General features: G+C 43.9%; 2 protein-coding genes across 2 annotated transcripts in view; one reads left to right on the top strand and one right to left on the bottom strand.

Annotated features, from left to right (window-relative positions):
• The first annotated feature begins 70,058 nt into the window (after positions 1-70,058).
• DAPP1 (dual adaptor of phosphotyrosine and 3-phosphoinositides 1) lies at positions 70,059-118,732 on the top strand. Its single transcript, XM_014846070.3, has 9 exons — positions 70,059-70,510; positions 88,900-89,022; positions 92,725-92,858; positions 102,830-102,960; positions 110,613-110,660; positions 112,123-112,185; positions 112,852-112,937; positions 115,359-115,446; positions 116,769-118,732. Exons 1-9 carry the CDS (start codon positions 70,410-70,412, stop codon positions 116,835-116,837), a joined length of 843 nt encoding a protein of 280 aa, XP_014701556.1. The 5' UTR covers positions 70,059-70,409; the 3' UTR covers positions 116,838-118,732.
• A 12,902-nt stretch (positions 118,733-131,634) lies between these two features.
• Positions 131,635-132,229, bottom strand: part of LAMTOR3 (late endosomal/lysosomal adaptor, MAPK and MTOR activator 3) — a 14,671-nt gene continuing 14,076 nt past the window's right edge. The window contains exon 7 of the mRNA XM_014846069.3: positions 131,635-132,229. This exon is cut by the window's right edge and continues 260 nt beyond it. The gene's annotated coding sequence lies outside the window, so the exon portion shown is untranslated.

The raw sequence follows: 132,229 nt of genomic DNA, 5'->3' as shown, positions 1-132,229 counted from the left end.
GTGGAGGCATGCCAGGGGACCAGAGCCACTGCAGGGTCAGCCTCAAGCCAGTTTATCCCGCAACTCAGGAGACCCTCAGGTGGACCTGCATTCCCTACATACCCAGGACGAGCCACAGGGACACAAGCAGAGAGGCGGTAACTCCTCACGGTGGCTGCAGAGTGTTCGGGGTCTTTTGAACCTGGCACTGAAATCAGCCAAGAATCCAATCGAATGCAGATCTCATAATGAGTTTGGGAATTTGGAACTGGGTGCTTGGCGACACCCTCTGTTTCCATAATCATTGTCATGATCATTAACTTCGCAATTACATTTATTTGAACACCTACACCCCAGGCACCTTGCCAAGTACTTAGTTTCTAATCACTACGACCTCTCTGGAAGCGATTATTATCTCTGTGTTAGAAGGGAGAAATTGAGCCCGGGAGAGGCTACATGACTTTCTCAAGGCTCACAGCTAGGAAAAGGCCTGTCTTCTCAGCTCCACAATCCGTTAAGGAGTTCCCATTGCCTGAAGCTGCCGTTTGGATCTATCTGTCAAAGAACCCCAGGGGACACCACAGAGGGGCCTCCAGAGCCACCTGGGGGAAGACCACGCAGCAAGTTCCAGGGTTCCTGCCAGCAGTGTGCATTTGGATGAAGCTTCTCTGATTTCATCTATTTTCAGTACTAGTCAGCTGTGTAAAATTTAATTTAATTTCTTCAGGGCTCTGCTCTGATATTTAAAAAAATTAGAGGAAGAAATTGAAGCAGAAAGGAAGGGAGGAAAAGATTAAAAACCATTGGCATAGGGGCTGCATCCTGACCCAGTGGTTGAGTTCCTGCGCTAGGCTTTGGTGGCCCAGGATTTCACCAGTTCGGATCCTGGGCACCGACATGGCATTGGCGATCAAGCGATGCTGAGGCAGTGTCCCACGTTGAACAACCAGAAGCACCTACACCTGGAATATACAACTATGTAATGGGGGGCTTTGGGGAGAAGATGCAGGGAAAAAAAACAATTGGCAACAGATGTTAGCTCAGGCACCAATCTTTAAAAAAATAAAATCCTCTTTGGAATCCTCAATAATTCTGAAAATATAAGTGGTCTTGAAAGCAAAATGTTTGAGAAATGCTTCTCTAGGACATCTTTATATCCTAGAACTGATCTAGGCTATCTAGCTATCTAGCTAGCTATCCTAGGATACCCGTCTCCTGGAACTGGAGCTGTGCTCTTCTCGTTGCCTCCTAATAGATGGCGCACGATTTTGATTTGTCCTGTTGCCAGTTACGCTAACTTGATGACATGATTAAGGTAAATCTGCCAACTTTCAGCTTTCTCTACTGTAAATTTACTCTTTCCCCTTTGTATTCAATAAGTATTTTGTGAAAACATATTTTGAGGCTATATAAATATCTTGTTTTTCATATTTTTACATCCATTAAAATTTTAACCTCCGTTAAAGTTTCTTGCCTGAATTATTACTATGATGTTTGCCAAAGAATGATATTTTAATTTCACCCTTTCTTCTACATTAATTAGTTGTTGTATTATTGTAAGAAACATTGTAAGAAGTTTTCTCTTAATTTATTCATCCATTTATTTGTTTGTATCAGTATGGACTCATGGGTTCCTATTTAAATCAGTAGATCGTTTGTTACTATTATTATTTATTTTGATGCTTGAATTGTCCCAGCTTTGGCCAATAGGAGACCTTTCAAGCTAGCTTCTCTGTCCTCTTCATGTCTTTATCATTCTTTGAGTTCTTTCTTACTTCCTGATACAAAATGACTAGCATTGTAATTTTCCTGACCTAGCCCTGGAATCAGTCATTTCTCCAAGGACCCTCATTTCTTTTTCATGGTGAGAGGTATTTATAAACCAAGCTCTGGATGCTAGGTGTGCCAGTTACAATTGCAGTGTTGCTGCTTCCAAGACTTCTCAGTGGGCAGAGCTAGGAATCATATGAGTGCGTACAGAGGGAGAGACACGAGCGCATCTACGTATACTTACATATACATATTTATTTTTATGACCTTGTCTCTATATTGAAAACTACAGGGTTTATTTTAGCTTTCTCCCTTTTTATAATTGTAACTTCCTTCTCTAGCTTTGAGAAACCTGGCTCCCGTTATCCTGAGCATACTTACTTACATGGTCGGTCCTCATATGAAGGCAAGCTACTGACCTTGCCAGGCTGCCCCACCACTAGGTGCACCTTCCTCACAGAGCCTCGAGACGCCCCTGGGATGCTACCAGCTGTGCAAGATAGGCCTTGATATCTCAGGCTTCCAGTCCTAACAGATTTCGGGATGCATTATTACAGGGGGGAGGGCGGGAGGAAAAGTTCTTCCATTTAATGTAGTTGAATTTATCAATATTTTCCTTCATGGTTTGGATTTCTTTTGTCTAAGAAATCCCTCCTTATTCCAATTTTGTAAAGATATGCTAACATATATTCTCCTAAAAGTTTCAGAGTTTTGTCTTCCTCATTTAAATTTCTACTCTACTTGGGATTGATTTTTGTCTGTGGTGTGTGGTAGTTGTCCAATTTCTTTCTTCTTTTTCTTTCCTTTTTCTTTTTATTATTATTATTTTATAACATGGAAAATATTTGTCCCAATACCATTTATTGAAGTGTATTCCTTCCTCAGGAAGTGAAGTATATTTAAAATTGTAAAGTGAAAGTAATTTAGTTGGAAGACTTGAGCAAGAGAAAAGAGAGAATTTGAAGTCTGTGTCATATCTGAGCTTTGACAGATCACGTGCCTTTACCTTCAATGGCAGTCAGTTTGGTTCATACCACAATGTTCCTTGAAAAGAAAATTCAAGTGCTAAAGCTAGGTAGGCAATCACATTTCTAGTAGAACTGAAGGACTATTCTGATCATGTTGCCAAGAGGCTACAATATATTGAAGTACAAATAAGAGAACTACTCATGTAATTTACCGTTAGAAAACATCGCCCAACCATTTGTATTCCCCCATTTCCTTTGATTAATACAATGCTGCACAAATGCTCATGGCTGTCCTTCAACATGAGTACTTGTTGCAGTTGACACTGACGGACTCAGAATCAGTTCTGACTGGTCAACTGGCCAACTCAGCAGACTATGGATCCTCTAATCTTTCTTAAGAAGATAACGTGGTACTATGGAATGTTCTCTGATTAAAACAATTGCAAAAACATAAGAAGCCATAGCAATAAACTTTCCAATAGAACATAAATCTTAGAAGTATAGAGTATGCTTGTGAGTGAATTAAAGCCCCCCACACTAGGTGTGCAGTGCCTACACGATGCCAACAGTGTGTGCCAAGGATCTACCCTACCCTAAAATAAATCCTTACTATTCCTGAATCATCATATGATCACTTGAATTGTTTAAATTCTCTAAGCTACAGTTTACGTGTAGTTAAAAATTTCTTAACCACCCTATGGAGGCCATGCTCGTGTTTTGTGGAACAAGAAAGCCACTTTCAAAATAGAGACTGTGAACTCTTTCCAATAGTAATCTCAGGGGTAATTGATACTTTAGATTTGTCAGTTACTAACTCTTCTTTTCCTTTGATGGAAACCATGTCTGGTGCATTTATAGCCAGGGTGAAATAGTTTCACTGTTGTAAAACAGTGGGGGGTATCGGATTCTAGAAATGACATCTCAGTTTCCTCGGGGGTGAGTCACCCAGCAGAACCTGGGGCAATGAGTAGAGCTGTTTACATGCATTTGGTTACTCATTAAGAGCCTCTCTGTTCTGAAGATGAGCTAAGATTTAAAGGCCTCTTTTAGAGAGGAAATAGGAACTTAGTGGGAGACCCAGAAGAGAGTGGGTACTTTCCAAAAGAAAAGACAGAAATTCTGTCTCTCACCATTGGAAGTAACTGACAAAGATTTAAAACAGGATCTGTCATCAAAGACAGATAAATAATAATAAGATTAGGACATGATGCTCGCTTGGAACAGTAGGTGAGAAAGCTAAGCTTATTTTGAGGTTGAAATGAACCTTAGTATCTCATTAGCTGGTGAACGTGTGTCAAGGAGACCATACAAGTTGGAGACACATGGATGAAGGCTTAAGGCCAAACATCCAGGGCCCCATTGTCATAGAGCCCTCCACGAATGAAGTTAATGAAGGGGTGATGGCTCAAGATAGAAAGCCTGAGGGCACACAGACACATTGAGAAATGCCTGCTTCTCTAGGGGCCAGTGAAAGAGGCAGAACTGGGGACACAGTGACTGAGCAGCCTGAGACTCAGACTAGGAGATGGCACTGGGGTAGACTTTGGGTGAGGCTGTTAGCATACTTTTAACAGTGCTCACCCAAATCTACTTAGTTTAATCTAGCAAACACAGACAGAGTGAGAGCAATGACAAGGACCCAAGGTGGGGTATCTAGCTGAGGGGAGTAGATTTAGTCAGATTAGGTGAAGAAATCTATGCTTTCTGTGTCAGCCAATTCTATGCTAGAGTCAAAGACTAAGCCTGTCTCAGATGAACTAAGACATGAAGTAATTTTCCTAACTCCGTGACAGTGAAGATGGGGTGAGGCATGCAGTATGAGGCTGAGGATGCTATGTGTGGATGCCTGGGGCCATCCCAGCTCAGGATGCTGGAAAGAGACAGTGGTGTAGCAAAGCAAAAGGTGAAATACAGGAGGGAAGGAATCAAGACAGCTTGAGGATTCTAACCTCATCCAATCTGGAATTTTCCCCGTGAACGTGTTGATATATTTGATATGGTCATTCAGCAGCAGTGGGAACATTTAAACTCCCAGAAGTTATCAGTGGTTACTTCTACCATCACTTTGCAATGATGAAAAGAGACTTTATATAAGCTACAGCTTTGGGAACACGGCAGTGGCCCTCAATAAAACTTTTGCTTCTTAATCCCACACCAAGACTCAGAAAAGATATGAGTGAATTTAAGTGATGATAACAATCTTGAAACAGGACAATGTCTTGTGCAGAGTGGGAAGGGCAAGCCCTTCTTAACTGCCCCAGGCCTGCGAGAGCTGCTTTCTCAGCACTTGATACTTGAAGAAATAGTTTCTCCTGGGCTAGTTTTCTGAACCCAATCTCTGGATTTTGACTGTTGAAAGCGAAACTCCCTTTCCCCAACTTCCAGTCATTCCTCGCTCCCTTTCTCACTTCCTACACTCTTGCACATCTCCACAGCTCCAACACGCATGGCCCCACCTGTCTCAGGCGTCTGAGTGTTTGGCCCATCTGGGTTCTCGTAGCAGAATGCCTTGGCCCAGTCTTTGTTCCTGGACCCGCTTTATCCTCGTCTGTCTCGAATAAACTCACAGTACCAATTGCTTTCAGAAATGAGCTGCTTTTGACTGTCATTCACATTTACTCCTTGCCCCAGCATGTCCACTCAGCACCACAGAAAGACATGAAAGGGCTGTCCACCCCACACTGGATGGTCTCGTCCCGTCTCTGGTCGCAGAGGAACTCTAGGCTGATTAGTGACTCTCCTTCAAGTTTGAGTAGATCTTGGGGCAAGCAAATTGTACTAAGAAATATGAATTTTATACCAGATTGCTAGTTATCATCTCACCGTGAGAAACACTACTGGCAAGAGGACTAAAGTCTTAAGTCAGCTGGTCTGCAAGTTGTATTTCCCATAAGAAAAGCTATCTGGAAAAATGACCACTCATTTGTTTAGTGGCTATAGAGTCAAAAATTAAGAGAACTGACTGTCTTTTACAGGATATTCTGTGAGATTAAAACAGAACCTGATGACTTGCCTTTGCCTCTAGAATTCATCTCTCTAGAATCTGCACTAGTTATTGCTGCAAACTAGTTCTTCTCATCTTCACAGACAACGAAGAGTAGCCCCTAAAACTGCTGCTTTTGAGCCTGGTGATGTGTCGATGTTAAGATAATGTTTCTCTGGGTACTCATCTACCAGTGTATCGGAAGGAAAAGAATGTGGGGATTTAGGCATGCCAACTTGGCTCTGAAAATCAGACTATCAATACAAAATAGATAATTGTACAGAGCCTGAAAGATGGCAGGCACTCAGTAAATATAAGAGAGAAATGATGAATGAATGAATAAAAGTAATAAAAATCCCTGAAGTACTTCATGAAAAACGAATTCGAAAGTAGCCATTCTTTGCTTCAAATTCTTTTGAGAACGAAGCAGTTAAAAGAATTACATATGAAGAACAATTTATCAATCATTTATTGCAATGCTTCATATGCAAGAAACCATTCAATAGGATGGGAGAATGTCACATCGTTCACTCGGAATCTAATGTGCAAAACTTTCTGTTCAGGAAAGCTCAGTAGTAAAACGACTGGAATAAAAATCTACCAAGTCAGATTGATGACTCACTCAAAGTTTCTCTTTCTTCCAGTCATAAAGGGAAAAGGAGCTCCTGGAAACAAGAACCACAGAGAATACATAGGGTGCTTTGCCACATGTGTTTCATATGTTCAAATATAAATATAGCTTTTCAGTAAGGATCAAATATCCTTTTCAGACATAAATCTTGTAAGGGTATTGCTATTGCCCAGTTTTATAAATATATACTCCAAGTGAAGTCATAACCACAGACTCGTTTTGAAGGAAATGATCCTTTATGTATATGTTACCATGCTTTGTACCACATGATGGCGTTACCAGGAGCACAGCTAATTGGCCAAGAGCAGGCCCTTTGGCCAAAGGCAGCCATCTATAGTGTGGCCAGCAGCTTATGAGTTGGCTGGAGCCATAACAATGCACAGTAAGGATGCTCCCTAGACACTCCAAGCATATTGCGGTCAGATCCTTTCTGCAGTCAGGTTGTTTAACTCAAAGAGAGATGCAGCCAGTGGAAAAGAGAGAAGGATGCAGAAATAAGGCAGTAAACAGAAGCCTGAGGCCGCAAAATGATAGAGGCTATTGTCAGGGGCCGCGGAGAGGTAAGAACAGTACAGGCAAAGTGCCATGTCACCAAAATGGTGGAACACTAGAGTAGAGAGCGAATGATGTGTCCTGTTGATGGAGTGCGGAAGTAATCAAAGACCAAATGAGAGCAAGCAAAGACTGTTTATTCTAGGCTTGCTATAGCAAGGGAGCCTGCCGCTGTCACCCGCATTTTGAGCAACTCAAAGGCAGACAGTGGAATGGGAAAGCTCTATAGTTGAAAATAGGGAAGGGTCCAGGTGAGCCCTGATTGGAGGCTGGTGGCATGGGAAGCTGTAGGTGGGCTCCCTAGAGTGGGAACATCCTATGTGATTGGTTAGGGGAGCATATTTGACTTTCTCTGGTTGGTCCTACATGGGAAGCAGGGACAGAAACTGGGGAAGCTGCCAGTTATTGATCAAGTCCTGGCCGTTCGGGGCTGACTGTTGCAGAAGTCACTGTGGGGCTTCCTGTGTTGCCACGAGAGGCAGCAATCTGGCTTCCTGCAAGGGTGGTTCACAGCCGGCTGGCTTCAGGGCTGTGTATTATAGACAAGAGAGCTGGTCTCCCGGGCAGGGTGCTGCGGGTTGTGGGACAAATGTCTGTGTTTACATATGGCCTGGCCACTGTCGGTTTGTACTTTCAGTCTCTCAAGAGTCTCCAGCCACTGGGCCTTACCTGATAATCCAGTTCTTCATAGCACCTGGCTCTGTGGTAGTTGAGACTGTTTCCCATATTTTTGCTTCTAAAACTCTTTCTGTTTCTAAAACTGGGATTGTCTTAGGTTTGATACAAAAGCTCCCATATCCTGGGAAAGCCCTCAGTTTCAGGCCAACCTTGATGGTTAGTTACCCTACCTGTGTATATCCTTTCAATAGCCCTAATGAACCAAGTTAATGAGCAGAGCATTGATGGTTTTTGAAATCTCATCCTGTTCAATATTCTCTACCCCTTGAAAAATCAAACAGCCTAACACAAGGCAAAATGAGATCCTTGTTTTTAATAAGCAGAGTAGTGAAAACTAGACTTGTCTGATACCACTTGCCCGTCAGGGCAGTAGAGTGCTGCCCTGAGGATCTGGAGACCCTCGTTTGCTGCCGTCCAGCCCTGTGACCTTGGACAAACTGCACAAGAGCATAATGGTAGCGTGTGCACTTCCTGGAGATGAGGTACAAACTTGGTTTCCACAATTTCTGCTTTAGAGTTTTGGGAAAGTTACTTAATTCTTGAGCCCAGATTTTCTCACTTGTAAAACAGAGAGTCTGATAATATAGCTTTCAGGATTGTTGTAAGAAGTGTATGAAATAATGTATGTAAAAGAATTATCCCATTGCCTGGTATGTACTATGCTTCAATAAATTTATGTACTTTGCAAATATATTTTTCTTGCTACTACCTCCCGTTAAGGGCTGAATTGTATCCCCCCCCAAATTCATATGTTGAACTCCTAACCCCAGTACCTCAGAACAAGACCGTATTTGGAGACAGGGCCTTTAAAGAGGCAAGTAAGGAAAATGAGGTCGTTAGGGTGGGGCCTTCTCCAACATGACTGGTGTCCCTGTAAGAAGAGAGAATTAGGATGCACACAGGTATAGAGGGACAGACAGGGAGAAGATGGCCATCTGCAAGCCAGGGAGAGAGGCCTCAGAGAAACCAACCCTGCCAATGTGTTGACCTACTTCTAACCTCTAGAGTCGTGGGAAAATTTATGTTATGCCATCTAGTCTGCGGAACTTTCTTATGACAGTCCTAGCAATCGAATACACCTCCGAAAGATGATAGCATCCAATTTAAATAAACAATTTGAGATACAGTGACAACATACTACAATCTGCTAATTAGTTGACTCTTGTTTGATTTGATCTATATCTGATTCTCATATGTAAACAAGAAAATATCACACAAACTGTTTCTATTCAAGAGATCTCCTCCATGGCAAGCAAATATTTGCATGTTTTAGAGAGTTTCTAGAGGTGTTGGCTGAAATTACATTATTTTTAAGGTATATAAATCCTAAAGTCACCTATTGGGAAGCAGATTTCTATTTTTTTTCATAAACACCTGATTCCTAATTTCAGCAAATAAGAAAATAGGTGTTTCAGAGAGCTGTCTACACGTTCCATGAAAAAATGCTCTCATAGCCGGTCAAGCAGAAAATGCCTTTTAGAAGAAATGAAGAAAAGAAGTTGTTAAGAGGGATTCCCTCTTCTCCATCTGTCACCCTTGGTTCCCGGGACTACAGCCTGGCCTCTGGGTGCAGCTGGGAATCTTCAGGTGCTGATGAGTTCCACTGTATTAATGTCTACACAGTGGGGTCCTTCATCAAGGATGCTGCTGGAGACAGCTGGGGGAGACATTGTCCTGAGTCTGTCATGCCCGTGATAGACTAGGTGTCAATAAAGCCTCCAGTTAAGGGAAGGCAGGAGATTTCAATGATTCCAGTTAAAAGGCCAAAGCCACAACTTCAACTCATTAGACTACGAGGTCCTTTTCTCTTAATTGTCTGCTAATAGGCACAAGTTATCTGCATGCGGCAGACTGGACTGGCTTTGCAGAGACTGAGGTTGTTCCATTTCCTATGCTCCCAGAGGAGAGTGTGAGCTAACCCTCACCGGAGAACCAACTGTCAGCCAGGCTGGGGTGTAAATTCCTTCGAAAAAGACAGGAGCAGTGCCAGAGAAAGAATAAACACTAAAATAAAATGAAATAGGTATTCTTGCTGTACTAAGTTGCAACCACAGCTAAAACAAAGCACTACCGCTGCAAATATGCTGTAAAACATCTCAAGAAAAATACAGTGTGCTTTCTGGTGCCTCTCATGGGGAACACACCAGAGCTTTGAAAAGCAGAAAACGTGAGCCACCCAAGCTAACAGAGGTTTAAAAAAGTTCAGCCACACGGAGTATCTAGGAAGGAAGAAAATCTCCACCTTGTGTGCACGGAGAGCCCGAGCTCCTCATCAATGTCGTCACTGTAAGCCCACGTTAGCCAGTCGTCCACACCACAGCACAGGCTTTGACCGACTACACTGTGGATATTAGGGTCTCCCGCACCATCAACCTCCACGTGGCTTCTGAGCTCAATTCTCTTCTTGCTCCCTTGATGTTACCTGGGGAAAAGGATGAGAGTGGAGGTTGGAGGGGGCATGAACTGCTTCTCAGACTGACAGAGAAGCAGCTGTTCCCTCCTAGCAGGGACTGAATTTCAATCTGAAGATTTTTGTCACAACTCCTTCTACCTCCTTTCCAACTTTCCAAATTTAAATTCTATAAACATCTGGGTATTTTGCATTACTAGAGAAAATAGCTACATCATTGATTTCATTTTTAAATATCCTTGCAAATATTTTGAAATCATTTAGATGCACTATAGTCTAAGAATCCTTAATTTGGGGGATGTTTTGTTCTCCAAGGAGCCAAATGGCAGTTCCCAACCCACAATTATGAAGTTATGGCAAGATTGCCTGTGACTCTGACCTCCCAACCTTCTATCAAATGAAAAGGAAGGTCAGGGGAAAAGAGAGTTTATATTTTTAGTCTTTGGCAAGTTTCATCAGTCTACAAAATCCCCACTAGTCTTTTGTCCATTCCCAAGGACTGTGGCAGTGAAGTGCTCAACGACTATAATTTAGAAGGTTTAGTAACCTTCTCCAAAGCTGTGATATTATTTCAAATTCCTACTTCTACTCTTTCAAATGCTGACTTCTTTCATGCTTGCTTAATTCCGTTCTTGCCTCATGTTACTGTAATTATTTTAATATGAATCAAATACAAAAGGATAGAATTTTCAACCACATCCCTCCACTTAATAAAGTCCTACTCTACACCAAAGCCCAACTCAGATCCTTCTAACAACCCTTAAGAATCTTGTCCAGGTGGATTTAGTCCCTTCCTTCCTAAGTATTCTACAGCCTCATGTTTGCCCATCGATAATAGCACTCGCCATAACAGAAGCGTCTCTAACACTGGGTTGTAAACACCTTGAGGAAAGAAACAGTACTCAACTCTTCTCTATATTCTCAGGGCTCAGTGCAACCCCTGGAATACAGTTGATGCTCCATTAATCCTGTTGAATTGAATTGTCAAGACTCTATTGAAGTCAAAGACACCATTGGACACCTCTGTTTTATGAAAATTCATCCATGATGAAGGTGCTAAAAGATAAAGACCATCCCAAGACAGTGGTTATACATGATATTCCATTTTGGGGATGATTTTTTGTAAAGTTACAGAAGCAGTCTCAGATCTGTAACATGGTGCTCATCAGGGCCATTGTCCTTGAAATTCATAAAATTACTGAGGGAAGCTGATGGTAAGATCCTTGTATCTCTGGGAGCTACAATTATTATATGGGTGGCTAGCGCACATTAAGGACCTTCTGAGTTCTCTCTCTGTTTCATCAAGTGGGCCAGAATAAGAAAGAATCAGATCAGCTCTTTGCCTTGTATGCTTATCTCCACAACCATGACATTTCCTCAGGGCTGCTTGCCCAGTCACATATATTAGTGACACCTGAAAAGAGCTCACCATTTTAGAATTTGACCACACCTTGTCTTAACGTCTCAGGGCTTCATTCAACAAATATGCATAATTTACTACTTGCTGGGTGCAGTGTTAGATGCTGGGATTGTAACAGTCACTACTGTTTTCCTACCCAAAATACAATCCCCCCCGACTTCCTTATCAATTTTGTTCAAGGTAATAATATGCCTAGCTGAAACTCTCAGCTTCCTAGACTCTCTCAGAATTGAGGGTGGCAAAGTGACACTATTGTGGACGATAAATATAAACTGAGGGTTTCTGGGAAACCATCCTTACAAATTTCAGGCATTCCTGGGACAGTTCCCTGTTATTTGTAGCTGAATGAATTTCCCACAATACAGCAAAGACAAACCCAAGTTTGAAGGATGGTGGTTATCTGCCAGAGGAATGACAGGGTTTCAGTGTTGAGGTCTGATATCCTGAGCCTTTATTTCTAGACCAATCAGAAATCTTCTCAGTAGGTGGATGAATGAGAAGAATTGAGGAAATACACCTTCCCCTGTTTTAGGAAAGGAAGAGGATTATGGGCCCAGATTATTATCATTAGGCCAAAAGACACAGCGTGGGTGTTTGTTGTAAGGCAGCATGCAGGCTAACAAATCCGGTTGGCGTTTGTCTTCTGTGGAGGAGTCAGAGTGAAGTTCTGAGTGAATGATCGATTCCCACAGGCTATGAAACTCCTCCTGGGCAACAATCTGGCCCTTCCGGGGGACACAACATGGTCCTTAGAGGAGGACACAGAAGGCATTTTCTCTTTCTCTAAATCCAGATTTCCTTGTAGACACTAGCACTTTATGCCCTTGAAGAGAAGGCAGCCCAGGACAAGAATTTCCTTATTCGCAAACAAATCATAGCCAAAAGCCAAAACAACTGGCAGAGGAGAATTTGGCGTGGGGAGAGGGGGCGATGTGAGATCATCTGTAATGGAGATATGTGACTGCATTTCCTGCCTCTCTTTTGGAGCCACCTCAGTCCTTAGATCATCTTTTGCAATATTCACCTTTGACTGGAAAAGCAAAGTCACTCCCACTGGTCATGAGTAAATATAGTAAGACACTTGAAATGCAATGCCTTTGGGAAGCCAAGATCCTCCATAGGGAGCAACCTCATCTCGATAACAAAGAGATCATAAAGGGACCTCCAGCTGGCCTGATGGGTGTCCTGGAACTCAAACAGCTGCTTCCGGACGTATCAGGCCCACCTTTCACGGCCTTTCAGCGGAAATATTTACTGGCTCACTCATGAGACAGAAAATCTTTCCAATTAAGCAAGTTGGTGTCCAGACACAAGGTGGAAGCTGGCTAGTTTCCTGGAGGAGCCCACCTCGAATGGCAGCCTGAGTCCATGCTGAGGGCAAGGGGGTCTGTGCACATCAGAAGCCTTTAGTCACAGACATGGGACTGCGCTGCCAAGGACAGGGTCCTGCTCGTTTTTTTCTGTTTTATATCAATTCTGGTGTTCAATTCTTTAATTTCTTTAAGCTATAACCAAAAACACTCCCCCAGGCAAGTGTGTGGGTGTGTGTGCCCACGTGTGTGTGCACACACGCACATATGGCTATATGTTTGGAGAGAGGGAAAGTAGGAGAGAAGAAAGAGCCTCCTGCTCCCTGGAGACTGATATATTTGCAATTACTCAAGATGTTTGTAAATAAGTGTACTTATGGTACTGTCTAAACGGCTCAAATACAAGAAATGTAGAAAAGAAGGAATTAGACTAAAATAAAGAGCGAATCTTAGGAGAGGGACTTGTTGCTTAGTTTAAAGAGCAGTCTTTTCCCCCTCTATCACCTGCCTGCCAGGTCCTGGCCAACTCCTCTTGCCAAGGCCAGTGACTCAGCAGAGCTGCGTCGGCGGCTCCTGAGTGACACCCGCAGAGCAGTGACTGTAGGTCTCTCCTCTCTCTAGCGGCAGAGTGACCCATGAGGCATTCTTTCTTCTCGCTTGCTGTTCCCATGGTGAAATGCATGCCCAGCGCTGCATGCATGTTCTGCATGCTGCTCCATCACCTCAGTGTTGTAAAGTAAGACAGTAGAGAGCTGCCAGGGAGGGCTCCTGCAGCCTTCAGTCTCAAGCCTGAATTTTCTCATCTAACCTGGCATTTAGAAGAGCTGGATGGCTCCACCCTTGCTGGACATGGCGTGGAGCTGTGCACCAGGGGGATATTGCCTTGTGATACTATTAGGTGAAAGCATGTGTTTCCTCCTTCCTTGACTTTCTCTGTGCCCAGAGCTGAAATCAATCCAATCGATAAAATCCTGATGCAGCAAATGATAAACCCCAAGGCTACTGTTCCCGAGAAGAGCCCAAACTCGCTCCTTGACACCCTGGGGGAGTCTACCCTTTACTGAGACTGTGGATTTCCCTCCTGTTGAAAAGCATAGAGCTGCCATTAGATGGAGCTCAATGAAAGAGAGAGCAGAGGACAGGCTTTCTCTGGGTCAGAAGGAAGTTTTTTCTGGAAAGTCTATTGGAACTGTTACAGAAGCAAGTTTCTATTATGTGGTTCTACAGAGTAAGCCTCCATCTAAATCCAGCAGACAGGTCTCTGACATTAACTATCAGTGCAAATCCACAAGCATGAACATCAGAGAGGAAAATCCTGAGGGCGAAATATGAGACCCTAGGCAATGATACCAAAATCAAATAGAACAATATAATTTATGTCATGTTAGAGTTCAGAGCATACAAGCCAACTCGGATTTCCTTTTAATTTGTAAAATGAGATCTACTGAGTCTGTTTCCATTTCCGTGCTCCTCAATCATCCCCACCACCAGGAGACTTTTCCGTGCTTACACATGGAGAAAGCTAGAGTCAAAGAGATGTATGGCCTGGAAGAGAAAGGCAACTTAGTGTTTATGGTTAGAAGGAAGTTTCCAGTCTGGCTCTGTGTGGTGGTGGACATGATGACTGAGCCAACTGCTACAGCCAGGCAAGATGGTCCTCTTATGCTTTATAGCTTGTATCAAATCAGAACATGCATGATCCTGTGTAACAGGGAAAAAGCTACAAGTCACGGGAAAAATATAACCCTTCTGAATATCACAGGGGAAGAAATTGAAGTTTTTATTAACACCCAGCCAGTAATATAATTTAATTTTATCATAACCATTTATATTCTATTGGGTGACACTGGGAATTTGTGAAGGATGTTTCATTTAAGAACTCCTGCATGCTGAGGTTTTATGCTACCACAGAGCTCAAAACATCAAGGGAAAGTAAATAAAAATAAATCATTTCACTGCATTTATTTATACCCATATTAAACCAGAGTAGGAGATTTGTATGCTATAAGCAATGAAGAGACTAGGGATTTAAAAATGAATTTGATTCTATGAACTGATCTGTACCAGTCAGTTTTGGGAAGAAGTCCTTCTCTTCTCTCACTGTGCCTATGCCATTGTCGCATCAATGTGGGGATTGTCCATTTGTCCCTTCCTTTCCACCTCATTCACATCACTTGACGTGTCACCAGAGATGTGCCTTTAAAACACTTGTTTGTAAATCAAATATGTGGCATTCACCTGTGATTTGACATTAGATTTATCAGTGAGTGTCTGGGTGGAATATTACTTTGGATTTCTTTTCCTGCATTTATCCCCTTTAGAAAAGAAAAACTGTAGGCTGCCCAAAACTCAGTGATGGATTAGGGAGTGAGAGAGAGAAAAGGATCAAGGAGGATGTGGTTTCCTGACTTGGATCATCAGTGGGTGATGGTGTCGTTCCCTGAGATGAGGGTGGACGCTGCCCCAGGTTCAGTTCTAGGCCGATAAATGCAGACCACGTCTGTGTGGATCTGTAAAAGACAGTGTTACAGAGAATAGTGGTACTGCTGCTTTACGTAACGCCTTACAGTTCCCAAAGTATTTTCAAAAACACTATCTCCCTTGATATTCACAGCAGCCCAACAAAATATGTAGGTTAGTTATCAGTAGCCTTGTTTTAGGGACAAGGGAACTGAGACCTCAAATGCTTAATGAGTTTCCAAAGGTCACAGGGGAAAAGATGGGGCTTGAACTTTGATCTTCCAACTCTAAATCTTTAGACCACTGAGTTTAGCATTTAGTTATTCTTCCTAACTTTATGAATGTTACTTGGGTCACCATTTTACAATGAGAATATATAGTCTCTGAAGAAGAGGATAATGGTATATATTTGGTTCCAGAGTTTCTTGATCTTAGCACTATTGGCCATTTGGGGCCAGAGATTGTCCTGTGCATTGTGGCATCTTTAGCATCATCCCTGGCCTCTACCCACTAAACACTATAGCATGCTCCAAGTGGTGACAAGCAAATGTGCTCTCAATCATTGCCAATTACTCCCTGAAGGGCAAAATCGCCCCTGGTTGAAAACCACTAGTATAGTCACTTCACAGTCCTGGGCACATAGGAGACGCCCAGTAAATTCCTGGTGATTGATTAAAAGCTAATAAGCATTCTGAAATATTTTTAATGGAAACTGATCACATGATAAAGTTAAATTGGAGCATAAGTTCAAAAATTTTGCCTTTTTAGTATTCCCCTAACAAACTGGGGAAGATTATGATGGTGATTGTCCTTATGTTCATTAGTAGAATAGTTTTATAGTGATCAATGTGGGAAGAGAAGAGGGACACTGTTTCTTTCAAAAGTAGATTCGTGCACAGTTTTGCATCTCCCTCCGCACTGCAAGGCGAGTCCCTGAGTAGAGGACTTGCTCAGGTGGGTGGCACGTGTTTAGAAAGCCCCGCCCCTGGGGAAGAGCTCACTAAAGGCTGTGAGTAGAAGGAGCTTGGGACTCGAGCACCTTGGGACTGGAGTCTATTTCTATGGCTGCTACAAACAGAGGAGTAAGACCTCTGGCAAGTCACTGCAGTGTGCTGGACTCAGCACTCATTCATGAAACGAGGAGGGTGGAATATGTTCTCTCTTAGGTACCTTCCAACTCGAACATTTATTTATGATTCTATGATACAGGTCCTCAGTCCTCCATCAAAAACCTTGAGATTGCACGTGTTACTGAATTCAAACGTTTCACATCTTTAAAAAGTAATAAAGTACATATCTTTTAGAATACTCTCAATGGGGGCTGAGGCAACACCCAAAATCAAACCCATTAATTTCTGCAGTAAAATGTATGGCTGTTCACATTCAGTGAAATAAACGAAGATCATTACAGCCTTGCAGCCGCTCAGGTTAGATTTTTGCCAAATGAGTTTGTCACAGAAGCAGACAAAAACCCTTTTAGTTTTCAGATGACTTTAAACTTTAGAACTGGGGATATGCAATTGTGGATGTATGCTCAATTCTGATTACTCATACTCCATTGATGACTCTTGTTAAAAGTAAGTAAAGTCTGGTAAGTAAGCCTGGGGTATAATGTTTTAACCCTTTGGGAGACGGTTTCATTAGAAAAATAAAAGCCCTTTATTTAATATTTATTCTTTTGGTTTCCAAATTTCAAAGCTAATACAGTAAGCATTTTCTCAGGCCATGATTTTATTCTAATATTTCATCATTATACAAAAGCTTATTATCCCAGGTATTACATGTGTGGGAAAAATATGAATAAAAATTAAATGAATTCTTTATCTTAATGTAAAAGTATATAATAAATTTCATGAAAATAGTAACAAAATGAAAACTTATCAAAATAAATATAACACAAAACAATTGAACAAATAAATTATTATGCTTGTTTTACTTTATATTAATTAGGATCATGTTAACAGTTTGGTAAAATGAAAAGGGAGAAACTTCAGTAAATATTCTTTACTGGGCAACGCTACCAGGAAGCTCTGGTGGTTCCTGGCTGGCAAGGACAAGTTCTCAGGTTGGACTAGAGTCTTGTCCTGGAGGTCTCAGTTTCCCAAGCTGCTATTAACAGCGCTGCCAGCCGTGGCGCTCTCCTCCACTCACTCAGCACCGTCTGTCACATGTTAGTAACTCTCAACAGAAAAACACCGCTGAGCTAAATATGTTAAAAGGTCTTCACCAAACAGAAAATGCATGCTCCCTGTACTGAAAGGGAGACTAAGGTAGACGGTGAGGCAGCAGGTAAAGTCACAGCATCATTCGGTCAGGAGCTAAGAGTGGGGTATAGTTGTCTCGCACTCTCTGTAAGCAGTAAAGCATAAAGCTGAAACTTGAGATATTTCAAGCCATAGAGAAATCAAGAGGGAGAAGGGGTTGGGCTAAGGACAAAGGGAGGAAGGAAAATCAGGAGAGAAGAGTTTGTGACATGGTGTTGGTTACAGAAATTTCCCATGAAATAGCCAGCAGTTCAGGGGTCTATTTGGTCTCATTCACTGCTCTGATGATGACGATAAATGTCAGTCACTGTGCTAGCTGTTGGGAGTATCATGACCAACAAGACCTTGGAAACTTACAGATTAGTGATATAAACCAACAATAAACAAGTAAGAGAAAAATATAATTTCAGATAATGATAAATGCTGCGAAGGAAAGCAGCCAAGTAATGAAATAGCATGTAACTTGCAAGCGATGCTTCTGATGGGAGTGCCGGTGAGGGCCTTTCTAGGAGGCAAGAGGCTGAAACCTGAAGGAGCAGAACGACTCAGCCACAGGGGGATCTCCCAACGCTAAAGCCAGAGACAGCAGCGGGCGTGGACGGGGCCAGGAGGCAGGCAGACCAAGTCAGAGAAGAGGCAGGAGCCAGGGCTGCAGGCCTGAGCAGTCACGGCCAGTCTGGCTGCATTTTACAGCAAGGACAATGAGAAGGCCCTGAAGGGCTTAAGCAAAGGAGAGATGTATTTTTAAATGAGCATGCCAGCTGCCTTGCAGAGAATGGACTGGGAAGGGGCGCCTGGGACAGTAAGGGCACTAAAGTAGCCCCCCTTCCCCTCGAGGGATTCATTCCAAGACCCCCAGCGGGTGCCTGAAACTGGGGATAGTACCAAACCCCATATATTCTGGTTTTTTTCTTATATGTACATATTTGAGGTGCAACAGCAAAACTAGCACAAATTTCTTTTTCCTCATTCACAATTTCACACAGAGAAGATTTCTTCTTACCGTAGAGCTTAGCAACCTCAGCATACAATTTCTCTCTTTCCTTATTTAGTGGAGAACTTTCGACATTTCACTTAGAGGATGCACTTTACGGCTTCTCTTTGGCATATCCGAAGTGCCGGCATCACAGCTCTTGCACTTTGGGGCCGTTATTAAGTAGGATACGAGTGACTTGAACACAAGCACCTCGATTCCACAGCAGTCGACCTGGTGACCCAGAGGGCTAGTAAGCGCCTAACGAGGAGCTCATCCAGGGGACACAGTGCACAGGGATGAGCCACGGCCTGGGCGCGACAGGGGAGACTCCGACACGCCACTCAGAACACTGTGCAATTTAAAACTTATGAATTGATTATTTCTGGACTTTTCCATTTCATATTTTCGGACTGCGGTTGACGGCAGGTAACTGAAATCACAGGAAGTGAAACCGCGGATAAAGGGGGATCTAGTAGTTAGAAAGCTGATTTGGATGAGGATGTTCTGAGAACGTAAGACTGCTCTCCACCGCTATCAGTCTGAGACGGTAGGACTAAGGACTAGTCAACGAGAGGATGGGGTGGTACTTTCCATGTCGTCTTCCTGGAAGCCTATGATTTTCAGGAGCTTTACATGAGTCTGTTTATATTTCTAACCTGCAAATTCTGTATTATTTTTTAAAATTCATGTTTATTTCCTCATGTGGATACTTTTTTAATAATCCACATATAGACAAGACATCCACAAACACTTTTCCTTTGGAGCCAAATTTTACCTTGTTTTGTCATCTGTATTATGCTTAAATGGGACAGTAGTTTGTTTCGGCTAGGACCATGGGAGGTAAAGAGGGACACCTGTTGTGTGTGTGTGTGTGTGCGTGTGTGCACACTGGCTTTAATTACCACATTGTTAAACTTTTAGTCAGGTTTTTGTGTATCTATGTCAACTTTGTCATCCTGTTAAGACTGTGCTTTCATGGTAGGCTGAGTGCTCTCAACGGTCTCATTGATGAAATGAGATCAAAAAAGAGATTTAAGTAGTTATATGTTGTTGTGTAACGTATTTCCAAACCTAGCAACTTACAACAACAATTAATATTTATTATCTCACTGTTTCTATGGTTCAGGAATTCAGGAGCATCTTAGCTCGTTGGTTCAGGCTCAGGACCACTCAGGAAGTTGCAGTCAAGATGCCCACCAGGGCTGCAGTCTTCTGCAAGCCTGAGTAGAGCTAAGAGCGGCTCCCAAGATGGCTTGTGCACATGTTCGCAAAGTGAACCCGGCTCTCGGCAGGAGGCCTCTTTTCCTTCGCCGGGCTGCCTGAGTGTCCTCATGACATGGGAGCCAGCTTCCCCAGAGCTGGGAATCCAAGACTGAATGAGGCAGAAGCCGCAACACGTTTCATGACCTAACCTCAGGAGTCATATTCCAATAGGCAACAGCCTATTGGTTACAGAGGTCAACTGTATACAGTGCGCACACAGGCTTGAATGCCAGGAGGTAAGGATCCTGGGGGCCATCTTGGAGGTGGCGCACCATAGGACATGAACCAGAATAGGGAGAGGGAGAGTGAGAAGGAGGAGGCCATGGGACAGACACACACCATGGCGAGGAGACCAAATGTAGCTTCTTTGGGCAAGTCCCGCCGGCCAGATGCAGTATCTGGAAGGGGTAGCAACAAATGCCACTTCTGGAATGCAGAGGGCCAAGCAAAGTGTTACAAGGGTGTGGAGCAGGCATCAGGACATGGCCTCGATTCGTATCAGAGCAGGAGGCATTTTGGTTCAGACAGGCACTTAGCCAGCATCTGGAAAATATTTATTATTCACTTATTTAGCAAATATTTACTGAACAACTCCTGTGCACTGGGCACTAAGGGTACAATGGGGAGATGGACTCCTTGTCATCATGAAGCTTAGAACCTAAGAGGGACGATGTATCAGTAAAAAGGTAATGTCACTCTAATGTGATGAGTTCTGTGACAGGAGAAGTGCAGAAAGATGGGGATTTCATAAGAGGAACATTTGACCAAGAATTAGGAAGTCAAGAGGGGCTAAAGGAGGAAGTCACACTGGAACTAAAGCTTAAAAAGGAGTTGGCAGGTGCAAGACAGGGAGAGAGAGTGTTCCGGATGGAGAGAAAAAAGCAAAGAGCAAGAATAACCCTAGAGCGAGAAAGAACAAGTCCTCCTGTAGCCACTAGAAGTGTGCCTGGAGCTAAGCATGCAACACTGAGGACAGCAAGACGTGAGAATGGAGTAGCACTCCAGGGGTAGGATTGTAGATGGGGTTAAGGGCAGGACCTCCTCCCAAAGGGAGGGGAAGTTAAAGGGGAGCAAAAGCAAGACCCAGACATGGAGGCACAGGGCTTCTCGGGAGTTCTCCAGACAGGAACTGTGAGGCTGGGACAGACATCTGGTGGGAGATTGTGCCCACCCAGGCAGTATCTAAAATGGGAGGTCTTTTGTGATTTTTCATATCAGGAGTGGTCACCGCCATGAAAGTGTTTGGACAGGAAGGAGTGAGAGGGGACCAGAGAGGGACCCTGAGATGCAGGGAGGCACGTGAACTGAGAGGATGAGCCAGGAAATGCACACAGGAGTCCTCAGACAAGAGTGTCAAGAGAATAATGTAGAAGGGGAGATGTGGCGCAGATAAGGGTTGGAAGCTAAACCCACAAACTCTGAACACATGGCCCTTCATGCAGATCCCTGAGTTTCCAGCCAGGGAAAGAGTAGCTCCTTAGAAAGTCACCCCCAGACCAGACAAGACCAGTAAGGTAGAACTAATCTGTTAGAAATTAATGTCTCAAGAGCAAAGCAGAAATGTAGATAGTCCTGGAGCCTAAAGTTAGAGCAGACCTGGGGCAGTCAGACGGGATGCTGCTACCTCAATTGAATCAGAGACCTTCAGGATTCGATTTGGAGACTTCATGAGCTGAGCCTTCAAGAAGGGTTCCTCCGTGGTCCTCATGATGGGAGAAAATAGGCAGGACCATCACCCCTGGTTCCCGACCCATGGAGAGCATGAGGCTGTGCACTACCTTGTCCCAAGCTTCCTAAGCTTGAGTCTGCATTAGAAATAGTGTGAAGCCCTCACTGAAATGCAGATTTCTGGGCCCTCCAGGCACGCTGAGTCAGTCGGTCATAAGCGCAGCACAGGCATCCGTGTTTTAAGAAGACTTACAGGTGATTCTGAGGCCAAGAAGTTGGCAGATCACACTTCGCAAACAGTAATTTGAACTCACAATGTAGCCTAGCAGTCAAGAGTGTGGGCCCTGCAACCAGGCTGCATGGACATCAATGCCCAGCTCTGTCATTCCCCACAGTCTCCAGGGTCAGTCTGTGCCTCAGTTTCCTCAACCGTGAAAGATGGTCATAGTACCCAACTGACTCAGGTTTTGTGACGGTTAAACAAGTTAATAAAAGTACAGTGCTTGGCACAGTTTGAATACTCAATTAATATTAGCAGTTATTATTAGCCGCAAACACATACCAATATCACTTGAAAAAATGTTTAGCAAAATCTACATGTGAAATTCCAAACCTGGTGGATTTTTGTAGTGCTACAGATTTACGGTACAATAAAAAAGAATAAAATTTACATCACCATCCATTTCTGTCTTGACTGATCTTTCAAATACCTCATTATTACTTTCTGCCTGTCCTGAAACTCAAACTCAGTATAACTATTTGAAAATGTTAGAATGGAGGAAGTTGGAAACATTGATGAAGTGGTGGTAAAGATGATGATTGTCATTTGTGTTACACACATCTCACCTGTCAGCATTTGGACGGCAGTGTAGGCAATGACCATTGATTGGGCCCAATCCACCACCCAACCTCCTGTCATGCCGGGGAGTGGGCACCTTGTACTCACCATCCACGCTCTGCTCTGGCGCTTAGGTAGGTAGACACAATGACAAGACCCTGACCTCTGAACTCTGAGTTGCTGCAGGGAAGACAAGGATGACAGCAACTTTCGTTTCTATAATTCTTGGCCATTCCCTCTGTAGGGACATAAGACAGATAACAGTACTGTCCCCATTTTTATGAATGAGGAAGCTGGAGCCCAAAATTTACATAGCTAACAAAAAAGAAAACCAGGATTCAAACCCAGATCTTCAAATGTAGTCTAGTCTTTTCTTTTAACCCTGCTACCCTGTCTTTGTATACAATAAAAGGAGAGGCTACTAAAATAACATTCTAGCTAGCGATTGGAGGAGGACTCAAAAAGAAAAAAGAGAGAGAGAGAAGGAAAGCAATACGCTATTTATGCACATGAGGAATACTAAGCTACTGGCACCCACGTCTAAATGGTTAGGTACCCTCATTTGGGAGACATTTGTATGACACAACTAAGACCTACACATATAAAGCCTATACATGTAAAATGATTTAGAGCTGTACAGACATGCAGGAGTAAACTTTAGGCAGTTGTTAAAGTTAGCAGAGTAACGTGATGCAAGTGGGGTTATTCGATGGTTGTGAGGAGATGCTGACAAAGGATATCTTCAGACCTGCTTTTGAGAATACGTAGGACAGCGATACTCAGTACTATTCACTGAGCACCTATTTTGTACGAGGAATTTTAAAGAGGTTACCTCACATAGCTCTGAAAACAACCAGGAGAGGTAGGACTTGCCTTCACATTAGCAGAAGGGTAACTGAGACTCAGAGAGGTTTATCTGGTGGGGCAGGACTTGTAAGTGATGGAGAGAGTTGCTGTTTGAACCCAGGTCTGTCTGACTCCAGTCCACATGGTCTTGCTCCTACACGAGCTGCTGCAAGTTAATGGGACCACAAGAGTTCGTGTTTCTTTCTCTGTTGATTCCTTAATGCTGAATCTGCCAAAAGCTACTCTTGTTAATTGACGTTTCTCCCAAATCTGCTTCTCCTTGTGTGTCTTCTCTCTCTGACACCCCTGGCCATCATCCCAACCAGTTGGACTTGACGCCTTTCTTCCATTCATCCCCCCATGCAATCTGTTTGCAAGTCCTGGCAATTCTAATCCTGTCTTCATTTTCACGCTGTTCCCCCATCTCTGCCCAACTGGAACCATCCACAGCAGTGCCTCACTCCTTCTAGCTTACTAAACCGAAATAACCTCTAAAACGGCCCCAGATATCCCTGCCTGCTGGTGCTTACACCTTTGAGTAATCCCCTCCCCTTGCATGCTAACTGGGCTTGGCAACTCACTTTGAAGGAACAGAGCAAGGCACAATGAATAGATTTCGGCACAGGCGATGGGATGTCACTTCCCGGATTAGGTCACAAAAAGACTGGTTTCTGTCTTGCTTGCCCTGTCTTGCTCTCTCACTTGCTGGCTCTGATGTCATGAGCTGCCCTATGGAAAGGCTCATGTGGCAAAGAAGTGAGGGAGGCCTCTGGCCAACGGCCACTGAGGAACTGAGGTTCCCAGTCCAATAGCCCGAGAAGAGCTGAATCCTGCCCATAACTATGCCGAGATTTCTGATCTACAGAAACTGTGAGATAAGGAGTGCTTGCTGTTTTAAGCTGGTAAATTTGGGATAATTTTTATGCAGCGATAACTAATATACTTCCTAATGGGTATTCCCAAGTCCGGGGTAGTATTGCTAATTTTTCTGCCGCCAAATTAAACTTCCGGAAACATAGTTCTGATTATGTCATTTGCATGTTCAAAAACCTTCAATGACTCCCATTTGCCTTTACAAACTAAGCTTCTCAGCTTGGCAAGGATGATGCTTCATCACCAAGTCCCAGCGTACCAGCGAAGAAGAAGTTCACAGTTGAAGGCGACAATGTCTAATTCAAATACCGCCAGAGGCCGCTCTGTCTCTCAAAGGCTGAATAAGATTGGCTCCTACCACGCTACACAGCCTGTGGAAAACCCAACACTGTTACCAGGATTTCTATCATTCCTGGTGGGTTTATATTCTCACAATCACCTCTGGCTTCATTTTGCTTCTGCTGAATTAATTCAGTGTCCGGCTTCTCTCTCTCCATCCCACACATGTTACTGCTTCGCATCCTGTGAACCCAGATGTGGAACCTGTCCTCGTTCTTGGCACCCACACAACCACACACGTATACTTCATACAAAACTGATGTGTGAAGCAGATTTTACTAAATTTTGAAGATTTGCCTCACACCTCAAATAACTTAAATTGTATATTAACACCACTCTTAAAATATTTTTGGAAGAAAATAAAAGTGTAAGTTAATTTTAGTTTATATTTGCATAAACACTGGAAAGATACTCTAGAAACTGGAAAAAAGTTACCTGAGGGGAGGGTAGGATGGGTTAGATAGGGACAAAAGTTGGGCTCAGACATGTCACTGTATTCCTCTATATTATTTTGATTTATGAACCATGTAAGTGTGGTTTGTTTTTCTTTTTCAGAAAATTAAAATTTAAAAAATCATTAGACCTCCCTCCGTGGGGAATTTCTCAGTGGCTATGCCATCCTGCTGGATTCTTTTTTGTGTTTTTTAGGAAGATTAGCCCTGAGCTAACATCTTCTGCCAATCCTCCTCTTTTTGCTGAGGAAAACTGGCTCTGAACTAACATCCATGCCCATCTTCCTCTACTTTTATGTGGGACGCCTGCCATAGCATGGCTTGACAAGTGGTGCGAAAGTCCACATCCAGGATGGGAGCTGGGGAACCCTGGGCCGCCGAGGCAGAACGTGCAAACTTAACCCCTGGGCCACGGGGCCGGCCCCCTGCTGGATTCTAAGTCCCCCTGTCCTCTCCAGGGCTGAGTCCTTTTCTGCTCCCATCTAGACTTTCCTCGCTCCCAATTCAGTTAAACTCTCTTTTTGTCTCTACTGTCAGAGTCAGCTCTAGGCCCACTTTTGCACATTAAAAATTCGGGAAAGGGCTCATATGCGCAAAGTACAAAGGGAGACGTAAGAGTGGTACTTTTAAATTCAACTCCTGCCGCACCCTCTCATCCAGGAGACAGAATGAGACGGGGGTGGTGGGGAGGAGGTGTGGAGGAGGCTGTGTCATCACAGAGATGTTGGAAGGGAGGAAACCCAACAGGTGAAATGAAAGAATATGAGAGGCAAATTGTACTTAGTAAACAACTTTGCTTGGGACCAAGCTACCCGCATTCCCCAGCCTTCTCAAGTCATCTTTATTGGGCACGTGTCCTGGATAAACCAATAAAACTTAAGTTGCTCTGATGACATAAGCGGTTTAAGAGACTTCCAATTCATAGTATAACATTAAAACATCATAATTTTTTTAATTGAGCAAAAATTTGAACTGACCCTTCTTGCAAGAGGATATACAAAGGGCTAATAAACATATGAAAAGGTGCTGAATTTCATTAGTCGTCAGGGAAATGCAAATGAAAACCACAGTGAGATATACTACACACTTATCAGAATGGCTAAAATATAAGAGACAATACAAAGTGTTGGGAAGGTTGTAGAAAACTACTGGTGGAAGTGTAAATTCGTGCAACCAACTTGGAAAACTGGTGATATTGACTAAAAGCTGAACTTTTGCATCACATGGCTATCCTTTGACCCAGCTATTTCTCTCTTAGGTATAGTCCAAACAGGTGTGTGTACATATGTCATAGTGATGATAGTTTAAAACTTTATCTTATGTTAAATTCAACTACATTGTTGTATATAATTTGAGACTTTTAAAACCCTCATCTCCACCAATTATTTTTATTCTGCTCTTTAGCAGCTGTGTGATCTCAGGCAGGTCACTTCACCTCTCTGGGACTCATTTTCCTTAGACATCAATGAGGAAGCTGATAAGAGCAACGCCAGACTAACGGGCCTCGCAATGTTGATATTCTGTATATCTGTGATTTGGCTTCTGTGCCTTCCCGACTGTGTCTCACCACATCCCCACCTCCTCACACAACCCACATGCTAATCAAAAAAACAGCTCACACTTCCAAGAAGAGATGAGCCCTCTCCCCTGCCTGCCTGCCTCTGCTTTTATCTCAGCAGGTCCTTATCTATTCGAAATGCCTCTGCCTTCAGCAAACTCACCTTGATTTCACCTGTAGCCCATCATCTGCGTCTCCTCTGAAATCCTGTAATACTTAATCTCTTATGTCCCTTGTGACAACGTCATTCTCTACCTTGTATTTCAGTCATTTGCTTACATTTTGACTCTTTTTTCAGACTCTGAGCTCTTTTGAGAGAAAGGTACTTGCATTGCTAAACCTACTTTGCCTGTTATAGATGTTTATCAAGAATTTGTTGAACTAATTACTTTAAGAATGTTAGTACTATTGAGCTACTCCTTACACTACAAAAGAGATCTAATATAGGAATTTCTTTAAAACATCTGAATCAAATGAGCAAGATACCATCGTTATTTTACAGCTCAATATGTGCCTGCAGCAAGGTTTGTCCTAGGACGACTAAAGCAACCGAGTCTGGTAATTCCTGGACCACAGGGCTCTAATCTGGAGAGAATGACCAAAAACATCTGTCTGAGAAAGGACGTGTTAAGTTTCTGAGACTGAGCTGAACTCGGTTCCTAAGTGGGTCAGCAGGGACATGCAGAAGAGCCGACTCTGTCTATCTCACGCTGGTCTTCTTTCCCTCTCGGCCTCCTGAGTGTGACAGATGCAGGAGAAAGCCTTCGCACAGTTGTAGCTGAGCCACGAGAACCATCCCCAGGGAGGGTTCAGTTAACCTTCATTAGTTGCTAACTCTCTTTTACAGGTTGTTTCTATATTAAGTTCTGTAGATTAGTGGCTTTCAGTCTTTCCACGCATGGAGCAGACTGTTCTTGCTCCTGTGAGTAATCCCCAAGGAAGTCAGAGCCACGAAGATCCACGCGGGGGTGAGAGCGAAAGTCCAGACCGGAGGGGTTTTCAGGGTAATAGGTTTGTTTGTTTGTTTGTTTAATGTCCTTTTCAGTTAGGAATGTAACATAATGATATAGAATGCTGGCCAATTAAAATGCAGGTATCTTTCAAACAAGAGCCTATACAAAACGATTTACAAAGAAAAGACATGTGTGTATGTTGCATCTGTAAGGGAGCTATGACGTTTGGCCGTCAGCCCCAGAGACCAGGGGTGGACAGAGAGCCCCTTCCCAGCTTCGCTCAGATTTCACTCTCTGGAAAGACAGAGGTCGGGCCTCTTGTTCCAGCTGGAGTTTCTTTGATTCACGGCAGCACTTTCTCTTGCCGTGAATCATTGTCACGCTGTCAGGGATGAAGAAAAATATGTAGTCAGATATGTTTTGCTGAATTTGTTAAAACGCACCTCAATTTTGAGTTCAGCCTTACTGGAGAGCAATAAAAGCATTATTTAGTCAAAACTAGATAATGAGTAAATGACGTATGTAAAGTCCTCACAGTAGCACATGGCCTATAATAGGTGTTCAGTAAACAGTGGCTAAACAACACATATCATCATCATCATCATCATCACCATCATTGGAAAAGACAGCAAGCATTTGAAAAACAGCTAGAAAAAAGTCCATGGTTCAGACCTAGAGAAAGCCATCAGAGATCATCACAAGAATAATAGGTGAGAGCCAAAAAGAAAAGGAGAAATAAACCAGCACATCAGGAACTCTGAGTGAAGGTAAAAGGAATGGGGGTGTATATGGGTTCCTTATGGATATGGACCCAGGAGGGGTAGTAAAATGAGACTCAGGGCAGTTAAGTTTAGAAGGGTTGTCTTACCTCCTCTGATGAGCCACACAACGCTGAAACAAGAGGGAAGGAGGGGGAGAAAAACACAGTATCCACCACATTTAAATTTTACCCTAATAACGATATGAGCCGTGAGATCCTATATGCATCCTCCACATGTAGCTTCAATATCCAGGGCATGAAGCCCTTTCTGAGTTCAGGATACGTTGCAACCTGGCTGTTCTCAAGTAGCTTCTGCACAGGCCTCGCCTCCCCCCATTTTGTCTTCCTCTTCACCTCTCTCTGTGCAAGAGAGATTTAACTATCGAAAAACCTTTACTAAATGCTATGCCTGGTGCTGTGCTGGGGACAAGGCTCCTAACGTATATGGGTGAGCAAGATGGCCTAATGCCTGGGGCTGGCATTTCAAGGAAATGGGAGGACGCCACGGTGAGGCTTTCACTGTGAGAGCCTCTACCTGGCACGGCATCTGGGAGGGGTGGTCAATATTTGCCCCTGTGTAAGCCTGCAATTTTTTGTTGTTTCGCTGCAGTTCTCGGATTTGTGGAGCTGTCACCTGTTTCTAGCTTACAGTGCTGAATGTGCTGATAAATTACTGCCTTCCTCTTTGGGCTCTCTTCGCTAAGAGCCCCACACAACTGTGTGAAGATTAGCAGCCGTCGTCTGCTGGCTGGTTTGTTGTCTACATCTCTACCAGGCAGGAGAGCTTTATCTGGGAACATTCTATCCTGGCATGAATAAAAGTTTGCTTACCTCCCCAACAGCCAAGTATATATGTCTGTTCCCACACCACATATAGTTTTACAGCTGGGTTGCTATAATTATGATTGAGAACTATTTTTGATCTGAACTAATATTAGTATTTGCCTACAATCTTCTCCGTATGTTTTCTTCAGGAGTGGGGGTGCTGAAATGTCTCATCTTCATTTATGCAGATCAGCATGTAAAGAGGAGATCCAGGAAAAAGCAACTTTGCACATTCAGAGAACTTGGAAGTGAAAGTTTGCATTATTCATACCACACAAATGATTTTCTCCCACAATCCAACTCCAGAAATCCTTTACTCAAATCATTTACTGTGATATAAATATTGTGCCTTAAAGTCCTAGCCTTTGGCCTATTCTAACCTTCAATTCTCAAGGCTAACTGTTCGTTTAACTCCTGCTTCATGCCTCAAATGGCATTTATTAGCATATAAAAACACTGGCCAGGCTTAAATCCCCCAAAGACTTCTGAACCTCAAACCCAACTATGAGTTTAATTTATTAGTGATCGTTATTTCCTAGGAATCTGCTGGGTTTGTTCCATTCCATTCAGTCCAGGTCAGCAAACAGAATGTGCCATGCCAGGCGGAGGGGCAACAGAGACGCCCTCAAACTCATGAAGGTCTCCTGGGACCAGTGGGACCCAAACAGCTCACTCGATAATTTCAACCCGATGCCAAAGAAGGGCTCGGCTGGACTTCACAGTGGGGCTGTGGGAACAGAGAGGAGACATTCTGCCAGTGGGCAGTCTGGAGACGATCTGGAGAAAATGTGCACCAGAACTAAGGCATGAAAGGTGTGTGCAAACTGATGGGACCAGTGAGGAAGACAGGCCTCTGCGTTCCAGCAAAGGAATCGACCCCCGTGCGTGAAGTGTGAGTGAGGGGATGTCGGTAGGCGAGGTCAGAGAAGTTTCAGGTTAACCATGAAACATTGCTGTGTTAAACCATTTTGACCTACAGAAATGGCAATTTCCTATGTTCCACCTCATCAGTGGGGATCAGGTACAGACAGCTTTGCATTCATTCCAGGATGAAGAATTTGCACTTTATCTTGCATGGGCTGGAAAACTAACGAAGAATTTTGCCTGGGTGAGTTTCTGGCTCAGATCTGTATTTTCGACAGGCCACCTGGCAGGTGAAGGAGGTGGCCAAAACCAGTGTATCTCTCATCTCCAGTTTCTCTCTCTCACCTTCTCTCATCTGGTGAGGGCCCAGATGACAGACTGTGGAGGCCTAGACAAAGACTGAGGTTCCCGTGCAGAGGGACAGCTGGAACATGTCATCACGAGATACAGTCTGTCGGGGCCGGTGACTGACTTTCAGTGGAGAGGAAGAGAGAGAAGAAATCTTAGGGTTCTGATTTGTGTGATGAGAGGGAATTTGGAGCCACTAACTCAAATGAAAAAAGAGAAAAGGAGCAAGTATGGGGCAAAAATAATGTTACATTTTGGACACATTGATTATGAGGTGCCTGTGGAACACTCCAACAGATATCCAGAAGGAGACCGAATTTCGGAGTCTAATCCAGGGAGGGTTCTGGATGGAGCTGGAGATCTGGGAGTGGTCAGATCATCGGGGGCAGGGGCGGTGCGGTGAGGGGGCAGTGGCATGGGGGCATTGGGCCAAGCCGTGAGTGTTCACACTCTTAGAAGCATACAAGTTGCAAGGGGACTTCACAGATCCGCTGTTTTCTTTAATGCTTTTTGGTGGGTTTTTTTTTTTTAGGAAGATTAGCCCTGAGCTAACATCTGCTGCCAATCCTCCTCTTTTTGCTGAGGAAGACTGGCCCTGAGCTAACATCCGTGTCCATCTTCCTCTACTTTATATGTGGGATGCCTACCATAGCATGGCTTGCCATGCGGTGCCATGTCCACACCTGGGATCCGAACCGGCAAACCCCGGGCGACCAAAGAGGAACATGCGAACTTAATCGCTGCGCCACCAGGCCGGCCCCTCTTTACATGCTTTTTAACTGAAGAAGCTTCAAAAATAAACTCATTTGATGGGCTGGCCCCGTGGCCAAGTGGTTAAGTTCACACACTCCGATTTGGCTGCCTAGGGGTTCGCTGGTTCAGATCCTGGGTGCGGACATGGCACTGCTCATCAGGCCGTGCTGAGGCAGCATCCCACGTGCCACAATTAGAAGGACCTGCAACTAGAATGTACCACTACGTACTGGGGGGTTTTGGGTGAAGAAGGAAAAACATAAAAGATTGCCAACAGATGTTAGCTCAGGGCCAATTGTTAAAAAAATAATAATAATCTCATTCAGGAGTCCAAAATATAAAAAGGGTTGCTCTGGTTGAAATGAGAGAAGAGCCACAGAACCCCACTTGCTCAGGCTCCTGACTCCCTTTTCTTCCCTGAAGGCAGCCCCAGAAATCTCTGAGGAACACTGGGAAGAAGTGATCTGGAGCAGAGGTCAGAAAACTATGACCCTCTGGCCAAATCCAGCCCACCGCCTGCTTTTTTAAATCAAGCCCTGTGGGAACAGGTGCAGGCATTCGCTGTCTTGTCGCCTGCCTGCGTTCATGCTACAGCAGCAGAGTTGAGTAGTGACAGGGGCTGTGTGGACAGCAGAGCCTAAAATATTTACCATCTGGCCCTTTACAGAAAAAAATGTGCCACCCTGATCTAGACTGAACCCTTTATTTCGCAGATGAGAAAGCCGTGGCCCAGAGAATGTAAGTAACATGTGAGCAGCTGCTCAGGCTAGAGAATGACCTGGATACATTGCCCGCCCACAAGAATTCCCATAAGAACAGCCAACTAATAGCTCTGAACTTCGTTTCACCGTTGAGCAAAGCATAGTTTTTAGTATTATGTTGCTGCTATTATTTCTGAAATAAGCTCCCTTTATCCTATATGACTAATTATTCTCCCCTAATTTAATGATCAATTTTATGTTAAAACACGAAGTGTTATGTGTTCTCTTTCCAGAGTAATGCTGGTTGTAATGGGGCCTGAAAAATAAGTTCTTCAAGGTAGAGTCGCTATGGTGGCTCACAGAGTGAAAGCTCTGCTCTCCCAGGTCACACTGTACGCACCCACGTTGGCCCCCTCTACGTGCCTCGTCTGACCCAGCCCGCAGCTCCCGCCCCTTCCCTTGCCTGGCTGCTGTCATCATTGCTCCCATTAGTACGCACCCTCTAAGAAGTGGGGCCTGAAACAAGCCAGGGAAGACGAGCGCAGAACCTTTGGCCTGGGAAGCTGATGAGATGGATGCGAGGGGTGAGGGGCCGCAAGGGGGCACAGGGACCTGCCATCCCAGCAGGGGCTGGCTCCGTGGTCCTGCCTCAGCGCCTGCCCTCCCTTCAGACCAGCTCTTCCACATTTGGGCAAAGAGAAGCCATGCAAGGCAGGAGGCATGCCGTGCAGAGCTCCAAACATGGTTCAGGCAGCGGCAGCTGGCAGGGAAGTCCCACGGTCCCCAGAAGGACTGTGATGCAGTCAGCCAGAGATCCGGAGTAGAAGAGACGTGAATTTGGTCCTGGTTCAGCTGCTGACAAAGCAGTAGCAAAAAATAGACTCCATTTTCTTCAATCCATGTCCTGTATTTCTAGAGCAATAAAGCGAATAAAGAAACATGAATAAAAACCACTTATTTGTCACATTTCTTTTAAGGATGACAAGGGGGAAATGATCAGTCACGAATGAAAAGGAAAAAGTTATTTTCATAGATAGATAAGAGCTAAGATGTTTAAAAGTGTGAGAGTGGAATTCCCATTGTATTAAGACTGTTTCTAGATCACATGAAGTGGGGAAGAGAAACATGAAGGGGGAGCATAGAATAAAAATCTTTACAAGAAAATGAGACATCGGGGCCAGGCTCATGGCACAGCAGTTAAGTTCGCACGTTCCACTTCGGCGGCCCGGGGATCACTGGTTCGGCACCACTTGTCAAGCCATGCTGCAGCAGGCATCCCACATTTAAAATAGAGGAAGATGGGCATGGATGTTAGCACAGGGCCAGTCTCCCTCAGCAAAAAGAGGAGGATTGGCGGTAGATGTTAGCTCAGGGCTAATCTTCCTCAAAAAAAGAAAATGAGACATCTAATTCTTTTTTATAAACATACCAACCCCCTAGCCAGCCCTGGTGATCCAGTGGTTAAGATCTGGTGTTCCTGCTGCCGAGTCCTGGGTTCAGTTCCTAGTCAGGGAGCCAGACCAGCCTTGTATTGGTTGCAGTGGAGCTTCCAGACTAAGACAGATTAGGAAGAAGGACCCAGCCACCCACTTCCAAAAAACCTAGCCATGAGAACCTTCTGCATAGCAGTGGAGCATTGTCTGATACAGCACTGGAAGGTGAGAAGATGGTGCAGAAAGACAGGGCAGAGCACGCTCTGCTGTCCATGGGGTCGCCAGGAGTTGGAATCTACTCAACGCACTAACAAAGGAGGGTCCGGCTTCAAGGAGAGAAAAAAAGGAGCGGCCCTAAATAGGGACCATCATATGTCTCAGTACGCCAGCCTGAGATCAGAGATGAAATCCTACAGGCTGGTGCTCATGCTGAGATCAAGTGAACTGAGAGACCCAAAAGGGTTTGCAAACCAAGAAAGGAAGAGCTCGGGTGTGTTTAGACATGCCTGCACACAGCCCCAGACGTGGACGTGCTGGCTGCGCTGGCAGGGAGTCCGGGAGGACCATGAACTGGAGGAAGAAAGTGTCACCCCAATAAGACGATTTTTGCTTCTTTTAGCCTCAGCCATATTCAGCTTAAAAGTGACTCACTTCTTGCCACCTGGCACATTGGCATGAGTCACCCCATTTATTAGTAATTAATTCTGGTAAGTTTGATTCTGAAGGGTCATCCCAGAGGGTCCGGTTGCCTGGCCTGTGGGTACCATTTACAACATTTTCTTATGAGGACCGCGGCTGACTCAGGCCATCTGCAGGTGTCAACTATTGCTTGTTTTTTGACTAGTAGCTGAACCCCAACCTGCTTTATTTCCCTTCTCTCTTTACTTTTCCTCTTTCCAAAGCAGTCCCTTAAGGAACTTTGCTTTCAAAAATATAGCTACACAAAAAACATATGTACACACAAAGCTATGAACTAAAATGTTACCATATACTAGTGGTTGTCCCTGGATAGTACATATAGCAGTTTTCCATGGCTGTTGTAACAAATTACTACGTGCATAGTAACTGAAGACAACACAAACTTATCATCTGACAGCTCTGTAGTTCAGAAGTCCAAAACGGGCCTCACTGGGCTGAAATGATGTCAGGAGTGCTATGTTGCTTTCTGGACCTCGCCCTTTCCCACGTCTAGAGGCCGCCTGTGTCCCCTGGCTTATGACCTCCTCCTCCTTCAAAGACAGTGCTGACGGGCCAGTCCTTCTCCAGCTACATCCTCTCTGGTTCTTCTGATTTCCTCTTCCACTTTTAAGGAATCTTGTGACTACATTGGGCCCAGCCGAATAAAAGAGAATTTCCCTAGCTTAAGGCCAGTTGACTAGCAAACTTACTTCCATCTGCAACTTTAATTCCCCTTTGCCACATAACCTAACATATTCACAGGTTACAGGATTGGGACACAGACATCTGTGGGGGCCATATTGTGCCAACAACAGTAGAATTATGGGTGGTTTTGTTGTTGTTGTTTCTTTTATCTTATATGTATTTTAAAATTTCTGTATAATAAACATGGATTACTCATACACGTTTTAAAAAATCAACTCTCAAAATAATATAACTCCTTCCACAACATCTCTTTCCACGTCCCTCTCTACACACCACCATCACTACACCCACCACCTATCTTAAGGGCAAAGAAAGTCACTGGAATTTTCCAAAGGTGGCCACTCGTTCTCGAATATTTGCTTCTCCCAACAGTTCTGTTCTATCTCCACAGTTATCCTTGTCTTGCTGTGTGAATTTTTACTATTTCCTTCACTTCTGTGGTTGGGAATGGGGGAAACAGTTGTTTTTAGAATCTCCTTTATCAAAGAATTGCCATCGACTCTTTTACGTGAGAGAATTTTGACATATTCATAATATATTCTCCCAGTCTCTGATATTTAGAAAAGAGAATCAGAATTCTCCCCCTTGATCTTGCCTCTTATAATCGGCAGAGCTTACACTTACATAGCACTTATGACGTTCCAGGCACTGTTCTAAACACCTTATATATATCAGGCTAACTCTTCTACTACACAACCATCTAGTGAGAGAGCTACTTTCCTTATCACCATCTTAAAGGTGGAAATGAGGCACAGAGGAAAGAGGAAACGGAGGCACAGACAGGTTAAGTAACTTGCCTAAGGCCACACAGCTAATAAGAAATGAAGCTGGAATTCAAACTCCAGAGTCCACCCTCTCGAGTATTTTTTTTTTATTTTAATTAAGATTATGATAGATTACAACCTTGTGAGATTTCAGTTGTACATTATTGTTAGTAATGTTGTGGGGACACCACTTCACCCTTTGTGCCCTCCACCCACCCCCCCTTTTCCCTGGTAACCACCAATCGGTTCTCCATGTCTATATGTTAACTTCCACCTATAAGTGGGGTCATATAGAGTCCGTCTTTCTCTGTCTGGCTTATTTCGCTTAACATAATACCCTCAAGGTCCATCCATGTTGATGCGAATAGAACAATTTGGTCCTTTTTTATGGCTGAGTAGTATTCCATTGTGTATATATACCATATCTTCTTTATCCAGTCGTCAGTTTCTGGGTGTTTAGGTTGGTTCCACGTCTTGGCTATTGTAAATAATGCTGCAATGAACATAGGGGTGCATGGGATTCTTGGGATTGCTGATTTCAGGTTCTTAGGATAGATACCCAGTAGTGGGATAGCTGGGTCATAGGGTATTTCTATTTTTAACTTTTTGAGAAATCTCCATACTGTTTTCCATAGTGGCTGCACTAGTTTGCATTCCCACCAACAGTGTATGAGGGTTCCTTTTTCTCCACAACCTCTCCAACATTTGTCACTTTTGGTTTTGGATATTTTTACCAATCTAACGGGTGTAAGATGATATCTTAGTGTAGTTTTGATTTGCATTTCCCTGATGATTAGCGATGATGAACATCTTTTCATGTGTCTCTTGGACATACTTATATCTTCTTTGGAGAAATGTCTGTTCATGTCCTCTGCCCATTTTTTGATCAGGTTGTTTGTTTTTTTGTTGTTAAGCTGTGTGAGTTCTTTGTATATTATGGAGATTAATCCTTTGTCAGATAAGTAGCTTGTAAATATTTTTTCCCAATTAGTGGGCTGTTTTTTTGTTTCAATCCTGTTTTCCCTTGCTTTGAAGAAATTCTTTAGTTTGATGAAGTCCCATTTGTTTATTCTTTCTATTGTTTCCCTCATCTGAGGAGTTATAGTGTCCAAAAAGATTCTTTTGAAACTGATGTCAAAGAGTGTACTGCCTATATTCTCTTTTAGAAGACTTATTGTTTCAGGCCTAATCTTTAAGTCTTTGATTCATTTTGAGTTTATTTTTGTGAATGGTGAAAAAGAATGATCGATTTTCATTCTTTTACATGTGGCTGTCCAATTTTCCCAACACCATTTGTTGAAGAGACTTTCTTTTCTCCATTGTAGGCCCTCAGCTCCTTTGTCAAAGATTAGCTGTCCATAGATGTGTGGTTTTACCTCTGGGCTTTCAATTCTGTTCCATTGATCTGTGGACCTGTTTTTGTACCAGTACCATGCTGTTTTGATCACTGTAGCTTTGTAGTATGTTTTGAAATCAGGGATTGTGATGCCTCCGGCTTTGTTTTTCTTACTCAGGATTGTTTTAGCAATTCGCGGTCTTTTGTTGCCCCATATGAATTTTAGGATTCTTTATTCAATTTCTGTAAAGAATGTCCTTGGGATTCTGATTAGGATAGCGTTGAATCTGTAGATTGCTTTAGGTAGTATGGACATTTTAACTATGTTTATTCTTCCAATCCATGTGCATGGAATGTCTTTCCATCTCTTTATGTCATCGTCAATTTCTTTCAAGAAAGTCTTGTAGTTTTCATTGTATAAATCTTTCACTTCCTTGGTTAAATTTATCCCAAGGTACATTATTCTTTTCGTTGTGATTGTGAATGAGATTGAGTTCTTGAGTTCTTTTTCTGTTGGTTCATTGTTTGTGTATAGAAATGCTACTGATTTATGTATGTTGATTTTACACCCTGCAACTTTGCTGTAGCTGTTGATTATTTCTAATAGTTTTCCTATGGCTTCTTTGGAGTTTTCTATATATAAGATCATGTCGTCTGCAAACAGCAAGAGTTTCACTTCTTCATTGCCTATTTGGATTCTTTTTATTTCTTTTTCCTGCCTAATTGCTCTGGCTAACACCACCAGTACTATGTTGAATAGGATTGGTGAAAGTGGGCACCCTTGTCTTGTTCCTGTCCTCAGAGGGATGGCTTTCAGTTTTTGTCCATTGAGTATGACGTTAGCTGTGGGTTTGTCATATATGGCCTTTATTATGTTGAGGTACTTTCCTTCTATACCCATTTTATTGAGGGTTTTTATCATAAATGGGTGTTGGATCTTGTCGAATGCTTTCTCTGCATCTATTGAGATGATCATGTGGTTTTTGTTTCTCATTTTGTTAATGTAGTGTATCACGTTGATTGACTTGCGGATGTTGAACCATCCCTGTGTCCCTGGTATAAATCCCACTTGATCATGGTGTATAATTTTTTTGATGTATTGCTGTATTCGGTTTGCCAGAATTTTGTTGAGGATTTTTGCATCTATGTTCATCAGTGATATCGGCCTGTAGTTCTCCTTCTTTGTGTTGTCCTTGTCAGGTTTGGGGATCAGAGTGATGTTGGCTTCATAGAATGTGTTGGGGAGTACTCCATCTTTCTCAATTTTCTGGAATAGTTTGAGAAGGATAGGTATTAAATCTTCTTTGAATGTTTGGTAGAATTCTCCAGAGAAGCCGTCTGGTCCTGGACTTTTATTTTTGGGGAGGTTTTTGATTACTGTTTCTATTTCTTTACTTGTGATTGGCCTATTCAGATTCTCCATTTCTTCCTGGTTCAGTTTGGGGAGGTTGTAAGAGTCCAGGAATTTGTCCATTTCTTCTAGGTTGTTCAATTTGTTGTCATATAGTTTTTCATAGTATTCTCTTATGATCCCTTGTATTTCTTTGGTATCTGTTGTGATTTCTCCTCTCTCCTTCCTAATTTTATTTATTTGAGATTTCTCTCTTCTTTTCTTGGTGAGTCTGGCCAAGGGTTTGTCGATTTTGTTAATTTTTTCGAAGAACCAACTCTTTGTTTCATTGATCCTTTCTACTGTCCTTTTAGTTTCAATATCGTTTATTTCTGCTCTTATTTTTATTATTTCCCTCCTTCTACTGACTCTGGGCTTTGTTTGTTCTTCTTTTTCTAATTCTGTTAGGTGTCGTTTGAGGTTGCTTATGTGAGCTTTTTCTTGTTTTGTGAGGTGAGCCTGTATTGCGATGAATTTCCCTCTTAGGACTGCTTTTGCTGCATCCCATCCCAAATGATTTGGTATGACGTGTTCTCATTTTCATTTGTCTCCAGATAATATTTGATTTCTTCTTTAATTTCTTCAATAATCCATTGTTTGTTCAGTAGCGTGTGGTTTAGTCTCCACATTTTTGCACCTTTCTCTGCTTTATTCTTGTAGTTGACTTCTAGTTTCATAGCATTGTGATCAGAAAAGATGCTTGATATTATTTCAACTCTCTTGTATTTATTGATGCTTGCTTTGTTTCCCAAAATATGGTCTATTCTTGAGAATGTTCCATGTGCACTTGAGAAGAATGTGTAGCCTGCTGGTTTTGGATGAAGTGTTCTATATATATCTATTAAGTCCATCTGGTCTAATTTTTCATTTAATTCTATAATTTCCTTGTTGATTTTCTGTCTGGATGTTCTATCCATTGGTGTTAATGGGGTGTTGAGGTCCCCTACTATTATAGTATTGTTGTTGATGTCTTCTTTTAGTTCTGTTAAGAGTTGCTTTACAAATTTTGGTGCTCCTGTGTTGGGTGCGTATATATTTACAAGTGCTATGTCTTCTTGGTGGAGAGTCCCTTTTATCATTATATACTGTCTCTCTTTGTCTTTCTTTACCTGTTTTACTTTGAAGTCTACCTTGTCTGATATTAGTATAGCGACACCTGCTTTCTTTTGTTCATTATTAGCTTGGAGTATTGTTCTCCATCCCTTCACTCTGAGTCTGTGTTTGTCTTTGGGGCTGAGGTGTGTTTCCTGGAGGCAGCATATTGTTGGGTCTTGTTCTTTGATCCATCCTGCCACTCTGTGTCTTTTGATTGGAAAGTTCAATCCATTTACATTTAGAGTGATTATTGAAATGTGGGGGCCTACCGCTGCCATTTTATGTCTTGTTTTCCAGTTCTCTTCAATTTCCTTTGTTTCTCGTCCCATGGTTTAGTCTGTTCTGATGGAGAGCTGCTACTCTCTGTTGTTGTCCTTCTACTTATCTCCTTTGCTCTTGGTTTTGTAGTCCCTTTCCTTTTTTTGATTTTTCAGGAATGAGGGTTTTCCTGAGCATTTCTTGAAGAGGAGGTTTGGTGGCAATGAACTCCCTTAATTTTTGTTTATCTGGGAAAGTTTTTATTTCTCCATAGTATTTGAAGGATATTTTCGCTGGGTAGAGAATTCTCAGCTGCAGGTTTTTGTCCTTCAGATTTTTGAATATATCATTCCACTCTCTTCTAGCCTGTAAAGTTTCTGCTAAGAAATCTGCTGAAAGCCTGATGGGGGTTCCTTTGTAGGTTAATTTCTTCTGCCTGGCTGCCCTTAGTATTCTCTCCTTGTCATTGACTTTTGCTAGCTTCACTACTATATGTCTTGGGGTTGGTCTACTTGCATTGATAAAGTTTGGAGATGTATTGGCTTCTGTCACACGAAGTTCCATCTCCCTCCCCAGGTTTGGGAAGTTCTCAGCCATTATTTCTCTGAAAAGGCTTTCTGCCCCCTTCTCCCTCTATTCTCCCTCTGGTATACCTATAATCCTTAGGTTGCATCTCCTAATTGCGTCAGATAATTCTCAGAGAGTTTCTTCATTTCGTTTTAGTCTTAGTTCTCTCTCCTCCTTTGCCTGCAGCATTTCTATATTCCCATCTTCCAAATTGCTAATTCTTTCCTCCATATTATCAGTCCTACTGTTCAGTGCATCTAGATTTTTCTTAATCTCCTCTATTGTGTTCTTCATTTCCAGTATTTCTGTTTGGTTCTTCTTTATAGTATCAAACTCTTTTGTGACATAGCTCCTGAACTCGTTGAGTTGTCGGTCAGAATTCTCTCTTAACTCATTGAGTTTTTTAATGATGGCTGTTTTGAAGTCATCATCATTTAGGTTGTATATTTCATTGTCTTTGGGATTGTTTTCTGTGTGTTTGACATTTTCCTTCTGTTCTGGAGATTTAATATATTTTTTCATATTGCTTGATGGTGTAGATTTGTGCCTCCGCATAGAGATAGAGTTTAGTTACTGCTTCCACTTGTTTCTACTGGTGTGGTGGGGGGACAGCTGTTTATACTGCTCCAACAAGGAACCCTATCAGCTGTTGCTAACTGGGCCTGGGCCCCTCCACACAGTCACAGTGATCCTGTGGGTTCCCTCTTCAGCTGTGGAGGCCGTCACAGGGGGGCTTCAGGCTGCTGGTGCCTACTGTTGCAAACCACCTAGACGTGCTCCCTCCTTAGGTTCTGCAGCGGTTTTATGGGCTTTCCCAGCAGCCAGGGGCAGGATCACTTATATTTGCAGCTCTGTCACTGTTGGCTCCCACAAAATCTCGCTTGTCCACCATAGGTCACAGCAGAGCTATGGGCATTTTCTACAGTCTGTGGTTAGCTGCCCTAGCTATGCTACTTTTGTCCCAGGGTCTTCCACCCTTGTGGTTGCCAGATGGGTGCTCTCTACTAGTGCTGTGCAGAGGCTATCGCTGAGGCTTCTGTGAGACTGTAGAGTTTCCCCCCTGGGCCACAGAGCCAGGTCGCTGGAACTCCACCCAGCCCCAGTCCTCTCCCCTAGGATCTCGGGGAGCCCATTGCCCTGACTGGGGGATAGCCGGATACCTTGAGTTCAGTGGCAGCTGGTCGGCTGCTGCCCTGCCTGGGATTCTCCTCTTTGGGACCCTCCCGGTGTTGTGGATGCTGGGAAGGGCCTTTCTGCTAATGGCAGGCAAAGACCCTGCCTGCCGCCGGGACAGGACTTCAGAGTTTCTCCCCCGGGCCGCGTAGCTGGCTGCTGGAGCTCCACCCAGCCCCGGACCTCTCCCAGGAGATCTTCGGTAGTCCCAATCCCGTCCCGGGCGAAAGCCGGGTCAGAGGAGCCGGCAGCGGCAGCTGGCAGGTTGGCACACCACTTGGGATTCTCTCCGGGGGCCCCCAGGCATTGTGGATGCTGGGCGGGACCTCTCCACTAATGGCGGGTAGGGGTTTTCTCCACGGCCTCCAGTGTGTAACTCTGGAGCTTCTCTCTGGGCTCAGGAGTAATTGCGGGGGGCTTAGGTAGGTCTCTGTTCACCTGTTTCCACCGTTGCTCCTCTGATGTGCGCTCCCTCCTGCCCTTGGTGTGTGGCGATGTTCTGGGGGTGTCAGCTGGAAGAAAGCTGCCTGCAGGCTCTAGGCTGTTTGGGGGTCGGGGTCGGAGAGTTTTCACCTATCTCCACCTCCTCCCGGAGGGAAGTCTGTCCGCCTTCCGATGTATAGCAGTGTGGGTCTCTCTGACGTCCTGAGATGCTATATAGATATCCTTTGTCAAGCAATGAATGTCCAATTAGTTGTAGATTTGAAGGGGGAGAGACCAAGAAGTCTGCTCACGCCGCCATCTTGGATCTTCTCCCCTCTCGAGTATTTTGTTACATTGCCGCTCTTACATTTTTATATCTTGTTGTTCCAACATTCTTCTTAATTTATGTTAATTTTTTTCGTCTCTCATTCCCTCTGCCCAAATTACCATTTTCTTGAGAAACTAATTTCTTCTATTAACATAGCAGGATCAGAAAAGAAAGTACAGCATCTCTCATAATCTCTATTCTTCCAGGCACATAAATGCCATAAATTCTATTGACAGTTACTGTTTTTTGGAAGAATATTCCTGACTCTTTACTGCTGTGTTCTTCAGACCTCTATTTATGCAAGTCGATTCTCAGTATTGGGTTTCCAGTCCCTTTTTTGTTATTTCTGGTCTCATTTGAATGTTTTCCACAACAAAATTAAATCCCATTCTATCATAATCGGGGCAAATATTAGACTCTATAATCAAATTCTCTCTTACATTTATCAGGGAAAAGATGAAAGGAAAGGAAACGAACATATTGATTGGCTCTTAAACCAGGAATTACGAAGTGCTTTTCCAAAATGTCTTATTTAACCTTCACAACGGAGCACCAGGTGGCGCTGTCACTAGTTACAACTGAGAAATGAGACCTGGGAGAAAATTACAGGGACCGCTTACTGACAGCTTGCTTTGATCCACCACTCTGTTTTCATGCATTATCTTATTTAATCCTTAGGACAACCATACTAGGTGATATTGTTTATCTCCATTTACAGATGAGGAAACTAAGGCTTAAGGAGGTTAAATAAAGTCCCTAAAATCATATAGCAAAGCTGGATTATCTGACTTGAAAGACTGTTTCCTTTTCTCTATACCACACGGGGATCTTGGCTCCAACTTCTCTTGGAAAATCTGTGATTCTTATGTTCTTAATCTTTCTCTTCATGAATTTCTCTAAATTGGGTAAATTCAAATGCCTACAGGACCCAAGCAGGTAACAAAATGAAGCAAACAAGCCATGTGTCAGAAGCACAATGGTGTGTGCTAAATGGAGCGAAGGCTGACGCTGGACCTCCCTACCCCCAGGGCACGTGGAGGGAACTGACTGTGAGCCTGCACCCACGCGCAAAATAGAGGGTAAGAAACCCAGCCTTTGAGAGTGACTGAGACACTGGCTGAGGGCTCAGGGGCTGTGGAGCTCCAGTGGATCATTTCCTTATGGGAACGCCAGCCTGTGTCCCAGACCTTCAGATTTTTCAAGATGAGACAGAAAGTTATGCTTTTGAACTAGAGTTCCTAATTGCTCACTGATGGCCATTAATTCAGCTCTTTACTCTTGGGCTTCCAATGCGGGACCTCTGCTCTACACGCTCTCACGCTCCACCTTGTTCACTTTATCTTTACTGTCCTCCCCTTTTTCCCACAATCTCATGGAATTTCTTTCCTTATTTCATACATCACTTTTTAAAGAAATATTTCATTTCTGACTTTCAATATTGCTTTTATCACACAGGGAGAGAAGATGGCCATCTACAAGCCAAAGAGAGAAGCTTCGAACCAAGACTTTTCTCATGACCCTCACAAGGAACCAGCCCTGCTGCCTCCTTGGTGGCAGCCTTCTGGCCTCCAGAGCTGTCAGAGAGTAAATTCCATTGTTCCAGCTGCCCCGTCTGTGGTCCTTCATCAGGGCAGCCTGGGCACACTCAAACACCCTGCTTCGCTCTCTGTTCCACATGCAGCCAGTGACCCTGTGAGTCAAACCACGTTTACCCCAGGCCAAGTCCTTTCACAAACAGCACCCCCCAGCCCCCCTGCTGCAGCCACGTCAGGCTGTGAGCTGTCCCCAACCCCAGGCACTGTCCTGCCTCCCACCTGAGTGGTCCTCCCAGAACACTCACTTGGCGCTGTCTCCTCACGTCCTTTAGGCCTCTGCTGAGGTCCAACCTTTTCAGTGAGGCCTCTCCTGGCCATTTTATCTAAAATTTCAATCCCTTCACCCCACTTTCCTTCTCCCTTGTCTGCACTCTTATTCTCCTTAGCCCACGTTACTAACATAGGGTATATTTTAATTATCTTTAATACTGTCTGTCACCATGCTAGAATTTAAGCTCCACTGAGGGCAAGGACTTTTGACTGTTTTATTCACTCCTTTATTCTCGGTGCCTGACACATAATTGGTGCTCAATAAATAGTTCTTGAATAAATAAATGAACCAATGAGTGAAGAAGTTCTTTACACCAATTCGAACACTTCCTTCTTCCTGAACGAAAAGCCTCAGTGATATTAACTTCATCCTCTGTTTCCATAAGTTCATGACACGCTGTAGTGTAGAACTTTGATAATTTTACTAGTGCTGTTAAATTACCACATCATGTTTAACCACTGTATAAAATCATTTTAAAACCCCTAATCAGCTTTGAAAGAGAATGAGGAGTCTTTTTTCTTCATAACTGCCAATGGCTCTATTTCTCATCCTTTGTTCCTGATAAAATAAACCTAATGAATCTAATTTCTTTGCTGTGCCGAAGTTCCCCTCGCAGTCATTCACAAGGTTTCTTCCAGTAATGAAATTCTATCACTCCGTGCATCTATGCTTACTTCATCAAATGTGATTTGCTATGACTAGGTCCGTGGTTTTATCCCTATGGACTGAATCATCTAAGTTCTCAGTGTCTTGCTGCAGCAAATGTACAATGTCTGCTTCCTAGCAAAGCTATAGAGTCACGCTTTCGACAGGAAAAACGAATTCCAAACAATACTAAAACCATAATGCCAGAGATGAATAGTAATAGATTTCTTAATCTCCAAAGATTCAGTCATATTCTAAACTTGACAAGAGAGAGTTAGAAACCCTGTGTTTTTAAAAGTGTGGCCTGGAGAAGTCTCAGCATGATGTCAAGCATCCCATGGAGCAAATTGTAGCTTCCCACCTCTTCTGCTTCAGTCTGTGGGGAAGGCCCTGAGCTGGGCCTGTCCTGTTGGAGGGCTCTCTGCCCGCTTCTTTCCTCCCCACCACGTGACTGACAGGAAGAAGCCCACGCCTTTCCTAATGTCCCTTCCGCTGAGATTTTATGAATGTCACTCACACTAGGCAAGAAGCTGCCCACAAATTATGAAAGCTGTCCTTGGTGTAAGGTCCCTTCTTGGGATATTTTTGATCTTTAAGGAAATACATTTTTAAGCAACAATTTGGTCTGCTTTTTAGTTTCTAAAGGATTTCTAGAAATCAGAGACATGAGAAGATGACTCTAGCCGTTGAAGCTTCAGTTGCATTATGTTCTTCTACTTGATTTCAATGGCTTCCAAGAAGTATTTGCCAGGTGAGGCCGTGGCGGGAGGTAAAAGAGATGCACGGGCAGCCCCAAAAACGCTTGCCTTCTGGCAGGGAAGAGCAGATTAACGTCTTTAAAATAGTGAGAGGCCAAAACCTGCAAGTCCAGGGGTAGTGATCAGAAGTTCAGGAGCAGCTCTGGGAAGGGGTGAGAACTGTGGTCCACTGAGTCGGAGGCCTCAGGGGCGGAGGCAGTATCTGAGCCTGACAGCCAGGGGTGCACAGGGTGCAGGCGGATCGGGCAGGGAGGAGGGCATGGCAGTCAAGAGAAACAGCGCAGGCAAAAGCAGGGGCATCTTTCCTGAGGAGCTCAAAATGGAGGATAAAAACCTCCAGCTTCCAGCCTTTTCCTTCCTCCTCCAAAACGCATGGTTACCTGAAAGACCCCGAGACCGAGCCCATGTGCCTCTGGTGAGAGAACACATGGAAGGCTGTCCCTGGGGTAGCTCGAGCAGTCTCCTAGCTTCTCTGCTATATTTTGAAAAGAATAAATGAGCAAATGTCAGATTCAAATAGATCCCTCCAGAAAGATACTTTCCTCTGGCTGTTTGGGGCTGGAAGCCTGTCTGGACAATGACACACAGATCAGTTCCCTTTGCTTACTGAGGACGGCAGGTGTCTAACAAAGCTGCTGCTGGCCAAACCCTCGCCAGCCAGGGGGTGAGCGGGCACGCAGCAGGCCCAGGGCGCCTTCTGTGCAGATGGCCTTTAAGGACACCCATACTTAATTAACTGTCACAGTCAGTGGCTACATCAGGGCCTGACATTTTGTCCTGAAAGGATTATGAAGTCATGATTGTATAACACTATTTAGCCAGAACCTGGAGAAAGTGACTCCAGGCGATCTGTCTCAGGTTTGGTGACTTCTGGAACATTCCTGGGTCTCTCTGAGCTCCAGTTTAACTCTTAGTAAATTAGGCAAAGTGCAACTTGTTATTCTTTCTTATTTCTGTGCTTTTACTTTTTCTATTTGTCAAAATCTATTTACAGAGCATTTGCCCTGCGGGAGGCTCTCTGCCAAATGTTTGAGGGAAGAAGGGAAACAAAGACGACTGAGGCAATGTGTGTCCTCAAACAGTGCAAAATCCTGTCTGGCAGCTCCATAGGGTGGCGCGAGGCTGCAACTGTAAGGGAGATACAGAGCACGCCAGGGACGCCGAGCAGGAGGGCTGACATTGCACAGGAGGTTTCTGGCGTGACTTCTCAGAGGTGTTTCTTGACTTGCGTTTTAAAGAACAGAATATTCTGATTGTCTGGGAAGAGAAACACTCCACAATACCGGAAGAGTGTAAACAAAGGCACCAGAATATGAAAACGCATGATGTATTTGGAAAATGATCAGGAGCCCAGCGTGGTTGGAGGGGATATAATGAAAAATGTGTCTTAAAAGGTAGGTTGAAGCTGGATGATGGGGAAGTTGAATGCCAGGTTAAGAGGTATAATTTTTTTTCCATATACAAATAATAGTTACTCAAAGTTTTGAGCAGGAGGATATAGCATGATCATATGTAAGTATTAGTGTGTGAAATGTAGCAGATTATGCCACCCCAAAATGTGCCACTTTGGCATAAAGATTATTTTGTGAAGGCGACTGAGACAAAACAGATACAAGGAAAGCTCCCTTCCCTTCCCCAATTTCTAAAAGTAGGACATAAATTTGTAAAGGTGGCCCCTCCCCTCTCTACCAGGAAGGACCGGAAGTTAATCACTGAGACAACTGGGACCATTAGCAGCCCTGAGAGAGCACCGGAGGAACCTACATCACATTCTCTGCCAAAAGCAGCCCTTATCTACCATAGTTCCCTATACACTTGCCGTCCCACAATTCGCTCCCCTAGAAGCTCAAAGTCCTTTTTCCCTTTGTCTTGTCACTTCTCCAACATTGTATTGTTCTTAGTTAAGATGCTGTTTAAGCCCAAGTTCTCACCACCCCTTTGAGTTACTCACCACTGGGTGCCCCCATGTGCACACACAATGCGCATTCAATAAGCTTCTGTTTGCTTTTCTCCTATTAATCCGCCTGTTGTCAGTCCAATTTACAGGGCCACAGAAAATAAACCTAAGATGGACAGAGGGAAAATAATTTTGTTCCTCCCATACATAGACTACTAGCAATATGAATTACAGACTGAAGATAAAAAAAAAAAAAAAAGAGCTAGTCAGGACCAGGAATCACTGTATTCCTAGAGTGAGGTGATGGAGGCCTGGCCTGGTCCAGAGATGGTGAAAACGGCCAAAAAGAAGTAGATTCAGTAAGTGGGCCAAAGAACAGAAAAGAATAGAGGCTGGCTCCAAAGTTTCTAGCTTGAATTGATGTTTGCTGCCATCTTGCATCACACTTTGCACGAACATCCCGTCTCATGGAATAGGACCTCTACCTACCCTAGTCACAAATAAAGAAACTTCAGCTTAGAGTCCTTCTGGAGCTTCCAGACCACAACCAGCTATGAGTAGACTGACACCGCCAAAGGATCAGACTTCAAATCCAGTAACTGGGAGGATAGAGATACTTTCAAATAAGGAAGAGGAAACAACAAAAAACAGGTCACGAAGGAAGACGCCAGGGGGGACTTTCGGTCTTCAGCTGCCTGATGGCATCAATGCAGAGATGGTCCGAAATTCTTGAGAAATGCTCACTTGATGTTCTCGCACAGCACTTGACAGGGATGTTGACTCCTGTGTCAGATACTGTGAACATTTAGGGTGATCTTTTGTTTGTTTTTGTGCATTTGTTTGTTTGGAAACTTAACTATTGGGGAAGGTTTCTGATCTGGTGAATCTTCCAAATGGAGGACAAGAAGATGGAAAATGTTCTCAGAGATCAAACCTCGTCTACAAAATTTCATCAGAGCGTTGTTGCAAACATTAGGGGAAATCTCATAGCAGAACTATGAGTCCCACAATCACCCATCTTCTCAGTAGGCACCCAGGCCTTTGGCCTGATGGCACACAGTGAGCTTCATTCATTTTAATTTCCTCTACTCAGGCCTTTATTTACACAAGCAATTGCCTTTGGCTATTATGATGGGTCATGCCTTCCTCGAATCCAATCCTGGAACATCTTTCCTAAAGATTCTGAGGAGGGGGACTTCACTTACGATCTTGGGGAGCTCCAAACAAGTCGTACCCTAAGAGCACACCTCTGCACTGCTCAGCCTGCACACCTGGCCTCAGGAACAGAAGGGGCAGCCACACTTTGACCAAACAGCTTACTCAACAGTAACTGAAAGAAAAGTGGTTAGATGGAAAATGAGCTGAAAGCTTCAAACTCTTCTGAAAGTAAAGCTAATGCCCTCATGTACTTTTAGAGCAATTACTACATATTTATTGGCTGAAAACTTTAAAAAGTTCAGATCATTGGAATTAACACCTTTAGGTGATCTTGCCTAGCATCTAGATAATCAATTTGAACAATTTAGGTAATAATGTTTGCTTTTACTGCATCTGAAACACTTTTGCAAAACATGATTTTGAAAATGACAATATCAAAAATATAAAACAAATTTGGTACCTCAGATGTAGGAATGATGATGAGTTCATTCACAGTCATATTTTAGCAGTGTATTGACCCAACTGACATTTTATGATGTCACTTGGTACCTGCAAAGGAGTATTCATAGCTTAGGATTCCTGAGCAATTGTGAGTGTGTGTGTGCACGCGTGTGTGTGCTTGATGCTTGCCTCTCCTTACAGCAGGAAACTTGCGTAAGTCTGCCAGGTAGGAAACAATCTGTATCCAAGAGGAGCTGTGTTACCCCATCGCCTTACAGTTTGAGGAAGATGAAAATGTCATCTGAAAGGAAAAATGCGTTTAGGAAATTCACTCTGCCTCCCTTTGATTTTTAGGTGGTTTCCACAAAGCTGACATGGTTTTTTGTGCGTGTGTGTGGCTGTTTCTCTTACAAAAGAAACGAACAAATATACAACAAAGGAGAAGTTTTAACAAATCTGCATTTGACCCCAGTGTTTGGTACTAAAACCAAACACTCTCAAGATGCAAACTGCCAAGCAAGGGAAAACGAACAATAGCATTTTCGTATAAAAACACCTTCTTGCCACTAATGAGAAAGATTTCAGGTGATTATAGCTTGCCATGATACGAATTCTCACAATGTACGGTCGCTGTGGCATCAGGAACAGAAAGTACAGACCCCTCCTCCAAGCCTTGGACACCGTCTCAGGTTAAGTCAGTCCTCTCCATCCCAGGCCTCCTGCCTCATTGCCAACCCATGGCCTCTCATGCTGAACCTTGTCTAAATCTGACAGCTCCACCAGGTCCCACACTCAGTAGAAAATACCACTTGCACGTGTTATTTCCCATCCTCCACGGCTAGAAGACACTGATGACATGTAGTGCTCCAGACTTCCAGAGTCATTTCCAGTAATTAACTATTTCTCAGGGCAGGTGTCCACCAATCACTCCATTCTATAGATGGTCGGGCTGAGTCCCAAGAACTGAATGACTGGCCCTCTGAAAATCCTTAACACGGCATTCGCAGAGCCAGGTTCAGAAGGTAGGGCCCCCGAAGAAATGGGTCACCCCACATGCAAACTCAGGAAATGAAAATGTGGCCTTAGGCTCAGTTGCAGGGGAGAATTTTAGTGGGGCTAAATATAGTGACCCAAACTGGAAGACAGCCAGTGCTCAGGGGCCCTGCTCCAGGGGCTTATACAAGACACTCTAGGATCCTTAATTGTCACAGTTGGGTTGCATAGTTCTCTTAAATCTCTCCTAAAAATAAACCTTTAATGAATCTAACTCTAAGTGTTGGTTGTATTGTCATTTTAAAATTCAGGATGAAAAGAGGTAGTGGTGAGGAGGAGGAAGAAGAGGTGGTTATTCTGGGGAACTCAGAGGTACATTCCATGAGTTGCTGTGGAGCGATTTTGAAAGTCGATTTTCTTTCTTCCTTTTTTTTTTTTAAAGATTGGCACCTGAGCTAACAACTGTTGACAATCTTCTTTTTATTTTTTTCTGCTTTTCTCCCCAAATCCCCCCAGTACACAGTTGTATATTATAGTTGTGGGTCCTTCTAGTTGTGGCATGTGGGTCGCCGCCTCAACGTGGCCTGATGAGCGGTGCCACGTCTGCGCCCAGGATCTGAAGTGGCGAAACCCCAGGCCCCTGAAGCCAGCCAAGCGCACGGATTTAACCACAGGGCCACGAGCGGGTCCCCTTCTTCTTCTTTTTAGATTTCTTACAGACACTTATTTATTTGTTCTTTACAGGACTCTCTGTCGTAGGAGCCTGAGGAACGTATTTGACCATCTGAGGTTCCTGGCTGCCCCAGGCCTGGGGACGAGGCGACTGCCTGGCTGCCTCACCTCAGAGTGGTCTGTGAGCAGCCTGGCGGCACCAGCAACTTCTCCACTCCCCAGGGAGCCCCGAGGAGCCCAGGGGAGCCCCAGCTGGCCTGCATGCGATGGGACAGAGTGGGTAGGAGAAAGTGCTTTGAAGCCAGATAGACCCAGCGTTTGAATGACGGTTCACTCCTCACCGCCATTTCCACACGCAGGGCTCTGCTTATCTGTTTCTCCCTCAGAAATAATAACACACGCAGACCCGCTTCCTACGGGAGCTGTGAGACCAAACAGGGAACGGAGCAGAGTGGTTACCAAAGGAGCTGACACACGATGCCATCGGTACACCTTCAGAGGGACCTTGCTTAGCAGCTAAATGATGATTTCAAGCATCTTGAAAACTTGAGGCGACAGCCGTTACTTTCCTGCATGTAAAATGCTTCTGTAAGACGTGAATTGGTATAGGCTATAGGGTACTGGGGGCAGCGTTGGTTTTACGAATGGCCGTGGTTCTGGGGGAAAACCTGCAGAGAAATATAGAGGGAAGATTCTCTTCGTAATTGGCATTTCAAATGTCCCCTGATTTTTAATTTCACTCCTAATTGGAAGTCAAATGCATTTTCTTCCTTGCTAGCAGGCGAGTGAATGAAGGTTTCCTTCCATCACGGAGCCCAGCAATGCCCGGCCGGCGCCTCGTGGGTGCATCTGCCGGCAGCGGGCTTCCAGATTTTCATGGGCATCTCCCCTTTCCTCAGAAAAGGAAGCCATATCGCGCCTCCCTCATCCCCGCTTTCCTGGTCTAGCAGCTCTCTGGCATGCAGGGAACTCTTAGTCGATTGACTGTCAGACACACGTGGAACCACCTACTGCTAGGAGGTTTCTCCAGAGACACAACCTACAAGCTGAGTTCCCCAGTCATCAAAGCCACTCTCTCCGCCCAAATTCCTACATTAAATGTACCCTCAATGAACAGCTTTTTTTTGCCACTGGTTTGTCTCTTTTTTGTCTGACTGTTTTTCTTTCAATCCAAGTCAACTCCTTTGTGTTTTCTTCCTGCAAACTCTGTTTTAAAAAGAGATTTTTCTCTGAGACTTTTAGCTTTCCTGAAGCTGGGTGGGCAGACATACGTGGCTTGAATTTTGTTTATGTGCTTTGAAAATTCTCACTCTTTGGGGAGTTGCTCTGCAAAGGGCTGTGTGAAGAAAGCGCTGGCGGGGGGACCAACCCTGGCAGAGACTGAACACATGTGTCCCTTTGGGGCTGGGTGCAGCTGCGCGGCTGATGCCACCACAAACAACCCCGGGACGAAGGTTTGCTGCAATGTGGTGTTATATTTTACTGGGCGCTGGGAAGGAGAGCTGGGCACAGTGAAGTCGGCTGCCTCTCCCAGCTGACTTAGCAGCACCAAGGACTCCTCGGAAATAATCCGCCCACCTCGTTGTCTGAAAATGGTCGAAGCCTTTCATTCTATAATTAAAAGTTCAAGTGTAGAACCTAAAACTCCCTGCTAAAGTCACAGTGAACCATTTTCTAAGGAGAGCCACAGACTGGCCTTGGAGATGCAACAAGGAGACAATATGAAATCAGCCCCAAGAAAGAAAAGCTGTGCGGTAGGGAATTTATTTATCCATTTTGTTTCTGGGCCAGTCTGAGGAGGGTAAAATGGATTTTCTCATTGAGCGGTCAGGATAGCGACTCCCCTCCCCTCCCACCAGCCCCGCTTTACCATCAAGCCTACAATCTACCAGGAACATCCAGCCTTCTGGGCTAAGAATTGTCTTTTTTTTTCCCGAGTGCCTACTTTTGTCACTGTTTGCAGTGTAGGGGCTGGAGTAGCCACCGAGGACACCATGTTGCTTACGCCCTTGTTTCTTAAAGGGCAGCCCGTGGATCAGCAGCGTGGACATCACCTGGGCACTTGTAATAAATGGAGCCTCCCAGGCCCCGCCCCAGACCTGCTGAATCAGCATCTGTATCTTAACAAGGTCCCCAGATGATGTAAGTGCACATGAAAATTTAACAGCACTGGCTCCTGGGGTACTGCAGATGTATTTCTTTTTGGATTGCATTTGGAAATTTCTGGATGTTTCTGGATGTCGAGGTAGGATATGAGACACAAGACACTCACCCCATTCTACTCCTTGGCAGATTTACTTAAATGTCCCCAAGGCGCATCAGCTTGTCAGTCCTAGGCAAAGTCACTTCACCAGTTTGCCGCTATGCCTGCTGGATAGGTACCCTCCACCTGCCCGTGGCCAGGTCTCGGCCACTTCCCACCCTTTGGTCCATCTAGAGGGTCCCAGAAGGGGAGAGAATCTCACATGCACTCAGGCCTCTACCTGCAGCTCTGCTCTCCCGCTGCTCCAGCTGTCGCCCTGTTCTGGAGCCGTCTCTGTCTTAGGTCTCTGAAGCTTTAATACTGCTGCAGACATGGTCTCCAACCGCCCGCAGAGAAAGGGGACATATTCCAGGCATCCACAGCTGCACTCTAGGCTACTGTCACCTGGAGCTCTTCACCATCTGCTTAATGGTCTCTAAAAGTCTGCTCTTTCAGGTGAGAACATTTCCCTTCAAGTGGCCACCTCTTTTCTGGAGAGCAGGCCAGGGAGTGAGAAGACTGGAAAAGAAAGAGCCCTTTTCAAGATGGTGGGAAGTAGGGGCCAGAGGACAAGTCTGATCCCCAGGCTACGCTCTGTGGTGGTGCTGAAGAGGAAATTCAGCACAGAGAGGCTGCCGTTCAACGTGAAGTTCTTTCTGAGCTGTGCTGTAGCATGAACATCCCTGCATTTCCCCGAGCAAAGCTGGAGTCACGTCGGCTATCTCCAACTCTTTGGCAAGAGGGTAGATGAGAGGGATCGTGTCCAGCCTGAGGTGTGGAGAGAGGAACACCACCTTAGAAGGACACCAGCTGGCCAAGTGACCTAGATTTCAGGGGAAGCAAAAGTTGGGGAGAACAGTAACCATGAGAGTGTAAGCCCCTAGAATTCATAGAAATCTCGGGGAGATCACTGGGTCTACCATAGAATACGGGATGGGGAGCCTGCAATGATCACTTTTTTAGTTAAAGGAGTAAGTGCCCCCAGAACGCTGAAGGGACTTGGACCACCCAGGAAACAATTGTACCACTGAGTATAATAGTGCCCTTTCCCTCCAGGACACAAAGGTGCTGGAGGGTAAGAGAGAGTAGGTTGAGTTGAGGTCAGGAAGAGCCACTGCCCCTGCCTGCCCCCAGCCCTGAAGACTCCTTTGTCACTCTCTGAAGTCCAGCTTCCGTCCCTTTTCCCTCGGCCCCTGTCTATCGGGCATGTACGTGTCTGAACTCTAGTCTGGATAAAGTTCAAGTTCCCTCCCATGGGCCCCCAGAATCACCAGTGATACTGAGAAACCTGTGACCCCATCGAAGGCTTTGTCTGCTGAGCTCACTTGGAGGATCTTGGAGGGAGCCAGCAAGTCCCGACGCAGCGGAGTCTCAGCTGAGCTGCAGCCCAGAGACACAGGGCCAAGACAGCTTGAGTTTACTTAGCTGCTTTCATGCAAGCATGAAAGATCCCGGCCTTACCTGTTTCTGGAAGTCCTCCTTTCTTTCCCTTCCCAGCCCACTGCCAGCTAGCACACACAGATGGTTCAAGGGAATGACTGAGCCTTCTTTTGTGCCAGAGTGCTGGCTGCTGCAAACATGTTCAGTCCCTAGATGCTCAGTTTTCTTGGCTCAGACTGATAGCACTCATCATCTGCCCAGAAACCTGAAAATCTCTCACCACCCCACTCTTGTTCTGCAGGCTCTTCCACAGTCTCCAGTGGTCCTCAGCCTTTGGAGGGCATAAGAATCACCTGGGGTGGCTCTCAAAGACAGATTCTGGGCCTGGTATTGATGCAAATAATTCATAACCAATCTATAAATCAAAATTGGGATGAGTTTATTATGAGCCAGATCTGAGGACTAGCCCGGGGCCCTCCTTCCCCAAGAAAGGAAGAGCACCAAAGAAGTGGAGTGTACAGAGTGGTTACATACCATCAAAGAGCATGCATCACATATGATTGGACTGTCCCATTTGTAACAGTCACGAGATTGCCTGGCTGGCACAGCTATTCACACAGAAGTAGCATGTTTGCTGTCTCCAGCTGGGTGGTCACAGGCTGGGTGCAGCAATCAATTCCTAGCCAAGGGAGAGATGCTTATCCTTAAAGAAATGCCAATATGGGTGGAGTTGCATCTTTATCTTAAGGGCATTTGTTCTTGTCTTTGGGACATAGTAAATACTTAAAGCAGATCTACAATGCATGCTCAACGGCCACAGAGGGCCCACTTGGAAAAACAAGGTCAGTTTCACACTAATTCACTGAATTAGTTTCATACCAAATGGCTTCCTCATATACTCCAATATATCCTATCGCTTGCCATTTGTTTATCACTGGCCTGGTGGGGATTCTTAAGGCTGGTGGTCTGTGGGCCATGCTGGGAGAATCCCTCCTCCCAGGCTTGGGCTTCCGGTTTCCAATGTCCCAATGCCAAGCTCCCCAGCCTCCAGGGCCTTCTGGAGCCATTAATTTTTGCCCCTACACAGCCTTTAGATCCTTAAATTCCCTGCAGGGGAGGGTCTTCCTTTTTGCTTCTGGCATATTATTGTCTCAGCAGTCATCTATTTCACCAACTGAGCCAGGAAACTTTTGTAGTTTCCCTGATCTCTTCACATTTTTTTCTTATTTTTCTAAAATCTCCTCTAGTTCCTCATAATTCTGCCCTTCTGCTTCCTCCTTCCACCTAAGCTTCTGGAAAAAATTCACCTTTGTACTAGTCCCCTTTATACATACCAAAAACAAAACACACTTACATTTTAAGAGAAGCTTCTCTTTACTATCATTAAAATATTTAAAATACCAAACACTCTATATTTCCATGATTAACAGAGAAACCTCAGACCCGTGCGAGGAAGGAGCAGTGACAAACTTAATCTACTTCAAGATTGTTGCTGCATGTAGATTTTAAGATCCTTTGTTCTATTTCCCTGAAGAATGTCATTGGGATTCTGATTGGAATTGCACTGAGTCTATAGATTGCTATAGGAAGTATGGACATTTTAACTATGTTTATTCTTCCAATCCATGAGCATGGAATATCTTTCCATTTCCTTATGTCTTCTTCAATTTCTTTCAATAATGTCTTATAGTTTTCAATGTATATGTCTTTCACTTCTTTGGTTAAATTTATTCCTAGATATTTTATTCTTTTTGTTGTGATTGTAAATGAGAGTGTATTCTTGATTTCTCTTTCTGCTAGTTTGATATTAGTGTATAGAAATGCAATTGATTTTTGTGTGTTGATTTTGTACCCTGCAACTTTGCTGTAGTTGTCGACTATTTCTAATAGTTTTCTAGTGGATTCTTTAGGATTTTCTATGTATAGAATCATGTCATCTTCAAACAGCGAGAGTTTTACTTCTTCCTTTTCAATTTGGATCCCTTTTATTTCTTCTTCTTGCCTAATCACTCTGGTCAAAACTTCCAGTACTGTGTTGAATAGGAGTGGTGATGGTGGGCACCCTTATCTTGTTCCTGTTCTCAGAGGAATGGCTTTCAGTTTTTTTACCACTAAGTATGATATTGGCTGTGGGTTTGTCATATATGGCCTTTATTATTTTGAGGTACTTCCCTTCTATATCCATTTTATTGAGAGTTTTTATCATAGAAGGATGTCAGATCTTGTCAAATGCTTTCTGTGAATCTATTGAGATGACCATGTGATTTTGATTCTTCATTTTGTTAATATGGTGTGTGACATTGATTAATTTGTGGATATTGAACCATCCCTGCATCCCTGCAATAAATCCTAGATACACAGATGGCCAACAGACACATGAAAAGACGTTCAACATCACCAATTAGGTAAATGCAAATCAAAACTACAATGAGGTATCATCTTAAATCTGTCAGAATAGCTGTAATTAACAAGATATGAAATAACAAATTTTGGAGACGATGTGGAGAAAAGGGAACCCTCAAACACTGCTGGTGGGAATGCAAACTGGTGCAGCCACAATGGAAAACAGTATGGAGATTTCTCAAAAAATTAAAAGTAGAAATACCGTATGATCCAGCTACCCCACTACTGGCTTTACTCAAAAAACATGCAATCAACAATTCAAAGAGTTATGCACCCCTATGTTCACTGCAGCATTATTCACAACAGCCGAGATGTCAAGCAACCTAAGTGCCCTATCAACTGATGAATGGATAAAGAAGATGTGAGATGTATAGACACACAATGGGACACTACTCAGCCATAAAAAAAAAAGACGAAATCGTGCCATTTGTGACAACATGGATGGACCTTTGGGCATTGTGCTAAGCGAAATAAGCCAGACAAAGACAAACACCGTATGATTTCACTCATATATGGAAGATGAACAAACACATGGACAAAGAGAACAGGTTAGCGGTTACCAGAAGGGAAGGAGGTGGGGGAGGGTGAAAGGGGTAGAAGGGCACCTATGTATGATGATAGATAAAAACTAGACTATTGGTGGTGAACATGGTGCAGTCTATACAGAAACTGATATATAATAATGTATGCCTGAAATTACACAATGTTATAAGCCAGTATGACCTCAATAAACTAATTTTAAAAAAAGGATGTTGCTGTGGTGAATGGCGTTCCCTGTCAACAGTGGCCATTCTCAAACTGCTCTCATGGTGAGATGGAGAACCTAAAGATTTCTCACTATTCCCAGGCATCGTAAGTGAAAGGACTCTACTTCAGCAGTTTCACAGTCACTTACATTCCTAATTTTAATCAAAACATGAAATGCTTTGAAGATTTATATTTACTAAATGAGGGGGAAAAATAAGTCCTTAAAATAAATTGTAATGACAGGAACAAAAAAAATGTTTTTTAAGGTATAAAATTGAAGTTTTAGATTCAGATCACTTTTACTCATTCCAATCCCTTTGGTAAAAGTCCCAAAGCTTTAAAGGGAAGGAGAGCAGAATTAAGAATTGAACTGTTTAAAAATTGTTGAGGCCGGTTATGAATTAAACCTGAGTCATTTAATAGTGTGGTTTTTAATACACCTTCTGTAAACGTGAGGTTGAATAACACTGCTTAAATTCGGCTTCTTTAATGAAGAGCTATACCTCCGTAGATGGGAGGGAAATAAGCGGTGGATCTAATCTCCTCTCTGGATGAAACAGTCCGAGCCCCAGCCCAGTGCGGTGTGACTGCCACCTAGTGACAGGATATCCTCATCGCTGCTGTCCCGCCCGGCGGGAGTCCTGTAACGAAAATCCCGGACGACTAGTGTCATGTTACATTTTCTATCATGTCAACTTTCAGAGCTTCTCGAGCTGTTTTCAGAAATACATGTTTGTTGATGCAGTTTCAAAGAAAGTTATGTAAGGACATGTGAGCGGCGGTTTTCACTCTCAGGGAGTTTATTTCGCGCAGGCGCCAAGTGGGCAAACAATCTATATCTGAGGTTCAGATTGCCTATAAATTTAATTCTAGCCCAGAAAACGCTTTGTGATTGAAGAAAAGCTCGGAAGTCTGCTGAGTTTTGATCGCTGGAATCAGTCAGCAGGAGCAGCGGGCTGAGTCAGACCCGATCTCGGCCCCCCGCGGCCCAGCTCCGGGACCTGAGGAAGCGCTTTCTTCTTTTCCAATCCATTCGCCCAACTTGTTAGACAGAGCGGTGGCAAGAGCTCTCTACGATGCCCTCGATGGAAGATCTAAGACCTGTCCTATTCTTAATTTCCAAAACGTTTTGAAATTTGAGCTGAGCTGTTGCATTCGCTCTGCACCACCCCCACCCCCACCCACCCCACACCCCCACATTGTAATGGGCGGTTTCACGGCTGACCCCTTCTCAGACCCCCATTCTACCCTGGCCCCCTGAGACGCTGGATATCTCAGAAATATCTCGGCTGGCCACTGGGTTTTTGCTCTGTGTCATTTGCACATATTGGTTAGCATAGCAGTCTTTTCCAATGTGCCATCAAGAAGACAAAAAAGATTTGAACAAAGCCCATGAGATCCAACAACGTGTAACCTGATATGGTTTCATTTGGTTGAGTTAGCGCGCACCTTTTGCAAACCTAAAAACAAAAGGTGCTGTGTTCGGGTTTCATTTCAGTCCGTGCTTTCATTATTCAGAAGCCAAGACGGGCGCGACCTTCCCATCACAGGGGGCCTCCCCTCACCAGCGCAAACGGCACCTGCCACGCTCTCCCTCGGATGCAGATGCTGGCCAAGTTTTAAGACAGCGTCTTAAAACGATGGAGTGAGGGCTGAAGCGAAAGGTTTTGCAGAAGGGAGTGTAATATCGCTTCATCTGTTCGCGTTCCTCGGTAAGAAAGCGCCTGTGGGTCGAGGAAATTAGGAGACGCGTGAAACAAGGCACTCTGCGAAAGCCGCAGGTGCACGCGCTCCCTGAAAACACCTGGAATGATGTGCGAACACCGCGCTGTCTGAAGGCGTGTTGAGTCACTGAGGCAAGAGGTGTTTCCTTAAATGCAAATGGCCCCGGCTTCGACACAAAGCATAACGTGTGTTGTGCGTGTGCAGGATAGCTTCAGCAATCCTGCGTAATTGGTCCAAAAAGTCACAATATCTCGAAGTTGAAAGGAATCTTAAAACTGATTTCCTCCAAATAATCAGAATCTTTTTACCAGTAGCTGCAAAGGTGGGCTAATGGAGGGGTTGGGAGCAATTTAATCCCAAGGATAGCCAGTAAGCATTGGAAAACAATAATAAACGCGAAAAGAAGTCAGTCTGCTCTTATTAGCACTACCACAGCAATTCCATCGCGGGTCAGGCCAGGCACCCCTCCCTCCCCGGGCCCCACGCATGTGCACTCTCCTGCTTTCTAGCTATCTGGCCTCTGATTGAATACTTATTATGTATGTGAGAGCATATTCCTTTCTATTTTTCTAAAAATAGCTTTTTGCCTTCATATCTCTCAATTATCAAAGTGATATTTTATAACTCAGAAGATTTAGAAACAATACAAAGAAGCATTTAAAAAATTGTCCATAATTTCACTATTCAGAGCTGCTTCCAGCCTACCTTTGGCATATTTCCTGCATTTCCTCCTTCCGTCAATTTTTTCTTTATATGATTGAAGTCATTTCTATGTTTATACTGAAGACCCTTAATAAATCACATTTTTAAAGGCAACATAATAATCCACTCTATGGCTGTGCCATACATTACTTCATTGTTCTGTGAATGCTAGGCATTTAGGCTGCTTCCAGCCTACCATTCTTATAAGATAATGTAGCGATGAAGGTTACCGTATTATTATTGTATTTGTCTAATTATTTTGGTAAAAAAATCCTAGAAATGGAATTACAGGGTCAAAGATTAAGCACTTCTTATAAAGGCCTTAGAAATTGTACTGCTGAGTGGCCAGTTTGCACACCCAGAGCAGTGTACGAAGACACTGGTCACACCAGGCGTCACTTACAGGGCACATTGTCAGGTGGTTGGGTTCCTGGGGAGGGTTGTTTGTTTATTTTCATTTTTGCTAATCTGATAAGAAAAAAAAAAGTATCTCACTGCTGTTATCACTTATATTTCTTTGATTACCGGTGGGATTCTGCATTTGCATTTTCTCACTTATGAATTTCTCTTCAAGTCCTTTGCCCATATAGACAGTCATTCTTTTGCACTTCTTTTTTACTGAAAACTGGAGAAACGCTAGTTTTTAGAGGGTCGCAGGCCTAGGCAAGTCTCACATTGAAAAGCCTTTTCTGCACCACGCAACCTCAGCCCAGCCGAGCACCTCCTGGCCCCTGCAACCACACGCACTGCGCCTCTTGCCCTTTGCACAGCCCTGTGGTGGCCTGGAGACAACCATCACAGTCCCCTTGCTGTCTCTCTGCCCAGATTTGTCTACTGCTCTGCCATCCTAGTTGGACACACTTTAGTTTGTTGGAGTCCACTAGAGCTGCGGACAGAAAAAAACACAATAATGGAGCTCTGTTCTCATCGGGAGAGTGGGGCAGGCCTTTGACCTCCGTTGGTATTGGTGCCCTTTGTTTCTGTAAATGTTGCCTAAAATGTCCCTAATCTTTTTCATTTTTTTCTGACTATCTCATGGATGTCTCTCAGTGAATAAGAAGGCCATCAAAATCCCCAACTCTTTTTCATAGGAATGCTTCTCAAGCCAGGTGTCTTCATTCTGGGTTTAAAGGATTGATCTGAGGCCTCTGAAAGCAGATCTCTACATTGATGGGAGGTGTGGCAGACACGACAGCAATACAAAATATGCACTCTGCTCTCTTTCTGGAAAACAGCAGACTGCATTTCCAGGCTCCATTGCTGTTGGGTAGAGCCACATGAAATACAAGTGGTTATATGCATCTCTTACTGGCCTGGCCCATAAAAACCTCCCTGGTCTGCTCCTCTATGCGGACTGGATTTATGAAACAGAGGGACTTTGAAATCCATGTGTTAAAGATGGCACGACCACTGTCAGCCTGGTTTGTCAATGACTGTGAGGTGGAAGGTCACCCCCAATGATTTGATATCCATGCTGGACAGTTATTTGAGTAAGAATTAAACCTCCTCTGTGTTGAACTATTAAATGTTGGGTCTCTCTGAAGTAGCAATTTGGCATACCCTAACACAGGTGACAATGAGGTATAGCGGAAAGAACCTAGAAGGAAAATATTATGTGCCAGTTATTCATCATTGGCTCTCAGCTACTTTCCTGACCTTCTCTGCTCTCCTTCTATGACAGGGGGCTGGAAGTCTACAAACTACATTTCAGTGATTCCCTTGCCAGCTGCCTTCCAGAGAGAATTTGCCAATTGGGACACCAGAGAAAAAAAAGAAATCTTTTTTTCCTTTCTGCTTTAGGCAGTGCCTCCAACAGTAGTGACATCTGGCAGCGATGGTGGCGGTTGCCACCTGGGTTGCCCAGACCAGCAGTGGCAGTGTCTCCCCCAGTTCATCAGCAAATATGGACTTATGTGGCCTCGCTCAAAGATAGTTACAGCTTCACCATTTCCCTTTTACTCCTCTTGTCCTTCTAACGTCTTTGTAGCCAATTCCCTGCATTAAATCCCTCTCTGGATGAAATATCTAGAATGGCTTCTCTTTTCTAAACTCGACACAGACTGATGTACACAAATTCTCTTCCTGGTGTTGCTAATTACTAACAAGTTCCTTAACGTTTCTGAGCCCCAACTCTCCCATCTATTAAAAAATAACAAGAAGAATGAAACCTGCTCTGCCCAGTTAGCATAACGTTCATGATAACCAAATGAAAGTGATGATGGAAAGTCAGTGTGATTTATAGATACATTATGATATTCTTTTATAAATCCTGGTTAATTTTCCTCCTGTTGCTCACATTTTTCTCCTTCTAGAATTTCAGGAGCCTCTTGAATATTTCAGAAGCTTCTTGAGAACTTCAAAATCCTGATCCAGCTAAATATATCAGTTATTTCTTCCTCTGAAAAACGCTAACATGACCTGCTGCCAACAGTGTTCCTTCACACCCCTGAGGGGATGGCACTTCTTAGTCAACGGCAACACTGTCCTCTGGCAAATGTCACCAAGGAATCACTCAGCCTCGCTTCCCATAACCATGCAGAACTGATGGAATGCCAGTAATGACCTTGGGCACAGAATACATAGCAGACACTAAGGAATGGTGACCTCCATTTCCCAGGTTGATGTTCCCTAACTTCTACTCTCTCACTCTCAGCCCCTCTTAGAAGAGGTAGGACCTCAGCCCGTTATCCCTCATATCCTCCCAGTCATTTCTGGAAGTTCCCAGAAACATCGCCTCACATGTGCTGAAGACCAAGTCCCCTCCTGTTCTCTTACTCTACACTCCATTCCAGGGGTCCTACCAAAGCCCCGTTAGCCATGTGCTCCATGAGACTGCTCTCTGCAGTGTACAGAGCTCCACTCTATAGCTACCGCATGCCCCCATTCCCTGGGCCACACTGGTTCTTGGGGGGCAGTTCAGTAAAGTGGAGAGAAACAGATGAGAAGGGCTGGCCTTTTATTCCATTTTGGCTCTCTCTTTAGGTAGGTGACTGTGCGTAGTCACTCAGTGGATTTATGGTATCATGGTTTTTAGGATGCTCTTGGAAGGAGAAAAAAATGTGCTTGATGGCCACATTGGCCCTTTTGATGTTTGGGGCCAGATAACACCTTGTTGTGGGGGTGTCCCATGCCCTGTGGGATGGTCAGCAGCATGTGGGGTGCCCGTAGTCTCCCCGAGTTGTAAAACCAAAAATGTCTCCAGATGCTGCCAAGTGTCCCCTGGGAAGCAAAATTGCCGCTAGTTGAGAACCACTGTTGTAGGGCCTATGTATATTTTATTAGTCAGGATTCTCCAGAGAAACAGAACCAATAGGCTGTGTGCGTGTGTGGTTGGGCAGGGAGAGAGAGAGAGAGATTTATTATAAGGAATTGACTCACATGATTACGGATGCTGGAATGTCTAAAATCTGCAGAGTGGGCCAGCAGGCTGGAGACCCAGGAGAACCCTGGTTCCAGTTCTAGTCTGAAGGCAGCCTGCTGGAGAATCAGGAAGAACTGATGAAACAGACGAAGTCAAGGCTGTCTGCTGAAGAAACCTCTTGCTCATGGAAGGCTGGTCTTTCTGTTCTATTCAGACTTTCAACTAATTGGATGAGGATGACCCACATATGAAAAGCAGTCTACCTTACTCAAAATCCACCAATTTAGATGTTAATCTCATTCCAAGACACCCTCACTGAAACACCCAGCATAACGTTTTACTAAATATCTGGGCACCCTATGGCCCAGTCAAGTTGATACATAATATTAACCATCACAGATCCATAGCTATCAAGACACTTAAAGTCACTGCCTCCTGGAGCTCACACTCCAGGCAGTGACCCAGATGATAAGCAAGTGTTTCATTCATCTATGACTGGGTAACAAACCTTCCCAAACTTTGTGGCCCAAAATAGCAACCATTTTATTATGTACATGTGTTCTTTAGAGCCAAAATTCAAACAGGGCATAGAAGGGATGGTTGGTCTCTGCTCTTCAATGTCTGGGACCTCAGCTAGTGAGACTTGAACCCCTGGGAGTGACTTAAATGGCTGGAGGCTGGAGTCATCTGGAGGCTTCTTCAGTCATGTCTGGAACCTGGCCTGAGATGGCTCACGTTGGGCTCATCTGGGACTGTCAACCAGAGCACACACATGAAACACCCCATGTTACCTGGGCTTCTCTCAGCATGACAGCTGGGTTCCAAAAGGAAGCACTGTGGAGGGAATGTCTGGAGAGTGAGTCTTCAAGAGCCCAGGCAGAAGCTGCAAAAGCTTCTTATGACCTAACCTCAAAAGTCATGCTGTGTCCCCTCCACCACATTCTATTGGTCACAAATGAGTCTCCAAGGCCAGGCCAAATTCAGAGGAGGGAAATTAGGTACCACCTCTTGATGCGGGAGTGACAAGATCACCTTGCAGAAGATCATGTGGAATGGGAGATAGATAATATAGAGAATATATAATTATATATATTATACAATTTGCCACAACTAGTATGCAAATACGGATAGATGTACAGTGGATGAGGGCACATATGGTCCTCAGGACGTGCTGAGAGAATGGAGCTTTTTCTGGGTGACACACCACAGTGAGATTCCTAGGGAACTTCAGTGCAAGACGAGGATTTCCCCACTGCTGCAGGGGCCTCTTGATTTTCGTCCTTCCCTGAAATGGGTTTTGTGAACTACACAGCTGTGCTACTTCTGTGAAACCTTCAAATACTTGATGTGAAGGAATTAAACCAAGTGACTAGCTTAGTGAATGGAACAAATATTTCACATTACAGAAGGAAGGCTGAGAATAGAGTTCAAGATTGAGTATTGAAAATGAAAAGTGGGAAAACAGTAGAGAAGAGGAGAAATAAGGAAGAGAAAAGGGGAAAAGATGGGAAGATTTCTGCCGGGTGTATGTTTCTGGCAGATGTGTTTGGTTTGTCTGGAGATAGAGCTGATGAGCTGGAGTGCCCGGACCTCGGGAGCCGAGACTCAGTGAAGCCAGGATTGAGTGTTACATAGATTGTCTTCCAAAGGCGCCCAGCAGCCTGGGCCACTGGGAGATGCTCACTGCCGTCCCTCAGCTGCTCCAGAGACAGTAGGCCCTTGCTTTGGTCATAATTATTTGGTATAAAGGAAGAGAGGGAACATAATTTTTATATTCAAAACCCCCGTGGCAGCTATGAGAGCCCAGCTCTCAGACTCTCTTCAGGAGATATCTTGCTGTGAAGGGTGTGGTGAGCAGCCAGCTCCAGCTGCCAGAACTTCGGGATCTGCTGTGACTCACGCCAAGGCCACTCCCTCTCCAGGCTGCTCCCAGCCAGTGACTGAGTATGCTGGGGTACTGGAGCAGGGTTATTCCTGCCCAGTGCAAACTCCTCTAATGGGCAATCTCTATCTGGGACTCCCCATTGGCCTGACCGAGACTTTCTTAGAACTGTAATCTGAGGTTCTTTGTACTCAATTCTCCTTCATTCTCTTTCTGTTCTTTGACAGATGTCAGTGTGTACTGGATCGAATAGTGTCCCCCCAAAATTCATATCCACCTGGAACCTCAGAATGTGACCTTATTTGGAAGTAGACTCTTTATGGATAAAACTAATTAAGATGAGGTCATATTGGATTACAGTGGGCCCTAAATCCAATGACTGATGCCTTTGTAAGAAGGCCATTAGAAGATACAGAAGGTCTTCTAATGTGTCTTCTAATGTCTAAGAAGACAAAGACAGGCAAAGAGTAAAGTGACACATCTACAAGCCCAGGAATGGTAAAGATGGCCAGCAACCACCAGAAACCAAGAGAGAGGCTGGCACAGGCTCTCCCTCGGAGCTTCCAGAAGGAGCCAACACTACCGACCCCTTGGTTTCAGACTTCTGGCCTCCAGAGCTGTGAGACAATGCATTTTGGCTCTTTGTAGCCACCTAGATTGTGGTGCTTTGTTATGGTGGCCCTGGAGGCTAACACACAGCTCCATGTTGTGTTCAGAGGCTCTCCCGGTCTTCCACTCTCCTTCTCTCCTTTCTCCTTCACAGGCATTTCCACTTAGGATATTTCCTGCACTTTTGATTCCATCTTTGCATCTACTTTCCAGAAACCTAAACTGACACAATATCCAAAACAAAAAATGAGCCCAATTTTTGGTTTTCAATCAGAATCTTCAGAAAGGGTCTTTATCATCAACTCAACAAGAATTGGCAAGCAGCTGCTACTAGCCAGGCACAGGGTGGAAGGGGTATAAAAGTGAACAAGATGTAAGCTCTCCCAAGTGCCCTCTCACACTAACAAATACAGTTTCATCTTGAGGAATACATCAAGAAAAAAAAACTTTAATCTCAATACAATAGCGAAAGTGTTATCATTGAGATACGCAAAGTATCTTCCGGCTGTACAGATGCCCAGCAGCATGAAGGACACTCAATCCAGTGTGCAGAGGGGCAGGCCAGAAAACCATCACAAGAGGAGGTAAAATGTGCCCTGAGACCCGAAAATGACAAGGAATTGGCTAGACAGAACATGGGGGAAGGCATTCCAAGCAGAAGAAACATGTGCTCAAAAGCATATGTATTCTTTACAGGACTAAAATTCAGGAGATCTTGAGTCTCCTCCATCTCGGGGAAGGAGAAGGGAGGTAACCTGGTCACATGGTTTCTCAGAGGCTGGCTCTCAGTTGTCCTGGAGCTGAGGATACAACGCGGAGTTTTCCTAAACCTCCCCCTCCTTGCTCCTCACCCAGTTGCAGTCATTTCTTGTTTTGCTTGGGGTCTTGGGGACCCTGTCTGGAGTTGGGATTTAGACATGCACAGACATGACTAATGGTCTGAGGAATCTAGCAGAAATCCGTTTGCTTAAAATGTGAGGAAAATTCGCAAGTAAGGGAGGAGTCTGATATGATCAATATTAGTTAACAACGGGGCCTAAAGAGTGGTTCTGGATAGAATACGAGAGAATTCTCAAATATTGCCTAATCCAGTTTCCTGGAGGTACCTATGCTAGGCTGTCTGGATATGGCTAAAACTCACCAGCTTCAAGAAATGGGTCACCTCCAGCCAGTGTGACGCCAGAAGGATTTCACTCTCCCCACCCCACACTCTCAAAAAAGAGTGAGCCATGTACAGACACAGATCTAGAGAGAAATAAGGACTGACGTAGCAGACTGAGTAGCTATCCCAAGGAACTTTGAAGATCAGGAAGGACCAGTGCCACCCATGCAAACAGAGCATGGACCATGGCAGCCTGGTGCAAGCCCATTAAATGGTGAAGAATCTGGAAGCAGACAATAATAAGATTCCACATGCAACAGCAGAGAAGAGAGTAGACACCAAAACACATGCCAGAGATAAGGTCAGGTCAGCACACTAAATGGCCTAAATGAGTTAGTGGAAGGAAAATTGGCCAAAGGCAAGCAGAATGACTCCCGGGAGGAATGATGAGAATAGCAGCCAGAACAGTGGGGGTGGCAGGGTACTGCAGAGGCATGAATTATATGCGACCAGTTGTGACCCACAGGGGCTCAAAGAGGGAAAACAGAACTCCCTTCTCACCACCGCTTGGATATCCATCTGCCTAGCTGACATCTCCACTTGGCTGTCTTTTATTTCTCAATGACTAAAATTCATGTTTATGAAATATTTCTGAGCATCTGAGAGCTCACACCATGGGTCTACTGGGCTTATTTTTTCAGAATTATAAGTCATTCAGGAAACCATGCTTTTTTAGGAATGTATTAGGAAAGCAAAATCCAAAATGTTTATATCTTTCCTTTCCCCTTCTGTGGGAACTCCCTTTATTTCTCTGTTCCCAGTTTCCTGCTCTCCTGAGAGAGTAAGGGATTAGGGTAAATTTAACACCTTGAAGTTGGTGTGTTATAGCCGCCATCTTGAGACAGCCCTATTCAACAAAGGGCTACATGACCGCTTATGTAGACAAAGATGAAAATGAAGGGCCCCAGTTAATCTAAAAGAACCTTTGGTACTGTATTAAGTGGTTACATAATTGTGACCGAGAACGCACAGGTGGTGGCTTGAAATAAAACTCTAATTGGCATATTTTTAAAAGCAATATGGCAGCTCTGAACTTGCCACAGAATTAGGAGGAGAGACTGAAGCCCTCGCTATGGAGAGCTGGCCTGCAGCCGAAAAACTATGGTCAGCTATTTCTCTGCTGTTCCTCTCTTCCGATTTAATATAAAATGATGATTTCTTCTTTTTCATGAGTAAGGAGAACAGACAGTGGGAAACAGAATAAAGGTCCCTCAACCCCCATCTGTGGTCACCTCAACCCATGGTGAACCCAAGCCATGGTTTCCCTTTCCAGAATGTATCCTTTATTTCCCACTGACGTCAATGATGGAGAGGAAGAGACCATGCCTGGCTGACAGCAAACAATTAACCAAGGGAACCAAAGGGCATGGGTGGGACTGCCACTGCCAGGGGACTAGGTGAAGGGCGGATGCTGTCATACTTGAGCTTTCTGTAGAGATAAGTAAATTAGGAAAAGAACCAAAAAGGGTCTTCAACTATGACAATGGAGTCATTTCTTTTAAAAAGTTCTCCTCAGAGGAGTCCCAAGTGTTAGAAGCTCATTCTTCTAATAAAGAAATTCAAACCTGGACTAAATAGCTCTCTGTGAATTCTCCTGATGAGAAAATCGATAATTTGAGTGTGATGGCCATTCCAATAAAAGCCTGACATTTCTGGATAAATAAAATAGTTTTCTAACAAGGAATAAGATATTCAAAATTGTTAAAACAGCTTGATTGTGTCCATTTCTATGTCCAATGCCAGCATGGAAAGAACTCAGTGCTATGAACCAGCATGACTGAAAGGAGAATATTGAAATAAGTAGGAAGTAAATTCTGTGGTTTTAAGAAATATAACTTGGGGCTGGCCCAGTGGTGTAGTAGTTAAGTTTGCATGCTCTGCTTCAGCAGCCCAGGGTTCACAGGTTTGGATCCCCAGTAGGGACCCAGCACCACTAGTCAAGCCACAAGGAAGATTGGCAACAGGTGTCAGCTCAAGGCCAATCTTCCTCACAAAAATAAAAAATAAAAAACTTGGGGGGCCAGCCAGTGGCGCAGGGGTTAAGTTCGCAAGTTTCGCTTCTGTGGCCAGGGGTTCACCGGTTGAGATCCCAGGTGCAGACATGGCACCGCTTGCCAGGCCATCCTGTGGTAGGCTCCCACAAATAAAGTGAAGGAAGAGAGGCACAGATGTTAGCTCAGGGCTGGTCTTCCTCAGCAAAAAGAGGAGGATTGGCAGCAGATCTTAGCTCAGGGCTAGTCTTCCTCAGAAAAACAAACAAAAAACAACTTGAACTTGTTTGGAAGGTGCATGGAAGCAAAAGCTGCAGTTTCTTTAATAAAAAATATGTAGGTAAATTTGAACAATCTAACGTAAAATATGTTACCAAATATTTTTATGAACGTCCAGCATTTTGTGGAAACTACCTAGTAAGCTGAAGCAACTGTCACCCCTCAATGCTGAGCCTGTAGCTGGGGAGCGGGGGCAGCAGGGAGGGAGGGCCCTGGGAAAGCGGAATAAATGACAAAGGAAAGGGTGACATCAGAGGAGAGGGCAACAGGTGAGACAGCAAAACCAGAATGGAGGGGGCAGGAACACTGAAAAAGGGAAGAGGACCACTTAGTGAATTCTGCTGCTTTCCTGGAAAAAGAAAGTTTAAGAAAAAGAAAACCCAGAATTTGCTAAAACAGGAACGAAAAAGACGCTAAAACACTGAGCAAAGAGCCACAGAAGGGGAACAGGAAATCTGCTGCCCCCTGCCCCCACCTGCCCCACCTGCACGTCCCGCACCTCCCAGGCCTCTGTTGCACGCCGACACTGCGCTCCTCTCTGAGCAAACTGTGGCCAAAACACTTGTGGACATTTATGACCCTCAGTTACGTGTGCGTCGTCAGAGCTTAGTCTCCCCCCCAGCTGTCTCTAGACACTCAGGAATTTCTCCCTGGCAATCAGTGCAAGCCGGGGTCTCACGAATCACTGACAGAGGGAAGAGGAAAGAAGCTTAAGCAAGGACACGGAAGGACACCAGACGCAGACCGCCTCTCCTCTAGGCGCGGCTCCGGGGTCTTGGCCCCCTGTTAAGCAGTGTCCTTCGGCTTTGACGTGCGCGGGCGTCACCTTGGGGATCTTGTTCAAGTGCGGATGCTGGTTCAGAAGGACTGGAATGAACCCCAAATTCTGCATGCTAACAAGGTCCTAGCGATGCCAGGGCTGCTGGTCGCAGACGGCACTGGGAGAAACAAGTCGCAGAGCCCCCTGGTGAGCCCAAGCGAGTCAGGTGTGATGAGAGAGAATCCACAAGCACCTTGTCTCCCGCAGGGACGGACAGAGAGAAGGCAGGAAGCAACTTGTGTTATTTTTTAATTTATTACTGTACTTTGTCCAAATCCCAAGGATTCAGTGGCAGTTACGGCAGTTTCCCTTTAGGACTTTTAGGGAGAGAGAATTCCCTACTCGAATCGAGACAGGAAGCATAGGGCTGTGAGTAAGCCCAGGGTGGAGTGGAACCCGGAGACTCTGGGAGTTCTGACACGCCCACTGGTTGAGCTCCAGGCTGCCCCACAGCTTCCCCACTTCTCACCGAACCTTCTCCAGGGAGGAACTGATACTCATCTCTGAATTATGCCCAACCTGAGCGTCAAGGGCCTGTTGGAAAGCTTGGATCATTTGAGCAGAAATATTGGAAAGTGGTAAAAACCGGCCTTCAGGATTGAAGCTAGTGGTTTGAGTCTCATTTCCTTAGCCACTCTAAAGATGTTCCCGGGACAGAAGCTTGCTCAGGGCTCTGGGCGACGCGCGCGCGGGGCGGCGGGGTGGGGCGTGCACGCGCCTCCTCCGCGCGCCGAGGCGGGGGCTCAGGCCGTCGCTGGTTTGGCCTCTCGAGCAGAGTTGCGAGGAGCCGCCCGATCGCGGGGCAGCGGCCCCATCTTTATTTCCTTTGACAGAAACTGCGTGTTGCCTGACGCCCGTGGGTGTCCTCAGGGCAGCTGCGAAGTTTGCCTGCCTTCTGACTGACTGCACGCCTGCTGGTGCCTCGGGGCAGGGTGGCGGGTGGCGGGGGAGGAGTAACCAAGTTTCACTTCCTTGCCGGTGGGGACTCAGCCCAGTGGCTGCTCTGCGGGGAGAGCTGAGGAGCAGGGCCTTCCTCGCCCCGTGCCACCGCGCCCGCCGGGCCTGGCGGACAGGAGGAGCGCGAATGGGCAGAGCGGAATCTCTGGAAGGGAAGATGAGCGCCCAGGACCCTTCAGACCTGTGGAGCAGATCGGACGGAGAGGCTGAGCTGCTCCAGGACCTGGGGTAAGACAGCACCCTTTTCCGAGTGCTGCTCGGGTGAGCGTTTCCTTCGGGCTCCCGCGCGAGGGCTCCCTTCGAGCCGCTCTCCACCCCGTCTCTCCTCTCTCCACTTTACTCATTTGGGTATCTTGCTGTTGGGGCCAATTGCGTTGTAAAAGCAGGTATTATTTTTCCAGACGTGAAAACAGTAGGTGGACAAAATGGGACAAAAATCAACTGCTGGACATTCTTTGGGAATAGGGACAGCGTTGGGATGTGTGAGGTGCTCTTGCAGGGTGTCCTTGGTACTGACCTGATTTATGAATACAGTAGGTGCTGTTAGAAAGTTTTGAGCTCTGAGCTGCTGGCAGTGACAGGACTGTACTGCGGTAGATAAACAGAGAGCCGACCCTACAGTGTGGGAGAGGGACTTTTTCAAACAAGAAAGAATGAGGAAGTGCCTGCGGCCAGGTCCCATATGTGTGTCTTTCTCCTGATGCTGCGTTTGTGAGCTCTTGTCTGTATCCACGTCCAGAGCGGCAACTTTGAGCCTTAAGTACTAACAAGTCAGGAAGAGAATAAAATTTCCGCCTCAAACAGATGATAAATTCAGGTAGTTGGAGTCATCGTAGTCCTGTCTTTAAAAAGGGACCAGATGAAACAACTCATCAGGATATTTAATAAAAGACGTAAGTATTACACAAGAGAGGAGCAGGGGGTTTCCTAGAGAAACTGAACCTTTTCCCTAAAGCCCTGGGCCTATCCTGCTGGGGCTGGCTTCGATGCCTGCGCTTCACGAGAGACAAGACCTGTGCCTCCAGTCTTAATAAACAACAATCCAGTGACACAGGACCAGTTGTCACCTCCGTTTTATGAAGGAAGCAAATGAACACCAAAGGAGTGAATAACTGGCCTACAGCCATACATCAGTTAAACAGCAGAGTGGGATTCCAACCTGCCAGAGCCTGAGTTCTTAAGCAGAGAAAGACTGAACGAGGGGGAGAGTCTCTGCGTGAAGGCTGCAGAGGTTGTGTCGTTCTGTGTGGTATCACTGTAAACGTTCTCAATAAGTCCTGTCTTTAGACTTTAAACCTGAGGTCTCAGAAGTGAACTCTCCCTTCACAAAGTAAATCGGATAGAACAGCAAGTATTTTCAATAAAGTAAATTCTCCTTACTGGGAACTCAGAGCTCCAGGACATCTCTATCCTTCTAGATTGAATCCCTAAACAGAAGAGATAAAATGCCCCCTGTTATCCAAAACGGGTGTCACAAAGACCAGGTGCTAAAACTGGACCCTTGCACTCTCACTCAGAGCCTTCTTAAATTATTAAACTATAATTCTTTACCTGTTTGGTTATCTATCGTCCCAGCCCACCATCGGTAGGAAGCCCCAACCAAGAAGAGAGACAAAGGAGATACTCAATTCTAGTCCTTTAGTTAAAGGACCCCTGAGCCTGGGCTGTGCTTGAGTACTGTTGGCCCTCGCTGGGGTGACCAAGGTGAGCTAGATGATGTCTCTTCTCCCTACCATTAAAGGCCCATAGCAGGAAGCGAGCACAAGGAAAACCCTCAAGGAAACAGAACTGTGTCTTCCCTCCAAGTACAAAGAATGGGCATTCAATACAACCCGGAAACGTCCAAAATAGGTACTTTTTGTCCAGACTTTTCTATTTCAGAAGGCCTGGAAATTTATTAAACATTTGAGGGTGGTTCTGTAACAACAGGCAAGCTACAATTTTTATGAGGGGAAATTGCTCTATAGTTGTGGTTCTCAAACTTGACTGTGTGCCAGAATCACCCAAGGAGTTTTTGAAAATTGCTGCCCAGGCCTCATGCCAGCAAGTGATGTCAGTTTCTCAGGGCGGGGGTGTTTTCTTGTTTAAACTCTCCAGGTGATTCCAGGGCTAGGCCAAGGGTGACAACCACTGCAAAGAATGTAAATGCATCGGAAGCAAGAGCAAATGTGTCTTTAGTTTTCATTTTTGGGGTATGTACCTGAATCTTAAAGCCATTAATAAGCATTGACATTTTGTTCATTGGTTTGGGAGCATTTTGTTTAAAAATTTTATTGAGGTATGCTTTACAGATCATAAAACTCATTTCAAGTGTACAATTCAATCATTTTTAGTGACTTTAAAGAGTGGTACAACTATCACGATAAATCAATTTTAGAACATTTTTATCCCTCCATAAGAACGCTCAGGAGCAGGTTTATCTAAAGATCCTGAGTGGTGTGCTGATAAACCTCCTGGGGGCAGGGGACCTCGGCCTTCTGGGAGGTGCCTATTTCCCTGGTGTAAATACTCCCACCAAGGGCAATGCCAGGCTCCCAAGAGTTTAACAACCAGCCTGTAAAATTCCTGAGAATTTAACAACGGACTTGAGCCAGTACTTGCTGCTCCAAGACATCACTGATATACTGCTTATAGGTAATATCTGAGAAATCTGAAAAATGACCAGTTGCCTCTGGCAGAATTCTGAATAGAAATGAAACTTTTTCTTTGAAACTGTTAGTCACTGGTTAGATAACACATCTCATTAATTCAGATTTTAAAAAGCTCCATAAAAACAAAATGATTTAATGTAGTTGATAGATAAAAGGTGGATGTCTTAATGACTTAATTTTTAAATTATTTTAATAGGTTATTTGACCAGTTATGTAGATTTTTATGTTTATATTTTTGATAGACATAAAACAGATAACGTGTTGGTTAAATTTGAGAGATATCATACATCTTTGCTCTTCGGTCCCTATTTTCCTTCAGGCTCTGGAATCTGTAAGTTCTGTAAATTAAACCCTGAACTGCTGCAAATCCTTCGCGTGCCTTTCCATGACACAGGTGACTTGCTCAGAGCACAGGTTTATTCTTTCCTAAAGTACCTAAATCAGGCAACTCCGATGCATTTCTGTGTCTCATTTTTGCAGTGTCAATCTAAAAACATTTGTTTTATTTCATCCTAAACGTATTAATGTGTCCAAAAGCAAAGGGGAAATAAAACCATCTTCGGCTGTTCCTCAGTTTCACTCACACTTGGCGGTCTGGGTTGGGGGCGGGGGGGTGAGAAGCAAGAAGTGGGCTGGGTGAGAGGTTGCCTGCTCGCTGCTTTCAAAACGCAGCGATGGGGAAATGAGACAAGTAGTGAATGCTAGAGACATCACCTAAGTAACAAACTGGTGTAGAATTGTTGGTTAATAATTTAAAATTCCAGCAATTCTTTGATTATGACACAAGTTCCTACAAGACAGTTTTGATTAAACTGGGAATAGTATAGTGATATAGTTTGTAAAGGGGTAAGCCTTTATAAACTATGTAACTACAGACACAAAAGGGATACTGCAAAATAAAAATATTTTAGGATATTTTCAAATTAAATGTCTAAATTATCTCTTTATACATATTCCCTCAAGTGAGGAATATAATAAATATTCCCTTTTTATGTACTTTCCCAAATCTCAAATTTTATGAAAAAGTGTCGCTGTTTGGCTGTGTTGGCCAGTGTCAAGAAACTAGATTCTGAGCTCTGGATATTTAAGTAAAGCAATGCACACGTTTCTAATTGCTTTGCCCTTTAACCTTCACGTATAAGAGAAGGTTGGAATAGATCAGGGATCAGCAATATTTTTCTAAAGAGCCAGGTAATAAATATTTTAGGTGTTGCAGGCCTTATGATTTCTGCCACAACTATTCACATCTGCCGTTGTCGTGTGAAAACAGTCGTAGATGACACAGAAGGAAACGACCGTGACGGTGTTCAAACAAAATATTATTTATGGACCCTGAAATTTGAATTTCATGTTATTTTCATGAGTCACGAAATATTCTTCCCCTTTTTTCCCCCCAACTATTTAAAAATGTCACACCATCCGTGGCTCTCAGTTTAGATGAAAACATGTGCCCTGGCAGGAATCGGCCCGCTGGTGGTGGTTTGCTGACCTAGGGAATAAATAATAATAACCAAAATGAGTTCTATTATGAGGCAAACATTTTGCATACACTAGCTTTGTCTTCAAAAATTATTATTATTCCATCTTCACATACGAGGAGACGTTAGCAGGGAAATCAGATTGCTTGAAGTCCCAGAGGACGCGGATCCAAAGCCCATATTTGTTCCACCAAACAAGGCTGCTTTCCTGTTGTAACAGTCGTTATGTGCTGACCACCTAGTCTGTGCCAGCGCCGTGGGGCTCACATCCATTATGTCATTTAGCCTTCACAATAACACTGTTACTATAGCGTGATTATCCTCGTTTCATGGGTGCAGAGGGTGACTTCAGATAAGTTAAGTGAACTGCCTGGGTCCCAGGCCTCACAAGTGGTGCAGCTGAGGGAATGCTTGGGGTCTGCCCCACAGCTAATGCTCTTCCCGATGATCAAAGGAGGTACATGTTCTAACAATGGCAATTAATAACTATTGGATGCTCACCATGTGCCAAGCACTAGTTTAAGCCCTTTGCACATATAATTTATTACATTCACATGTCATTGTGTGGTAGACACTGTCAGTAATGTCATACCCGTTTACAGATGAGAAGAGTAAAGAACAGAGTTTTTATCATATGCCCAGGGTCACATGCTCATAACCTTTCAAGTCCAGGAGTTTTGCTCCGGAGCCCCTGTGTTTGTCCGTTAACGCAAGCTTCTAATTTCCATCAAGTTTCTCTCTTCTTATTATGCTAGCACTATTTATTAGTGCTAGTGTGAACTGAGGGAAAAGAAGAAAGTTCTCTGATTACTACAACCAACAAATTTCGTTACTAAAAGACATTATTCTTGCATATTCTTCGCATAATACACCTGCACATGCACACAAAGCCAGGTCAATAGCCTAATTAATCAGAATTTTATTGAATTTTGTGTAGATTCCATTTTTCAGAGCTGGACAAATTGAATAGGCTAGGAAAAGTGCAATAAAGTCAAAGCTTTAAAGGAACCTGTTTACAGAGCTGTGATACCAACTAGAGAAATAAAGCTTATTTCTCTTCTGTGTACAATTCTGGAATCCTGGATTCTGAAAACAGAAGATGGCTCTCTTGTGGCTGTGTGAGACTGTGTCACTAGAATGCAGCTCCATCCCTCCTCGACTCAGGCGAATTTCCTCTTCAGCTGTACTTTCTGTTCTTCTGTGGGTGAGGGGACTTCCTTCTCCTTCCATGTGGACATCCGTCCAGCCAGGTTCTCCATGTCGAGTGGGCTCATGCTTTGATTCGCTCACTCTTCCATTCATTCACAGATCCATCTGTTGAAGGAGGACATTGTGCAAGGCAGCGTAGGAGATACTGAAATTAAGAAGAAATGGCTGCCTCTCAAGGAGTTCCCAGTGCAGAGGACAGAGACTGCACATGTCCGGGTAGTTAGAACGCAGGGTAGAGGGGCTGAGGGCCACAACAGCGTCTGGACAAAGCACACAGCCTATGGCAGGAAGGAAGGGGAACGCAAGACGTAGAGAAGATAGCCTTGGGACTGATGGGATTTTTTTCAGAAAAGTCAGAAAAGAAGACGTTTTCCACAGAGAAAAAATGATAAAACACATGAGTATTCAGAAAATAAAGAGAGTCCACACAGCCTTGGACCTTCCCAGTCCCTGGGACCCGGTGGTTAATCAGTGTTCGGTCAGTTGGTTCTGGTCTCTACCTCCAGAGGCCCTCCCTCAGCCTCCATCTGTGCAAAAGCTTCCACCTGGCTTTCCTCTTCTAGTTTCTAGTGTCGTAACCATGCTCTTAGCCGTTGTTTTTTAAAGCCTGGGTTAATTTCTCACTCCCACCAACTCCACTAGAGGATAAATTTCTGTTCTGAGCCCACACACTCCTGGCTCCTACTCCCTGCTGTGTACCGTGTGGCTCGCTCACCTCCAGATCCTCTGTGGAGGTGCTCCCCAACTCCTTGCCCACTAGTGCCTGCCCCTATTATATGTTGCTGGACCTTCTTTGTTTAAAAGTATTTATAAGTTTAAAAAGCATAAGAGAAATAAGTTAATTTGTTTTGATTAAAGTGTAGTTATGTAAGAGAATGTTATCTTTTAGACACACACCCTGAACTACTTAGGGATAAAGTTTCATGACATCTGTAATTAACATTAAAAATGCTCATCCAAAAATATGTAAAGAAAATATGACAAAAGTTTAAAAATTATTCTACCTAAAATATGCTTATTCTTTAAATATGGATGTTATTTATACTATTACTTATGCTATTTTTCTCTATCTCCCTGTATATCTGAAATTATTCATAATAGACAGTTAAAAATAATAGTAATATATATTAATTATCGAAATTTTGGAAAATAGAGAAGCACCCAAAACGTCAGCCATGTACCACCACCCAGAATGACATCTTGTTCAACTTCTCTCCAATCTTTTAAAAATATTTTTCTGTAAACACACACACGGACATACAGACACACACATACAGATTTAGTTGTACCACATGTATAATTTTGCTCTTGCTTTCTGGTAGGATATCTTTTTACCATCTGCACCTTGGCCCATCTCAAAACAGGTTCTGGGTCTGGTTTTTCCCAGGCAAGCCTGTTTGCCTACGTCAAAGTTTGGATATTTAGGTTGGTCCAAATTCCACAAGGCCTTAAATAGATTAGGAGTTGGACTTTGATCAAATTCCATTTGACAATATGGAATCATTGAATGTTCGTAGGAACGTGGAATTAAGTGCTCATCATGTTTTGTTTTTAGGTGGACTAATCTGGTAGTTGAGCATAATAGGTGGCAATGGGTCCAGCACCAAGAAAACTAATTAGTGAGGCAGTCTATGGACTGGTGAATAAGAAACTAGAGTGAGGACCTGGGAATAGCAAGGAAGGAACAGAGGCGGAAGCCAGTAATTCCACTGAGCTAAGGATGATAAGTGATACACATCCAAAGAAGAATAAGTTCTACTACTTTTGTGTCGTTTTTCAAAATGGTATCAAAGAAATTTTGAAATCCTTGCTGTTACAAATGTCTTCTAATTAGTTCTTTGTTTGCTTTATTGTTATAAATTTCTAAAGTTTCCTGGGTCTCCTGTTATTGCTCATAGGGTTCTGCTTCACCACCAGTAGAGTCTCTGTTTTGGATTGATTCTTCAGATAATCTCAGAACCATTTTGCAGGTGCCAATACTAAGAGGTTTGGCCACCTGCTCAAGGCTGAGCACAGTAAACTCCTTTTGACCGGGAGCTCCATAGGAGCAGGGCTGTGGGTTATTCGTCTTTGTCTGCTCCTTGCAAGCCCACCACTTGACAAAGAGCAGACGTCTAATGTTCTAATTGTCCCAAGTTGAGTCAAAGCCAAGACCAGGACTTAAGGTCCCTGACTTCAGCCCTCAACCACCGCAACACTGATGACATATTTGCATTTATTACCCTCAGATACACTCAGTCCCCTTACACCCTGAAGTTTTTCCTGGTGGGACGAAATGATGTTTAATTTAGAGGCATGAACTGAACAATTGAATAAAGAGGAGATAACTAATGAAACAAGGATCTGTCTGTTTTGTTGTTGCTTTTCATGAAGAAGGTTGGCCCTGAGCTAACATCTGTTGCCAATCTTCCTCTTTTTGCTTTAGAAAGATTGTCCCTGAGCTAATATCTGTGCCAGTCTTCCTTTATTTTGTATGTGGGATGCCACCACAGCATGGCTTGATGAGCGGTGTGTAGGTCCACGCCTGGGATCTGAACCTGCCAACCCCAGGCCTCTGAAACAGAGTGAGTGAACTTAACTACTACACCTGGTGGCTCCTGGTTTTTTTTTTACATCCCCTAAATTTTGGAGCTCTTTCCTGTAGCTGTAGTTTCCTGAATGTGCCCTGTCTGTCTCCTGTACCAAGCCCACAATGGTAGCTTGGCAACGGCAACGGCAATGATAGTCTGAAGACAATTACCCTGAGGCAGCATTTGGTGAGGTATAGGCTGCAAGAGTAACCCGAATAAGCGCAGAGTCAAGCTTGACTCCACTCAGCGATGAGCCCTCCTGAGAGAACCTCTGCCCAGCCATTCTAATTCTCAAGTTCTTATCCACAAAGGATTTTTTCTAGTCAGTCTCTGAGCTCCGGCTCCCAGTCCAAATCAAACATTCCCTAGGCCCCAACCTCTGGGGAAGCAGTGATGTCTTTTGGTCTTGCAGCCATTCCTGCACTGTGCTGGCTCACGGGGCACTGGACAGCAGGACCTCTGCTGGGATGAGATGCAGTTTGCCACCCTTCCTCTCAGTCAGTGGCTTTGCCTGTCCAGCCTCTCCAAGCCTCTGACTTCCTGGGTGTGTTGGTCCACCTCGGCGTCAGGCTCTGTTGGTCTCTCTTTATGTGTCTACCTCCTTCTCTCTCTTCAGTTTCTCTGTCTCTGTCTCCTGGACCACTCTTTTTGGGTCTATATTTCTGTTCCCTAAGTCACTGTCCCTGTGGGCTCTGGCTGTCTGTGTGAGCCATGTGCCTTTCTCTGTCTCTGAGTTTTGCGTCTCTCTCTCTGTCAACAGCTGTTAACTTTTGCATCTCTGACTCTGCGCCACTCTATGTCTCTGAACCCTTGAGGCTCTGTCTCTCTCTATCTCCGTGTTTCCACCTCTCAGAACTTCTTGCCTCATTCCTCAGACTCCTTCAAGAACAGGTTTATCCTGGTCTCCAACTCCCGCAGGATTCTCTTCTTCCTTTCAGTCCTGTCTCCCTTCAGCTGAGCCTTAACTGCTACCAGAAACCCTCGGGGCCTGCCTTGAGTTCTCTGTTTGATCAGATACTCACATAGCCTGCCTCTGTGTCACTCAGGTATGCTTCCCAAAGCCTGGAGCAGCTGGCCTCCCCTTTAGCTCTGCTGTTAGCGCATGTATATGTGGGCATTTAGAATGGCAGTATAGACAGCCACAGACAAGCCAGTTCCGTTGCAGAAACCTCCTTACTGATAAGAAAGACTGCAGTGGGGCTTCCTTCAGCCTCCCCGTGCGTTACACTGTGCCTGTCTGAGGCCTCATTAGAACTTTCAAAATCCTTTGCAGAGCCTCTGCTTGGTTCTGTCTGCTTGGACAGGGTCCACTACTGTGATCAGTGGAAAGATAAGCCCGTATTTGTGAATGTAAGAATTAACGAATGTCTGTGGACAACACCATCTTGTCTTAGACGTGCCAAAGCCTGACAATACTTCTTGAACTAAATAAGACATTTCCTTATCCTAAACCCAGGATTTCCACTGGCATAGAGAGCCAAACACTTCATTTTTCACAAAATTGAAATATCTAGCACCAACCCTGTGAACAAATGAACAGGAAGGCAGTCAGCAACCAAGCAATCCCGTGGAAGCACACAAGTGCTCAGCACTGATTAACCCAAGGTAAGGTGCGTAGAGTGGGATTGCCTAACAGATTCATTTTATGTTCCATCAACATTGTGTTCAGAGGATTCTGAGGCCAGGTATAGGTTTAGCAAGAAAGGAGACAGATCAATGGGCTATGTTATTCATGGCCTTACAAAAGGAGAGTGGCATCATACACCATGCATTTGCCATCTGTGGTGAAGAGAGTTCAGAAAGTGTGTCAGTGTTATTCAAAAGCAAGAATATCGGGGCCGGCCCGGTGGTGCAGTGGTTAAGTGCGCACATTCCGCTTCTGGCGGCCTGGGGTTCGCTGGTTCGGATCCCGAGTGTGGACATGGCACCGCTTGGCAAGCCATGCTGTGGTAGGCATCCCGCATATAAAGTAGAGGATGACGGGCATGATTGTTAGCTCAGGGCCAGCCTTCCTCAGCAAAAACAGGAGGATTGGCGGCAGATGTTAGCTCAGGGCTAATCTTCCTCAAAAAAAAAAAAAAAAAGGCAAGAAAAATTTTAAAATGAAGGAGAAAGAGAAAATTCTCTTAAATAGAGTGCTTTTTCGGCTGTTCAACTCCAGGGCCTTTTAGCTGCCTTCACACAATTATGAGTTCCTGTTCTTGCTTTGGGTTGAAATGTGTGTCCTCTTTATAATTCTGATGGGACAGAATCTAGGTTCTGTGTTAGTTCTCTTTGTAAGAAAGAAGAAAAATATGTCACTAAATATATGAATAATCTGTAGACATGGGTTACTAACACATTTTCTCACTGAGAAATATATAATCGAAACGGATGTGTGGCTCACGTTTACCATGCAGGGTCATTTTCTGTTCCCACTTGTTCTTCCTGCATTATTTTGCATTACTCTCCAACACAGACCCTCTGCTCCAGCTAGGCATTCTGTTTCCCGAATATACCATGCATGTGTCCACCTCAGTACCTTTGCTTATGCCGTTGCTCCTGTCTCATGCCCTTTTCTCTCACTACCTAGTGAATCCTATATTCATTCTTCAGTCTCCAGCTTGTGATCTTCCTCCTCCATGAAGCTTTCCCTGATCATCCCAGCCCCCTGCGAGCTGCCCCTTCTGGGCTGTTTACTGTCCGGATCACCAAGATGGCAGCCCCTGGTGGGTTTTCTGACACCGTTAGCCTGCAAATCCTTCTCTTTGCTCCCCGTTGGTGCTGTAGAGCCGCTTAGTGCCCTGCTTTGCCGTGTTTTGTCGTCCTCTTCAGAGCCCACACACTGTGAACTCAAACCACTGAGGTTATTCAAGTGAAGTAAAGTTTTTAGGATCAAGAGTCCTTCGCCTGCGTGTTTCACAAACTCTAACCTGCACGTCTATCAGATGGGCTCTTGATAAACACAGATTATAGCTCGACAGGCGCAGGGGCCTGAGGACATGCATTTCTAACAAGATCCCAGGGCACGGATTAGCAAGGCTTAGAACAGTTTTTCAAACACCAGGTGCAACCCATTAGTGTTCTTAAAGTCAATTTAGTGGGTCACAATCAATATTTGTTAAAAAGAAACAGAAAAGAAAATAGTAAATAATGAACAGCATATAAAACAGTAGTGTTGTTTCCTGTAACAATTTTTGTTTTTGTGTGTGTTTGTAATGTATATGTGCATGTGTGTGTATATATATATATATATATATATATATATGGAGAGAGGGAGAGAGAAAAAATGTGTTTTATACCATGGGCCAATTCAAAAAGTTTGGAAGCTTCTCCTTTGAAGGACAAAGCAAAATGAGATATAAACTTATATCAGCAAATTAATTTAAAACAATAAAACCCAAAGGGAGAAGAATCTGTGAAGGCTCCAATATGCTGGGGCAATTTTCCCGAAAGTTCTAGCATGAAGGGGCCCTGAAATGAGAGGAGAAGAGGCTGGGTTGAGGACCAGCTTTCAGGATCCAGCTCGTCTGCTTTCTCTGTGGTTGAGCTTGTTTCCTGTATGCTGCTGAGAGGCAGCTATGAAAATTCTTCAGTGGGTGGGTGTTTCCTAATTTGTTACTGTATCATGGAAGGGTTAACACCGCTGTTTCCTTCAAGGTCAACTGCCGGTTTTGATAATCTCATAAACCCAGTACAGATATTCTTTTGAAGCTTGATGAGTCCCTGCTCTGTTGCCTCTATTAGCCTTGAGACATAATTATGGCAATGTGTGGGCCTTGGGGGAAAAGGAGAAAATAACGTTGCTTTGAATGTATTGTTATAAATAGTAGTTTCTTGCTCTTTTTTACTTCTTAAGGGGAAATGAGATCAAAAGAATTTTTTTTAGTTTCAGGAAAATGAACTTTATTCCACACTATTCTCAACACTTAGCGCAGTGTCTGGCATATTCAGAATATGTTGTATAATTAGCAAATCTTGTATCTTGTTCTCTTCTGCAAAGTTAAAGAATCATATAAAAGTTTATAAAAGAAGACATCATCCCAACAAATGAAAATAAGAGTGTTTTTATGAGGCGTTGTTATCAGTCACCCTGACAGTGGATTAAGCTGACGTTGCTGCTTGTGTCGGTCACATGGCTTGTCCATCAGGAGTCACTGGAGCGGACGGGCTCACTGAGGAGATGACTGGATGTGAAAGCATGCTCTTTCCTTCCCCAGTTCTCACTGACACTACGCAGATGGTTATGATCCAAGTTAGCTGCTTATTGGCTTTCCTTTTCACTTGGCATTTCCCAGGAATAAAAAGATTTCTTATTGCACTTGATTCTAAAAACATCAACCTTCTGTGCAGCTAGGAGAGACTTGAAGCAGCAGAGGAAAATGGGGTCCTTGGAGTTGCCATCCCCATTAGGTCCTGTGTGAGTCAGAAGCATGATTCGACTGTCAAGAACCTAGCGCAGCCGTGGGCCACGTGAGCGTGTACCCGGCAGCTCGAGTAAGGGAGAGCCTGTGCGGCTCTGTTTTGCACATCAGATCGTACCTTTAAGATAGATTTTTAAAATTTGGAAAAGTTCAGAGGAGATAAGGTCTCTGGGTGATAAAAGGACTGAAAGCCTGTCATAAAAGGGGAAGTTGAAGATGATAGAAAGGGAAGAGAGTGTGTTCTAAATGCTTTTAAATATTTGTTTAGGTATCATCTGTGGAACTCCCAGAAGCAGCTCTTGGACCACCCATTGAAAGCTGTACAGCAGGAAACAGCGATTCAATGCAGGCCGGAGTTTTCTGGCATCAGTCACAGAAGCAGGGAATGAGTTCACCTGTATAGCAGTGAGCTCCCTGTCATCAGTCTCTATGGAGGTAGAGACTGGATAAGAGTCTTGTCGGGGTCTACACTTTATTCATACACTGAACAAAAATGAAAAGAATTATAAATCAAGTTGATGGGTTATTATACGTGGCTTTTATTTATTAAGTTAAACATTTTTAATTAATTTTTTAAAACTTAAAAGCGTGTATGACTTTTATAATCGCCAGAGGTAAGTTCACTGTGAAGCCAGGGAAGCATCAGCCTCGGGCCTCCCTGATGTGGCCTTTAGCAACACGGTGATAAATGTCATTAAGACAAGGAGTAGGGCCGGCCTGGTGGCGCAGCAGTTAAGTGCATACGTTCCATTTCTTGGCAGCCTGGGATTCGCCAGTTCAGATCCCAGTGCGGACATGGCGTACTCACATATCAAGCAGAGGAAGATGGGCATGGATGTTAGCTCAGGGCCAGTCTTCCTCAGCAAAAAGAGGAGGATTGGCAGTAGTTAGCTCAGGGCTAATCTTCCTCAAAAAAAAATAAATAAAGGCAGAGGAAAAAAAAGAGACAAGGAGTATCGAAGATTAGTCTCTGCACATGAAGACTTAAAATGTCCTGGAATGTCACAGCTCATGTTGGAGAGAAATTGATAGAGGTCCTCGAATTTGCTAACAGTCCTAAAAACTTCATTACCAATAAAGCTGAAAATAAATTTTCTACCCTATCAATACTTTTTAAAAATATTCTAGGTCAAAGACTGAATTATTGTTCTGTTCTCTCTCTAGAAAATTATATTATAAAATTGTTACTATATGAAGAAATAACCAAAGACAATACAGCTAAAAATATAGAGGAAAAAAGTATGGGTGTGTATTAAACAGTTAATTAATGAAAATAAGTTATTTTTCTTGGTTATGTGATATTTGTCAGCTTTTTAAGTTTGCAATGTTCTGTGATTTCTCATTCTAAATAATTATTCTTTTTTATTATTTTGTAATTTTGTATTAATTTTCTTAAAGAGACTTCCTTAAATTCTGACTCTTAAGCCTCTTAAAATCTGACTCTTTCCCCATAATAATCAGAATAACGAAATAAAAAATTTTTTAAACACAGTTCCAATTACAGGAACTTTTAGGTCCATGCAATGAGGACTCTATGTAATGAGCTGTTGGATGGGCATTTTAAGCCATAAGAAGCCCTATCGACACCAGCCAAGGAGCCGTCAGTATCGGGCGCCACGTGTAACCCAGCATCAGTCTCCTGCCAGAATCTCCCACGCTGCCTGCTGCCCCCTGGCCCTCCCTGTGAGGGCCTCACACCACCGTGCGGTGCTCGGAGCCTGCATGCAAGCGCACGCTCTTGCTTCTGGGCCTTCGCTCCTGTTACTCCCTTCCCACGGAATAGCTCCCTGAACAGCTGTCCCTCCAAATGCCACCAGACTTTACGTAGAGAAAAAGTCTCTCTCTCTCTCTCTCCCCCCACCCAAGAGCCCAGTCAGTTCCAATGTTTAATAGACAGTAGTTGAACAAATGAAAGAATAAAGCAAATTATTAACAGAGTTATCTCTGGAAGTTGGATTAAGGAAGAAATCAAGTCTTTTCTTTTTTTCAATTTTGAGTTACCCAATTAATATACAAATCGATTTTTTAATTTTTTTTATTAGAGCAAGCTAAATTAGGGAAATTTGATTTGAGCTAAAGTCTTCTTTAACGACAACCTCAATCCTTGTTCCCTCCGTTAAGAAAACCATACTTATGAGTTTGGCGTATATTTTTTTCAGACTTTTACTTTATGCTTTTTTGTATCTTTCTATGTAAATGTATATGTGTTGCATTGTTTTGGGGAGGAGGAGATGTTGTAGAACTGTTTTCACACTGTACCTGCCACTCGTTCCTCTAAGCTAACACTATGTTTGGGATCTATTTACTTTTGTGTGTGTGTGTGTGCACGCGCACACACACACACAAACATGCAGTGTTTCTCAGTGGGCTGCATTTGGCGCTCAGCTGGATGATTCTAGTTTTCAGAACGGCATCATTCTTTGTAGGACGTTAAGCATTCCTGGACCCCTCACAAAGTGCTGGGAGCACCCGACCCCCTGCCCTCCTCGTTTCGCAACCAAAAATGCTCTCACACCTTTCCCCACACTTTTGGTTAACTTTTCACATGGTCTCGTGCTATCAACAGTGAGCCTTGGTCGTCATCTCACTGTTGGTGGATATTTAGGATGGCTCCATTTCTGCTCTCACAAACAACTCTGTAGTAAAGACCTTTGTTCATATTTCCTTCTGATGTGCGTGAGCGATTCACTAGGTGGACATTGGAAGTGGAATCGCTAGTCACACGTGCGGGGTTAGTTACACTAGAGGTGCTAAACTTTCCTCCAACTTACACCCCCACCAACAGTAGGCCATAATCACCATTGCCCCCAAATTCTCCAATCCCTAAAACTGTCTAACTCTTCAATTTTAGCCAATCTGGTGGATAAAGAAAACATCGTGTTGTTGTTTCAATTTACATTTCTCTGATTAGTAGTGAGACTTTATTTGAAATACGTATTTCCTCTTTTGTGAAAGACTTTCACTTTCTCTTCTGTGTGTAGATATATTTCACTGTTTACTATGTATGCTTTATAATCAGAAAAAAAATAATACACACTTTAAAAAATACCTTACATGTCCTACAAGGCCTACTTAGATGTTGGCTCATTCAGGGAACAGCCTTGATCTTTCTTCCTGGGACCTCTGTTGTGTGCTGACTTTCTCTTGGACGTGGTTTGGAAAGTACTGTCTTCTCCTGACTACATTAATGGCTTCTTGGAGCCTAGCCTGGGGCCTTTGCAATCTTGTTCCCTATGAACTGCCTAGTGATAGCTATAGATTTATACAGCTGAATGATAGAAGGTAGAGAAGGTTGATTATGGGGAAACTACCAACTTAACCGAGTTTTCAAGCTTTAGCTCTTTGTGAACAGTCTTGAACCCTCCTTACCGAAGGAGACAGACCCCTCCAATGGATACATAATGTTGTTGGATCCATAGTCCCTGCCCTGCAAGATGTGCTGTCCAAAGTTTCTAAGACAGGAGCGCTTAACTCGATTAAAAGAGGAAGTGTAGGCATTTATGGAGGAGCTCTTTGGGGAATGCGGATCCTCCTGGCCTCACAGACGCCATGAAGGGTCGGTGGCTGCCTGGCAGGCTCTGTCGTCAGTTTGCCCAGGCCCGGGACTCCATAAGAGATGGCAATATTGACTCAACCAAGTGGTCAACCAAAATTTAACACTCAGAGCACAGTGCGGTTCTTTTTGCTTTATACGCAAGCATTTCTCATGTGTTTATTATGTGAATTATGTTTATTATGTGAAAGATCACCATAAAAAAGTCCTTGGTAAAAACTTCCATCAAACTATAATCATCAGAAGAATCCTGTAAATGCTTTAAACACAGACTTCAGATCTCATTGAAAAGAATCCAAAAGAACGTCCAAATGCTTTACGTTTTTAAATTTTTTTTGATCAAATGTTGTTGTTTCAAATAAGTGCTGTATCAGCTCAAGCTGAATCTTATGCCTAAATGTTCATCCAAAAATTAATTATGAGCAAAATGTATTTGAGAGCTCATGGAGATCTCACCTATCACTAAGAATTACAATTTTGGCTATAGCCAAGCCTGAAGTTTTTATTGCTTCACTTCTAATTCCTCCGATCGTCCTTTTTTTTTGATTATGGTATAATTGACATATGACATTATATTAGTTTCAGGTTCCAGTTGTCCTTTGAAAGCATTTTGTAGCGAGAAGATCTGAACTTGTCTGTGGATCAGTCATTTCAGTGAGTGGGACTGCTTCGAGGGTAAAGGGTTTTCCCATGAAATATTTCTCCTTGCCATTATGTTCAATGAGCAAATGTATTTCTAATATAGGATGGAGGCACCTCTGCCCCAAAGAGGAAATATGCTAAAGAAACAAACATGAGGAAATGCAGATTTAGAAAACACACAGCTTGGAGACCTATGTAGAAACTTCCTTCCCCAGATGGTCTTAACATTTACTTTCCATTATCAGGCTGAAATTGCATGCAATAAGGACGTCACAGTGGACACCAGTGTGGTTCCTGAAGGCAGGATCCCTGGTCCCCAGAGTAGGGCTTTTCCTCAAAGTTCTGTGCACTGCACACGCCTCTTCAATAGCACTGAGTTCACTGACATCGTTGAGGTCATTTGGGTAATTGCCTGTGTCCCTTTCCTCTCCACCCCCCCCCCCAGACTATGGGTCCCTCGCAGCTCCAACTATTCCCGGTACCTATCTTCCTGTTATCTGAAATAAATGGAAAATAATAAAAAAAAAGTTATATTTGAGCAATAAGAAAAATCACACGACGGAAGACACATCACAAGTTCTGGCCTCGTGGAGCTCAGTGGCTTCGTGCTAGCCGCTCATGTGTACTAAGTTCTGCTGTCGGCCAGGCCTGTTTTGACCGTTTCATGTGAGTTAATGTGAGCAGTAATCATAATTGGCCCATGAGGTATGACTATTATTCTATTTTAGAGGTGAGAAAACTGAGGCTCCGATTGGTTATGTAACTTGCCCAAGGTTTCACAGCTCGTTGGAGGAATCACCTGGATAGGTCCTCAGAGGCTACAATCTTAATCACCGCAGTGAACTGTCCCTACCTGGTCATTAAAAAGAACGTGAAAGGCCTGTCAGTAGGGGAAAGGAGCGGGGTGCAGAACAGCTTGCCTAGAATGCTCTTGTTTCCTTGGGTGGGAGGGGCACACCTGATGCCTCCAGGTGCATACATAGCCCTGAGGAGGAAGCATGGGAAAATGGCCAACATTGGTGTCCTCTGAGAAGAGGAACAGGAAAACTGAGGCTTAAGGTGAGAACAAAGCTTTATTTTCACTGTCTGTTTTGAACTATTTGGATTTTTGTTCTACCGAGCATATATGTTACCTTTTCTAAAACAAGCTGCTTCTTTTTAACACATAGATCGATTTGAATGTCCGGAGGGCTTCCACAGCTCTTCAGATATTTGTCAGTTTGACGTGATGTTTGATGAGCTTGCGTGGCAGCGCAGCCCTCTGAGCCTGTGCCACACCTCACCTCACTCACGACGACAGGCTACAGTATGGCAGTGCAGTCATTCCCACACTGCCAGCCGTGGTGCCACACTCGCTAAAGAGCAAGTGAGAGAGAGACCAAAAGAAATAGAGAAAATTAGCCAAAGCCTATTCTTGCAGTTATTTTTGATTTGGACTTTTAAAAAAATTTCTGTTGACAAAGTAGTGTTGTACGTTTGGTTGCTTGGGCTGCTGTGACAAAGTACCACAAAATGGGTGACTTAAATAGCAGAAATTTATTGTCTCACAGTTCCAGACAACAGAAGCCCAAAATCAAGGTGTCAATAGGGCTGGTTCCTTCTGAGGGCTGTGAGGGAGGGATCTGTTCCAGCCCACCCCCTCACACCCCCCCCCGCCCCCTTGATTGTAGATAGCCAACTTCCCCTTCACGTGATGTTCTCCGTGTTTGCAAGTCTGTTTCCATATGTCCCCTTTTTACAAGAGGACATTGTTTTACAATCCAGTCCTATTGGATTAGGACCCAACCCAATGACTTCATTATAACTTGCTAAAGACTCTATCTCCAAATCAGGTCATATTTTTAGTTAACGGGGATTAGGACTTCACCATATGAATTATAATTTTCAGGACACCATTCAACCCATAATACTCTGCTGCTAGGCAACTCTCTCTGCTCTCCCCTTCAGCCTTGCCCAGCGACTTCCTTGTCCTGAGGTTGTGTTTGAGAGTTTGGTCTCTGGGCTACCTGTGGTGGAAGTGATTGCTGAGGTCACCTTTGACAGGAAACCCAGTGAAGGAGAAGTCACCCTGAGGTTGGCCCCGAGTGAAAGTGCTGTTCTGTCCTTCCTAGGTGGTACCACAGCAACCTCACACGGCACGCGGCCGAGGCGCTCCTCCTCTCCAATGGGTGCGACGGCAGCTACCTTCTGAGGGACAGCAACGAAAGGATCGGGCTGTACTCTCTCTCTGTGAGGTATGATGCGCAAGAACTCCACGAATCCAGTGCGGTCCCGGCTCTTACTTACATGGGGCTGACTTTGCCATCACACTCAAATGCCCAGAGAAAATTCTCTTGATTCCTGTTAGATCAGCAGTTACGAGCACCCCAAGCTCTGAATGGTGAGACTGTGATAAACCTTCTTGCTCCTTCCATGGGCAGGGAAAAATTGTCAGAGCTGCAGGAGATCTGATGAGTTGTTTAATCCAGACCTCTTGTTTGACTGATGAAGAAACACAAAACCGAAGTGGTAAAGCTTCTAGCACCCAGTAAATCAGCCACAGAAACAGCACCACAATCCAAATCCCTGAAACCTGGCCCGGGACCTTTTCCCTATTCCTTGCCTCCTCCAGAGAATCAGAATGACCTGTGGCCGTGCAGCTTTCCTAATGACAAACAAGTAGTCAATAATGCAACTGTTCATTTTTTACTGTAAATGGACCGAGCTTGTTTCTGGAGGCTCCATTTCCCCTGCATTTTAACGAAGTTAATCTAGTCCCTACCAGGTACACCCAGCCGAAAACTGATGGTCCAGTCCCCTCCGGGTTCTCTCCCACCCGCTCCCTCCTGCTGGCCTGTCCATCAGAGAGGTCGACCTAGCCATGTGGTGACTGGTGGAGGCGTTGTCCTCCGTCAGCATCCGTCGCCTTGGCTTCTGCTGGCACGTAGCACGTCTGTTTGGGTTCCCGGGCGGTTGCCCCTGGCTTAGACTGGGGGTGTGAGGACTCCATGAAATTGCCCTCGGCCACCCACCCATTAACCTCGAACCCTTACTGCTTTATTACTGTTCTGAGGGTGCTTCCATATACTCTTGAAAGAAAGTCTCAGGCTCCCTTTGTGCTGCAGTCCCTCATGCTGATCTGGCAGGAGGAGGTTGTGTCTTGTCCTTTCTGCTCCACGTGGTCCAGGCCTCCTCATCACTAACTCAGCAGCAACGTCTACACTCCCTTCTCTCTGAATCCTCTTTTCCATCCAGCTCAGCACGAGTTTCGTTTTGTTTTGTTTAAATCTCCTCTCCCTCTGATAGAGGGAAAAACTGGCTACAAAAGTATTTCCCTAAGTAATTGATGGCGGGCTTCAATAAGCTCCAAAGCCAAAAATTAACATATCTTCTTATCTTTTCTTTGCATTGGGAGCCTCCTGTATTTTCTATCTTACATAACAATTACCCAAAAACTTAGTGGCTTAAAACAACCTAAGCTGATCATCTCCCAGTTTCTGCATGTCAGCCGTCCAGGCAGGAAGAAGTCCAGGCTGGATTCTCTGCTCTGCTCCCACCAGGCAGAAATGAATGCGTTGCTTGGGGTTGTGGCATATCTCGGGCTTGGTGTCCTGATCCGTTGTGCTCTCCTTTCCTCTTCATTCCTTTTCCTTCATTTCCTTGCTGCTATAGGAATAACTCTCATTTGCCATAAAGCTGTTGGGCAGGGACCCTCTCAGCTCCTGGAGGCCACCCCCAGTTCCTGCCAGGTGGCCCCCTGGGCAGTTCACAACACTGATGTTTGCTTTCTTCTAGACTAGCTAGAATGTGTCTTTCTGATCTCCTCTTCTGCCACCAGCCAGAGAAAACTCTCTGCCTTTACCAGAATTCTCACATGATTAGGTCAGGCCCACCCAGATAATCTCTCTATTTTTTTTTCCTTTTTTCTTTTCTTTTTTTTTTTGGTGGGGAAGATCAGCCCTGAGCTAACATCTGTGCCAATCTTCCTCTATTTAATATGTGGTGGCCACCACAGCATGGATTGAGAAGTGGTGTGTAGGTCCACACCTGGGATCCAAACCCACAAACCCTAGGCTGCTGAAGCAGAGTGCGAGAAGTTAACCACTACACCACTGGGCCATCCCAATCTCTCTATTTTTAAGGTCAACTGATTTGGGGCCTTAATTATCTGCAAAATCCTTTCATAGCAGCATTTTATTGAATAATTGGGAAAAGGTGTGTTCATGCCGGGGGCTGAGACTCAGGAGGCCATGTTAGAATGCTGACTCCACGGCTCCCCTTCCTAGGGACAGTGGAAGTCCATAGGCTGCTGGAAGGGGCATGGGAGAAAGGAGTGGGAGGGTGAGGGGGTAAATAAGAGGGTCACTGAGAAAAAAGCACATTCATTGACATTTTTCAAGTTACTCTGCTGTGTTTTGTTTATAAATTTTCTAAATAGCATTTTTGGGAAAATGACTAATCAGAAATAGAATTCTGTCTGGGTGGAAGCAGGAATTGGGCTTCCTCAATTGCTTAGGCTGTGGGTCCCTTATTGCACGGAGCTCCAAAAATAGCAAACAAACCTGTGGAATTATTGGGTCAAAGAAGGTCAACTTTTTCCCTATGCCTGTCTCATCTGAACATTTAGATCGGAAGTCCTTTACAAATAGATGGTATATATATTATATTACGTCTATATAAAAATATAAATTATTAATTTCCATTACAAGCCGTTGGAAATGCTTTTAAAAAGATGAACCATGAGCAAAGGTGACAAGAACTCAGAACAGCTCAGGAGAGGGTTCTTATTCATTCATTCCTTCACTCCCTTAATAATAACTATGGAAGAGCATCCGCCCTGCGCCAAGCACTTTGGCAAGTGTTGTAGAAGATTCAGAGTCCTCGCCTTGAGGAAGGGCGCCTCACAGGGGCCATCAGACCACACACAAACGCCTCCCTGAAAGCCGGGTCGGGTAATGACAGGAAGGATGGCAGCAGAAGTGCGGGAGTTGTTGAGAAGAGAAGAAGCCAGCAACGCAGGCTGGAAGTTTCATGCGATACTTGACAGAGCAGGTGGTATTTGAAGCAACGCTTGCCTGGAAACAAAGGTGGAGCCGCTGCAGGGAAGGGAGCCAAACGGTGGGAGCTAAGGGACAGAGCAGGAAGTCCCGGGAGGATTGCAGGTCCGGTTGGACTAGAGCAGCTGTTGCCAGGTGTGGTCCCAGAGCAGGAGCATCACTGAGAACATGTTAGGAAAGCAGACTCTCAGGCCCCACCCTGGACCCATTGAATCAGAATTCATGGGGTAGAGCTGAGAAATCTGGGGTTCAACAAGCCCTCCAGGTGATTCTGATTTCAAATTCATACTCGAGTTGGAGCGTGCCTTGCGCAGAAGAGGAAGGGTGAGAATCAAACAAAGTACATATGTATATATAATTTACAGTTTATTTAACACTCTGCCTCATTCCACAAATGAGGTGGAAAATGACAATGTAGGAAATCTGATATTTTATTCAGTAGGCAGGGGAACAGGCATCGGAGGCAAAGGGCTGGGCTCGCATAATTCAGTAAGTGACAGAAGCAGAATTCAGACTGACTCCCAAACAAGAAGATAGGATGGCGGAGGACACAGGAGGACTTGGGGAGGGTGTGAGCTGCGGTTTCTATCTGTGTCTGTTCCCTGCCGCCATAACCCACGCCCCTTAAGGGGCTGCAGTCGGTGCTCTTCCACGAAGCCAGAGAAAGCGCAGGGAGATTGTCTCCTGTCTTCTATCAGAGGGGACATTGAGAAGAGCTCACTCTGCCAAAGAAACCAGCGCTTTAGAAAGGCCAGTGGTTTCAATGATTGTGTCATAATTCTCAGTTTTTAGAAGGGTTTAATGGTGATGCTAATACCTTGGGAATGCCTTTTGAATTTCCCTTCAAAAAAGTTACTCATTAGTTAAGTAACATTAAACCTTTTTTTTTTTCCTTTTCAGAGCCAAAGACTCTGTCAAACACTTTCACGTTGAATATACCGGATATTCATTTAAATTTGGCTTTAACGAATTCTCATCTTTGAAGGATTTTGTCAAGCATTTTGCAAATCAGCCTTTGATTGGAAGCGAGACAGGTAAGCTATGAACGGATAGATGCTTGACCTATGAGACATTGTTTCAGGTTGGAGGAGGGACAAGCGGATTTCAATTAAATAGCTGTCACTTCTGTTGAATTATGTGCATATGATGTGCAATCGGTTATGTTTAGAAATAGTTTTTTCCAATTACTTGCCATATGCTACATTAGTAAATTGTGTATATATATATATTTCAGTATTTCAGTATTATGTTTAGGAGAAAACAGTGTGCTTTGTACAAAGTAGATAGTTTTCTCAGAATGAGTTGTTTAAGGGATTGATTAAAAGCACACAAACAATTTCTTTAAAATGATCTATTCGTTTTATAATAGTATATACAATAAACAAAGAAAGAACAAAGGCAAGAACAACTTTTTGATTCCTCATAATTTTAGGTATGGGCAGTTTGCATATCAGGAAGCCCCATAAAAGATAATTCTGAGCATTTTTTGAATAAAATTTATATTTAAATTTCCACCCAAATCACTGAATATTGAAAATATTGACTAGAAACTATTCTCCTGAGCAGTTCCTTCATTTCAATATAAAATTCTGTGTCTCTTGTGTTGGTTTCTTGTAAGTTTTTGAACTGGACTTCAGCGTAGACTTAGGAGGGAAACATCTGAACTTTCCTGTTAGAGTGGTTAGTCAGACTAGAAAATTCAAACTGCAAAACGAACAAAACAGGGTGGGCACAAAGGGTGAAGTGGTGCTCCTACAGTGTGACTGACAAATAATAATGTACAACTGAAATTTCACAAGGTCGTAAACTGTTCTAATCTCAATAAAAAGTAAAAAAGCAAAAAACAAACATACTATCTTGGGATTTGAATTATCTGACTTGTTTGACTATACTATTTGAATAAAGTAAGTAAAAGATCACCCCTATATCTGTGATATTGAATCACAATTTTTTATATCCTAAATGACGATAGTTCTCAGTTAATCCAAAGTTGGGCAATTCCAAGAACTGGCAGCCCCAGAGGCACTCAAGACTTAAGGACACAGCCACTTGTGGAGAATTGTGCGTGCTCGTTTGCTTGGTAAACGTGGCCAGGGGGCTTTTGGTTAACTTTAGTGTGGTGGGAAGGAGATGCCACCATTGGCTTTTCCTGTTCTGCTGTTTCTGTGGCCTGGATGCGCCCTGATATGAATCATACACTGTCGGGTGTAGATGAAAATACAGTGGAAACCAGAGAATCATTGACTTACTTCAACAGACCACACAGGCCTATAATAGAATATCCCAAACTAGAAAATTGAAGCTGAAATTTCTTTTCTGGTGGAAATTCTCCCAGTCAGCCCTGAAATTACTTCGCATTTAAGCAGCAGTAGTTCTCATGAACCAATGGCAGGTGGGGTGCGCTTGTTTCCATTGTTCCCTTGGCCTTGGCAAGTGTATGAATTTCTCAAATCCCTTCACTTCAGACTTATTTCCTAATTATGTCCAACCCTACACTCCACTTTGTTCTGCTCTTGGTTACTGGCAGTGGAGAAGAGATTTTTGAAGCCAAGGACTTTGTTTTGTCTACCTCTGTTTTTGTCCTTCCCCGTGTCCCCCAGGTCCTGGTATCGTATGTGGCACTTTGGGTGAATGGATGAATGAATGAATGACTGTGAGTAGGAATCTTTGTACCCTCAAAGCTATTATAATTATCTTCCAGCCTCCTCTTCTTTCTCCAGGAAAAGTCGGCTCTTTTCTTTTAAATGCTCCTCCAAGACTCTATTTTCCAGCCCCTTGGTCATTCTCTGTGCTCCTTCCTGGACTTGCTCCAAGGTAGAAAAGAGGACACATTCTGCTCACCAACAGGTTTCAAAATGCTGTGAGATCACCGTGAACGCAGTGCTTTCTGGGTGAACCTGTCTGGCACAGATCCAGTCACCAGGCAACAGGATCGCCTCAGACTGCTCCAAAGGAAAGGCTCTGTGACATTGATTTTGGGGTGACGTTAAGCTTCCCTGTAAACACGCTCACCTAACTAAAGGCAGGTGCTGGTTAATGCCCCGGGGATTGCAAGGATTTGTACTCCTGACTCCCATAGTAGTTTCCTCCAAAGCTAAAGCTTGCCGTATCATTGTCATTGCTATAATTAGTTGATGTATTGCAATGAAACTCAGGAAACTAAGATTTTTATCCTCTCCACTGCATCTCTTCTGTTCTGTTCATTATCCAAGAGGGAATTTGTTGCTATTTGAGCCCCTGCTACATGCTCCTGGTACTGATGGATATGTACTTGACTTACTGGTTTCCAGCCCTAATTTCCCACTAACTCTATGAAATATTCCTCTTATCTGTCCCAACCACATGAAGGCAAAGCCACTGAGGCTGGGAACAAGGGGCAAAACCGATGACAGATGTGTGTTCCAATTTTGCCCCTCCGGGAGTAATAGGCCTCAAGAAACAAGATAACTTGCTGGAGTCATGATGACTCTTAAGCCCAGAAGGTCCTCAGAAGCCACAGAGACAGCACTGTGACCTATCAAGAATGCTGAATAGAAGCTGGGATGCCACCTGCTAAAAGTAGGCCTTTTCTTGTTCATTTAAGAACTGGCTCCTGGTGATCAGGAGGCCTGCAGGCTGATGGTTCCTTGTTCACTATCAGATGAAGTGCAAGTTCTTCTTAAAGCTTCTGTTCAGTTAAAGATCACCAGGAGAAGCATTTGCCTGCTCACTGGCTGAGGCCCTGCCAGGGTTCTCATCTCCCAAGGCCCAGAATGGGTAGGACTAGAATTGGGCATTTCAGGCCACTCCTCTGAGCCCAGACCCCGCTCGGGCCAGCCTCACACAGCAACACCTGGAGAGTGAGTTTATTTAAGAGACTTTCTCACGCACGTCCACTGGTAGGGATGGCATCACCTCTGAGGGCAACAGGGAAGACCTCTAAGCAACCAGCAACCTTCCACTTTTGCCTTACAATTCTACATAATAAACGTCTTCAGTAACAGGAAACCCAGAACACTTGGTTCTGGGTCATAAGAAAATATTTGCACTCAGGATAGGTAAAAGTGTTAACCTAAGGGATAAATGCTATTTTGAGACATCTCTTTTCCTATTCTATTCCTATTCTCTACTCTTTAAAAAACTCTCAGGATTTCTGTTTCCTAATCTGAAGAATAAAGATTTCCAAAACAAGATCCACGCCTCCTGTCACCCTTAGGACGCTGTCGGTGTCAGCCCCTTCCCCTGGCTGTGGTCTGCACTTCCTCTCTAACGCCCATCGAAGCTTCTGTTCACTCTAATGTCTCCTGAGTAATACCCAGAAACGCTCTGAAGACATCTCTAATTCTCGAAACCCAGTCATTTCCCAAGTGGCCCATAGAGACATACAATGGACCCCCTTGCTTCACTGTCCTCACTGGCCCTTTCTCTTCTACCATATTGTATGCTTCACTTTTTAAAAGAAATTCTTTGCACTAGTACGTAAGCCCTGTGAGAGGAGGGAGTTTTTCAGTTTATTCTCTCATACGTCCAGCACCTAAAAGAATAAATGCTAATAATCATCCCCAGCATTTCACGCTGGGTGGCCCATCGCCAACGCCTGCACGGCAGCTTGCGAGGCAGCACTGCAACCAGCGATGACAGAAAATTTCTACTTTCAAAGTTGATACAAAGCATAATTTGAAACTCTCTTTTGTGTTGTATGTATGCTCGATAATGATTAAAGTCAGAATTTGCCTTCATTTTTCTAATAGTAAAATGATATATAAAACTCCTCTTCACATTTGTACTTGGCTTCTAAATTAAATGTGAGCAGACTCGGAAATTTGAGACATTTTTATTAGTGTGGATGTTTGGTCCATTATTAATTTTTACTGTATCCTCTTACAATTAGCTGTTTCATACATATAGTCTTGAAAGTGTAGACAGCATTTATCTTTATATGTAAATGTCCAAATACTCCTGGAGTAGGAATTACCTTTCCCACCACCTTTTGTTTTTATTGCAATACTTTTGTATCTGGAATTGTCATATATGATTTATTACGAGAGTCACTGTGCTGTTACTTTCCTCATCTAACCGGCATGGAAGAGCGTGATCTGAGTCAAGTGCTGTGTCTGTGTTTGTGTGTTGTAATCATTGGCTCTCAGTTTTGAAGATCCGTTCTGGTTCTTTCTTAAATGTCAGATTTGCACTTCTCTTTTTGTTCTAATGTGGGGATTCCCACTCTATTGATAATTGCTATGGTTATTATTTTATTTTGTGACACCAGCCATTTTACTCAAGTGGCATTTTAAAATAAGTTAAAATTAATTTTAATTTGAGAATTTTGTGACGTTTCTGAAAATAATTGGTGACAACTTGGAATTTTGCCAAACCACAATCAGGAATCACTTCTTTACTTTATGTTTGCCAAAAATTATAAATCTTCTTAGTTTGTAATGAGGTGTGTTTGAAAAGGGAAAAGCAGGCAAGGAAGAGGATGAAACCAACATTCGTGAAGTGTTGTGTGAAGAGTGTGAACTCTCATCTCTGCCACTCACCAGCTGTGTGTCCTCAGTCACATTATGTAACCTCTCTGAGCTTCAGTTTCATCATCTTATAAAATTGAGCTGATAGTATAAACAGTTCATACCTTAATAGTTTGACTTTATGTGAAGATTGAATGAGTTTAGGCGTGTGTGACATTTAGAATGATTCTTAGCATGGCATAAATACGCAATCATTATTGTTTAATGAGGACCTTTTATGGTAATTCATTTCATCATATTATACACAAAAGCTGTACATTTTTGGGTGTATCATGAAGAATAAGTTTAGGGACAACTGAATTTGCACTTATCAAATGTTTATGATGTCTTCTTCAAATTTTAAGCCAGTTCCGTTGTGGCTTCATATGACAGGCAGAATCCAATGACTTAGCCATTTTACGCCTTCTCCCGCCCTGGCCGGGAGCTGTTTCCACCTCAGCACTGCCTCCCTGTGAGACTGGGAATGGGTAGTAAAGCCCCTTCGTATGTAAATGAACTTGATTTCACTAGCACCATTTAGTTAAATCCATTTGCAGAGCAGGTTGCAAAGAAGAAAGGAGAAAGGTCTTGAATTTTCCCATAAAGTCCCCTAGAAAGCCACTTCCTATTGGCAGAAGGAGGCAGCGGAACACACCGTGCATAAGCCAGTTGCAAAGCCTGTTTTCTGAAGCTGAGGGCACTAATGAAACGTGGATGGATGTGAGCTTATTTTAATTTAATTTAACAAACATGCATTGAGTGCCAGCTATAAGCCGGGCACTGTTAGCCACTGACAATACAGTGACGAACTAGATACCAGGCTCGCCCTCAGACATCTAACCGTGGAGGGGGGGAACCTGATGGGCAGCACTAGCTCTAGTGCATAACAGAAGTACTCCAAACGGAAGTTCCCCTTCAGGAGCTGCGGGTGCCCTGCCCTGCGCTCTAGTTCGTTCACATAGCGCACCAGGGCCCAAAGCTGGAGGCTGTTCTTACTCTTCTGAACTCCTGCTGGAACCCGAGCTCAGGAGTCCTTCCACGCGGTCTCTTTCTATTGCACACAGAGTAGGGGTCCTGTAAGTTACGGTTCAGCCGAAGTAAACCAAAATGCTGGCCTCGATCCTGCTCTGATCACCTCACAAACGCACCGCCACCGAGAGGGTCTGAAACCAGGCTTCATTTCAAAGGCAGGAAGCAAGTCTCCTTCATGTAGGTCAGAAACTGAAGTGAAACTTGCAGCCAAGTTTCCAAGACTTGTGGTTGCAGGTCTTCCTCTCTCCTCCCTGTACCAGCGCCTGCCCCCTGTTGCCTTTCATCTGAATCTTCCAACCAAGTCCAGGAGTTGCTGTGGTCTGAATATCACTAACCCGGAGCCCTCTCCGATGGAGCCAAGGCACCTGGGTGGAAATCATGATGAGTCTGTGGTGGGGCTGCATTAGATAAGTGTCTTTGATTGCAGGTGACAGAAGTCAACCCAGCTAGCAGAATTTAAAAAAAAAAAAAAAGAGGGGTACAGGAAGAGAAGTGGGTTTTTTGGAAGGATATTAGCGTTCCCTCCCAGAATTTAAAGGCAAGCTGAGCAGCAAGAGATGAGAAGGACTTAGTCTAGCCATCATGGCGACTCTGAAGCTTTCAGCAAATTGAAATGCTGGCCTCAGTCCTGCTCTGATCACCTGGAAAAACTACCTCCACCGAGAGTTTCTGAAACCGGTTTCATGTCAGAGGCAGGAAACAGCATTCTCCCTCATGTGGTTCAGAAACCGAAGTTAGTGGCCCTTCTCTCCACTTAGAGAAGTAACTAATACTCGGGCAGTCAGTCCAAAGAGTGTAGGCCCCGGGAGGTGTCTGTGGGCGTGAGCCAGGGTCTGTGGGGATCTCCCTCTGGATGAGGGTGGGGCAGTCTCTACAGAAGGGGAAATCGTTGTAAGCCGGGCAGCCGTGCCACGGAGTCTATGTATTGGCCCTTTCTTGGGCAGAATGATCGTCTAAGGAGTCCCGTCTTTTTTTTTAGGAGACCAGATTTTTATCAGAGGGAGTTATCATTTTATGAGTAATTTGTCATTTTCTTCATTCCACCACTCAGTCTGGCATCATTCATGCTCTTACTAGTTAAAATCAGTCTATAGTCATTTCTACTTTCCTGATTGACTCAATGTCATTTCTCTCAGTTTAGCTTTTGTTGGTTACATTTTAGAAGAGGTTCTTGAGATGGAATTTAGACCCCCCAATGGAGATTTGGCGAGCGTACCTGAAGTTGTTCTGTCACTGTCCCAGGCCAGGTTGGCTCTCGACCTGGGAGACTGGTCCATCCTAGGCTCTTTGATGCCCTGAACCTGAATTACTGTGGCACCCATTCATTCATTCATTCATTCATTCATCAAACCTTCCTTGTCTCAGAAACTCTATCGGGAGGTAGTGTAGAAGGATAAACTTGGCACCATCCCTGCTCTGGAGCGGCTCACAGGGTTTGGAAATACACATGCTGGAAGGGGGATAGCCTTCTATTACCCAGCGGTTACAGTGTTGCGGCTCAGGCAGCAGCCACCTCCCCCCCAGCCCTCACCCCAGAGATGCTTACATGGCAGCACACCTGGCCCCTACAGCTATGCCTGCCTCGCAGACTGACACTCTGGGCAGGATAACAGTCCCCAAAGATGACCTCAGCTCTCCCTGGACCTGTGAATATGTTACGTCAGGTGGCAAGAGGGAATTAAGTCTTCAGATGGAATTAAGGCTGCTAATCAGCTGACTTTGAGATGGGGAGAGTATCCTGGATTGTCCAGGTGGGCCCGTTGTTATCACAAGGGTCCTTATAAGGGAAAGACAGAGGCGGAGGAGGGAAAACCAAAGAGAGGGCAGCATGAGAGGGTCTTGACCCGGTGTTGCTGGCTTTGAAGAGGAGGACTGGGGCCACCAGTCAAGGAATGCAGGCAGCTTCTAGAAGCTGGAAAAGGCAGAGGAATGGATTCTCCCCTGGAGCCCCCAGAAGGAAAGCCGACCTGCCAACACCTTGATTTGAGCCCTGGGGGACCTATGTCAGACTTCTGACGCCAGAACTGGAAGAGAATACATCTGAGTTGTTTTAAAAGTCACGGAGTTTGTGGCGATTTGTGACCACGGCAGTAGGAAACGGTTCTGGGAGGAGTATGCCTTGGGAGGGCCCTGGTTGTATGGGGACAGACAGGGGGCGACAAGGTGCGTCTTCCCAGAGCATCATTTAAAGCATCATTTTCACAGTAAGCATGTGGAATAGGATGAAAATTTAGCATCAGCCTTGAAGATAAAACACAGGTTTTCAAATTTTTTCTAAGTCGTGAGCTGCTTTCAACCTGCCCTGTCAGATGGAAGTCTTTAAGAGGCACCAGTGGACTTAGCACCGTATCAGTGACGACTGGACTGCTGCCCTTTCATTCTTAGCAGAATATTACACGGCTTTTTTAACTTAGCATTTAAAAATCCATGTTCTCAAAGATGTGATCATTGGAATTTCATTTAAGGATTTAAAAATACTCTGTACCAAAGCATAGTAACATCTAACATTTTGTAATCCTTTCACAAACTCTTTTATATGGTGCTTAAGACAGCTTTGTGAAGAGAGGGCAGTGATTGTCACTTGTCAGAGGAGGAAACGGAAGCTGGCATGGTTGCCCAGCAGGTGCGAGAGCGGCAATGGAGGCTGTTTCTGTGATGCCAGGGGGATGCCAGGCACCTCACTGGAGGCGTTTCTCTGGGGTGGGTCACACGAGAGTCAGTCCTAAAGTCACGAAGCATTGGCCGTGCTGTGGCTGTTCACGCAACCCCTGAGCCTGCACACCCGCTGCTCCTGATTCAGTCGTCGCTGCTTTCGCTATGACTGTGAAACTGCAAGCGGCGCTTGTCCTGATATGACTGGGTCTGTTCTCACGAAAGGGCCACGTTGACAGAAGAGCACAGACCAAGCACGAGAGTGGGCCCGGGCTTCCAGCAACTGCAAAAGCCATCTTCCGTTCTGATGCCAATGCCACTGACATGAGTCAGATGCAGAAGGAGGATGAGGCCAGAGTCTCTCGCCCTCTCCTGGGGCCGAGATCGCAGGCCCTCTTCCGGCTTTCCTCAGTGCCCCTGTCCACTTGCGGCAGGGCCTCACGCGGGCTTAGCTCTCAGAAGCCACTGTGCTGTTTCTGCACTTAGCACGGAGCGCACACTCAAGCAGTGTAGGAAAGTTTTGTTGTATTTGTAGGCTTGTCATTATTATGAAGGGCTTTTGAACTGCAGTGGAGGTCTTTTTCCTTCCTCATTGTCTCTCTCTTACTCCAGTTCAAGGTCCATACTTTGTAAAATCTGTCAGACGTCTTGCCTGACTCCCACCTCAAACCCCACCCTCTCCCAAGCCCACCCTTTCCACTCTCCATTCCTTCGCTTGCTCTATTAGTTTATCATAACGCTGCTCTCACCTGACCTATTCTATTTTTTCCATTTTTGTCTGTCTCCCATACTGCAAAAGTGGATGCTGTATCCCCTTTGTTTGCTGTTCTCTCCCCAGAGCCTAGACAAGTGCCTGGCACATGGTAGAGCTCAGTAAATATTTGTTGAATGAGTTACTGAGCTCTTTACATCTCCCCCAGTGTCTGGTACAATCCCTAGAAGACCCTAGAAGAATCAAAAGCAAGAAGCCATGGCAAGGAGGGAAAAAAACCTTAGCTTACTTTTTTGTAGTCAGAGTTTCCAGTTTCTGATTGACTGGTTGGTTGGGGAAAGGAGGGATACAGAGGAGGAATGTCAGAGCATTGATTCCGAACTGCTTGCAGCCCCCAGAATGGCACGCGAGCCCCTGAGCCTGGCCTTGGGCTGAGCCCTTTCTCTGCCTGGACCCCTCCCGCAGACAGAAGTGAGCAGCCACACGGCGGCACCAGCCTGTTCACATCATGTCCACTTAAGATAAGCAAAGGCTTCATTTAGTTTATTTTGTTAATTGGGTGCTAGGAGGCCTTAGGGAGAATGCTGGGAGTCCACTGCTGTGAGACCCACTGATTTGTTACACGTTTGCTCTGAAACTCGTGACGAAGAGGGGCCTCCTCTCCCCAGTGCATTGGTTGGGTTTTGTTGTCATGGCTTTTGGAAAGCCTACCTGGAAAACTTCCAGTTACCGCTTAAGGTCTAGATCAATGTCACGTCCTCGACGACAGCTTTTCCCAGTGTCCATAGTAGGGTTCTTCAGGGCACCCGGGCACCACCAGCATGCTTGTTCACGTCGCTGGCGGGGTCTCATCACCCTGCTCATGTAAATGACTATCTGTTCCGTGATAACCATTGTTGGTTCTGTCTGAGCACCAGGAGGCCGGAAGTCATCTCACCATGCTTTTCATCTCCAGTGTCCAGCTTCAGCCTCTGGCACGCAGGTGCTCGACACAGGTGGAGAAAATGAGCAAGTAAATGCATGAAACAACAAGAGCCTTTGTGATCCAGCACAGTGACCTGGCTGTCAGCGTTTGGGCCTTTCTGGGGATACTATGTGACTGTGTTTTTCTGTCTTCATTCAGGCACGCTGATTGTTCTGAAACATCCCTATCCCAGAGAAGTGGAAGAACCTTCCATTTATGAGTCCGTCCGGGTTCACACAGCGATGCAGACAGGAAGAACAGAAGATGACCTGGTGCCCACTGCGCCTTCTGTAAGTGGCCATCGGCCTGACCCCAGCCCTCTCACTGTCCAAGAGTGATAACACGCAACGAGAGTTACACGCTTTCATTTTTAAAGATTGACACCTGAGCTAACATCTGTTGCCAACCTTCTTTTTTTGTTTTTTTCCTGCTTCTTTTCCCCAAAGCTCCCCAGTACATAGTTGTATATTTTAGTTGTGGGTCCTCTTAGTTGTGGCATATGGGATGCCCCTGCAGCATGGCTGATAAGCGGTGCCATGTCCACGCCCAGGATCAGACCCGCTGAAACCCTGGGCCGCTGAAGCGGAGCGCGCGAACTTAACCACTCTGCCATGGGGCGGCCCCAAGAGAGGTACATGCTTTTTAAAGCATGTTTGTTCACATAAAAATTCTAACTTGGGGTATAAAACCTGCAGAGGAACATGAGGTCTGAAGCCTCTCACTCGGTTCTTCTGGTCCAGGGAAAATAATAAACAAATACAAGGTGCTTGCGATCGATTTTAAATACTTAGAAGGCAGCGTGTAAACCCCGGTCCTTCTTAGCCGGACAATTCATGGTCGAACGGGTGAGAGAGGGTCAAGTTCACATTGTGGCTAAACTGTCATTCTTCAACAAGTTTCTCAGAGGAAGAAAAATGTCCTTTCCCCTCTCCTGTCTATGGAAGAAGAGTTTTCCCCACCTTTGCTATAACCAGGGGTGTGGCTCCGCCCTCCCTGAATGAAGGGCGCAGAGGAAGATGTGGAGCCTTGGTCCGTTTCAGTGCCGCCGGAGCTTGTTCTTGCCAGGCCATTTCTCCTGTTCAGTGAGCTGTGACCCTGCACAGACTCAGCTCCAGCACCCACTTCCCTTCCTTACACTCGGGCTCGTCTGTTCTTTTTCTCTTCCTTGTTTGCCGATACTCCTGGTATAAGACATCTGGATTTGTGCAGATGATGAAGAGGACAACACGCAAATGACATATCAAGAACTAATTCTAGACGGCAACCATTACACTTGAAAAATAATCACTTGAAGATCTTCAGCTACAAATTTATATTAAAACCCGCATGACCTTTCTGTCTCCAGAGTGCTTTTCCTACGCTGCCACCATACAGACCTTTCTTTTTTTTTTAAGCACACTTTCTTTTTTTTCTTTTGGTGAGAAAGATTGGCCCTTCCCAGCCAGCCTGGCCCCTGCCGGACCCTCTGGGCTCACGTCAGGCTGCTGCCACGCTCACACTGTGCAACCTGCTGTCTCCCGTGCGTTTCTCCCACTGTGCTCCCTGCATCTGAAATGCTACCCATAGCACTGCTGTCCTCCCATCCTTCAAGACATACATCAGGGATCACTGCCTTCCAGGAAGGCTTCCTGGGCCCTCCTAGCTTCCTTTACAAGGCTCCGCTCCTGTGCTCCCAAGCCCCCTCTGCTTCTGTATTCTGGAATCCTCAGGCTGGACGCTAAGTCCTGCCTGCGTGTCTGCCCTCCCCGTGGCCTCACGCTTCCCAGGACAGGAGGTACAGCTTGTCTTCACGACTTCACAGCCCAGCCTTGACATGTTACCTTTTTGTTACTGTGCCACGTTACTCGAAAATAAAAATCTTGGGAACTTGTTAAGAAAAATATTTTAGCTTTTTGGAGTTGGAGGAGGAAGCATCAGACCTCAGAACTAGAGGAATTTAGGGAAGCAAGACAATAAATAGCCCCAAGTCAGAAGGGACCGAGGAATAGCTCAGGACCTACCTCTGACCAATTCTCTGTTTCCCAGGCCACTGACGCTTCCTAAGGGGCCTCTCTGCTTCACTCCACCGCCAGTCGCTTCCACTCCTCTTCCGTTGGACTCAGTTTACCTTACCGTTCTCCTGTTACCCTTCCCTACACGTCCCCACTCAGGCCCATGGAACCACACCCTCCTGCGTGTGCTTTACAGCAGTGACACGCAGCTAACACCTCATCTGTGGAGTTGGTCCAAGCATGAGCTGTAGCACGCTTAGGGAGAGAAGGACCTCTTTAGACCACACTCCGGAAGCCTTTGCTTGCTCCAGGCATCAGATGGGTTCACCTGCCCAAGTATCTGACTATGACCATACACAGAAGGGGCTTTTCCAACAGTGCCGAGTGACAGGTTGAGAATGACCGTGCTCACGCTATGTGCCACGAAGCCCGTGGAGTTTACTGCGCATTCATATAGAAAGAAAACTATAAGGTTTTCTAGTGGATTCTGAGGTGTCTCTCGTTACTCCTCACTAAGGAACGACCAACAACTGACCAGCCTGCTGGGAAACAGGACTGGTCTGATCAGAATGCTCTTGTCCTTTGCTGAGCACAGAGTTCTCTGCCTTCCCTTTGCCCCCAGTGCCCGCAGGAGGCTGTGCCTACACCTGCCCTGAGCCCAGGGCTCCCAGGCTTCTGTCTTCTCTTCCTGGGATGCAGTTCTTGCACAAGCTCTCATGGAGGAAGGGAATTAAGTCCTGTTTAAAGAAAAAAGAACTTCTTGCTTGAAGTGAAAATTAAAATAGACGTCCTGTTGCCCAGGCATGTTGCTGCTTGTGCGAGCCTGTTTGCCATCCCTCGGCAACTGCATTCGGGGCACTTACTATTTACAGATTTTATAAACAATGTACGGTTGGGTTCCTGAGACAGGATGAAATTTAACTAATTCATTTATTTTACAAACTTTGTTTTAAAGGCCGACCATCGGCTCAGGGCTGTTTTAAGCACTGGGGGTTGGGCGGTAAATTAGGCAGAGGCTCCGCCCTCCCTGAGCTCACATTGTGGGGTGAGGGGGTCTGAGACCATGATCCGTGTAATAATGTAAAACCAGCCAGTACTATGTCCCAGAAAGAAAAAGTGGGATAAGCAACGCAAAGGGTAGCAAGGGAGGCCTCTCCGAGGAGGGGACCTTTGAGTAGGGACCGCACTGAAGGGGCGCCACGACTCGCGTCGAGTGTGGGAAAGAGGGTCGCAGGCGGGGACCGGGACAAAAGCCCCGCGGTGGGAACTAGGTGGAGGGTCTACAGACCAGGCAGGGGGGCCTCGCCTGGCCTGGAGCCCGCTGCGGGCAGCGGCAGCGATGCGCCCCCTGCGGCACGGGCCGAGCGAGGCCTCGAGGGGCGGCCCCTGCGGCCCAGGCCACGGTTTGGGGCGCTGCGCGCGCGAGACGGGTGAGAAGTCGGGAGGCCGGCGACGTCCCCGCGGCCGGAGCTGGCAGTCCGCCCCGGCGATGGGAGCTGCAGACGCCAGGATTCCTGGCGGGTGGCCTTCTCATGTGGAGGGAGACGCTGTTTCTAAGGTGGTTTGCAACCCAGACATGTTTAAACGCTGGTCTGGAAAAAATGGCCGTCAGTGCCTCACTTGTAAGACGAAGAGACACCTGAGAGCCCCCAGAACCGTCTCCACGTGGCCGGGGGCCACCAGCTGTCCCAGGACAGCGAAGCAGGGCCGAGGGTCGGGTCGCTCCCCGCGGCGCCGGAGGCCTTGAAGGACGGGTCCAGAATTTACTTTTGTGCTAAGTGTTGATGAGAAATTATGAGAATTTTGAGTAACTTAATTTTCTGTTTAGGTGTTTAAATTTTTGAAAAGATCATTCTCACTGCTAAGTGGGAAATGCAGTGGGGCCAAGCTGGAGGCAAGGAGACAGCTGGGGGGCTGTTAGAGCAGTCCAGGTGAGAGACGGTGGGAGTGGAGACCCGGGAGGACCGCTAGACCGCTAGTTAGAACGGGAGGAAAGAACTGGTCGCCTTCAGGACGTGTTTGCAGGTGGAAGGGATAGGATTTAGCGAACAGAGAGCCCAGAGGGAGCTGCCGCGGCTCGGATGGAAGGGCCAGGGGGTCGGGAGGATGGGAAAGAGGGCTGCTTCTGTTTTGGACCTGGGAAGTGTGAAATACCAGTTAGTCATGCTGGTAGTGATTAGTGAGATAATGTATTCCAAGTGCCTCACGTAGGATAGGTCCTGTCTAAAATGTTAGCTAGCTCCCTTAGCTTCCCTTTTGCGGAATGTGACGTTTTTAACAACTCTCTCCTTCTAAAGTTTCTGTTCCCTCTGCCTCTGTGACATCTTTCTCTATTCTGTTCTCTCTTTAACCCATTTTATAGTTCCTCTTCGGCACAGGTCCCTTGCAAGATGGCCTCTTCCAGTATTTTGTCGTTGAAACTCTTCTCACAGTTAACATTGTGGAGTCTATCCTTCTAGTCTTTTTTCTTGAATAAATATATATTTGCTATATGTGAATATATATAATGAGCTCTCCATTGTAGACTTGCAATATGCTTGTTTCATTAATTGCATATTGTGAACATCTTCTGTGTCATTATATAGTCTCCAAAAACATCATTAAAACAAATTCCTTCGTATGCCATAGTTTGGATGTATCATAATTTATTTAGTGAATCCTGTATTATGCTTTTACATGCTACTTTTTGTTTTAAATAATTCCAAAGTTACAGAAAAATTGCAAGAACAGTACAAAGAAATTCATTTGTTCCTGAGCCATTTGAGAGTAAATTACCAACATGATGTCCCGCACCCAGATACTTCAGTGCGTATTTCCTACGCACAAGGACATTCGCCCGTGTGACCGCATACAGCCATTCAGATTAGGAAAGGACCACTGATACAGTGCCACCGTCCCAGCCGTGGATCTCATTCCGGTGTTGCTGGTTGTCCTACCAAGGATCCCATGTGCTATCACGGGCTACGTGGATTTGTCCAACCTCTTGACTATTCTTCTCTTGAGAGCACTAACTCAATTTTTCCTAGATTTCACAACTTTGACAAGTTTGCAAACTAAGGGCTATTTTGTGAACTGTTGCTCAACTTTGATTTGTCTGACATCGCCTCGTGCTTAGATTGAAGTTTGACATTTTTGGTAGAAATACCACAAAAGTGATGCTTTGTGCTTCCTGCCCACTCTCAGGTGGAACACAATTTCAGTTTACCTCAGTACAGCGTGTTCAATTACTTGATCAATTGGTGTTCGCCAGATTTTTCACTCTCAAATCACTTTATTCCCCTTGTTATTAATAAATATTTGATGGGAAGTTATTTGAGACTAAGCAAATATCCTGTTCCTCATTAAACTTTTAGCCACCAATTTTAGCATTCATTGATATTTCTTGGCTGTTTTAATTATTACTATTATTGTTGCCAAATGGTGATTCTGTGATTTATTATTCCTTTTACATTTATTGGTTGTTATTCTACTGTAATGAGAAGCTTTTTATTCTCCAGATTTATCCAAATATTTATTTTTATATCAATGCATTATAATCATGACTATCATTATTGATTTTCATCCTTCAATATTTCCTGGGTTTGGCCAGTAAGAGCCCTTTTAACGTGACTTCTGTGTCCATATAGCCTCAGAATTCTTTGAGAATTTCCTTACTTTCTGGTATAGCAGAATATTTCAGGCTTATCTTGTACTTTTCTTGCATCCAGCTCTAGAATCAGCCAGTTCTCCAAGAAATCTTGTTCTTTTTTTCTGGAGAATGGTACTTTAGAAATTCAGATCTGGGTGCCACATGCTTATTGTTATCAGAACGTCACTCTCGGCCCACTCAGGGAAGAGAGATAGGGAAAACATGTATCTATGTACTTATGTACACATACATGGTGACGTCTTTATTTTTATTTCAATCTATCGATCAAGTATTATCTATTGATCTATCCACGGGTTCACATTGATCCCTCCAGTCCTAACCCAATGCCACAAGGCTCCTTCTAGTGCTTTCCCTTTCTGTGTTGAACTCCCTTTCCCACAGTGAGAAATATGGATCCCACTGTCTTCAGTACACTTACTTATGTGTCGATCGATCAAATAGCAATCTCTAGTTGCTGGGACCGCCCCTGCCTGGCCACTGCCCCTCCCACCGCCACCAAGCTGCCTGGGCTTACGCCCTCCACCCCTTCATGGGGAAGCGCTCCTCGCCCTGCCAGGCTTCAGCTCCTCACACCAGGCTGCCACCTCCACACTGTCCACACAGCTGCTGTCTGCACCCTGTGGGGCTCCCCACTGCACCCTCACACTGACACCTGCCTTGCTCTCCCACCCGACGGCTTTGGACTAAATTTAAGGCAGACAGGCAGGCAAGGAGGGAGGAAGGTAGGAAAGTTGATTCTTTATTTTTAAATATTTAGGTTGTTTCCAGTTTGGGGCTCTTATAAACATTTCTCCTGTTACAGACCATAGGTTTTTTTTAAAGCTAAATCTGCATATAATTACTTCCTTTCTTACCTCCTGAGACCAAAATAAAATTAGTATTCTCAGCTCATCCCTCTGCAGCCTTCTGCTTATCTATCAAAACCTTAGAAAAATACTAGACTTATAGTAAACTGTTTGGATGAAGGTAAGATGGCACTAGTAACATCGCTCTTCAGTTTGAGCTCGGTGAATAATTCTCTCCAGGTCTTCTGGATAACGATTTACCCGTAATTATTTTGCCTCTGCAGATGTCAACCTACAACAACCCAAAATGTTAATTCTTGCCGTTTCCATGATATAATACCTAAACTCAATTCACTCAGCTCAGTTTACATGGAAATAAATCAAACTGATCATTTGATGTCAAATTCACAATATTGTTAACATTATTTAAGTGAACACCTGAGAGGTTCATCCTTACTTTAATGCCAGAAGAACTTTAAAAGAAGTGAGTGTGTATTATTTCTTAGTTTAACTCCTTTTCCTGAGGAGGTGGTTGTTCCTCTTTTTATCTGGGAGGGAGAATTCACCTCAGAAATAAATACTCTGGAAACTCCCATAAAAAGAACCTTGACGTCAACTAGTCATTTCCCAGTTTTTATTCATTTTTTTCTTACTAATCTAAGATATATTATGATATCATAATAGAATAAAATATCCTACCAGGAATTCTGTTTCTTCAGAAATTTCTTGAGCTTAGGGTCCTTGTTTTATGCAAATTTCTGTTTACACAGTACCCCACCATCCCTTACATTTCATAAGTGCCAGCTAAGTGTGGATATCGTTGTTACCCTGAATTAATGATTTGCGAGTTAAGAAATGACTCATTGTCACTGCAGATCCCTTTTAGATAAATCAAGAGTAAATAAGCCAGCACTTACATGATCAGTAAATAAATCAGGAGTCTGTTCTGTGGAATATGGGTCTCAAGAGATGGTCTGTGAAAAAGAAGGAGTGGGGGTGGGGAAGGACCATGTGATAAAATAAATGTTGGAAATGCTGTTTCTAAGGTTCCTTCTTAAAAATTCACAAGGCATACCAGCATAATACGGACACTCTGGGAAGCTCTGAAGTAAAGACATCCCTTTACTGTGCTTAATGCGGAGTACCCTAAATGTGGTGACCAATGTCAGTGCGCGTGCAGTTACGTGCGTGAGGCCCTGCGGCAGTCCCGGCAGCTGGGAGCCACATGACACGCTACGCTCAGCACTAACTTTTATAAGTGATGTGACATGGTTTATTGTTCGCAAGTTGCTAATTCCAGTCAGAAGAGAGTCTTTCAGTTGCTACAGAATTGCCCCAGACCATCGGGTCTGAAAACGGGCTCTAAACACAGCGAGGATCTGCAGAGCCCAGGGAAGGACAGGTGGCTGTTAAAGATCGGAGGCAAACGCATGTTTCAGTTTAAATAGGACAGAAATAGAAAGACGACAATCGTGTGGGGATAGTCTGGGCATCACCTGTGCTTCTTTCTCTTTCAGCTGGGCACCAAGGAAGGGTACCTCACCAAACAGGGGGGCCTGGTCAAGGTAAGTGGCGAGTTTTTGCTAGTGCCAGCACCAAAGAAAGAGGACACGTCCTGGAGACTCAGTTCTCACTTTGACACTTGTGTGTGTAAGAGGAAGATTAGCCCTGAGCTAACTTCTGTGCCCATCTTCCTCTATTTTACGTGGGGCGCCACCACAGCGTGGCTTGTGAGCCGTGTGTAGGTCTGTGCCCAGGATCCAAATCCACGAACCCCGGGCTGCTGAAGTGGAGTGTGTGAACTTAACCATATGCCGGGTGGCCAGCCCCTCTTTAACACTTTTTTTAAAGCATAATTGCCTATTCATTTTGACCCAGTTCTAATTTTTCCCTTTTTGAAGAGTTCATCTTTATGGCTAATTTTAGTCAAAATTCTGGAACATCACTTGACTGTTCTTTGCAAAGCCAAGTGTGTGAGCATAGCCTAAGGTGATGCTGGAGGAGACAGACAGGCCTTCTGGTCGGCGAGCGAGGGTGAAAGCAGCACACAAAATACAGAACATTTCTTTTCTTTTGAATTTTTTTTTTTAACAAAGAAGAAATCAAAATTGTATAAAATGTTTTCCTAAAAGTAGGCCAAAAACGTCACTGGTACTTATGTAGCTATGTTATAAAATCCCAAAGAAAACGCAATTTAGGACTTCACACTTTAGCCTGGGGTATCCAACTGTCCCCCGTTTATGTCACTGTGCCTGTGAAGTTACTCGATTTCTTGTTAATGTGCCATGGGGACCCTCACAGGTACCGGCCTGCTTGAATTCAACCGAAATATTTAGTTATTTGTGTCCCTGCTAGACTGGATGTTCCCTAAGGATGAGAAATATTCATTTTCATAGCCTCTTCATTTTCAAATCCTCTGGTACTTCCTTTAACTGGGCTCATTGCCACCCTGGATAGGATTAAGCTTCTATCCAGGGTTAGTAAATAAGAAGGACACGGTGGGGAACAATAGTTTTTGCCACCAGGGCCCTGGAATTCTTAGGAAGGTTAACATATCGTGTGGTCTGATGTTCCAAAACCTCAAAGTCCTTCTTTGTAAAACAACAATAATAATATTTGGCATTATGTGAGGGTCAGCTTTAATATGTGGAAACTTCCACGGATAGCGTGTAACCTGCAATAGGTGCTCCAGAATGACAGCTATCGTCATCAGTGAGTTAATACGATGGCAATTTTAGTGGTTATAAATCACCCTCATATTAACGATGGACTATTACTTTCTATTTGTTTAAATATGTTCATGATATCTCTGCCTTCGTTATGAGCCTAATGCATGGAGTCATTTTAATTTTTGAAACTTTTACATTTTAAGTTTAATTTTGAAACTTTTTTCTCAGAAACGACACCACAATAATATTTTATTGCACTTAATCTTTTAGATACTTTTAAAGCAAAAGGAAATTGTCTAGTTCAATTATTGCATTCCTATATTCAAAACCTACATGTTTTCATTATTTTTTTTCTCAGACCTGGAAAACAAGATGGTTCACTTTGCACAGGAATGAACTGAAGTACTTCAAAGACCAGATGGTGAGAAACGTCATAATACACTTTCCCTTTAAAGATCCGCTCTCTAGATGAAAGGGACGCCTGCCTGTGAGGTCCTGAGGGCTCCCTTGTGAGCACTGCAGCGCCCACAGAGCACTGGGGACGTGAGGTCTGGATTCCTGACATGAACGGAGTGCTTCTGCAGAGACGAGGTGTGCATCCCGGAAGCCTCGCCACAGACCGCTGGGCCGCCTCCCAACGGCACCCCGTTGCCTCTGCGTAGACAACGGAATCGTCCTCTTGCCACAATGTGTTAACTGTCTCTTACAGGAATTTCCCCCTTTATTAAAAACATGTCCTTTTCCCATGCCCATTTCATTAAGCCAATTTAAAACTATTTTATTTCTTCTCACATTCTCTATACAAAATTTCTGAGAAAGTAAAAGTTTAAAAACATGAGAGAGAAATATGACTCCCTTTCACGTGTTAAAATCCATCTCCATCAAATTTAAATCAGCAAATCTGGCTCTTAATGCCCGGTTTCAGGACAGGCCAATTCCCAGAGCAGGGGTGTGGGACCTCCATTAGTAAGGTTTTCTATGTGAAAGTCAAATTGACAGTCACACATAGTGGAAGATTTGTTAGGGGATTAAGTGATGAATAAATTGTATGTTTTTCTATAATGACATAGGTTGCTTTTTTTTTCAGTCACCAGAACCAATTCGGATCCTAGACTTAACAGAATGTTCAGCTGTACAATTTGATTATTCACAAGAAAGAGTAAACTGTTTTTGGTAAGTTGATTTATAAACGAAATGTGTTTTTTTTCTGAGGAAGATTCGCCCTGAGCCAACATCCGCTGCCCATCTCCCTCTTTTTGTATGTGAGGCACTGCCACAGCATGGCCCCTTACAGACATGTCAATGTGGCACAGATTTGCACCCCGGAACTGAACCTGGGTTGACGAAATGGAGTGCGTCCAACTTACCCCCTAGGCCACTGGAGCTGGCCCTAAGGAAGTGTTTTTAAAAGTCTTCTTGCCAGACATTTATTTTAGCTGAGGAATACGAAACTGTATGTTTTTAATGTGTATAAATGTTTTGATCTGAGTGGTGTGGATTTAACCGTGGCTCAGGGCATATATGTTTAAGAGTGCTTTCAGCTGAGTGGGACATAATGCCTCGTTTAAGGTGGCTTAAAAAATAGGCAGGTCTGCTGGGTACAATTGTTTAGGTTGTGTACTGCACAAGTATGATATACATAAGAGGTGTCATTTACATCCTGAACAGCTTAATTCCTTTGGAGTTTTTTCCTGAGTTTTAATTAAAACTTTGTTGACTCCGATGATGGGTGATTTGTATTGTTATGAAAATTTCTGCAGATGGCACAAAAGTGTTTTGTTCTAACATAATCAATATATCATGACAATTTTCTAACTGGAAGAAGTATAGTGTCTTGAGAAAGAACTATCTTATTCCCCACCAACTTTTATTTTAAAGTTTTTCAATCTTACAAAAGTTGAAAGACTCATGCCCATATTCCTTTCACCTAGATGCATCAATTGTTAATATTTGCCATATTCGCTTTATCTCTATTCACTTTTTTTCCTGAACCAGTTGAAAGTAAGTTGCAGACATTATGGCACTTTACCCCTAAATACTTGAATATGCATCTCCTAAGAATAGAAATATCACCTGTAGAACTACAATACCATTATGACATTTAACAAAATGAATGTTAATTCTATAATATCAACCAATAATGGATATCTTTTTAAAATTTGCATAAAGGCACAAAATGAGCCAACAGGGCTTTGTATTTCTCATATAACAAAAAATTGGGAGGCAGGCAGCTGCCTTGACAAGGTCAGGTCCAATGTCTCCAGTTCTCTGGGCCTTTTCCTCCGTGCTTGCTACTCTGGAGTACAAGATGGCTGCTCCCGCATAAGGCTTCATGCTTTCATCTAAGTCATGAAGAAAGATGTAGGCATGGCATCAGCCACGTCTGTCCATGTTTTCTCAGGAAGGCAGACATTTTCCCAGAAACTCTTCTATCACACTTTCCCTCACATCTCATTGGCTAACACTGGGTCCCATGGGCACCGCTGGCAGCAGGGAAAGCTGGAAAAGGGTACTAGAATGATCTTAATTGGCTTCAGCTAATTATAATTTATCACCTGGGGTTCTGTTAGCAAGAAGAAAGGAAAAAATTATCTGTATAAATAGGCAATTAATTCTGCTTCCCACAGGGAGTACCAAACAATGAGACTTCCAGAAACCAGTTCTGTACAGTGTGTACACACGACTCCCTGTCACGCCCCCATCCACTCACCCCTCACCTCGACCTCACATCCGGTTTACCTGCTGTGCACACAGACTTGCCTCTTGTCTATTCAACACCAACTACTGGTATAAACAAAATATGCTGCATAGGCTTTAGGATATAAAAACCTGTCTGAATTTCAGTTCATGGCTTTCTTTCTTCATGAAAGGGAAAAAGATTTTTAGTATTTTGCATCTCAACTGTTAGACAAGAAGTAGGCGCAAGATGTAAGTTGAGCTGACCTTATTAGTCAGGTGATTTTTGACCCTACAGCCAAAGCAACAGTCAAATGGAGAGTTGGCATACCCCTAGAACACGTCTTTTGTGCCAGTGGGAAAGTCCTTCCCCCCTCCAGTGAAGACTAACTCACGGCCGGCAGTGGGCAAAATAAATAGTTGAGAAGTTTCATTCTTTTTTTCTGTCCTAAATAGTTAAGACTGCCTCTGCCCACCGAGGGCAGTGTTCTCTTCATTGAAGCAAGCGAATACAAATGAGTTCCTCCAGCAAACCTTCTCTTATCTGTCTTGCTGCTTCTTCGAATCACAGCTCAGGGCCTGAGTCATTTGACCTTTCAGCTGCATAAACACATAAGTGTTGTATTCAGTCTAAGACATGAGCAATGAAAGGCTCTGGGGATGTCCTGGATGTGTTTTTTTTTCTTTGACTTCTCATTAAAGAATATAAATCTGGCCTGTAATAGTAATATGAATGTACAACTTCCTGACATTTCTGCAGGTTGCTGGCAGGGAGAGCTCTGCATCACCAGTTCTGCAAGTTATTTCCCCAGTCTTTGTCAATTCTTTTTTCTCTTGAAATACTCTAATTAGTGTTCTACTAATATATATTCAGCTAACCATCTGGAATGTCTTACATCCTTTCTTTTGTCTTATCAGCTTAGTATTTCCATTCAGGACATTTTATCTCTGTGCAAAGACAGGAGTAGAAGCTGATGAGTGGATCAAGATATTACGCTGGAAATTGGTGAGTTACACAAGTCTTCTGGCTGCCTAGCACCCAGAAATAGCGTGTTGATGACTTCAAACATATTTCTGTTGAGTCAGACTATCCCCGAGAATCAATGGGCTGTCTCCTTGCAGGCTCGTGGAATGGTCTGTTTGTTATTCTGGGACATGGAATGGGTGGAGTCAGGGGTAAAGAGAAAAAGGGTGGAGCTGCTGGGGTCTCAGCCCCTGAACTTTGGCCTCCTGCCGGAGCAGCTATCCCTCTTCCTTTAAGCGTGTAAGTTGATTCACTTTTGCCTGGAGCAAGACATTTGGGACCAGAAGGTCAGACAGAGGAAAGTTGACATCTTTCTATAGGAGAAAATCCTTTTAAACTCTCAGAGAAGGAAGCTCGCCAGTGGAATTTCTCTTAGTTTCCAGTGTGTTACTTTGTGCAGTTCAAGAACAAAAGGTAATTTATTTTCTCAGCTTTCTGTAAACCTCCTAGCAGGAGGATGGAGTGCTTCTTAAAATGTACGTCTCACGCATTTTTTGTATCTGTTTGCAAGTCAGTGAGTTATTAGCCAAGAACGTGCCCTTAACGTTTTCTGAAATTTCCTATAGATACCATCTTAAAAGTCTGACTGTTTTCAAACATGCACAATTTTTCCTATATGTTTTTTAATGCAATTAGCTGATATCCAGAATCTTGTTGACTACTCCTTTCTAGATTCTGGAACTTTTGCTTTTGGTTATCTTTTCTGTTGAGAGCCAAATAAATATACTGTACCACTCGCTTTGAGATAGTTCCAATGTATTTGCTATTCAATGGGAAATACTTTGCCATATGAAACCTTTGCTCAGATATGAATCAGTTTTTAATTCTATTTGATAATTATGCAAGTGACATATAATGATTATAGAAAATTAAGGTAAAAATATATCAAATACACACACTTTCGGACTTCTCCTTGTGCAAATAAATATTTAAAAACAGAATTTAATCATTCTCTAGTGTTCTTTACCTGCTCACTCCACTTAACAATATACTATGAACATCTCTGCATATCAATAAATTTACATCTATATCTTCATTGATTCATTGAATAGTATTATTGCATTTTATAGATTACTGTATTAAGCTAAATCCCAATTTGTACATGTTTTAGCAACCACTTACAATACTTCTCTTGAGAAAAATGCAAAAACCCCAGATTAAAACTGGGAGGGGCACGTGATGATTTATTTGTAGTTGCATGGTTTCCTTACTTATCAGCATGTCTTATTTAATGTTTGTTAAAAGCCAGAGTTCATTAGCTTAAAATTGCCCAATAATAAATACACACGTGTGTTTTATTACAGTCTCAAATAAGAAAACAGCTTGACCAACGGGAAGGCACCATCCGATCTCGGTCCTTCATCTTTAAATAGACCTTTCTTGACGACGGATGCCCTGGCCCAGGAGCAGCGTGGGATGCTCCCTGATGCTGTGATCCATAGCAGGCTCCAGCCAAGCTGACTAAGGATTTTTCTTTACAAACAAATCAAAAGCAGATGCTGATTTGGACCTTTCAGAACACAGCACATTTGCTGGCTCAAGGAAAACTGCTGCCGCTCGAGATGTTGTCATCTCCTTGAGAATACCAGCCATCATCGTTCTGATGGCAACCGACGACAGCCCCACGCCAGGTGTGCTCACTCTTAGAACACAATGTAAGATAAACGGGTTTTGTTTTCCCTCATTGTGGTCCCCAAGCTGGCTGACATTACCCGAAGTCCCACTCTGCGGCACGGGTGGCTGTCCTGACGGCCAGGTCGTGCTGATAAGCAGGAAGGAAACAGCTGCACACTGTGAGGCTTAGGCTGCTTCTTCAGAAAGCACATCGAGACAGCAAACATCGACGATTTGGGGGCAGTGTCTGTTTTTGCTTTTTCTAATCCTTTATATAGAAAAACAAAACAATTTCCAAAACTGAAATGGAAAATGTTTGCGCTATTTATTTTCTCGTTGTAGAAGGCTCAGAAATCCAGTGGGTCCTTCCTTCCCTTCTAATGATAAACCTGTGAGAACTAAATGTCCTATGGGTGATTAAGTAGGATGATAAAGATAAAGGAAGGTACAATCTAAAAAACACCTCTTTTAATCATTTTGTGGGAAATGTTTTAAGATTGAGAAAACATAAATCATGGAAGGGTAATAATGTAGTAGATAAGTTTAATAATAATTATTATTATAACTAACAATAACTATAATAATAATTATTATTACATCTCTAACAATAATAGAGCACTTGTAAGCACTAAGTTATCTTCACACAACATTTCCGCAAACAGCCTGAAAGAGACTTCTCAAGGAGAGTGTCTTAGGACAATCTCTCCTGGAGCGAGCTGTAGGGTTGGCCCAAGAGGAGGAAGAACCACTTTGCACTGAGATGCTGAGCACCCTGCATCTTATTCAGGAGCGACTTCTGCTGCCAGCTGAGGGAGCAACACTAAATGCGCATGCGATGTCTAATGAGGTGTTTGTCACATGGCATTTTCAAACTAGGGTAAGGCGATTGAAACAGGAGAATGAGATCCTGGCATCCAGAGCTCATGAATAGGTTCTAATCCCTTCTATTATCTTTGTTAATACTGCTTTTTTTTTTTTTTTTTGAGGAAGGCTAGCTGTGAGCTAACATCTGCCGCCAATCCTCCTCTTTTTGCTGAGGAAGACTGGCCCTGAGCTAACGTCCATGCCCATCCTCCTCTACTTTATGTGGGATGCCCACCACGGCATGGCTTGCCAAGCGGTCCGTACGTCCGCAACCGGGATCCGAACTGGCGAACCCCGGGCCGCCAAAGCGGAACATATGAACTTAACTGCTGCGCCACGGGGCCAGCCCCAAATACTGCTTTTTTAGATTGAAGTTTGAAGGGAGATAAAAGTGGAGGAGGAACCCCAAAATAAAAAGATTCTGGTGCAAAGCTATGACAGAACACCACTCTTGCAGTCTGAAGGGTGACCTTGTTAAATAAGTTTTTTCTGTTATTTAAACATCTAGGACTCAGAAATTACATTACATTTTTGTGTATTTCGACAAGGTTTTCAATGTATTTTGTTATGTTAGTATCATACAGGATAAAGCAAGTGTCAAGGTATTGTGTCCAGTTTGCAAAGTAAGGAGTTACAAACGAGTCCTCACTGAGAGGTCTGCTTTCATGTTTTGTCTTGTCAGAACCAAGCATATTTCTTTGTGTAGGTAATATTGATTTTACTTTTTGTAAAATATATAATGTTTATTTATATTCTTTGGTTATGTTTATTAAAAAGAGCATGATTTTGCTGTGCCTGTACTATTTTGCTATTAAAATATAGTTTTAATACTTATAATTTAAAAGAAATACAACTGACTAATATCATAAAGAGCCAACAAAGGATCCACTTTGGTTAGACTAAGAGCTAAGAGGATTCAGAGTGGAGGAAATAGTCCCGGCCCTCAGGGAGTCCTTAGTTGAATGTGGAGAAGATAAGAAATACATACATGATAATGTACAGAAGTGAATAAGATAAATACTGCAAGTGAGGCACAAAGCCATATGATGGAGAGCATGCTTCAGCGAGGGTAAAGCCATTTTTTGGAGGGTTTTGACATGAAAAGGGCAAGCTAGCATATACCCACTATGTAATTAGTACGACGCTAGATGCTGACCTTCTCTCTGAAAAGTGGTCACGATTTCAGCCCCTGAAAGAAGCCTGGGGAAGGGCCCGCAAAGATTTCTCAAAGTCCAAGATGGGGGAGGCGTTCTGTGCCAATGGCAGATCGGAATGGGGTTGTTTAGAATAGCCGGTGGGGTGTCTATGTCAGGCCCTGGCTGCTCACAGGTATGTGCTTATCATAAGGATGTACCTCTTAAGACACAGCCAAAGAATTAGCAGCTACTCTCAGAATTCCCCCTGGGAATGTCATGTCCCACAGCAGCACTGTGCCCTCTGGACCAGGAAAGTGACCCCCATGGTGGGGATGGCTATTACTGCCTCTGAGGGAAACTTGCCCCCTATTCCCAAGCCGCTGGATGTCGGGACACTCAGTGGGCCAGAGCCTTTCTCTTCTCACCCATGTGGGATGCAGGAGAGTGGGCTCTTCGGTCCTCACTTCTCACACACACCAGGCATGAGGGTCAGGAAGTCACACTGTGTCACTGTTTCAGGCAGAGAGCAAGAGAGCTATTATAGGGTGGACATCAATCCTACTTTTCTCCTCTTCCACTACTGCAGGTTGGCTGCAGGAAACCTACATTTTTGCCAAACTCTTCCCAGCCAAGCCCGCTGTATGGCAGAGTTCCAGCTCGAGCCTCCACTCTGCTCAGTACAGATCCAGGCTGGCTGGGCGTGGTGTTGAGCAGAGTTTCTTACATCATCTGTAGTGAAAGACCAGATTTTCTTTTTTTAAATTTCTGATCTATCACAGACTAGGATTTTGTAAAATCCAATAAAAATAAATTAGAAAAATGAACCAAAAAATACGAATATCACAGTCTTATTTTTTATTATCAGGTTCTACAGACATAAAGTGACTATGTTAAATTGCTGCAAGTTTTTAAACACTTTCTCTGAATTTCTGTACTGACCTTGTCACGTACTGCTAACAGACAGAACAGCCCAGTTTGTGGACCACATTTTGAGTAGCTCTGATCCAGCAGACTGGCGTGTCAAAGAAACCAAGAGCCTTCTTGAGAAAGAGTTCGCCTAAGGTAGAGAGGGTTGAGGTCTTGATGGATTATGGACGCCCGTTACAGGGGAAGGGCAGTTCCGAGCACATTCTTGTCTCTTATTCAGCCTCTCAGCAAAATCTAAAGAAACTGTTTCTCTAGGGTCTCAAGGGACAGCTATTGAGATTGTAAGTCGTGTCACATTTACAGCTGGGAAGATGGTGCCCTTAGCCTTCAGCAGCCTCTAGCACCCACGTTCCCAGTCAGCAGCAGGGGCAAGGGCCAGGGTTTGAGGGGCAGAGTTCATCCCAGAGAGCAGAACAAGAGCAAATGAAGTTGGAAGGTGCCATGTGGTGACTGTGAAAACAGACAGGTTTCAGGAGTACATGTAAAGGCCTCTCTGAGGATGCCCAGAAATATCTGGAAGAGACCTGAGAGGGACTGGATTTTGCACAGAAGCAGCAAGGATGGAACCAGAGAAGTGGGTCTGGTGAGTTCCTGAACCTGTGGTTATTTCCCGTTCCAGAATGCATAATTGGCATAGACATACTCAGCAACTGGCAAAATACTCACATTGGTTTGCTGACTTGCAGAGTGAGGGCTATTATGGCGGGAAAGGACAAATGTAAACCACTGGAACTGCCTCTACCTAGGAAGACAGTAAACCAAAAGCAATACCGCATTCCTGCAGGGACTTCAGAATGCCACCCTCAAGGACTTGAAGGATGCAGGGGTGGTGGTTCCCACCACATCCTGATTCAGCCCACCTGTTTGACCTCTGCAGAAGATAGACGTATCCTGGAGAGTGAGAGTAGATTATCACAAATTTAACCAGATGGTGACTCCAACTGCGGCTGCTGTTCCAGATGTGATTCCATTGCTTGAGCAAATTAACACATCCCTGAGATCTGGCATGCAGCTATTGATCTGCCAAATGTTTTCTTCTTGAGACCTGTTAGTAAAGACCACCAGAAGCAATTTGCTTTATCTGGCAAGGCCAGCAATACACCCTTCACTTATTTTTAGTAGTTTATTAGTTCTTCAGCCCTTTGTCGTAATTCAGTCCAGAGGGACCTCAATCACATTTCCCTTCCACAAGACATCACACTAGTCCATTGCATTGATGATATTGTGCTGATTGGACCTAGTGAACAAGAAGGAGGAACTACTCCAGACTTATTGGTAAGACATTTGTCTGTCTGACGGTGGGAAATAAATCTAGCAAAAAATTCAGGGGCCTTCTACCTCACTGAAATTCTAGGGGTCCAACGGTGTGGGACAGGTCAAGATATCTTTTCTAAGGTATAATTTGTGGTATTTGGCCCCTCCCACAACCAAAGAAGGACAATGCCTAATGGGCTTTTTTGGATTTTGGCAGAAATCTATTTCTTAAATTACTCATGGAATTCATTGGTCTTACCATGTTCCCCACCATCCTGAAGCAGCTGGCTTGATAGAACGGTGGAATGGCCTTTTGAAGACTCAGTTACAGCACGACCTAGCTGGCAATCCCTTGCAGGACTGGGGCAGTGTCCAGGAGGCTATAAATGCTGTAAATCAGCATCCAATATTTGGTGCTGTTTTTCCATGGCCAGGATACGTGGGCCCAGGAATCAAGGGGTGGAAATGGGCATGGCACACCCACTATTTACCCCTAGTGACCTCCTGGCATAATTTCTGCTGCTTGTCTCCAAGTTCTTATGCTCTGTTGGTCTAGAGGTCTTTATTCCAAAGGGAGGATTGCCTCCACCAGGGGACACAACGATGATTCTATTAAACTGGACATTAGGACTGCCACCTGTCTACTTTGGTCTCCTCATGCCTCTGAATCAATAGACAAAGAAGGGAATTACCGTACTGGTTCGAGCGACTCATCCTGATTGCTAAGGGGACACTGGGCTGCTACTGCACAACGGAGGTAAGGAAGAGTAGGTCCAAAATACAAGAGATCCTCTAGACAAACTTAGTACCACCAAGCCATGTGACTAAAGTCCATGGAAAACCACAAAATACAAAGCAGGCAGGACAAGCAATGGCTCAGATTCTTCAGGAATGAAGGTTTGGGTCACCTCACTAGGCAAAGGACCACGATCAGCTGAGGTGCTTGCTGAGGGCAGAGGGAATATGGAATGGGTAATGGAAAGTAGTTATAAATATCAGCTAGTTAGAGAACCTAGTTAGAGAAACAAGGACTGTGATTATTGTACTTCCTCCTTATTTTGTTACAAATATATATACATATACAAATATGTATGTATTATAAATACACACACATACATTAAGCAAATATCATTTTTCTTTCCTCTCATCTTCTTATCATCTAACATAAGCTGTATTAAAAATGGTTAACCTTTGGGGTTGGCCCCGTGGCTGAGTGGTTAAGTTCGCGCGCTCCGCTGCAAGCAGCCCAGTGTTTCGTTGGTTCGAATCCTGGGCGCGGACATGGCACTGCTCATCAAACCACGCTGAGGCAGCGTCCCACATGCCACAACTAGAAGGACCCACAACGAAGAATATACAACTATGTACTGGGGGGCTTTAGGGAGAAAAAGGAAAAAATAAAATCTTTTAAAAAAAAAAAAATGGTTAACCTTAGGGGGCTGGCCCCGTGGCCTAGTTGGCCTAGTGGTTAAGTTTGGCGTGCTCCACTTGAGCAGCTGGGGTTCAGTTCCTAGGCGTAGCCCTACACCTCTCATCAGCAGCCATACTGTGGCAGCAACCCACATACAAAATAGAGGAAGAGTGGCAAGGACGTTAGCTCAGGGCAAATCTTCCTCAAACAGGAAAAAAAAAGGGGGAGGAAGATTGGCAACAGATGTTAGCTCAGGGCAAATTTCCTCAGAGGGGGAAAAGGTGGTTAACCTTACATAACTGTACTCAAGCTCCAGTATATCAAGGAGAAAAGGGAACCTCACCCAGGGGCTGGCATCCTCTCTGGGGAAAGGGTTGCCATGTTCTCAGTGTATGCAGGGTAGTTGTATCATGTTAGACGGAAGTATGACTTGGTTATTGCCTTTAATTGGTAATCAAACATGGTGTAAGAAGATGTGCACAGGTGCCAAGCTGACAAGGGTAGACTGCAAAGGTTAATTTTATGCGTCAGCTTCACTAGGCTACCCAATTACTCAATCGAACATGAATCTAGACGTTGCTATGAAGGTATTTTGTAGATGTGCTTAATATCTACAATCCACTGAATTTAAATCAAAGAAATGATCCTCCATAAAAGTGGGTGGGCCTCAACCAATGGATTGAAAGGCCTTAAGAGCAAAACTGAGGTTTCCAAGAGGAAGAAATTCTGCCATAAGGCTGCAGCCTCACCCCTGCCTGGGATTCTCCAGCTTTCTGGCCTGGCTTACAGATTTTTTTGGACTTGCCAGTTCCCACCATCACGTAAAGCAGCTCTCGAAATAAATCTAACATGCATATATCCCGTTGGTTATTTCTTTGGCAAACCTTGACTGATAAAACTTTCTTCCCCAAATATCTCATCGCCATTCTACTATAAATTTTGTTATTTGCTGAAATATTTTATTTTTAATTTTATTATTTTTAAATAATTAAAAATTCAAAAAGTACAATGAAGTTTGCAGCAAAAAGGCTCATCAGTCCTGGGATCCCTGGCCCCCAGCTACCAAGCTGCAGTCCCTGGAGGCCACCAATGTTACCACGTTCTGTGTATCTCCAGCGAGTCTGTCATATCAAGTATGAACACATACTTTTTTTTTATTGGGTTCATAATAGTTTACATCAATGTGACATTTCAGTTGTACGTTATTTCTTGGCTGTCACCATATATGTGCTCCCCTTCACCCCCTGTGCCCACCCCCCAAGCCCCTTCCCCTGGTAACCACTGAACTGTTTTCGTTGACCCAGTACTTGTTTATATTCCACATATGAGTGAAATCATCTGGTGTTTGTCTTTCTCAGATTGGCTTACTTCGCTTAGCATAATTTCCTCTAGGTCCTTCCATGTTATTGCAAATGGGATGAATTTGTCTTTTTTTCTGGCTGAGTAGTATTCCATTATATAAATATACATCTTCTTTATCTAATCATTGGTTGATGGGCGCTTGTCTTGGCTATTGTGAATAGTGCTGCAATGAACATAGGGGTGAATATGTTACTTTGGATTGTTGATTTCAAATTGTTTTGGTAGATACTCAGTAGTGGGACAGCTGGGTCATATGGTATTTCTATTTTTAGTTTTCTGAGGAATCTCCATACTGTTTTCCCATAGTGGCTGCACCAGTTTGCATTCCCACCAGCAGTGTATGAAGGTTCCCTTCTCTCCAAACCCTCTCCAACATTTGTTATTTTTAGTCTTAGTGATTATAGCCATTGGAACAGGCATAAGATGGTATCTTAGTGTAGTTTTGATTTGCATTTCCCTGATGATTAGTGATGTTGAACATCTTTTCATGTGTTTATTGGCAATCTGTGTATCTTCTTTGGAAAAATGTCTGTTCATCTCCTCTGCCCACTTTTTGATTGGGTTGTTTGCTTTCTTATTGTTCATTTGTGTGAGTTCCTTATATATATATTGTCTCTTTGTTTTGATCCTAGTTTCTTTTGCCTTGCAGAAGCTCTTTAGTCTGATGAATTCCCACTTGTTTATTTTTTCCTTTGTTTCCCTTGTCTGAGAGGACATGGTATTTGAAAAGATCCTTTTTAGTCTGATGTCAAAGAGTGTACTACCAATATTATCTTCCAGCAGTTTTATAGTTTCAGGATGTATCTTCAAGTCTTTGATCCATTTTGAGTTTATTTTTGTGTATGGCATGAAATAATGGTCTACTTTCATTCTTTTGCATGTGGCTGTCCAGCTTTCCTGACACCATTTATTGAAGAGACTATCTTTTCTCCATTGTATATTCTTGGCACCTTTGTCAAAGATTAGCTGTCCGTAGATGTGTGGTTTTATTTCTGGACTTTCAGTTTGGTTCCATTTATCTGTGTGCCTGTTTTTGTACCAGTACCATGCCATTTTGGTCACTATGACTTTGTAGTACATTTTCAAGTCAGGGATTGTGATGCCTCCAGCTTTGTTCTTTTTTCTCAGGATTGGTTTAGCAGTTTGGGGTCTTTGATTGCCCCATATGAATTTTAATATCCTTTGCTCTATTTCTGTGAAGAATGTCCTTGGGATTCTGATAGGGATTGCATTGAATCTGTAGATTGCTTTGGGTACTATGGACATTTTAACTATGTTTATTCTTCTGATCCACGAGCAAGGAATCTCTTTCCATCTCTTTAAGTCATTATCAATTTCTCTCAGTAATGTCTTATAGTTTTCATTGTATAAGTCCTTCACCGCCTTGATTAAATTTATTCCTAGGTATTTAATTTTTTTAGTTGCGATTGCAAATGGAATTATATTCTTGAGTTCTCTTCTGTAAGTTCATTATTGGAGTATAGAAAAGCAACTGATTTTTGTAAGTTGACTCTGTACCCTGCAACTTTATTGTAGTTCTTAATTATTTCTATTAGTTTTCCAATGGATTTTTGGGGGTTTTCTATATATAAGATCATGTCTTCTGCAAACAGCGAAAGTTTCACTTCTTCACTCCCTATTTGGATTCCTTTTATTCCTTTCTCTTGCCTAATTGCTTTGGCCAAAACCTCCAGTACTATGTTGAATAAGAGTGGTGATAGAGGGCATCCTTGTCTTCTTCCTGTTCTCAGGGGGATGGTGCTCAGTTTTTGCCCATTGAGTATGATGTTGGCTGTGGATTTGTCATATACGGCCTTTATTATGTTGAGGTAGTTTCCTTCTATCCCCATTTTGTTCAGAGTTTTTATCATAAATGGCTGTTGGATCTTGTCAAATGTTTTCTCTGCATCTATTGAGATGATCATGTGGTTTTTATTCCTCAGTTTGTTGATGTGGTGGATCACGTTGATTGATTTACAGATGTTGAACCATCCCTGTGTCCCTGGTATGAATCCCACTTGATCGTGCTGTATGATCCTTTTGATGTATTGCTGTATTTGGGTTGCCAAAATTTTGTTGAGAATTTTTGCATCTATGTTCATCAACGATATTGGCCTGTAGTTCTCCTTTTTTGTGCTGTTGCTGTCAGGCTTTGATATCAGAGTGATGTTGGCCTTGTAGAATGTGTTAGGAAGTGTTCCATCCTCCCTAATTTTGTGGAATAGCCGGAAAAGGATAGGTATTAAATCTTCTCTGAAAGTTTGGTAGAATTCCCCAGGAAAGCCATCTGGTCCTGGGGTTTTATTCTTTGGGATGCTTTTGATTGCTGTTTCAATCTATTTCCTTGTGATTGGTCTATTCAGATTGTCTCTTTCTTTGACACTCAGCTTTGGGAGGTTGTAAGAGTCTAAGAATTTATCCATTTCCTCTAGGTTATCCATTTTGTTGGCATATAGTTTTTCGTAGTATTCTCTTATAATCTGTTGTATTTCTGTGGAGTCTGTTGTTACTTCTCCTCTTCCATTTCTGATTTTGTTTATTTGAGCTTTCTCTCTTTTTTTCTTTGTATGTCTGGCTAGAGGTTTGCCAGTTTTATTTATCTTCTCAAAGAACCAGCTCTTTGTTTCATTGATCCTTTCTACTGCTTTTTTTGTTTCAATAGCATTATTTCTGCTCTGATTTGTACTCTTTCTCTCTTCTGCTGACTTTGGGCTTTGTTTGTTCTTCTTTTCCTAATTCAATTAGGCGTAATTTGAGATTGCTTATTTGGGATTTTTCTTGTTTGTTAAGGTGTGCCTGTACTGCGATGAATTTCCCTCTTAATACAGCTTTTGCCGCGTCCCATATGAGTTGGTATGGCACATCATCATTTTCATTTGTCTCCAGATATTTTTTTTTTTTTTAAGATTTTATTTTTTCCTTTTTCTCCCCAAAGCCCCCTGGTACATAGTTGTATATTCTTCGTTGTGGGTTCTTCTAGTTGTGGCATGCGGGACGCTGCCTCAGCGTGGTCTGATGAGCAGTGCCATGTCCGCGCCCAGGATTCGAATCAACGAAACACTGGGCCGCCTGCAGCGGAGCCCGTGAACTTAACCACTCGGCCACGGGGCCAGCCCCAAGTCTCCAGATATTTTTTTATTTCTCCTTTAATTTCTTCAATGATCCATTGCTTGTTCAATAGCATATTGTTTAGTCTCCACATCTTTGTCTCTTTCTCAGCCTTTTTCTTGTAATTAATTTCTAGCTTTATAGTATATTATGATTGGAGATGCTTGTTATTATTTCAAATTTTTAAATTTAGACGCTTGCCTTGTTTCACAACATATGGTCTATCCTTGAGAGTGTTCCACGCGCACTTGAGAAGAATGTGTAGTCTGCTGTTCTCGGATGGAGTGTTCTATATATGTCTATTAAGTCCAACTGTTTTACGCTTTTCGCTTAATTTCACTGTTTCCTTGTTGATTTTCTGTCTGGATGACCTGTCCAATGATATGAGTGGAATGTTGAGGTCACCTACTATTATTGTGTTATTTTTAATATCTCCTTTTAGATTTGTTAATAGTTGCTTTATGAACTTCGGTGCTACTCTGTTGAGTGCATAGATATTTATATGCATTATTTCTTCTTGATGGAGTGTCCCTTTGATCATTATATACTGCCCCTCTTTGTCTCTCTTTACCTGCCTTATCTTGAAGTCTACTTCATCTGATATAAGTATGGTGACACCTGCTTTCTTTTGTTTGCCACTAGTTTGAAATATTGTCTTCCACCCCTTCACTCTGAGCCTGTATTTGTCATTGGAGCTCACATGTGTTTCCTGGAGGCAACAAATTGTTGGATCTTGTTCTTTAATCCATTTTGCCACACTGTGTCTTTTTATTGGAGAGTTCAATCCATTTACATTGAGAGTGATTATTGATGTATGAGGCCTTAATGCTGTCATTCTGTCACTCATTTTCCAGTTTGCCTGCATTTCCTTTGTTTCTCATCCTGTGTGTTTCGATCTACCCATTGAATTATGCAGTTTTTCTATGACGTGTTTGTTTTTTCCTTATTTATTTTTTGTTTCTCTGTTCTGCTTTTTAGTTTAATGACTATCCTGAAGTTTGTATTCAGAATCTCATGCATAACAGTCCATTTTCTGATCTCCCCTTATTTCCTTAGTCTAAACTGATTCAGTCCCTTTCCTCCTCCCCTCATGTTATTATTCTCATACCTACTCCAACTTGTGTTGTCAGTTTATGGTTAAAGTGACAAGATTGTCATTGTTTTTGGTGTTTTCCTTCCCTTTAGCCTAATGCTATAGTTGAAGATTCGCTATCCTATTCTGATTCTGCCCATCTGTCTCCTTAGTCTGTGTTTTGTGGCCCCTTTCTCCCTTTTTTTCTTTGTTCAGGTGTGAGGGCCTTCTTGAGGATTTCTTGGGGGCGGGGGGGGGGGGGGGGGTCTGGTCTCATGGCTATGAAGTCTCTTAGCTTTTGTTTGTCTGGGAAAGATTTAATTTCTCCCTCATATCTGAAGGATATTTTTGTTGGATAGAGTATTCTTGGCTGAAGATTGTCATCTTTTAAAGTTTTGAATATGTCATTCCCTTCTCTCCTAGCTTGTAAGGTTTCTGCAGAGAAATCTGCTGAAAGTCTGATAGGGGTTCCTTTCCAGGTTATTTTCTTCTGCCTTGCTGCCCTGAGTAGTCTTAGTCCTTCATTTTTGCCAGTTTTACTACGATATGCCTTGCAGTAGGTCTTTTTACACTGACGAATCTAGGAGATCTGGAAGCTTCCTCCACACATATTTCCCTCTTATTCCCTAGATTTGGGAAGTTCTCTATTATTTCTTTGAACAGGCTTTCTGCTCCATTCTCCTTCTCTTCACCTTCATTAATACCTATAATTCTTATGTTGCATTTCCTCATTGAGTCAGATGTTTCTCGGAGACTTTCTTCGTTTCTTTTTAGTTTTAGTTCTCTCTCCTCCTCTGTCTGGAGCATTTCAACATGTCTATCTTTGATTATGCTGATTCGCTCCTCTATGGTGTCCACACAAGCAATCAGAGAATCCAGATTTTGTTTTATCTCTTCCATTGTGTCTTTCCTCTCTAATATTTCTGATTGATTCTTCTTTATAGTTTCAATCTCTTTTGTGAAGTAGTTCCTGAACTTGTTGAATTGTTTCTCTATATTCTTTTACCTCACTGAGGTTTTTGATGATAGCTATTTTGAATTCATTGTCATTTAGTTTACTTACTTCTGAGTTCTAAGGATTGAGTTCTGGGTGCTTGTCATTTTCTCTCTGGTCTGGAGATTGGATGAAGTGCCTCATGATGTTGGAAGGACAGGTCTTCCCCATTCTGATATTACTCAGTTCCAATTACAGCCTATCACCACTGGGTGGGGGTAGAGAGCTGCATAGTCTGACCCCTCTGCCTTCAGCCAAGATGGGGTGGCGTGGGTTGGGGGAGGGATGCTTTCTCCTGTGTGCAGTCCCAGGTTTCCTAATCAGCTCTCCCTATCTGGTCTCCTGGGGTCTTGGTTTGATGGGGTCACCTGGCACGAAAGCTTTTGCTCCATTAGAGGGCTTCCCTCTGGGCTGCAAGGGCCCTAGGGAGAACTGGGTGATTCCTTGGATGCGCGACCCCTCCCTCACTCCTTCCCTCACGGAGCCTCCTGCAGCAGCAACCACAGTCTTTAGGGGAGGGAGCGAAGATCTCTCTTACCCCGTTCCAGCTCCTCTGAGGGGGTCTCCAGCCTCTCCACCCTCCGTCCTGTGGCTGCCACGACTCTGAGGATTTTTGTGCTTTTAGGGTAATTTTTGTTGTAATATGGTTTCTCCTTTTTTGTTGTATGTTGGAGGGGAGAGTCCCAGGCAAGTTCACTCTGCCATGAGCTGACGTCCTGAACACATGCATTTTTTCTTCTTATACACAAATTGTAGCATACCGCAAACAGTTTCACATCATGCTTTTTTCACTGAACATTCTGTCTTGGAGATCATCCCATCTCAGTACCTGAAGTCATCTTTACTCCTTTTTCCATTGGTCAAATATAGCAATTTAACCAATTCTCTATGTTAGGATGACCATGTAATTTCTTATGTAAAGTGGGACACCCGAGAGTTGAAAGGACCACTAATAAATAATAGCTACACAAAGAACAGGAGGTATAAACTGGTGCTGTTAGAAACAAATAGAACATGTGGTCATCCTATCTACCTATGATGGATATTTATGTTGTTTCCAATCCTTTGATATTACCAAATTACAATGAATATACTTGCAAATGTAGAATTTTGCACAATTCCACATGCATTGGTAGGATAAATGTCTAGAAGTGGAATTGTTGAGCATCACAGTTAATTACTGTCAACTTGACTGGATATGGGGTACCCAAATTTAACATTATTTTGTGTCTGTGGGTTTCATTTCTCTGGAGAATTCTAATATACTGGGTCAAAGGATATGTGCATTTGAAAAGTGTGACAGAGACTGCCAAATTGTCCTACATAAAGGGTATAACAATTGACACTTCCTTCAGCAGGGCATTAAAAACGGCTGCCCCACCTATTGAAAAATTTCTTCCCTATTAACTTATGACGTCATCTTTATAAATGTTTTAAGTCCTCATATGTATGTACTAAAGTCTGTTTCTGAGGTAGTCTGTTCTATTGATCCGTCTAGTTGTGCACCTAATTTAGTTTTATATTATCTTTTATAGTAGTAATCTAGTTTCATATTACATTTTCAAAAATTTCTTAGAGATTTTCACCTTATTTTTCCAGATAATGAGAATTCTAGATTTTAATGTGTGTGCTTCATTAGGTTGTGACAATTAAGTATTTATAGCTCCCTGCAGGTAAAGCATCTCTCTTGCCTCTATTTCTTTGTAAAGCCTGTTCCTGCCCAATTTAAATGCCCCTATTCTGTGTTTCTATAGCACCCTGCGCTTAGCTTTATCACAGCACCTCCTATAACCTGTTTCATTTACTGAGCTGTAAGTTCTTTAAAGGTAGGCACCACACTTTACTCTCATATCTGCACAAGTTGGGAAGACGAAGGGAGAGGGGAAGGGAGGAGGGGAGGCAGGGAGGGAGGAAGCAGGGAAGGAAGGAGGCACGCAGGCAGGCACAGTGCCTGGCCAACCACCTCACTGCACAAACCTGGGGATTCCTCCTCACACCCCATGTCAAACGCTCTCCTGGAGCACAGAAACACAAGGTGAACTGTGCTCTTAGAACTCTTCAACGTGGTAGCTCTGGTGAATGGCACACAGCAGGTGCTCAGCGCATATGTGCTAAACCGTACCTATGACAAACTGTCAAAGAACCTAGGAAGACACTAACAAGCTCGAATGATGGGCTGCACTCTTAAATACAAAGGGCATATTCTAGAAATGTGACCCCAATTTCACAGAGATTAAATGAGGTTCATGGATGAGGTCTATTTTCCAACTGACAGTTTATGCTAGGTAAAACAGTCTCCAAAACAATAAACATCTACAAAAAACACTCACTACCTATTCAGGCCCTTCAAAGTGTGAATTAAGTTAATTATATTCTTCAAACTTTCGAAAGAATTCTGTGAAAAGAAACCTATATGGTGCTCCAACTATACTTTTAAAAATACTATTTTATTTATACTCAAGTATGAAAAAAATGGCTGTACTATCATGTTTACATACATACCAATATTGGAAACAGGGTTTCATAATGAATCACATCTAAATTTTATAAAGAACACATAAACATTAAAACACTGATTGGTTACAGAAAGCAGACTGGGGTAAAAAACCATTAGCTATCATTTTCATGTTCATTAAAGAGCAGCACCCTCTGAGAAGAATCAATTAGTAATATTCATCTATACTGCAAAATAATATATACATAGGAAAGTTAGTGATTGTACTGATTTTATTACTTTTACTAAGCCATTTTATCTTCCTTACACTCAAAGCAAAGAAATAAAACAATATGAAGAAAAATATGTCCTCATTATTATTCACAATAAAAAGGGTTTGCCACATTCTGCAGGCCTGGGTGTATTGTACAAGAGGGAGCACTTAGTGGTTCAAGTGGATCAAGGTAACATTTTGATTCTGACCCACGGACAGAATCTCCTCTGTATTTGGTGACTGGACTAGCTCCATGGGAGCTGTGAGAGACTGAACCATTTCTGTGGTATCCCCAGATCTCACGAAATAAGAAAA

This window comes from Equus asinus, chromosome 3 (assembly GCF_041296235.1).
Source record: "Equus asinus isolate D_3611 breed Donkey chromosome 3, EquAss-T2T_v2, whole genome shotgun sequence".
NCBI lineage: Eukaryota > Metazoa > Chordata > Mammalia > Perissodactyla > Equidae > Equus > Equus asinus.
Note: the sequence above shows the minus strand (reverse complement) of the source record. Positions and strands in the feature narration are given on the sequence as shown.

What these genes read in the sequence shown, in the direction of transcription:
- DAPP1 (XM_014846070.3), top strand. Translation starts at nt 70,410, where the DNA reads ATGGGCAGAGCGGAATCTCTGGAAGGGAAGATGAGCGCCCAGGACCCT. An exon ending in AGTACTTCAAAGACCAGATG is followed by an intron (nt 112,186 to 112,851) that starts GTGAGAAACGTC and finishes TTTTTTTTTCAG; the next exon opens with TCACCAGAACCAATTCGGAT. An exon ending in GAAAGAGTAAACTGTTTTTG is followed by an intron (nt 112,938 to 115,358) that starts GTAAGTTGATTT and finishes TTGTCTTATCAG; the next exon opens with CTTAGTATTTCCATTCAGGA.